We start from the raw sequence: 106,418 nt of genomic DNA on the forward strand, positions 1-106,418 counted from the left end.
GTACCCTAGCAACCATTTTGCAAAATCTATATCTCTGCATCAGAACATCGTACAGACATGGGGGTTGGTTTATATTGTCAAGCAGCCTTTGGAGTATCATCATTGGTAGCTGGCAAGTCAATTCCTAGCAACCAAACAGTACCCTAGTAACCGTTTTGCAAAATCTGTATCTCTGCATCAGAACATCGTCCAGACATGGGGGTTGGTTTATATTGTCAAGCAGCCTTTGGAGTATCATCATTGGTAGCTGGCAAGCCACTCCCTAGCAACCAAACAGAGTACCCTAGCAACCGCATAGCAACACCGTAGTAACCAAACAGAGTACCCTAGCAACCATTTTGCAAAATCTATATCTCTGCATCAGAACATCGTACAGACATGGGGGTTGGTTTATATTGTCAAGCAGCCTTTGGAGTATCATCATTGGTAGCTGGCAAGTCAATTCCTAGCAACCAAACAGTACCCTAGTAACCGTTTTGCAAAATCTGTATCTCTGCATCAGAACATCGTCCAGACATGGGGGTTGGTTTATATTGTCAAGCAGCCTTTGGAGTATCATCATTGGTAGCTGGCAAGTCAATTCCTAGCAACCAAACAGTACCCTAGTAACCGTTTTGCAAAATCTGTATCTCTGCATCAGAACATCGTCCAGACATGGGGGTTGGTTTATATTGTCAAGCAGCCTTTGGAGTATCATCATTGGTAGCTGGCAAGCCACTCCCTAGCAACCAAACAGAGTACCCTAGCAACCGTTTTGCAAAATCTATATCTCTGCATCAGAACATCGTACAGACATGGGGGTTGGTTTATATTGTCAAGCAGCCTTTGGAGTATCATCACTGGTAGCTGCCAAGCCACTCCCTAGCAACCAAACAGAGTACCCTAGCAACCGTTTTGCAAAATCTATATCTCTGCATCAGTACATCGTAGAGACATGGGGGTTGGCTTTTTGACTCATGCTAGCAATCTGGACTTCCAACATGCTAGCAGTGAATGCTAATAGTGATTAGCTAAGTGCTAAAGTGGGCTAAGAACATGCTAATAACTCTATAAAAACTCCATAGTATCCATCTGTGACTATCTATCTATCTAATAAAACTTAAACTTTCAAACTTCAAACTTTTAAAACTTCTCAAACTTTCTGGCTATGCTTTTTCAAGCCAACTTAAAGTTTGTCCTCAAACTTTTTTATCTAGTATTAATATTGAACCACTGTACTCGCATGAACCGATTTAAATATGTTTTTAGTACCTTTATGGATCTTGAGAGAGGAAGTGTCATTGCTGGCTATGCAGGCCTCACTGAGCCAACTTATTTCTACTAAAATATCTTAATTTGTGTTCTGAAGGTGAACGAAGATCTTACGGGTGTGGAACGGCATGAGGGCAAGTAATAAATGACAGAATTTTCATTTTTGGGTGAACTAACCCTTTAATTAAACGCACTAGTGTTAAAGTCTGAAAATCATTTGCATTAAAAAAAAAAAAAAATTCAATATCCTGCATAATGTTGTTCTGCAAACAAGCGCATAAATGTATTCTATATTTTGGTATAAAAAGTTAATATTGGTAAAAGTCACAAAAAAAGCATTATAATCCTATTAGTGTAACTGTTCTTGTTAGAATCACTACTGGAGGTAACAATTTCAGTTAAATTCTAATTAAAGCCAAATATATAACCTCAAAAGAAATTTAATTTTTGTGCTCCCTTTCTCTGTTGCTTTTACTATATGGTAAAAGAAATGCAGCATGCAAATGTTTGCACTTAAAGAAAGCTTTAATGAATCATACAGGTCAAGGTTGAAGGTTACCACTTCCACAAAATGCAAAGAAGTCTAAGCAAATAGTCCAGAAAGATTAATACTGATGGTTTCTCCTTTGAAAGATTAAATGCTACTGAAACTCTAGGTTTAATAAGGAGTGTCTCTACACATGGACCACAGCTAGTAGCAGATGGTGTATTAACTTTAAGAAAATAGGAAAAGGGAAGTATATTATTTCACAACACTTCAAAATTAAAAGCTTTAAAAGATAAGTAGACTTTAAACAAGTTAAGCTAGAAAAATCACACAGGGCTTAAAGTATTTTAAAAGTAAGATTTTCCAGTGAAGTCCGTCCAATGGAGACATATCCTTAGTAAAAAAGAGGGGTGATATATGAATGACAATGTTACCACACACAGCATTAAGAAACAGAGCAACTGCTTGAGTCAGCTAAGAGTGCTGCTGCCATCTACAGGTGAGTTTGGGACTGAACAAAGGAGCAGACATGTTTAAAAACACCAGAGTTGTGTCACAAATGACGCACTATATACTATGCACATACTAACACTATAGGTGTGTCCCAATTTGCGTACTTATGCACCATTCTATGATGTTTTTAAGTATAAATAGTGTGAGTAGTGCGTTCACACAGAAAATTCCAAAAAGAAAAAGTGCACTTTAAATACCCGGATGATGCACTAAATTAATGGAAAAAAAGTGTGGAATGTTGGACACTTCATGCACTCAACTGTCACAGTTTTAATTATGTAGTAGAGGGGAAGGGAGGATTGGACTTATATAGTTACAAAATAACCTTATATAATTCACGCACTACATGGATGAGTACATAGTGCACAAGTGCATAGTGTGTAAGTGTGTAGTGTATAGTGCGTCATTTGGGACGCAACTTATGAGCTCAAGTCATGTGACCTATGGCATCAGTCACGTCACGTCGCCACCATTCATAAATTCTCTCCCATGGCCTAATAGGATAGTAAAGTGTCCAGCAAAAGCACACTTCAGAATCTCACCGGAAGTAGTACGTCATCCAGGGACTTTTCATCTACTGTTTTTCAAATACTGTGCATTCAGACATACTATTCTGTTGCTGTACTTGTTTTTTCTTCCCTCCCCCGCATACTGTATAGTAGGGAAGTACTTACTTTGGATGCAGCATTGATTTTTTTGGTTAAAGGTGCAATATGTAAAAATTTTGCAGTAAAATATCTAAAAACTACTAGGCCAGTGTTATATATTTTGTTCACTTGAGTACTTACAATATCCCAAATGTTTGCAACTAATTGTAAATCGTGAGAAAATTGCATTTTTAACAAAGGCTCCGGGACGTGTGAGGATCGCCTGTCAATTGAGTCATACCCACGTTACCCTCGGTTTCCGGTTTTATTTTGTAGAAACCATGGAAACAACAAAGATGCTTTAACATGTTTTAATAGACAATGGAACAACTGTTTTGAGATATTTATAGACAAAACGAATTATTGTTATATAGCTCAACACGTTTAGTCTTATTGTTTACATCTAATTTTCTTGATTTTTTGCGAGTACCATGTGAAGTAGCTAACATAGCATAATCAGATGCAGCTTTATTTTTAGTAACAGTAAAACAGAATTTTCTCCATCATACAATAAGTTTTAAAATGAACTGCATACCATTTATCAACACAAGCCATCCAGCATTTAATATGATATTCTAAAATCAATCTATCTTACTGCAGTGTGTCTCAAACAAGTGTCTCGCAGCAGCTGCCGAGCGAACACACAGAGTAACGTTATAACATCATTTTCAACACTCTCAAATGATAAACAGAGCTGCATTACCTCATACTCATGACCGGAAAAGCGGAAGCAGCGCTGGCGACTGTGTCATAATAAAAGTTCTGCTGCTCGTGAGGCGTGTGGCGCACAATCGCTCCAGCGGCCTCGTTCAGCTCCCACAACACTCGGTCCTGCTCTGCTTCATACTACAGTAACGTTAATAATCCATGAACATTTCTTCCCAAATCCTATCCCAATTCTTTTCCACCGGCCGGTGAGATGGAGACCACATGTCCCAAGATTCAACTTGGCGTCATTAAGCTATACATTTGTTTTGAATAGGCCTCTAGCGGACAGAAAATCTTACATATTGCACCTTTAAGTACGTACACCATCTGGGTATTTAAAGTGTAGTTTTTCTTTTTGGAAATTTCAGTGTGAACACTACTTTTAATACAAGAATAGTGCATAAGTACGCCAATTGGGATTCACCTCTGGTTAAAATTTAGAGCGTTTGTGTGCTTACAGAGTTTCCATGGCAGAGTCCGTGGTGCCCGTAGTCCATCAGACAAACTGATGGTGGTAGATGGCTCTGGCCTACAAAAACATGAGCATAAATCTACATAAAGCAAAAATTACACATTTTGTCATTAAAAAAACACATCTATACTGGCTTATTGTGTAGAGACAACTGCAAACAAACTATTTCTAAGTTAATTTTCCCAAAAACAATGCTCAGAAATATCGCTTGTTTGGATTAATTGGCTCAGTTTGTCCAGGATGGTCACAAAAACTTTTTGAAACGCATTTTTTGGCAATTCAATTAGTGATGCAAAAAATACATCACTTTAGGGATCAGCATTTAAATATGCATGTACATGTGATTATACCATTGTGATGCTTGTGGTTTAGTGTTAAACTTAAATTCACACCATCCTGAATACAGGGAGTGCAGAATTATTAGGCAAGTTTATTTTCTGATCATATTTTTTTTCCAAGCACATTTTACCAATTCCAATCCACATCAATCTTAATAACTACTATTAATATTGTTTTTAATCATTTATAAGTGATATATAATTGTTCATGAAGGCTGGAAATGAAGAATGCCCTATATTCAGGTGTGCAGAATTATTAGGCAGGTTTTCTTTTACAGATAAAATGAGCCAAAAAAGAGATTTAACTCAGAATGAAAAGTCAAAAATTATTAAATACTCATGAGAAGGACGCAATACTAATGTAATACTAGAAATTGCAAAGTTAAAGCATGAACATTGGACAGTGAAATGCTCATTGGGTCAGCGGGGTCATACAAAAACAGCTGGAGAAGAAAAGACACGTTAACTGCAAAAGAATTAAGAATTAAGGTGAAGAATTAAGTGTGAAACCATCAGGAACCCTTTAGTCTCCAGCGCCATTTCCCAGTACTGAAACCTACCTGGAGTCTTCAGAAGTGTGAGGTGTCAGGATCTCAGAGACTTAGGTTAGGTGAAGAATCCTAAAAAATGACCCGCTCTTAATAAGAATCACAAGCTGAAGTGTTATAAAATACATGAAGACTGGGTTTTTATAGGCCTTATAGACAGACAGCTTGAGAGTGACTCCTGAAGGACCAGCACCACATCCTCTTGTACCACTGTTTGAAGAATTTATCTTCCAGAATCTGGCAGTAAGTTTTGGAAGATCATTTAGTCCATCTCTGCAAGATGGACATTTCAGGATAAGAATTATCCATATTCTGGAAGATAAATTCTTCAAACAGTGGTACAAGAGGATGTGGTGCTGGTCCTTCAGGAGTCACTCTCAAGCTGTCTGTCTATAAGGCCTATAAAAACCCAGTCTTCATGTATTTTATAACACTTCAGCTTGTGATTCTTATTAAGAGCAGGTCATTTTTTAGGATTCTTCACCTAACCTAAGTCTCTGAGATCCTGACACCTCACACTTCTGAAGACTCCAGGTAGGTTTCAGTACTGGGAAATGGCGCTGGAGACTAAAGGGTTCCTGATGGTTTCACACTTAATTCTTCACCTTAATTCTTAATTATTTTGCAGTTAACGTGTCTTTTCTTCTCCAGCTGTTTTTGTATGACCCCGCTGACCCAATGAGCATTTCACTGTCCAATGGTCATGCTTTAACTTTGCAATTTCTAGTATTACATTAGTATTGCGTCCTTCTCGTGAGTATTTAATAATTTTTGACTTTTCAGTCTGAGTTAAATCTCTTTTTTGGCTCATTTTATCTGTAAAAGAAAACCTGCCTAATAATTCTGCACACCTGAATATAGGGCATTCTTCATTTCCAGCCTTCATGAACAATTATATATCACTTATAAATGATTAAAAACAATATTAATAGTAGTAATTAAGATTGATGTGGATTGGAATTGGTAAAATGTGCTTGGAAAAAAAATATGATCAAAAAATCAACTTGCCTAATAATTCTGCACTCCCTGTATATGTGCCACTATTATAAAGATTTATAAAATTCCATATAAATTTACAAAGTGAACTTCTGATGAATTCTAAAAAGTCAAGAGAAAGTGCATGAGGACTCACTTGTTTTGAGCAAGCTGATTGTTGGATTCACCCCAGACAAACATAGCAGCATTATCATCAGTCTCTGCAATCGCGTCCAAAGAGGAGGAATCGCCCAGAAAGTGACGATTTATTCATTTAAACCAAAATGAAAATACAGAAATCAGAAACCATACAAAGTAAATAAGGTAGAGTGGCAATGCCAAAGTAGATATACAGTAAAGACCAAGTATAGGAACACAAATGCATAAAAAAAAAAAAAAAAAATTGTATGGTAACTTTCAACAGGTCACAGACCTGTTTCCCAGTCCTCATTGGGTGAAGGGTTTGTCCAGGTATTAACGGGCACCTGGAACTTCTCCAATACCTCTATATTCCCTGGACAAGAATAATATAAAAAAATATATAGGATTTTAACATATGCATATATATATATATATATATATATATATATATATATATATATATATATATATATATATATATATATATATATATATATATATATATATATATATATATATTTTAAGATCGGTCAGTGCAAGTTGCTTTCAGTTAAAACAGCTCAAACATGCATTTTAGTCTAGGACTAGCTTAAGCCTCATCTGTGAAACCAGGGGTATGATTTTGTGATTCCACAATATTAAAGTTAAAGAGTGAGCGATTCCACTCTAGAGAATGCTAGGTTTATATAGTTCTCTCAAAACTGTAAGATTAAATTTACACGTTTTGACTAAATGCTCAAACACACTGTGAGAACATCATGATCTCATAAGTAAAAATTGCAATAGTGGTTCTCATTGACTGAGAATGTGGGTAATTAAATCAACAGAAAAACAGTGAAGGCTCCATATTTGAGAATGCTATACAACAGTCTGTAATGAAACCAGTAAATAACAGTCTTCATCATAAAACTCAAGATATACTTAAACAGTTTCTCATGAAACAGCAACAGCCCAAAACGAACCATCTTCAGCGTTCAGTGACCTCTTGTCCTCGCAGTTTGTTATGTGATGAGACAACTCATGCTTGGGAATCAAGTGTCTGGCATTGAAGGGGCAGGTCTTCAGTTCCCCAGCCAGTTTGGGGTGGTTCTGAAACAATTTATACAGATGAAGTTCTCAACATCAATACCAAGGCAGCAGTATTCTCACAATTCAAATAAATGCATGAAACAAATGAACGTTTCCCTGGCCATTACCCACCTTCCTGCACTTGAGAACATGAAAAGGGAAGCGAGAGGCTCTGATCTGGTGATTTTTGTCATATGGGCACTGGACAATCCTGTTGGGGTCACTGGCATCATCAGTGTGAGCATCTTCACCATAAGCTGTGGAAACACGAGGAGCCATCAAACAACACAGACCAACTGTGCTTGGTTGTTTCCCAAAGAAGACTTTTATACTAAACTTCTATGAGCTGAACTTTATATTGTGACTTTAACAGTGATATAGCACATCTAAGTATTAAATTACCGCTCTCTTCATTCCAGCTCTGATTTTCAGAGTTTACTCCAGACGGACCGACGCTGCTGCCGAATCTGATAGTGGCCATGCTTCCCTCTTGTGACAGTGGTCTGGGTAGATGAGGCCTTGCGTGTTCCGTTAGCTCTGATTAAAAAGAGTCACCCTGAATCAAACACGCCACGTTTAAAGATGAATAAAAAAAAACACACCGAACAGTAGAAAAGCGGCGCGTGCTGAACAAGACGTCAAACCGCCTGGGAGAAAAAAGCGAGGCAAAAGGTCATGAAATTTCGAACAAAAACATTCACATTTTTTATAAAAATCACAAATGGAAATACTTTTGCGGTGTTTTTTATAGAGCATGATCTTTTCAGAGCACTTACAACTTTGTTGTAGTCTTCAGGTATGGCGCGTGCACGTGTGCTGCCCTCCCCAACTGCTGCCCGCAATCAATGGCTGTGATTGTTGATGTCGCGAGATGCACTACAGCCTTAATATGTTTCGTCATTATTGTATTATTATCATAATTAGGTAGTCTATTCAATACTGTATTTCTAAATTCAGGCAGGGAAAAAACGGCTTTATATCAAATAAAATGTAAATTTTAATACAATTGAATCAATTAAATTAAATTAGACAGCTACAAAATGGGAGAGAAAAAAATAACTAATATTTAATAATAATAATAATAATAATAATGCAAAAACTTGAGAAAATTAGATCCAGGCAGTTGAAGAAAAATTATTATTCATTGCAATTAAATTCAGCCTCACACGAAAACTTCAATCGATAATGAAAATATTTAATAAAACCAAAAGGTAAAATAACAATCAGAAAGAAGTAATTAATTGTTAATAATATAATTTAGAGTATTGTCGAATCCAGAGTATTGTAACTAATAGATGAAGATCAGAATATACAGAAAGAAATAACATTAATAAGACATTTGCAGATAGGAGAGAAGAAGCAGAAGAGCAAAGGAAAGAGCAAAGGAGAAAAAGCCAGGGGGGCTTTTCAACGACTCAGTCCATTTTATACCGTAAGAACAGGGAAATGTACATCCACTCAAACTTGTGTTTTGTTCTAATGAGAAAAGTTCAAATTGATTTACCCATTAAGTCATAGACTGGTCAAGTGTCGAAATAGATGAAACCCCTTAAGGGAATATTGCAGATCTTCCATTATTACATGTCAGCAGACATATGTTGCACAAACGTGTCAACATGACCTGTCACATGGAAACACTTTAAAGAACAATTGAATATAGCAAGCATACTCTTAAAGATAAAATAAGAATGACCATAAGGGTACAATAACAAGTAAATACTTGAAAATATGATGAGAATCAATATATAAAGTATGAGTACATGAATATATGAAATCAAAAATAATATTGATAAATCATAAGCCATAAATGATTAACATAAACTATGAATAAAATGCATGAATAGGAATATTGACCATTTTGGATCCACCAAAAATGTTTTATTTTTTTAGCGCCTTTCAAGAACCCAAGGACGCTTTACATGAAGTTGCTATAACATGAAGTATACAGTCAGTATACAACACGTGATCGACCAGATGGAACAGACAAGGAAAGTTAATCTACATTAAACTTACAAAAACAAGCATAGTGCTGGAAAACTGAGACAAACAATCAATTAACAAAACATAATGTGAATAAGTGAGTTTTGAGAGCAGTTTGAAGAGAAGAGACATCACGAAGGTCTTGTGGTAAACTGTGGTGAATGCTTTCAAAAGCTTTAAAGGGATAGTTCACCCAAAAATTAAAATTCTGTCATCATTTACTCACCCTCAGGTTGTTCCAAATCTGTATAAATGTCTTTGTTCTCTTGAACACAAAGGAAGATATTTTGAAGGAAGTTTGTGACCAGGCTGCTTTGGGGAACCATTGACTTCCATACTTAGTAGGAAAAAAATACTATGGAGGTCAATGGTGCCCCAAAACTGTTTAACTTCAGTTAAACACATTCTTCAGAATATCTACTTTTGTGTTCACCAGAACAAAGAAATATATACAGGTTTGGAACAACCTGAGGGTGAGTAAATGATGACACAATTTTCATTTTTGGGTGAACTATCTCTTTAAGCAAACCATTCTGAAGTTTTTAGCGAAAAGTAAAAGAAAAAGAAAAAAAAACTCAAGAGATCAGCCAAAAAATATTACCTCATTAATCTGTAATAAAGGTATGGATTATCATTGGGCTATGGGTTATAATAAGTGATTAAAATGTATATACACATTTTTCATTAGTGGGCTTGTAATGTTTTGCTAATCAGTTTTGCAAAAGCGTCCCTACACACAAATACTCTGGTATCCAGTGGACGCAAAAAATAAATTAATTAAAAAAATAAAAAGGTGGTGTGCGCGCGCGCATTGTTACTGTCATGCGGTTTTTGCAGTAGCCAATCACAGTGCAGCGCCGCAGCCATTCCCTGGAGACACGCCCACGCAGAACTGTCAGCTGCTCAGTTCAAGATGGCGTTGTCCTGTAGAGGGGTATGCCGCGGTGCTTCAGTGATCTTACTGTATGGAAAACAACCTGTCGGGGTCAAAGCTAGTCTCTTCACACCTAGATTGGCTTCCACAACATCCAGGTACTATTTATAATAAGTTTATATTAATAACTATTTGTAGGCATCGATAATTTGTAGCCATACTCCCATAGTTAGGATCATTTGCACAGATCAGTCGTTATAAAACGAGTCTGAAGATGATGTTTAATCATTAATAATACTAGGCCACATTAAATATGTCTCATTGTCTATTCTCCCTTTAGTTTTTGTAGAAAGAAAAAGAAAAGAAAAAAAATCCATTGAGTTAATCAGGAAATACAACTCATGCTCTGCCCTGTTGTTACCATAGACATTTATTTATTTATTTATTTCTGTCTATCTAGTAGTAGTTTGTGGTTTGTTAGACACTATTCACCTTCACAAGCAAGACATGGGATTGGTCGAAGCATTGTGTCCAGGCTGAAGTGGGCCAATGAAAAGTATGAGAGTTTCTTGCAGCGGCGCTTTCCTCGCTTTTATGGTCTCTATAGCACCTTTATGAGAGGTCAGAGCAAATAATATTTAAAATTACTACTGGATTATTTGATCTCAAACCATCCCTGGAAAATGTTATGATATAGGTTTTATGTTTCTGTATAAAGGGTTCCGGCTCCTGTTTCAAGATGCTCGAGAAGTGAGAAAGATCCTGACTCGCATGCTCACTGACAGCACAGAGAACCAGAATTTGCCTTACCGTGATTTGGAGAAACTCAGGCAGGTGGGTTGAAGAACTGAAGCAGACATTTATGGGATATATTGCTGTCAAAAATATTATTAAATTGTCATTTTTTGTGTGTTGCTTTCAGTTCCGCAGGGACTTAATCAAAGCCATTCCACTGGTCATCATATCAATACCTCCTTTTGCCAACTATTTGGTCTTTATCCTTATGTGAGTATTTAGCATGTCACTCTGCTGATTATTCTGTATGTTTTTGTTTTTATTGCAATTATGAAGTACTTCTGTGTCTTTCAAAAACTGATTGAATATTGGGTTTTGAATGTTGCTTTATAGTTCATCACTGTTCCATTCATTGATCCATTCATCCTCAGGGATGTGAAATCTAAGGAAAATTTAATTTTTTTTAAAATACATTTTATTATTATTATTAAATACTCAACTTTTAATGTTACAATTTTAAAGGGATAGTTCACCCAAAAATGAAAAGTTGATGTTTATCTGCTTACCCCCAGCGCATCCAAGATGTAGGTGACTTTGTTTCATCAGTAGAACACAAATGATGATTTTTAACTTTTAACTAAGTTGCCGTCTGTCAGTCAAATAATGTGTGTCAATAGGAACTCCTTCAATAAGAGTCAAAAAACACGCACAGACAAATCCAAATTAAACCCTGCGGCTCGTGACGACACATTGATGTCCTAAGACACAAAATGATCGGTTTGTGCGAGAAACCGAACAGTATTTATATAATTTAACAACTATAATAAAACACCACTATGTCCAACTGCGTTCAGCACTCGGTTAGTGAGGTCTGATCGCGCTCTGACAATGGCAGCGATGTCTAGCAATTATACTTCACTGAGTGCGAATGAGTTTTCTATCAGACCTCACTAACCGAGTGCTGAACGCAGTTGGACATAGCTGTGTATTAGAGGTAAAAAATGATATACTGTTCGGTTTATCACACAAACCGATCGTTTCGTGTCTTAGGACATCAGTGTGTCGTCACAAGCTGCAGAGTTTAATTTGGATTTGCCCATGCATGTTTTTTTTTTACTCTTATAGATTGTGTTGCCATTGACATGCATTATACAGCTGACAGATGGCAACAGTTGGAGTTAAAAATCATCATTTGTGTTATGCTGAAGAAATAAAGTAACCTACATCTTGGATGCCCTGGGGGTAAGTAGATAAACATCAAATTTTCATTTTTGGGTGAACTATGCCTTTAATGTTGTTGTTGTTGTTGTTGCAGTATAGCCATATTGAATGGAAGGGGATGTTTTCTTTTTGTTTTCCTCCACAATTCTGCCCTCTAGGTACCTCTATCCTCGCCAGGTTCTGATCCGACACTTCTGGACCCCACAGCAGCTGGTGGAGTTTCAGGGGGTGTACCATACCCAGAGAGCACGACACCACTGGGCTATAGTAAAGGGGATGGAAAGCACGTCAAATTCTGTCAAAGACAGCAGACTTAAAAGCCGCCTCATGGAGCTCTGTAGTAAGGTAGCCTGAGCTAATTCATGATATTACTTATGTGTAAAATTATAGCCTTTTTAGTTTTATTCAGTTGTTGACTTTTTAATAATCACAAAGTATATGTCTGCAGGTCCGAAGCGGAGTCCATCCTGTAGTGTCTGATGTCCATGCAGTGAGAACATTGTTCTCTGGACCCCCCTTAGGTATCAAGAGAATGTATGCAGATCAGATGGTGAGCTCCAAATTATCAGCCAGTTGCACAATTAATTGTATTTTAAAAGTTTGATACTTGTTTAAATTTTTCTAAACGCATGTTATAAATCTTATTGTGAACAATTAATCCGTGCATGTTTCATTCATCCAGTCAACTGGACCTTCTGGTGAAAACGACAGACTTCTCTCTGGTGACTTTTGCAGGACCTCCCCAATCCTTTAGGGGGCGTTTACACGTTTTCAACTAAAAACGGAAAACTTATGCTTTTTGGCCGTTCATTTACATGACAATGGCATTTTGGGGGCCCGTAAACTACAAAAAAGAAATTGAATTTGTGAAAATGGTAACGGAATGTGTATGCGTATTACGTGTTTAGTCTATAGTGTTTCTTTACAAAGCAACATCGCCAACTACTGGCCTGGCATGCAAAAATACAGCATTGTTTGTCATTTTAAAGGATTAGATTGCTTTAAAATGAAAATTACCCCAAGCTTTACTCACCCTCAAGCCACCCTAGGTGTGTATGACTACCTTCATTCTGATGAACGCAACTGGAGTTATATTAATAAATATCCTGACGCGTCCAAGCTGTGAACACGACCAATGTGTATGAGCTGAAGAAAGCATCCATCCATCATAAACGTACTCCACACGGCTCCGGGGGGTTGATAAAGTCCTTCTGAAGCGAAGCAATGCACTTGTGTAAGAAAAATATCCATATTTAACAAATTATGAAGTAAAATATCTAGCTTCCACCAGAACGCCTTCCGTATTCAAATTACGAAAAAAGCTTAACTGATGCGACGTCAGTTACCATTTTTCATAAGTTTAATACGGAAGCTAGATATTTTACTTCATAACTTTTTAAATATTGATATTCAGAAGGCATTTATCAACCCCCCGGAGCCGTGTGGAGTACGTTTATGATGGATGGATTCACTTTTCTTGAGCTTCATACTCATTGGTCTCGTTCATTGCCATTATAAAGCTTGGATGCGTCAGGATATTTAATAATATAACTCAGATTGTGTTCATCAGAAAGAAGGAAGTCATATACAGCTAGGATGGCTTGAGGGTGTGTAAAGCTTGGGGTAATTTTCATTTTAATGTGAACTAATCCTTTAATAGGGATCGTTGTACTGTATGCAAAACTTTTCAAAAACACAAAGAAAAATCTTTTCCGTTTTTAGTACATCGTCATGTAAACACCCTTAGTCCACTTAAACCCCACCTCTGTAAGCTTACATTCATCTGCCTTCACTTATGAGTTCAACACCCACATCTCAAAATCCAATCAACAACGATGCATAGAACTTAGTCCCTGCCTTTTTTTTTTTTTGGATAATGTTACACTTGGATATACGCCTCATTATGGAAGAAAAGCTCTGACACTACTTGTTTCATCAACTTTAAAATGTACCAAAAAAAATAAAATAAATAAAAATCTCTAGCTTTCTTCCTAATCTAGTTTTCTAATAAACCTAGCATTAAATATTATTACATTGTTGTCTCTTTGCCAAATTGCTTTTTATTGTTCTTTTTTTGCTAAACATAAATATATTTGCAGAGACACCTCTGTCCATTGCTGTTCCTGACGCCCCGCCTCCCAGCCTTCTGGATTGGTCGACGCTTGAACAGTCATGCCTTAGAACTCATGCAACTCGACCGCAGCATTGTTCAATTAGGCTTGCATCAGTTAAACGACACAGAGCTCAGAGAGGTCAGCGGCTGCTCCTTATTTTGCCCATTACATTCTGTCAGCAGCCTTTATTTTCTGATTTTTGATGGATAATGTGTCATGTTTACATCACGTCTCCTAGGCATGTTACGTTAGAGGGCTGAATCCAGAGCGTCTGAGTCCCGGACAGTGCCGGGAATGGCTCACACAGTGGTTGCAGTTCTCAACACACCTAAATGGTACGTAGGCCATGAGATCAAGGCTATGTTCAGAAGGGAGTGCTAGCATACTATATTTATGGCGCGTTCACACAATTACCAGATGACGGCCTGAACGTTCTACTTGGAGCTGCTCACGTCCTTAGACTTGGAATTATTGATTATATATTAACACCACACAAAATGAATGTGTAATTTGAGTACAGACAAAACCACAATAAAACAAGTCTTTTAATATTACCATGAATGATTCTTTTCCATATTTTTAATGGGTCATTAGGGGTTTGTGTTAAATTGCATGGAAAAATAACACTTCTGCTTTTGAAACTATTGACATGACAGTTGTGTTGCATATTCATTGTGACATTGCATTTCCTTCCTGTTTGATCAGAGTCAGAGACCTCCCTCTATCTGCACTGTATGGTACTGCTCACTGTAAACTACCCTAAACACCCACGTCACTGACCTCGAGAGGAAGCAGATGACTTCTCTTCCCAACACCACCACACCCAAAAGTAATGGGAACAAAAGAAACTTGTATGCAAATTAAAGCAGCACAACACAAGCTTTATCATACCAGTCATTTGGCTTAGTCATTTTACTGCTGTCATTTTTTTTTTTATGTTTCTGAATCATTTTTAAATGGGCTGTTGTGCTTTAAATTTTTGTTTTTTGGAGATTTTGTTTACTTGTGTGAGGAACAGACAGGAGGGACATTGTCAATGAAAGATGCCATTGAGATTCTGGAATATGTGGAATAATGGGATTCAATTTCTTCCATAGAGACAGGGTGTGTAATCAGTGACACAAAACAATAAATTGACACTGTGAGAAGTTATAACCACAGCTGAGACAAAAAGCACACTAAATGTGCCAAAAGCATCCATTTGGTCTTGAGACATTCATTCTAAATATAGTTGTTTAGTGGAGCGCAATCATTTGTGAACATTGTGACATTTTATATATACTTAAAATCAGCACTGACGCTAGGATAAAAATCACCCGTCTTGTTCATTTTTCTGGTGTAGTAGTAAGACAAACAGTCACTCTTGGGATGTTTAATATGTTTTACTAAAGCAAGCTTTAAATCCAGTGGTAAACTGGACAGAGGTTTACAGAGCCTGGATACTGGAGAGAAAGTATTCTTTAATATATTAAGCTCTATAAATGTTTTAATTAAGCTTGTTAATATTTATTCTCAAAATTACACAAAGAATATTGAACGTTGTTATTTGTTCTGTCCAATAAGGAGGAGTTTGCTGTGTGCACTGAGCTGTTTGGTCAAAGCATTGAAGTTATGCTTAATGTGTTTAGTCAGGTTCTTATTCAGCCTTTTAACAGGTGCCTTTTTACTCAAGAACACGGTGCAATACATGCAGTTATCTTTTTATGTTGCCAAATGTGTTTCGTTATTTTCTATTTTATATATAAAGAGAATGCTGTTTGATTCTGTGTTAACATTTCACTGAAAGGTATGAAAGTACATAGTCATCGCAGTGTGAAATTATCAGAACTTCTATTAAAAGACTTCAAACTTAATGGTCTCTGTTTGCATCCCTCATCAAGCTGGCACTGATTCACCAACTACAGTAATACATTTAAGTAGTAACTCAAAATATAATGAAATGAACTTTAAATAGGACAAACTTGTTTAGAACATTCTTTTATTTGACATGAATGTTCTTTAAATGTATAAAATTTGTCATATCTGTAATTCATTGATTGTTGTTCTGTAACCCAAAGAAATGTCAACAAAGCAGAAAAGGACAAATTTAAAACAATGTCTAAAGACAGACTACTTAAGCATAAATCAGACTTAACAGTAGACTAATCTACTGGATTGGTCCTAGAAACATCATAATTATTTCATTCTCAGTGAAAATGAGTATTGCCAACTTACACAGCAAGGGGGAAAATAATTAGCATTTATATAATGGTTTAAAAAAAAAAAAAAAACACCTGAACAGTCTCTAAGAGCTTTAAGTGATGTGCTGTGACTTGATGTGATCACATAACCTCATAGCCGCTGCGGATGGCTCGCGACAGAATGCAGGCCAACACAATGCCCGTGACCTACAAAAGAACAAAACAAAATGTATAAGTGTATGAAGGGGAGTTTGCACTGATGTTCTTGTGTGCATATAACAGGTCTCACCTGCACAAACGCAATGACCAGAGCTCCCACAGCAACCCACAAAATACGGTCTTTTATATATTTCTCCAAAGCGGGTTGACATCCCTGTATTAAACACAAAGACAAAGTCTTAGTCTCTAGTTTCTCACATACTTTGTCCAATAAACAGTTTGAACTTGTGTTATTTATATATAAAAAAAAAAATAAAAAAAATTCAGCTATGACAACAATGTCTAATTTTTAAAGACTTTTTTGTGAAAATGCCACAGCACAGAAGAGTCAGGTAGCCAAAACCCTAGTGCACCATTTCAACAATAAAAAAAACAAAGGTTTCTTACATCTGTGTAGATTATGCTGGCATCTCCCATAGCTCCAGTACCGCAGCCCTTGGAGACATTTTTACAGCAGGAGTCTGGGACGGATTTGTGAGTGGAGCTGAAGTTCTCCCAATCATTAGAGGAGTTTGCTCCACAGCACTTGAGCTATAAGAAAGACAAAATTACAAATTCATATTATTTTATATTATATTATCTGGTGTGCATGTGTACGCGCACGTTTTTGTGATTTATGAGGACACAAATTTGTATAATGACATGGGTATTACACTGGTATTACAACGTAAAGATGAAATGAGGAAATTTCACATTTAAAATAGCTTTAAAAACATACTAAACAATGCTTTATTTAAAATGTAATAATGCAGAATGTTTTCTGTGATGGTAGGTTTAGGAGTAGGGCTAGTGTAGGGGGATAGAATGTACAGTTTGTACAGTATAAAAACTGTTACACCTACTGAATGTCCTCACTTTGATGCAAAACAAACCTGTGTGTGTGTGTGTGTGTGTGTGCGTGCGTGTGTCTCTATAAAAAGGAGCTGAATGCCAATGCCAAAAAGTAATTATTTTAATCTATTTGACAGTCTTAAATTAAATTACTACACAGAAACAAATAAACACACAATATTGCATAGTGTGATTCCATGAATACATTTCCCTTCAAAAGCAGAGATCATCTAAAAAGAGCATATAATCCAGCATAATGGACTCACTAAACTGAAAGCCATTCAAAATTTAGAGAGCAAGTACAGCACAGTGTCTGAAGTGAAGTTTAGCCACATGACGACACAAGAGGAAGCAGGATGTCAGTTTAATGTTAACAGATGGCACTGAGCAAACAAGGCTGGAGATACTCTAGAGACACATCGTGCACATGAAAATGGGAAACAGAGCAGGATCATAGACCTTGTTCAGAAAAGCAGCTCAAAAATCACTCTCTTTGGACTTTCCGAAATGTGAAAGATTTGGGTTTACCAACCTGCTTCTGGAGAGAATCGAGGGCTGTACGGTCTTCTTCTGTTTTGTTGTATCCTGCGATCATGACCTTAAAACGTTCATTCAGCAGATCAGACACCTGCAGGGAAACAGAGATTATTAGGAACCAAATGGTACTGGGAAACAGATTAATAGTAATGAAGTGGCAATTAGAAGAGTACTCACTTTCTCACGGTAGATATATCCAGTGATGGCGGCTCCAATTTCAGTGATGACGATGAGGGAGAGAAGAACAGCAAACTAGAAGAAAACATAGGAGAGGTGAATGATAAAAGTAAGGAATGACAAGCCAAGAAATAACATTTTAAAGAATTGATTGACTTTATTGAGAGTTATTGAGAGTATAGCTGCGCTACTGTGTTTATCTAGCAAATACAATCGCACATTCTGAGGCACCGGTTCATTGCAACGGTTTGTTTTCCATTTCAGTCAAATATGCAGTTACTTCAAATTGAGTGTTGTGTAAGAAGGAATCTGGTTTAACCTGTTGGCCGTGTGTTGACCATGTCAGCAGCATTAACAGAGACATGCAGCAGCTTTACAGTAGTCAGTATATAAACAAAAGCAGATGTAATTTAAATGTGTACCAAAGTCACTTGGGAAATACTTAATATTAGTGTGCTGATATTTAATATTTCAGTCAGTCAACAGTAGTTGACATATACACTCCTATACGTTTACTTGTCATTGGTTCCAGTTCCATGAAAAAATTAATTTTCACTACCTCAGTGCATGCCAGATTTTAAATAAAAAAAAGAAAAAAAAGAAAAATGTATAAATGTCAATTTTTCTAATTTGCACATTACAAGTATCTATTGCATTAGTATTATCTATAATTCATTTTATTTATTGTCCCTGATTATTTTTAAATACACTTCCTGAATCTTTATTATCTTTACATAATTAAATGTATTATTATACAATACAATATTTAAATAATAAGGCCTAAATCAGTAATAAATAATACACAAATTGGAAATACTGAAATTAAAGTTTTTGGTAAAATTTTTTAATCAAATCTAGATAAAATTAGGGGAAATGCATATATAATCTATGCATACAGTTTTTTGCAAACGTTTTGGCACCCCATGTTAATCATCATCATTTCAATTCATAATCCATTGGGCTTTCAAAGCAGCAACTTCATTTGGATAAAATTTATACCTTATGGAAACAGTAACATTTCAGTTCTGAAATAACATTCACTGAATCAACAGAAACAATGCAATGTGAATCATAACAAAAACAGACAGCTGCAAAAATCCGGGCACCCCAGTTGAATGATCACATCAATATTTAGTAGAGCCTCCTTTTGCAGCCTGTAGATGCTTCTTATAACCACAGATAAGTCTGAATTCTGGCTGCAGGTATTTTGATCATTCTTCTTTGCGAAATGTCTCCAGTTGAGACAGGTTTGATGGCTGCTGAGCATGTACAGCCTGCTTCCAATCATTCCATATATTTTCCATGATGTTCAAGTCTGGTGACTGACACAACTAGCAATTAGCTACCTTAAATATCATTTTTCATGATTGGTTGCAACTGTGTTTGCAGTGTAAGTTTAATTATTAAATTTAATTCAAATCAAATCATTTTTGTGCTGTATTAATCAGCATTAAATGCATACAGTTATTCAAATCAACGAAACTGAAAGGGTGCCCAAACTTTTGCATAGCCTGTTTTTCACATCCGATTCTATAGAACAACATACTGTCTTCTACACTAAGAATTTTTGTCTCAAAAACATCACATTATTCAGCATTCTTTGAATGGTGAAATAAATATATATATTTTCCCATTCAAAAGAAATTTATTACAGTTGATAAATTAGATCAAAAACTAAACAAGTTAAAACTAAAGTGCACTGCTTTCAGCACTACCGCCTATTTACATATTCAAAGACTTCTCATTGGATTATTAATAAAAGTAAACGTCATGTCATACTCTGTGACTAAGCGTTTACGAAGAGCTTACACCTTCTAGCTAAGTGTTAAGGATAAATGGTGCAAACAAACCAAGTAGCCCCTAGTGTGAACGTTAAGATCTTACAAATGGTTGAAGCAACCCTACCAAGTCAACCATTTCCATTATCTTAGAGAAATAGTTTGAACAATGATTAGTTCACATCTGCTAGATCACAAATATTTTCGGCACATATCCTTACCATGGTGACCATGCACTGATTCTCCTTCCAGGCGCCACAGCAGCCAAAGAATGCGATGAAGAAGATGATGACTCCCACTATTATCACCACTACAGGAGAGCCAGTGTACGCTTTGATGATGGCCGTGTTGCGAATAGCAGTTTGAACCAATATCCCCAGAACTATTAAGGCCAGGCCACACAGCTGCGGATGAGAGACAGTGAGAGGTATTGGTAAAGTCAGTGTGAAAAACAGACTCTTCAATGCTGTTTTAGTTAATCACTGTTCTGAGGTAAACTGACATTAAAATGCAGACATCTTACGTTTTATTCAAACAGAGTAACTTCATAATCATATACATAAAAAAAGGAGAAGAATGGTTTAAAAGAGGCCCAAAAAGAGGAACTGAAACCTCAAGACAGAAGCCGTATGATGTGTTTGTAATGTCAAATTATTTCAGAGAGCCAAATGAAATAAAAAGTACCCCTTCTGATTGCCTATTTCAGTGGTTCCTTACCCTGGTCTTGGATTACATTTTTAATGTCTCTCTTATCTGAAACACTAAGGTCTTAGAGCAAAGCAACTTTAAGGCAAGCCTCTAAGGTTAGCAAAAAGAAAGAAAAAAAAGGGAATGATACCAGAGGCCATTTATTAAATGGATATCAATGGAGGAGAAGCTTTACTATGCTGAAAACCAAAAAAAAACTGCTGTGCCATTCCATGTCAAATCAACCAAATTTTGGACATACTTTTGGACATACAACTTTTGGACAGTCACATTGGGGTCCCAATATCTATGGTGCTGAACTGTATAGGGCCTTCACAATGAAGATTGCAAAAGAAAAGTTTATTGAAAATGAGAATCTAGAAGGATATTAAAGAAATGTTGAATACTTTGAGTTACAGGCATGAAAACTTTAGAAAAAAATATTTATGGCACTCAGACTGGTTCTTTGCAATTGAGCTGATAGCAAAATTGTTCTTTAGATATTCCTCTTTGAAAGAAAAAAAGTATTAGCTGTATGCAAAGTGACCCACATTTGGTTTTTGACTACTGAAACTGTGTACAATTTATCAATTTACTCATGGAGCCACATTAACATGCCAATATCTCTGGGATTGAACCATCGAGGGCCTTTAAAATGAAGATACCAAAAGGAAAGTTTATTAAGAACCAGAATCTAAAAAGATATTAAGATATCTTTAATACTTCTTGAGTTACAGGCATGCAAACTTGAGCACCTCATGTTTTTTGCCATTTTTGAACTGTCAATGTTGGCATATAATGAAACAAAGATTGCTGAAGACAACAGATTTTACTAATAAACCTATTAATCTCTGTGTAAAAATAAAATAATGATGCTGCCATCTTTCTAAAGTCATTTTTACCCCTCTATAATCTGAAAATTGTATAATCTTAAAAATTGTCATTTTGAACCCTCTCTACAAAATAGTGGATTACTAAGTAGACATTTAATATTTTGGCTTTTATCACTATTATTGTTTGTCAGTGATTGAATGTTGCACAATTCTGAAAGAAATTCAATGATGTCAGGGTTGTAAGGTGATTGTACAAGGCACACGCAATCCAAGTTGGCCGTTACGCTTTCTCCAATAGTACAACCATGGACCCTTCTATCTCCCAATAATAAGACCATCGCTGCATTCGAAGTTGAATACTTCCCTACTATATAGTATGCGAAAAACAGTAGGCAAAGAGTACCCGGATGACCTACTACTTCCCTAGAGGTTCTGAAAAGAAGGGAATTTGATGGACACTTGACCATCCCGTGAGGCCATGTGTAAGGATTTATGAATGGCAGTGAAGCGACGCAACAGACATACTAATAATAGTTTGATCAAGTAGGATTTTTTAAATGTTGAAATATAGTTTTTTTTTCCCCACTAAAGACGTAAAGAAGAAAAATGGTACCTTACGTTAAATTGCATTATTCTGTTCCCTAACCCTAAATTTCACTTCAGGATGTTGGCGTTAGCATAAAAAAAAAGAGAGTTGTAACTAGGTGTGGGAAGGTTATTAGTCCTATAAGAATCTTTGAAACTTTCAGTACACATTTGCCAATGTCGTTGCCTCGCAATATCTATTCATCATGCTATGTAAAGTTTGTCATCAATCAGCAAATTAGTTACGCGCCATCATTATCACAGATAATGTACTGTGTAAATGTTTCAAGTAAATTAGGACTGAACTGCACAGCTGAGCAAAGTGTAAAGGATACTTAGTAATACGTAAATGTCAGCTGTACAAATGTAGAATATGTGGGCGTGTCACAGCTAGTCAACAACCCAGAGCAACGTTTATGTCTACACTGGCCTGGTTAACATACAAAGCAACACCAGTGTAAATATTTGAGGGTAATAAGTGGCAGCAGGTAGGTACCTGTATGAATTAGACAATGAGGAAACAATAGCAAGAAGAATCCGGTTTTATTTCTTAAATTAAATAAAGATGTGCAGTGAAATTGCCAGGAGTTTAATCATCTATTATCAGCCCATATTCCGGCTGGCCTTTGGCATTACTTGACTAAATGTGTCACAGATGAACATTGTTACTCATGTGGTGAAGTCACATGATGCCGTCACAAATCAGGAAGATCAATCACATGACTGATGGCTGAACTTTACAATCACTGAGAAATATGTATGAGAGACATTCGACGACTAAATTCAAAGCACAAACCTGCACAGAGTAGTTTTTTTTTTTTTAGTTCCAAAAAATTATATTGTGGCAAAGCAAACACAACTGCAATTCTATGTAATTCAACTGTAAGTCACTGAAATTGTTAAAGGCTGCATGACTGGTTTGCATCCAATGTGAATCTAGTTCAAATGACGTTTACTTGAATAAATTGTTTAATTGTTAAAAATCAGGAATTGAAACATTTCACATTTGTCTAAATTACAGTTGAGAATCTCCAGGTAGAATATAGTCATATTCAGAGGGAACCAATTTTCCCTGGGAAAGTCAAGTACATTCACGTCACACGTACTTTTTTTTTTTTTTTTTTAACCCACATGAATTGTACACATCTGTGCTCTTCCCACTAAAACCTCTGTAAAACTTGTGGATAAAATGACCTATTGCTTCTTTGTGATTGTGGACAAACATTTCACAACATTATTTTGAGGTTCACTGAATAAATACCATAAATTAAGCACTTTTTGTAGCACACAATTTATTTACATTTTTTAAGTAATTTTCACTTATTCAGAAAGTAAATATTTAATATGTTGCATCTTCATTAAGGATTTTCACCTTTAATAATTTAATCTAAAAATTTAAAGTATTAGTTCACTTCAGAATTAAATTTTCCTGATAATTTACTCACCCCCATGTCATCCAAGATGTTTATGTCTTTCTTCAGTCGAAAAGAAATTTAGGTTTAAGGAAATCATTCAAGTATTTTTTTTCCATATAGTGGACTTCACTGGGGTTCAACGGGTTGAAGGTCCAAATTGCAGTTTCAGTGCAGCTTCAAAGGGCTCCCAGATGAGGAATAAGGGTCTTATCTAGTGAAACCATCAGTCATTTTCAAAAAAATTAAAAATGTATATACTTTTTAACCACAAATGCTCATCTTGCATTGCTCTGCAATCCGCCACACATTACGTAATCACGTTGGAAAGGTCGTAGGCGAAAGTACCGCGGTAGGGTGAAAAATGTCATTTTCTCCTCCAACTTCAAAATCGTCCAACATCGTTGTTTTATCTTTTATCTTTTTTTTTTGTAAAGGGCGTTTGACTTGGTCTTTACACATTCTCTTTGTAAACACCTGCTCAGTACTTCCGCCTACATCACGCGTGACCTTTCCAACGTGATTACGTAATGTGTGGCGCATCGCAGAGCAATGCAAGATGAGCATTTGTGGTTAAAGTATATACATTTTTTCTTTTTTTAGAAAATGACCGATGGTTTTGCTAGATAAGACCCTTATTCCACGTCTGAGATCGTCTGTTGAAGTCCACTATAAGGAGAAAAGTCCTGGAATGTTTTCCTCAAAAACCTTAATTTCTTTTCAAATGAAGAAAGAAAAACAAACATCTTTGATGATATGGGGGTGAGTAAATTATCAGGAAACATTAATTCTGAAGTGAACTAATCCTTTAAATTAAAAAAGGAGAGCCAAATCCCAGAAACTGCTCAGAACGCCCACTGCATTAGCAGCATCAACATCCCTGAATAATTCCCACCTTTACATATTGTTGTAATGTATAATATATAAAATTAATCATATGCATCCCTAACTCCCCTAACATCCACATTCAGATAACAGACACCCTCACCTTAGTCAGAAACTACGTGGATTCTAACAAATGAAAGACAGCCATCTTAAAAAGCTCAAATTAAATAGCGCAACAGAAAGTAATATCATGTGTGGTCACAGGAAGCATAGACGTGTAGGTGCAAAAGTGAGCTTGTGCACATTCTAACCAGAGTATGTGTGTGAGAAACAAGCTGTCAGCTCAAACAAGTAAATGGCCATTACCAACTATGTTGTCAATTTGAAGGACAGAGCGCTGCAAGAATGTTTTCTCTTTTTTTTCAGGAAACATACCACTTGGTGCTCTGGTTACACTTTAAACAGAGTGTGTGGTGTTCACGCAAACACCAGAGAACGCTTAGACACCAAACAATGTCAATGTCGGCAGCACGAGATGAATGCGTGGAGTGAGCAGTGTGATCAAACACACTTGCTTGGATGAAGTGCTATGTTTCCGTGACCTAAAAGGAAGTCTACTTTATCAGCTACAGTAACTGCTGAAAGACAGTCATAAACACTAATTATAAACAATGTTGTGCATATTAGTGCAGTTTATTTTGAGTTCACCACAATATTTTCGCTTCCTTTGAGCACGCAATGTGCCAACAAGAAGGTTTACCCTGTTCCCGAATAAACACAGCCATGTTCATGAGAAACAGGACAACGTTCATATTTGATCAGCATGGCAACACATAATGACTATATTCCAGTCATCTGACATAGCCAGGAAACAAGTATTCTTGAATGTTGTGAAAATTCTGAGTCACCATAAAAAGAAACTATTTGGGCCCCTTGAACTCCTTAACTGGTAAAAGTATGTGTCATAGTTACTAGGAACTTTCAAAAATTTATTTTGAGGTTTCGAGGTGGGAGGAGGAATTTTTGGCATACCACAAGCCTTGAGTAGAGAAAAAAGGTCAATTGTATTTCTCCTTTATTTATGTCAAAGCCGCTTAAAGTAGCTCAACTAAAGTCAACGTGAAGCAGCATGAATTGTAAAAAAGAGCGGTTAGGAAAGCGTCTGGTGTAAATCTTTCACAATAAAACGACAACGACAAAGGGAAATTGGTCAGCAGTTATGGGACATGCGAAATATGACATGAAATATTACTGACATTACTTGTTACTCACCCAGAAGATGAAGTTAAAGAAAAAGAGAAGGTATTTGACACATTTTGCTCCTCCTTCTACAGCCATGGTGCTTTCCGATTAAATCCTAAAAAAAAAAAATTGAAGGACTTTATATCTGCAAGGTTAAAAATGCTTTAACAATATATAGGTCAGCTTTCCGACACAAGCTAAATGAGGCTAATTATTAACTTATATTGTGGAAAGTCAAATATGCTTTTCAAGCAATTGAAACAGCAAAAATAAAAATAAATGGTGTCAGAAGGCAAGAATATGTGTAGAAGAATTGTGAATGTGATTCTTAATGAAATAGAAACAAAATATAAGAGTCACTTCGACAGTTTGTTGTTTTGGCCATTGAAACTTTTGACAAATTTTTTAATGTTTACGTTTTCGTACAAGTTCAAATTCTTTTAATCTTACGTTCTTACCATTTTAACATTCTTATTTGATATTATATTAGTTATAGCCTTTTGAAATATAATTCACATTTTAGTGAATCATTCTTTCCCACCAAGAGTTTCGAGGGTGTTATACTTGACCACATGACTAAAATGCAATGGGTGCGTCTCAATCAGCTCCCGCGCTCATGAATCGGTATATCACCCTGGTTCATCACACTTTGGGACAGGGATTACTCAATTTCCGGCAACATTGTAGAAGGTCACCTCTGGTATTAATCAACAACAGCAGGACCTGTATTTTTTATATATATATATATATTTTTTTTATGTTGTTTAAACACATTGTTCTGTTACATATCCTTTAGCCGAATATTAATTATAAATGTTAACTAGACATGTTCACTACCTGTCTAGCGATGTGTTTATGTTAACATCTAATAAAAAAACGGTTTGTCTTTTCAAAATCTTTTACTAGTGTCATATTTATCAAGTGTTTTATGTTTCACGCTTCAGAAATGTGATGCAATTTCATAGCAAGCACTGATGTTCCCTGTTTTTTGCTGTGCATTGTGGGATTTTTTTAGGGGGTGAACGTTCCAGTGTGCTGTAAGGATTTTGCAATTGAGACAGCCGTTAAAATGGCCTACTTGTTCCTCATGTGTGCTCTGACTACTGAACTAGGGAGCTGATTGAGACGCATCCCTATGTCTCATCCAGAATGTGATGTCAGTTCTTATAAGACAAAGTATTAGACTTAAGAGACAAACAAAAGAATTCAAAATGCAAATTAACCATAAGTGTGTTGGAAAAGAAATTGGAAATTTCAGAGCTTCTTTAAGATACTCAATGTGCACTTTTGAAGACAAAAAAACCCATGGTCTAAATAAATGTAGTTAAATATGAGGTTTGGACGTGTGTAATGTAAAAATAGTCCTTGTTCTCTTTAACCAAGCTAACAGAATATTAATTAGGTAGAATTTGAAATGAGAAATGCTACAATTTACATGTCTTCAATAACAAGGAACAAAACCGTGAGAAAGCGAAACTTGTCTAAACTTCATCTGACTGCGGTCACGAGATTAACAGTTTAGTTTCATGTAACTGTTAGTCTGATTTTTTTGTTGTTGTCAAATTAGCTTTTAACTTCATTTAATTGCGTCAGTAAATGAGTTGTAAATTAATAAAGTTTATGATAATGACGACACACATTTCTTGTTCTGAATAATCCCCCTCCTCGTGCGTTAAACAAACGCCTTATTTTTTAACTCCTACGCCAATTTATCAACTTAAGAAGTTTCACATCATGGTATTTTAAAACTGCTAAAAAAAATACATGTTTAAAAAGAAACCCACCAATATATCTGAAGTTTTGAAGACTTTTAGGGCCTCGCTCTCTCAGAAAAGACAATTGTGTTGAAATTTAGTCTACGACATAAGAAGCTAGCGAAGGACTGGAAACAATGTCCCCATTCACTGGGTTAACTAAATTACACCCCGCGTGTAATTTCGAGGATTTACAGTCAAAACTAATTACGTAAGATAACAAAAACGAGTAGGCTACTCTCAAACGAAAAAAATATGTGGCCTTCGCTTTAATCTCGAGATTACTTGAAAAATGTCCGTTAAATTTTGAATCAGGGTGTCGCGCGCCTGCCGAGAATATATTTGTGCGAAATAAACGCGCTTACCTCGTGTTGAAATGGTCAGTCTAGTGTACAGGAAACCTGTGGAGTGAAAACTGGATGCTGTCTATCCAAACAACAGTACACGGATATGAGAAATAGATGAGTGTACTGTGTAAATGTGATCCCTCCTATAACTGCACCCCACCCCTTTCTGCAAAAGGCTGAGCCTCGTAACAAAAAAATATAAGGCTATATAAATAAATAAAATAGATTCATGTTTACTCTAATAAGCGTTTCGGTCACATGTAAATTGCGAAAAAAAAACACTTAAAATTGTTTATAATGGTTAACTGGTGTTATCAACAACATACAAGCCTCACATTTTAAAGGTGCACTCACTTTTTTTTACGAATTAAAAGGTTTCACAGATAAAGAAGTGAAGTGCACTTATAATAAATGATGTCTAATCAAATACTGTGTTATTCTACATGCAGAGGTCGCCCCAGCTCGTGAGCGCCACCATGAACAGCCATGCCATCAATGGACCAAATTATTAATAAATATAAAAAGTAAAGATAACATACTAGATGTTTACTCTTTATCTAAGAATGTATAGCCTATTATATGGATGCATGTATTATTAGTAAACAAACAAACTTCATATATCCCCACCAACAGTTGGGGACAAAAACAAGCTAAATGAAATAAATTAAAGGTGCCCTAGATTAAAAAATTTAATTTACCTTGGCATAGTTAAATAACAAGAGTTCAGTACATGGAAATGACATACAATGAGTTTCAAACTCCATTGTTTCCTTCTTCTTATATAAATCTCATTTGTTTAAAAGACCTCTGAAGAACAGGCGAATCTCAACATAACACTGACTGTTACGTAACAGTCGGGATCATTAATATGTACGCCCACAATATGCCAGCCCATGTTCCCAACATTATGAAAGGCATTACTGTGTGTTCACACCGCCAGCGGCGAGAGCGTCAAAGTGACGCTAGTCGTTTATTTTCAATGAGAGCCGACGGCGAGCTCTGGCGAGAGTGGCGCGGCATGCCTTGGACGGTGAGAGCGTCGAGGAGAGTTGAAATCAGGTTAACTTTATGGTAATGAGCTATGACGCGGTTCAACGGCAACCAATTGGAATGTAGAGGTCCTCGCTTGAGAGGCTTCCGATTGGTTGACGCGACTTGTCTTTTACTTTGACCCTCCCGTCGGCGGCGGTTTGAACGAACAGTACAACATTGTTGGCAGGCCGGCCAAGGCGACTGTTGACGCTCTCGCCGGCGGCGGTGTGAACGCACAGTTAGACAAGGGCAGCCAGTATTAACGTCTGGATCTGCACAGCTGAATCATCAGACTAGGTAAGCAAGCAATAACAACAGCGAAAAATGGCAGATGGAGCAATAATAACTGACATGATCCATGATAACATGATATTTTTAGTGATATTTGTAAATTGTCTTTCTAAATGTTTCGTTAGCATGTTGCTAATGTACTGTTAAATGTGGTTAAAGTTACCATCGTTTATTACTGTATTCACGGAGACAAGAGCGTCACTATTTTCATTTTTAAACACTTGCAGTCTGTATAATTCATAAACACAACTTCATTCTTTATAAATCTCTCCAACAGTGTGTAATGTTAGCTTTAGCCACGGAGCACTATCAAACTCATTCAGAATCAAATATAAACACCCAAATAAATACTATACTCACATGATCTGACGCATGCATGCAGCATACATGACGAACATCTTGTAAAGATCCATTTGAGGGTTATATTAGCTGTGTGAACTTTGTAAATGCACTGTATTATAGAGTCGCAAGCTCGATGGGCACGGAGTGCGCGATTTAAACGGGCCGCAGCCTGAATCGGTGCATAGTTAATGATGCCCCAAAATAGGCAGTTAAAAAATTAATTTAAAAAAATCTATGGGGTATTTTGAGCTGAAACTTCACAGACACATTCAGGGGGCACTTTAGACTTTTATTAGATCTTGTAAAAAAAACGTTTGATGGCACCTTTAAAGATGTCTAAAATATTTTACTTTTGATTTGACATCATATGATTATTACCCTAACAAGTCCATAACACTAATAAATGTGTTAAGAAAGAGTTGTTATAATAACTACTGTTGATATTATATAATTTTATTACAGTTTTGTAACTATCATTTGACATATTGAATACACCAGCAGAGATTAGAAGGCATTCAGCATCATCTTTCTCATTAAACATTCACACCCAGTGTGACATCAGTTTAATGCAGCATTGTTTTGGCCTGATAAAATCATTTTAATAGACCACTGGAATGGATGAAATGTACCACAATCGTTTGAAGGAATCCAACCTTATCTAGAGGCTTGAGAAGTCATGGAAAGGGAAGTCAGTATTAAATTAAGTTCTCCTCTGGCCAGCGAATGAACACGTGTCATTATGATTTGGGCTGCGTCACGAGTCAGATTGAGTCAGCATAACTTACACTGAATTATGACGTAACAGTCATGTGGATGACATCATCAATGACGCAGATTTTATTTCAGTTTTGCACAGGTTACCTTTAAGTTCCCATTTGTAACTTTCATTTTACTGTTTTAACAGGGTTAGTGTTGTGTGTGTGTGTTTGATGGCAAGGAAAGGAAAAGAGCATTTTATCAGTATCATCAGACAAACATTGACAAGTGTCTTGCCACACTTCAAAAACAGGTTCTTCTGCATTACATTATTGTGGTGGAGGTGACAGCAGCTTAGGTGTGTTTTAAACTTCCTGTTTTCATTTCCTGTTTATGGGCTAACACATCCTCTTAAAGGGTTATTGAAAATGAAAATTCTGTCATTCATTACTCACCCTCATGTCGTTCCACACCTGTAAGACCTTCATTCATCTTCAGAACACAAATTAAGATCGTTTTGATGAAATCTGATGGCCTGCATTGACGGCAAGTTAATTTAGACTATCAAACGTCCAGAAAGCTTCTAAAAACATATTTAAAACAGTTAATATGACTACAGTGGTGCAAACTTAATATTATAAAGCAACAAGAATACTTTTTGTGTGCCAAAAAAACTAAATAACGACTTTATTCAACAATATCTAGTGATGGGCGATTTCAAAACACTGCTTCATGACGCTTTGAAGATTTACGAATCTTTTGTTTCGAATCAGTGGTTCGGAGCGTGTATCAAACTGCCAAAGTCACGTGAACTATTGAAATTTTAAAACATTTATGATGTAACGAAGCCTCGTTTACTGAAATCACGTGACTTTGGCGCTCTGAACCACTGATTCGAAACAAAAGATTCGTAAATCTTCAAAGCTTCATGAAGCAGTGTTTTGAAATTGACCATCACTTGATATTGTTGAATAAAGTCATTATATTTTTTGGTGCACAAAAAGTATTCTCGTCGTTTTGTAACTTTAAGGTTGAACCACTGTAGTCACATGGACTGTTTTAAATATGTCTTTAGTAGTTTTCTGGGTGTTTGAAAGTCTAAATTAACTTGCTCTCAATGGAGGCCTCACTGAGCCATCAGATTTCATCAAAAATATCTTAATTTGTGTTTCGAAGATGAACGAAGGTCTTATGGGTGTGGAACGGCATGAGGGTGAGTAATAAATTACATTATTTTCATTTTTGGGTGAACTAACCCTTTAAAATATGACTAAGGTCACCTGTATTCCTTCCACAAACTAGACAAAACTAGTTTAATGACACTGGTCTTCATCTACTATATATCTTTCAAAATATGAATAAACTGCAAAACTTTACCAGTTTAAGAGTAATTGCTTTTCTTTCTTTCTTTTTATCTCTTCCACTGTGTTCACAAGCTTATTCAATAAGAATGACATTTTGAAGAAGACAAAAGTGATAAATTAATGAACCCTTGATAAACATCAGTGTTAAACAATATGATGCAGAAAGGAAATACAAGAAAAATATGCATTTTGTGTAATGAATTTTATTGCACGTTTGGTATGTTTTACCAATGCAATTAAATGATTATATTGGCAGCCAGTGAGTGTTTTCAGATATGAAAGGTGGGTGGCAATGCAGCAACACAAAGACATGATCTGCGTATTATAAAAGCACCCATAGTGAGCACAGGATGCTCTCAGATTCCAAGCGCTGTCAGGGATCCTGAACTTCCGATCTTCTTAAACCTATTGGCTGCAGCAATGGCTATGTAGTTTTTCTGTACAAAGGAGAGAGGTGGAAAAGGAAGGAGAAAGAAAGTATTTAGTACCTTAAAACAGTGTTAAAGTGGTAAATCATAATGTGTCCTCAGCATTTCACCTTCCACATTCGTCTGGCCATATACTTCTTGAGGAGAACCTGTGACTTGAGCACGATGTTGCTGCTCTTGGCTTTCTCACTGATGTTGTTGAGCCATGGGTGTTTGAGACACTGTGTAGCACTCATACGACCACTGTAAAAAAAAAAAAAAAAAAGAGGAGATGTCTTCAGAAGACTTGGAATATATAACACAAGTTGTATGAAATGTTACTTTTATTGTGTTTTTTATGGTTCTTTTGCAGCTTGACTGCCATTAGTCACTGTACGCTTTCATTGTATGGACATTCTGTAAAGCATTCACACAAAACACAATTTTATGATTTTGGAGTAAGTTGACAATTTCACCTTCTTTCTCTGATAAGCAGGTTGGAGACGAAGTCCCGAGCCTCAGCAGACACATGCTCAAACGCATCCTCATCGAAGTACCTACACACATCCAACAGGGGGCGTTGTTTTACCACAAACTATATTTATTTTCCTTCTTAAAAGGTCTTTAGAGCTGTTTGTTACAGTCGGAGCCTTACGGAGACCTACATATGACACGCGGATAAATATATATCGTGGACATGAATTAAGAAGAATTTGTTCCCTCATATATGTTAAATAAACCCTTTTCACAGACTGTGATGACGCGTTTTTAACGGTCATCAATATCGTATCTTAAATACCGCAAAGTTTTTTATATTTTAATTAAAAAAAAAAAATATGTACATTTATAACACTATACTTAGTATTATATTACCGTTTTCATCAAATCACAGAAAACTAGTTAATGCTGCGGCTATGGAAGTGACGGTAAAAATGACATCTTTCTCTCTTCTGACTGCCGTTATCAATCACTCTCTATTTTTTCCCTCTTTTTGAAAGTTATGAAAACACTATTGTGTAGTTTTTCTTTTGCTATTTGTGCAAATGGAAACATAAAAAAATATATATATTTAACGAAGAAGTCTCTCTTTCACCGCTATAAAGGTTTAACGTTACCCAACTATAACGACTTTCGCTTCTGAGAAACCCGGAAATGTTAAAAGTGTCTATTGTATCCCACTACTTAAAGGGTTAGTTCACCCAAAAATGAAAAGTCTGTCATTAATTACTCATCCTCATGCGTTCCACACCCGTAAAGACCTTCGTTAATCTTCGGAACACAAATTAAGATATTTTTGATGAAATCTGATGGCTCCGTAAGGCCTGCTGCATAGACAGCAATGGTACTTCCTCTCTCAAGATCCATAAATGTACTAAAAACATATTTAAATCGGTTCATGTGAGTACAGTGGTTCAATATTAATATTATAAAGCGACGAGAATATTTTTGGTGCACCAAAAAAAACAAAATAACAACTTATAAAGTGATGGCCGATTTCAAAACACTGCTTCATGAAGCTTCGGAGCTTAAATTAATCAGCGTGTCGAATCATGATTCGGATTGCGTGTCAAACAGCCAACGGCTGAAATCACGTGACTTTGACGCTCCGAACCTCTGATTCGACACAAAAGATTCATAACGCTCCGAAGCTTCATGAAGCAGTGTTTTGAAATCGGCCATCACTAAATAAGTCGTTATTTTGTTTTTTTTGACGCACCAAAAATTTTCTCATCGCTTTATAATATTAATATTGAACCACTGTACTCACATGAATTGATTTAAATATGTTTTTAGTACATTAATGGATCTTGAGAGAGGAAATGTCATAGCTCACTATGAAGGCCTCACGGAGCCATCGGATTTCATCAAAGATATCTTAATTTGTGTTCCGAAGATGAACGAAGGTCTTACGGGTGTGGAACGACATGAGGGTGAGTAATTAATGACAGAATTTTTGGATGAACTAACCCTTGAAGTTGTTCACTCGTTTTAGTAAATCGTGGCCAGTTCTATTAATTATTTTCCTCATTTTGATTTAACGTAAAAGAGAATTAATTACAACTTGGCTATGATTTAGTAAAACGAAGTAACGGATTAGTAAAACGTGCTGACATTTAGTACCACAAGTTCTTAATTTGTGAACACGATATACATATTTTTCCCCGCATATCATGTTTCAGAGCTCCGTAGTACGTAGACTTTATGGTTTCAACATATATTTTTCTGCATTTGTGATTAGCTCATGTTGTGTTTTGTATAGAATTAATTTAATAGTGGCCTACCAGTTGCCCATAAGCACATTGTTGAGGGTCTGGCCGTCATCATCGCCCAGAAAAGGAGAGAGGCCACTTAAGCTACAACAACATAAATTGATTGTGATTGGTATTGTTTCTCCAGTTCAACAGTTCAGCTAACATGAAGCTAACAGGGTTGCACAAGTTTCTTTTTCTGTTTTAGAGACTACCCATTATACACCATATCTCTGGCATTGCTTTAATTAGATTAAGCAGTTGACTGAGTGACCCTGGATGCTATTTTACTGCCGTGTTTCATGTTTTTGGATTCACTCCCAGTCCCTTCACTGGACGTCACCATTGTTAGCCAATCTTTGTAACTAATGTTATTTAATCATTCCTTTTTAATGTGTTTATAATAGCTTAATGTGATTTACAGCATGTATGTGACGACTCCCAATGTCCACATATCTGTGGGGAAGGAGACAAAATCGAAGTTCACCACCTCTGGAGCCAAAAATTCAGGCGTTCCGAATGAAACTTTGAGCTTCTCTCGTGGTTTATATCTGAAGAGGGACAAGGAGAAAAGTCACTTGAACCATAAAAGTAAGCCTTGGCTATAATATTTGAACTCTCAGAGGATCAACACATTCAGAAATACACAGTGGTCATTGGAAAGGTATGTAAGGCAAATGTCATGCCAGCCAAAATGGCTGATGACAACAGTAAAATTGATTTGAACATGGGTAAACAATACAATAGTAGTGTAGAAGTATAAATCCTACCTCCTGGCAAGTCCAAAGTCAATAATTTTCACCTGATGGCTAGAGTGATTAACAAGAAGGATGTTCTCTGGCTGAAAAAAAGTGATCAGCTGTTTTGAAGATGTCAAAGAAAATAAACTATTTATGAAAGCTGGACTGTAAGTATGAGGACAGTTGTCATATGAAATATTGATACATCAGTAAAAAAAAAAAAAAAAGCCATAAATAATTTTAATACATAAAAGCAAAAAGAGGCTGCAGTTTGATAATCTAAATTAAAAAAAATGGTATTACAGAAATGATAAAATTGTTATTTGAAATATGCCTTTTTAAATCAAATTTCACTTTAATTCTAATTTATGTCTGTATTTTAATTGTCATTTTATATTATTTTTAAAAGTATGCATTGCATTTTCAATTTATCTATAGCTTTTTTTCTGTAGTATATTGCTATTTTATCAATTTCCCAATTTAATAACAATTTCCAGGTGAGCCAGGGGGCGGCACTCAATCTGCTGTCAATCAAATGTTACAAAAGTTGCCATTGGTCCTGGCTGTTTGCAGTTTAAGTAACTTTATTGACTGTACCAATTATTAAATTGTTGTTTTACTTTTAATATGTTTATTAATTAATTATTTTTGTAAACTTTTTTGATTACAATTTTATTGCAATAGATTATAATTTCTTCTTTTTATTACATGCCAAAGGGAAATAAAAAGTTTTAATAATATAACAACAAAAAGACCATAAGAGCAACAGTTGCCTTCTCCATGATGCAGAAAAGATGAGTCTCGTCTTAAATTTATCTGTGGTGCAGACAAGCGAAGTCTATTTATGTCTCACATTTCCCTTTGACATTCATCTCTACAATAGCAGTTACCATAAAGGCTTACGTTATAATCCCATCCTTTTTGCTTCATCTGTTACCTTGAGGTCCAGGTGAAGTACATACATCTGGTGCATGTACTGGACTCCCTCACAGATCTGTTTCACAAACACCATGGCATCCACCTCAGTCAGCAGACAGCTCTCATCCACGATTCTCTCGAACAACTCGCCTCCCTCCACACTGAATAAAAAAAGAGAGACGGAACGATCTCATGTCTCACTTTTGCCTCTTGTATTTTATTGCTTAATAAATTGGGATCTGGGTCTACTTACTACTCCAAAACCAGCACAACTTGATTCTTGACCTCAAAGGCTTCATAAAGTTGGAGTATGTTGGGGTGACTGAGCTGGTTCATGACCTGCAACTCATTCAGTGCCATGTCCTGCAAAACAACAGAAACAACCTTTAGATATCAAGTTCTTTTCTAATTCCATGAATAATTGATAATACAGATGCAGAATATGAACATTTCAAGACACAGCAAGACTAGAAAAGATATTTTCAAGCAACAGAATATGTTTGCTCATTCGGAACAGCTGAAAATACATGCTTTTGCTGATCTGAACTCAAAACAAAATCTACCAACCACAAACTTTTGAACATTAGTGTAACTATCTACATACTTAAACTATAATTTTTGAAGGAAAAATGACACAGAGGCAAAGTAAGTGAATAATGATATAAAAGAATTTTCCACATCTTTATAAAACGGTTAGTTCCTGTCCTTAATTCTGATTGGTCAATAGCTGTGTTTTATTCACGATTAAACACAGCTATGACCGCTTCACCCAACGGTTCTGTGTATCACTACACAACACCCTTAGCAACCACTCTTAGCACCGTAAACCCTATGTTCTCGATTGATATTGTTCATTGAAGCTTATTTTATTATGTAGAAGAATATCGTGAGAAAGAGATCGAGTGAGCGAGTTTATTACCTGCATTCAGATTAAGCATTTTCCTTCAGGTCAGTCCTATGTTCATGATAAAAATCTGTTTTAATGTCCGATGTATTATCTTGTCCTTTTTACAGTTAAGGGGGTTTTCCATGACTGACCGTCGCTAGTCAAAGCATTTGTCAGTTGCGTCTTGTTCCGTGTTCACAACAATTCAGTCTTTTCAATGTAAAAGTCTTCGCCACTGACTGACACACTCATAAAGACAGTATTTGCCGCCATCTAATAGCGTAATAAAGTAACTTTTGTTGCTGTTCACGGTCAGGGACTATTTTTTCCTGCGGAAGGAAGGCTTTAGTGAAAGTTTACTACATGAAAGTTGGATTGATACATATTTTTGGTTTTAATATTTGTATTGTGTGGTAACCGTTCTATAAAAGCAATAAGGTACTCGAGGCTAGTGCTGTATCGTGAATATGTCACGGCTTCGTGCCTAACAACGCCCTTCACCCGTGACTTATTCGTGATACAGCAACCTCTCATACCTTATTAAGTTACTTGCATAAAGTTCTGTCACAGTTGTAAATCTCTAAGTCATTTAGTTTGTTTCTCAAATAACCTCTAATTTATTATAGTACTGTTATGTTGGTAAAAGTTTATATTTTGGTAGTGACTGACAAAATACTAGTTTTAAAAAAATATATATATTTTAATGCACTAATTAATATGCAAATGCTGTCATTTATATTTGTGAAGCATTAAAAACATACACACAGATCTGGTCTACTTACCCTTTCTCTGGCATTTCTTGTGTTGATGATTTTAGCGGCAAGCCTCATCCCTGTCTTCGTCTCAGTACATTTGTGCACCTTGCCAAAACGACCACTGATGATTTGATATGATGGTTAATACATTTCAAAGATAATGTTGACTGATTACTGCGACATTTTGCTAACAAAATAAATGTAGAATAACCCAGAAGCAGTTACTGTAGCAGAAATGCTAGCTTTCAGCTCACCCTCCCAGCACTTCTCTGGTGTGGATACTAAAGGTATCACAGGGTGGAGGGTTAGACTTCAGCGACACAACCCGGTGAGCGAAAGGGGCAGGCTGAGGTGAAACATCATCTGAAAAGAGCCAAAAGGACACTATTTTAAGTGTTTATTCAGACAACAATCTTTCAGTCTGTCTACTTCATTGGGAATCTTGGGTCAGAGATCACTATGAGATGTTAATGGTGTTGATATCTGATCTATAATGCTCTTCATGTTGGGTTGGAGTAGGAACAGCTGCAGGAGAGTAGATGACACATTAATGTGCCAGGGACAAAGGATTATCATATTCTAGATGCTTCAGATTTCTAAGGTCAGGCTATACTAGAGGACTTGCTGTCACCTCTTTAACCTTTGAAAACAAATTTACACAACTGTCATTTTGTGGTTGTTATTCTGTCCTCTTCTGATAACCGTTTACCGACATTGTCAATTACAAATATCCTTTAACTTCAATTTCTCACAGAACAAATGTTAAAAACAAATATATAAACAAATGTTACCTACCTATAACTTTAAAACACGTTTTATAAGGAATATTGCTCTTCGTCTGTACTGGATTCTTGTCTGTAGCTGGACTTATTTTAATCTGGATTCCACCTGATACGGCGTTTGCTGCTCCGACTGCTTCAGTCGCTTTCTTAGCCAGTGGTGCCGTTACCACATGGACCAATTCTGCCTTTCCTCCAGTGTCCTGTAATCTGTATAAGAACAACTTTTAAAATTAATGGTTTTATCATTTGGTTTTATGTCACTTTAATCAGCTCAACAACTGCTGAAAAAGTGATAAATTGCACTTTAAATTGTTGGACAAGCAATGCATCCACTGCTTGTTTTACCTCTGTAGAGAGTTAGGGCAGCTGTGCACTTGTCTAAGGGAGGAAGCCTCTTTGGTTGCTGTGGTAACATTCAAACCCACTGGTTTTGGTGGTTTGTGGCTTGGCGGAAACAATGTTGCATCTTGTGACGTTGTCGTTTTTGTTGTAGGTGTATTTACTGATGATTTTCCAGAACTCTGCGCAGTTGCTGCAGGAAGAACCAGACTTGTTTTGGGAAATTTTTGGGTTTGTGTTGAATCTCTAGGGGCTTCTGTTAAAGTCAGCTTGGGAGGATTGTTGGGTACCAGTGAAGGAGGCTTTGCTGGAGCAACCACTCCAGTTGTTTTTGGTATGGTATGATTTGGTAGGGTTACATTCACTGTTTCATTATGCTTTGGTCCGATTGTGTTGGGCAAAACAGCTGTCGTCACAGAAACAGATGCTGATGTCATCTTGGGTGCTTTAGTTTTTGTCAGTGTCACTTTCCTGTCATCTTGGGCTTCTGCTTTTGGTGGAGCAACACCAGAAATCCTCTGGGTCACCGTTGAAGCAGCAATGACTGGTATCAGGATATCACTCTGGTTCTTATTTTCAGGCTTATTCATTTTCTGTGTTTGCTCATGATGTTGAGATAGGTCACAATGTAAGGTTACACTTGCGGTAGATTCTCTTGTTCTTTTGATTTGCAATTTAGGTTCAAGCTGAACTTTGACCTCTGTTGAATCTTTTTTAGCTTGATTATCCTCTTTTCTCATCCCATTGTTTTCATTGACTTCTAGCAAAGTACCTGCACAAACACACAGAATAAACAATTTAAAGACACATTCACACCAAGGACGATAACGATATATTATATAGTATAAAAGATAGAAGAACTATAACAGAATACTATTACAGTAACGATTTAAAGGAACGATATCATTGGAATCACTTTCAGAAAAAAAAAAAGGGAAAAAAAATCACGTGATGAATGATAAAAACATTTACAGCCAATCAGAATCCATCCTGCTTTAAAGAGAAAAACAAAACTACAGCTTGCACAGATAACAAACAAAGTTATTGACCGCTGGTGTGGATGCTAATATAGTTATAGTTTAAAGTTATCATTCTTGGTGTGAAAAGTAAGGTCTAAAGTCTTACAAACTCACTTTTTTTGGTACAAAATATCCCAAATAAATATATAAACAAAACGTAATCCATAGAATATTCTTTAAAACATTCAAAGCAAATATCTCACAATATTTTTACCTTATAACCCCCACTTTTATTTTTTGTATAGCTTTTTAATGGGGATCATGCGCAACAAACTTCCACATCGCTTCCGGTTCAGGACTTTTGTATGTGTCTCATTAAATATAAAGCAATTTTACTCAAGTTACTCGCTAGATACTGTCAAAGAAGCGAGCAAAGGTGAACATAACCGATGTCTATCGCATATGAAGATTGATATCTAAAAGTTTTTTTTGCGTTTTTTTTCTCACTAACATTTAGATATAATAAAATGCCAACAATACCGTTCATACCGCTGTTAACGCCTTCTCTGACCGGTTTTCCTGTTTGTTTATGTGCCGTTCGGCATTAATCCCATTACTGTTTGTTCTTTGGTCAAGTGATTTATGGGTCTCCTTGTCATTCTGTAGTTCATAAATAGTTAATATGCTAATAAGCCCATCATTTCCAAACAACTGCTGCCCAGCATAATAACGTAGTTTATTGTAGTACCTTTCTCTGATGGTATATTAAAGGCATGGGGCACCATTTTGTTGTTTCTGTCTAAGCAAACATAGACTTCCTCCTGTCAAAAGAGAAAAAAAGGTTTACAAACAGATATAAAGTACATGGTAAATGTCATGTTGATTAATGCAGTAAGAGTTAATGGAACAGTTTATATAAGCAGTTCTGGCTCTTGTCCTTCTTTCCACTGACCGCAGAGGTTCGAACAGGCAGGGATTTCCGTCTCTGTAGAGCCACTAAAGGCACAGACACTCTCTCACACTGTCTGTCCTCCAGACCTTTCATATTTAAGGAACATAACAGAAAACCTTTTTTTAACAAAAGTGTTTAAACACCCATGCACTTATAAATCTGAATGTCATTGCATTCTGGTTCCCATACCATGTGCCAGGTCCTCCAGGGCTGTTCTCATCTCCAAGACTTTCCTTTCAAGAGAATCCAGGAGTCTGGTCTGAGCTGACAGCTGGCTGGTCACAGCCTCCTGCAGATTGTTGTGCTGGATGCAAGTCGCACACATTGGGCAACTTCTCCCTGAGCTCAGGAGGAGCTGCTCCACTTTAAACCGCAGGTCATCAACCTTGGCCTCCAGGGCTGTGGGATTGGACGGAGGCACAGGGCATTTCATAGAGCCCTTGACAGACATGGAATGAAGGATGTGCTAGAGGGAGAGAAAAATATACAGGTATTAAAAGACAAAAAGTACTTTTGAGGTCAAAGTTGCAATTAGGCCTACATATTTTACTCCAAGCTTTTAATAGAAACCCTGCTGAAATAGGTCCTCTTAAACCAGACTAATTTGGTTTACTGGTCCTAGCTGGTCTCCCAGCTAAAGAGAGCATAAAACCCCTTTAAAAACAGCCAAATGACCAGACTGAGGCAAAGAGACCAAGGCCCGGTTTCACAGACAGGGCTTAGCCTAAACCAGGATTAGGCCTTAGTTCAATGAGGATATTTAAAGGGTTAGTTCACCCAAAAATGAAAATTCAGTCGTCAATTACTCACCCTCATGCCGTTCCACACCAGTAAGACCTTCGTTAATCTTCGGAACACAAATTAAGATATTTTTGTTGAAATCCGATGGCTCCGTGAGGCCTCCATAGGGAGCAATGACATTTCCTCTCTCCAGATCCATAAATGTACTAAAAACATATTTAAATTGGTTCATGTGAGTACAGTGGTTCAATATTAATATTATAAAGCGATGAGAATATTTTTGGTGCGCCAAAAAAAAAAAACCAACATAACGACTTTTAAAGTGATGGCTGATTTCAAAACACTGCTTCAGGAAGCATCGGAGCACAAATGAATCAGTGTATCAAATCAGCGGTTCGGAGCGCTAAAGTCACGTGATTTCAGCCGTTGGCAGTTTGACACACGATCTGAATCATGATTCGATACACCGATTCATTTGTGCTCCGAAGCTTCATGAAGCAGTGTTTTGAAATCGGCCATCACTTTATAAGTCGTTATTTTGTTTTTTTGGCGCACCAAAAATATTCTCGTCGCTTTATTATATTAATATTGAACCACTGTACTCACATGAACCAATTTAAATATTTTTTAGTACCTTTATGGATCTTGAGAGAGGAAATGTCAATGCTCCCTATGGAGGCCTCACGGAGCCATCGGATTTCAACTAAAATATGTTAATTTGTGTTCCGAAGATGAACGAAGGTCTTACGGGTGAGGAACGGCATGAGGGTGAGTAATAAATGACATTATTTTCATTTTTGGGTGAACTAACCCTTTAAGTAACTTTTATAAACTTACGCTAGAAAAAAAAGTGAATCTTGAGACAAAACAATGACACTGACATTTTGAGATATGTCAGTACAAGTTGTTTTCAGTTAAAACACCTCAAACATGCATTTTAGTCAAGGACTAGCTTTAGCCTCGTCTGTGAAACCGGGGGTAGAAATATTCCATGTAGTTACAAAAGTGATACAATAATAAAAAAAAAAAAAAAAAAAACTGCATAAAAAGTATAGCTTTTCAAGCTCAGAGTAACTGACTGAATTTACAATCATAACATCTTCACAATAATATCTCTTACACCCACCTGCTAAGATGTTTGTCCAGAATGAGAAGCCCAGCATAAAGTACATATGCTTTCCACCAAAGGTTTGGACAGATTGATCTCTGGTGTGTACCAGCCTGTCAAGATTCCTCTTTTATCTCCGCTCCATGGCCACCTCACCAGAAATAGGCAGACCAGAGAAGGGGGGGCTCACAAACAGTAAACTGATAATAGAGGCACGCAGAGCTGGCCCAGGGGACGGGGGCACAAAGTCTTTCCAAGACAAAGGGTACAGACAGCAATGCATGAGTTGAACTAATGCGAGACACGTACCTCTAACATTCAACCATGCAATGCTGGCAGTCATGTAACTTTAATGCAATAAAAAGCTGTGCCCTTTATAAAATTAACATTTAAATTATATATCACAAGAAAATTAAAACTTTGTATGAGAAGTAATTAGTAATGTGACAACTAGAAAGTGGAAGAATTAAGAACATGACTCAACTATTCATGAATTAAAGGGTTTATTCACCCAAAAATGAAAATGTCATTACTTACCCTCATGTCATTCTACACCCGTAAGACCTTCGTTCATCTTCAGAACACAAATTAAAGGTATTTTTGATGAAATCCGATGCCTCAGTGGACCGCTCTAGATCCATAAAGGTACTAAAACATTTTTAAATCAGTTCATGTGAGATCAGTGGTTCTACCTTAATATTATAAAGCTACGAGATTACTTTTTGTGTGCCAAAAAAACCTAAAATACAACTTTTTAACCATCTCGTGATGGTCGATTTCAAAATACTGCTTCGGAATGTTATGAATCTTGTTTCGAATTAGTGATTCGGATCTCCTATCAAACAGTTTTGATTCGTAAAGCTCTGAAGCAGTGTTTTGAAATCAGCCATCACAAGATATTGAAGAGTAATTATTTTATTTTTTTTGGCACACAGAAAGTATTCTCGTCACTTTATAATATTAAGGTAAAACCACTGAACTGTTTTAAATATGTTTTTAGTACCTTTAGGGACCTTGAGAGATTCAGTGGCTTTCCTCTCAATAGAGGCCTAATTGAGCCTTCAGATTTCATCAAAAATATCTTGTGTTCCGAAGATGAACAAAGGTCTTAGGGGTGTAGTATGAGGGTGAGTAATTAATGAGTTGTCATTTTTGGGTAATCTAACCCCTTTGATAAAATAAAAATTTCATACATAAGAAATTGATCTAGAAGAATCGCATGTTCATTTACCTTCAGTTAGTTAGGACCAATAACAGATTTATGATTGACTATTGATATTCTGCTATTGAGCAGGTGACTTGAATTGAGCAAAGACTGCTTCTGTAGAAATGTCCCATCTGTGGTAATTGTGATCAAATGTCTACCATTTCATTGAATTCAGCCACTGCAGTCATTAACGACACACATTTGTACACTAAAGTCTCTTTATTGCAAGATAAAGAAAGCAGCTAAACAGGACAGGGAAAAAAAACAAAAAAACAATCTGCATATACAGGAAAGGTTAAGAAGTTTAGCTGGGGCAGGCATCAAACCCAACTGTAAAATTGTTTTAATTGACCACAAAAGGCTTAATGCATCAGCCACACAGATAAAAACTACTCTAAATATTCATAAAGACATCAAAGAGTGATATAAAACAAGAAATATCAAAATATATCAAGAGAAATATGTACAATTAAGTCAAATGTAACTGTGTTACGCATTTACATGCGGAAACGATCTGAAAAGTTTGGAGACTGGGGCACCGTGAGGGACACATCACTCTTTTTCAGCTCTATCGGCTTGTAGCGTCTGATTGGCTGAGCCTTTCGCACCTTTTGAGAAAAAAAAAATATATATATATTTGCAATGTCAAACAATAGGAACTGACCTACTCATTGTACATAAAGAAAACTTAGAACAAATAATTTGTATGACTTAAAGGGATAGTTCACTCAAAAATTAAAAATGTCATTTTTTTTTGCCCTCATGGTGTCCCACACATGTATGAATTTTTTTTTTGGAACACAAAAGAGTCTACAGAATGTAACCAGGTAACCAGAGAGTTGATGTAGCCATCGACTTTCACAGTATTTTTTCCCCTACTATACAAGCCAATGGCTACCATCAAATGTCTGGTTATCAACTTAATTAAAATCTTGTGTGTTCATCAGAAGAAAGAAATTCATACAGGTTTGGAACAACTTGAGGGTGAGTAAATGACAATTAAAATTTTTCGGTGAACTATCCCTTTAAGATTTGAATTTCCAGCTTCTGTTTTAAGACCATTCATTCTAAAATCTTACCTGTTCCTGCCGTAGCCTTGCAATCTCCTCCTTTTCCTGCTCCTCTCGTACTCTAGCCTGCTCCTCCTCCATGCGAGCCCTCAGCGCCTCCTTCTCGCTCATCTCCTTTTCGAACTCTAGCCGTTCCTTGGCTCTCCTCTCCGTCGCCAACTGGAAGCCCTCCGGAACTGCAGAATTAGTAGTATTGGCTTGAGAAAGTGCCAAAGATGAACAAAGACCAGGTGAAGTGGTCAGGTAGAGGTGAGAGCAGTGATGGCAGCGGTGAAATTTGGAAGGAAGCGAGAGTTGTTTTTGGAGTTAACTGTGCATTTCAACATCAAAAATCACACAGAGCCAACAAGCCCAAGGGAAATTCAGACTGGAGACAGTACAACAGGGTGGAAAGATCACAAAAACCATCCACCACATAAAACACAGCATACCCAAGATGGAACGATTCTCTTTCTTCGGGACAAATGGCTCTTTGTGCACTACACTGTTTGGCCGTGCCTTAAAACATGCTGCTTCAGCCTGACGTTTCAACTCTTCTTTCATCTGGGAAAAGATTTTAAATGAAATTAACCAGTTAAAATACTTTCTTCCACTGGCAAATATGCAAACAAATGCCAAGCCAACACATTGGATGCGAGTGGTCCAGTAGAACGTAACATTCAACCATGGAAGATGAAGAGAAATGGTTCAAAAGAAGATCTAACCATCTGTTCCCAGCGTTCTCCCTTTGCCGCTCCTCGTTCATCAACCATCAGCTTGAAAGGAGCAGGTTTGGTGGGCTCTGCTACCTTTTTCTCAGGGAGGTGCACTTCATCGAATTTAGGAAGGGGTTGGGCCTTGAAATGTGGCACCTGAAAGATTTGGCGAGGCAGTGCATTTAGGCACGATTCAAATTATGAAAGTCTTTGTCGTCAATAAGACACTTAGCTTCAGAAAGAAAATACCTCTTCATTTCTCAGTTCTTCCATTTTCTTCTCCTTCATGACCCTTCGTTCACGCTCACGTTCCTCAAATGAGAAAGGGCACATTTCTACCTGGCTCTTGACTGGTGGTTTGGGCTGGAAGGGCAGGAAGTGGGGCACTGCAAGTGCCTTAATAGGAGCAGGAGGCTTTTCCTGGAGGTGCAAAGAAATTAGTTGATGAGACTTAAATATCAATTTCATCATTAAAAAAAAAGATTAAAAGTTACCTCTTCTTTTTTCTTTTCAATTCTCACACGGTTTTTAAGAGCAAACGCAGGTGATTCTGGAACGGTTGGATTTAGAACTTTCTTTTCTGGAACACCCTTTAAGAATTAAAACAGGAACAATGGAATTAAAAAAAAAAAATTTGGCAAATCATGCTCAAGAGTTACAGGGATTGTTACCAACCACAACTTCCTCCAGAATTCGGGTTGGTAATGGTCTGGGATGGAATGTGTGATCCTCTTTTTCCTCAGGCTTCTTACAGGCCTGCCTCTCCTGAAGTCGCTTCTCAATCTCCAGCTGGAAGCCTTCAGGCTTGGTAACTTCTTTAGTAGCAGGCTTTTTTGGAACCAGAGCTCCCTCTAAAATCTTTCTGTTAAGTTCTAGAGCTTTGAACTTAAACCTAAAGTGACAGAAGGAAAGTTTGAAAACGTTTACTTTTGCAACTTAAAAATGAAGCATTATTGAACAAAAGTTTGTGCAAAATATGAGCAAAGCCTACTGCTGCAGTTTTTCTGCTTCCTCAGCCTCAATCTCTGCAGTGCTTTTCACCATCGTGGGACGATGTCTCTGGCGAGTCAATAGCTGTGGCGTTTTGGGGTGTGTGATTTTTGGCTTGTCTGTCTTCACTGGTGATGGTCCTGCAAATTAAACAGGCAAAATTAGTCAAAAAAAAAAGCGAATGAATGATTTAGTAAACAAAATATAACAGTATAATAAAATGATAATTATGTATCCATTTCATGGCGGAAAGTCATATGGGTTTGGAACTACACGAGGACAAACAATGGTTTAGCATCAAATCAGAATGCAATACTAAAAATATTCAAAGCCACCAGAAATGAAAGCAGACACCTCTCTCCTGGCTCTGCCGACTGCGCAGGTGATAGCGGGTGGGTGTGCGTTTCTGGAACTGCTCAATCTGTTGGGCCATCGGTACGTAGGCTCCTGCCTCGTCATGCTTCCTCTTGCCTCTGGAGAGGTTGAAGGGTTTGGGAATGGTTGTTCCCTTAGGAGCCTTCAACTACAGAGTGACGACAGCATTCATCAAGCAACTTAAAAAAAAAAACAAACAACAACATCCAACATATCATTCAGACCCATCCTAGTGATGGAACTCACAGGGGAAGATGGGTGCTTGCGGAGCTGAGAGGTGAAGTTAATCTCCTTGTACGAGTGATCGTCTGCAGAGCCTACATCCGTGTGGCTCTTGATCCTGCTATCAGAGCGGAAGTTGAACTCTTTGGGAATGGTCGTGGACAGCACTTGCTTCTTAGGAGGATGACCTTTGAAAAGATACAAAAGATGCAAAATTATAAAGGCAGTATTTCAATACATTTAGTAGATCTATTAAGTTTTGCCAGTAACTCACTTCCTGCCAGTGCAGCCCTATAGCTGGCCTCATTCTTACGGCGCTGTTCTGCCACCTCTTTCTGCAGAGCCTCGATGCGCTCCAGCTCTTGCTGCTCTGTGCTTTTGTGTCTGAAGTTCAAAGATAACATACACAGTTTAAGTATAAAAAAAAAAAAAAAAAAAAAAAGGTAAATTACTTTGAAAATTTTAAAATCATCCGACATGACAACTAAGGCGAGCTCCAGTTCCTTACCAATACAAAAATCTAAGGTACAATACTGTAGAACGGATTTTTTTTCCTGTGATGGCAAAGCTAAATGTTCAGCAGCCATTAGTCCAGTGTCACATGATCCTTCAGAAATCCTCAAGAAACATTATAAAATGTTGAAAACAGTTGTGCTGCTTAATTTAAATTGTGGAAACCTCAATACTCTTTCAGGATTTTTGATTAATAGAAAATTGAAAAGAACAGCATTATTTTGAAAAGGAATCTTTTGTAATAATTTTTAAATGTCTTTCACTTTCGAACAATTTAATGAATCTAAAAAGCATTCACTTCTTAAAAAAAACAAAACAAAAAAAAAAACAATGTAGTTTGACTTTGCTAGCTGTACACTAATAAGATTCCCACTCACTGTGTAGTGTTGGAGGCAGAAGCAGTATCTGAGGTCTTTGAGGTCATGGCTGGTTTGCTCCTCAGTCGGACACTGCTCCTTGCACCACTGCGTCGCACAGTTCTGGATGTTGAGCTTCTATAATAGAGAGGAAACAAAACAACTGTAAAACGACAATCATCACTTTCGAGTAACACCCCACATTCCCCGGTGATTCACCAGTGACGTCTACTAAATCCCCACATGGTGCCTTCCACATCTTTAACAAACATTTCTCAGTTTAGTTTTACCTTCGCCGCTGATCAAAAAATCTCCTTGCAGTGGCAGTTGGTACAACTCTATACAGCGAGACAAAGCGACTAATTGAGCACTCTGTAATATATTAAAACAGGATCCAAATATTAGGAAAACGTACCTTCTTTTCTTCACAACAGGGGGTGTTGTAATAGCTGTAGGCTTTTCATTTCTTGGCACGGGCCGTTTGGACACTCTGCAGGAAGAAGAAAAGTCAACCAATAGTGTTAGAATAAAAATTATTGCAGTGCAGTTTCTGCACAAGGCTGGAAGGTATAAAACGAAAAACTGGCGTTTGGAGCAAAAAAATATCCGGTTCCGATTTATGGCTGGTCAAATGATGCATCTCTTTACCTGCGTGGCTGAGCAGGGACAGACTTCTGGGCCTGGCCAGGAGCTGCTGTAGTTTTGCCGTTCCCCCATGATGTAACTATGTTAGATGGGACCTCTGTAGGGGTGTTTTCTGTGACATCTGAAGCAGAGCGGATGTTAAGAATAGACATGCAAAATGAACATCTTTTTTCAAATGGTTTCTAAAGGCCTGTTCACACCAAGGACAATAACTAAATTAATAATCATTCTAATTCTATGAGAGTAGGGAAGTGCACACCACAAATACAACGACAGATGAAATCACTTTCAGAATTATTTTCCCCAGCTGATAAACATGGACAGCCAATCAGAATCCACCTAATTGTAAAGCGCTTGAGCATTTAGGACAGGCAACAAAACTTAAGTTCACACTTATAATAAACAGAACACCATCATGTATTGGTGTGGATGATAATTTAATCATTATAGTTATTCTTGGAGTAAACAGGCCTCAAGTATGTAAACTTGATTCTGCCATGGAATAAAATAAATAAATAAATGGGGGAATTGCTACTCATAATTCCACAAATACAAAGTTTTTTGAATTTCTTTCTTCATTTGAACACAAAAAGATGATGTTTTGAAGAATATGGGTAACCAAACAGTTGACGGACCCCAATTGACTTCCATAGTATTTCCCCCCATTATATGGAAGTCAATGACCGACATTGTTCAAAATATCTTCTTTTGTGTTCAGCTGAAGAAAGAAATTCATACAGATTTGGAACAACAAGAGAGTGAGTAAATGACAGATTTTTCTTTTTTGGGTGAACTATCCCTTTGAGATTTCTAAGTGAACAAAGCATTTTTTCCCCAACCTGAGCTTGTCGTCTCTACTTGTTTGACCATGGGTGATACCAAAGCTCTGGGCCGGTCAGTATTACGGGCTTCATCAAAAGGATTTGCAGTCCGTAAAGGGGTGGTGAGCTGTTCCATAGTGCCGCTTGTAGGAGCCGCCTTCAATTCTAAAATTAAAACAAAGACAGTTTTACTAGTTTACTCAGCTTTTGATTTCATGAGGTCCTTTCAGTGGACATGTGGTATACAAATATTTCATATAAAAAGTCCTAATATTTCTAATATACCAAACCGGTATTCACAACATGGAAAAATATTGCTGAATATGTTCAGCAGGTCAAGGTTTTTTGACAAATTTCTAAAATTTAAACAATATATCACGAAGGGAACAAGTATTTAAAGAAAAATATACATATTATATACATATAAAGAATGAAAAGCCTTACCAAACCACTGGTCAGCATTATCCTGAGGGTCCAGAGCAAAATCATCTATAGACTCTATAACATGAGAAGGGGCATCCCATGTGTATGCATCAGCAGAGCCCCCTTCCATATTCACACTGGGAATCTCCTGCAAAATCGTATATTTACACAGTTAAACTGCATCTATAATAATATTGTGCTTAAAAAGGGCATGAAGAAGAAGAAGAACAGCACTTCCTGCAGAGTGGCGCAAAATGGCAGTTAATGGCTAATCTCAGACCCAAGGCCCAGCCCGTAATAACAGCACTCACTGTATCGAGCAGTTTTGAATATAATATGTACATTATATGAATATTATAAGTCATCTTAAAATGACAGACTGGCACTTCACACTATAATCTGAGAACCCGTTCTGACGAAAGATAAGTAATGAGAGATACAAACGTATAAGCACGAACAAAGGGTAAATTAAAACAAATGCAGTCTAAATAATACTCACATAAGTTAAGATCACAATAATCAACTGAATAGATCATATTTGGATTAATTCGTTCAATTACATCAAACAGAAGCTTCGTTTTCTACGATTACGGCCCAAAACGACCGCGTCAACTTAATCTTCACAAACGCAGCAGTCGTGTCAAAGAAAACACCACACTGTATAAAAATCTCTAAACACTTACAGTTCAAATTAGTGCCTCCTGTCGCAACCTGAACGGCTGAAAAATATACAATAAAAAGTTTAAACAACAGACGACTCGTATCCTCCAGCCACAAACAACCCGACGCGAATGCTAGTTTGAATGTTGGTGCCGTTAGAACTGAGTTTACGAATCAGCCAATCAGAGTGCTTAACGCGGCGCGTCTCATTTCCTATTAGCTCCCCGTTTGTGACGTTTTAGAGTGTAATAACCACGTGACTAGCTGAGGCGCACTCTCTCGCTAGACAGAGAACAGCATAAAGGGACATTTAAAAACAGATTGAAGTGTTTTTACATCTGTAATTGTTTTCATATAGAGATTATTACTTATACACCAGCAGTTTTCTAGTGGTAAAGTCTTTTACTATTCTACAAAGCGGTGTTTTTGTGATGACTTGCTATTAAACAACATCGGTAACACTTTACAATAACAGTAGTTAATGCATTAACTAGCACAAACTAACACTATTTATTAACTTTTGTTAATGTTAGTTAATAAAATGTTCATGTTAGTTCACATTGCATTATTAATTAATGTTAACACATTTAACCTTTCAATTTTTTTAATTATGTTGAGATTAACATTAAAAGCTGTGATTGTTCATTGTTAGTTCATATTAACTAAAGTTATGTTACCAAATTAAACCTTAATTTAAAGTGTAACCCCAAAAAACATCAAACCAAAAAAGATTTTTCCCCTACATTTAATCTTAATTCCCAATATTCATTCATTTCCAAAAACAAAGCACAAACTCGTATCAGGATTCCAGCTTTAATGCTATCAGTGCAAATTAATCTTCAAAACAAAGTGAATGTGTACAGAGAATAATGCATGTCAAAAATACTAACAAAATACAGTACAATAAGGCTTGACGGTACATGCCAAAACACTTTTAATGCCAGTAGTTGTCAAGTTACTGCAAATAAAAAATAATCATAGTGACATTAGCAATAAAATGGACAAGGCAATAAAAAAAATGACGAGGCAATAAAACAGATGCACATGTTATGAGCAATACACTCCTTTGTAGTGAATCAGATCTTCTGGATCATCACCTGGAATTTACCTAAGAACAAACAAGGTGCAGAGGATGGATGGATAGAGGGAGACAAGTAAGAAACAATTAGTTGATGTTACAATTAATTAGAACTTATAATATGATAAGCATGGAAGCCCGTTTCCACCACTAAATATTATAAAAACAATAATTGTGACTTTTTATCTCAGAATTCTGACTTTTTTTCTCACAATTGTGTTATAAATTCAGAATTGCAAGATATAAACTCACAATTACGTGATATAAAGTCACAATTCTGACTTTTTTCCCCGCAATTCTGACTTTATAACTCGCAATTGTGAGAAAGTCACAATTCTGAGATATGAACTCACAATTGCGAGAAAAAAAGACTCAATTGTGAGTTTTTCCATCTCAGAATTCTGACTTTTTTTTTCTCGCAATTAACTGACGGATGGTTTTTCTGTCTGTAACAATTCCGGACATCCAGCATTTCTGGTGCATCCAACGATAGCTGTGCTGCCGTCCTGATATCTGAAGCTGTTGGTGTATAAAATGTGCCACTTCAGCTTCTTCGTTTGTTTTATTGCGCCTCCACCACAACTGATTCTTATTATTATTACTATTATATTGTTATTATTGTGTAATCGCAACACATTTGCTCAAAACTTGTCAAATTAATTAGTGTATCCATTCTGTTAAAAAACAACTTTTATTCACCAAATACTTCCACTGTAATTTGCAGAATTGCATGATTCTACCCTTGAATGCCCCCTATTATGGAGCCACCAGACTTGGGTTACAAAGTTCATACAAAGTGGCGTTGATGAAACATGATAGGTATTGGTGTTTTAGTATTAAGCCCACTAGATGGCAGTAAAAGCATTTTTTTTTCCTTCTTAAAATGCTGAACTCATGTACAAGGTTAGTCTGTGAAAACATTCATATTCAATCAGAAGGCTCTGGCTTATGAATTCTGCATAATGTTCTCTCTAATGTCCAGAGACTAATCTTTATGTTATGTGTGTCCTCCAGTACAAATCAAAATTTCTTTATTGGTAAATCCACGCTGAAAATAATTCCATTTTATGTAGAATAAAAACGAAGTGGCAATCCTGATGGCCATTTGCAATGAAAGGAAATGCAAACAAAATAAGAACTGCGAGAAATAAAGTTTCACACAATTGTGAGTTCATATCTCCCAATTCTGACTTAATATCACGCAATTGCGAGTTTATGTCTCAGAATTGTGACTTTATAATTTGCAATTGTGAGAAAAAAAGTCAGAATTCTGAGATAAAAAGTCACAATTACTGTTTTTATTTTTTATTTAGTGGCAAAAATGACTTTATAATATATAATTTGTTCCTTACAGGCAGGCATGACCGACACTTCCGCTGTGACTATACTTTTCACACCAAGGTTTGAAAGTGCTCCTCGGACCAATCCACAGGTGAAAGCTAAAAACTGCAGACATAAAAAAAATGAGAATCACAGAGAAACACAGATTATCTTATATACACACACTACCGTTCAAAAGTTTGGGGTCAGTAAGATTTTTTTAATGTTTTAAAAGAAGTATCTTCTGCTCACCAAGACTGCATTTATTTGATTAAAAATACAAACAAAAACAGTTATATTGTGAAATATTATTCCAGTTTAAAACAGCTGTTTTCTATGTCATTATACAGTAAAGTGTCATTTATTCCTGTGATGGTAAAACTGAATTTTCAGCATCATTACTCCAGTCTTCAGTGTCACATGATCCTTCAGAAATCATTCTAATATGATGATTTGTTCCTCAAGAAACATTTATGATTATTATCAATGTTGAAAACAGTTGTGTACATTTTTTTTTTCAAAATTCTTCGATGAATAGAAAGTTCAAAAGAACAGCATTTATTTAAAATAGAATATTTTCTAACATTATAATTGTCTTTACTGTAACTTTTGATCAGTTTAACTCCTCCTTGATGAATAAAAGTATTGATTAATTTTATTTCTATCCCCCAAAAATAAAATTAAAATTCTTACTGACCCCAAACTTTTGAACGGTACTGTATAATGCTACAAAAATGCTGTTCTTTTGAACTCTCTATTTATCATAACATCATGAAATAAAAATGTAAATAACTGTTTTCAACATTGATAATAATCATAAATGTTTCTTGACCATCAAATCATCATATTAGAATGATTTCTGAAGGATCATGTGACACTGAAGACTAGAGTAATGATGCTGAATATTCAGCTTTGATCACAGGAATAAATTACACTTTACTGTATATTGACATAGAAAACAGCTGTTTTAAACTGGAATAATATTTCACAATATTACTGTTTTTGTTTGTATTTTTAATCAAATAAATGCAGGCTTGGTTATTGCGTTTATTGAGGTTGTTTGTGTTTATACCTTCGGCGCATGTTCCAGATACTGTTTGCCAGCAGACAGTTGGGTCAGCAGACGGAACTTGTTATCTTGTAGCACATAAATACCCTACAAACAATTTTTCATGTCATGTTATTCAATAAATATACTCATTGAGCTTTATGAATTGACATAACAATGGTGTTTTGGTTACAAAAAAACGGCTGGACTTCCATTATATTGTGCACACCTGGTGGTTCGTTCTCAGGTTGTCAATCTGCTTCTTAAAAACACTGGTCCAAAAATCTTTGCAGATGAACTTCATGACATCAAGCTCATCTTTGAAACGCGGTGTGTCTTTGGTAAACCTGCAAACAGAAATGATGTCTGTTTAGACAGTTTTCAAGAAAAAATGGCTATTTTATTCTAATACTAACTAAACAATCTATTACATTTCCAAGAACTGATTGAAAACAACACATTTACTTGTTCAGAGTTAAATTCTGGATATTCCAGTGACAATCTGCACTAGATCAAATCAAACAAAACAACAGATAGGATGTCAACAGATGATCTGCTTGACTTATGAATAGGATTTATGGATGTAAACATCTGTTATGATACCTCTCAATAAGTCCTTGTCCCACACGAAAACCCATGTTCTCAAGTTTAGAAACACACCGTCCATTCTCCTGTGCACAGAAGTGTATTGTACATTAATTCAACATGCAACATTCCCTCAATATTTGCTTTATTGTTGTTCTTGTTCTATTATGTTATTCTACTTTTCAGTGACAGTGTTTTCAGTATATCTCCAACTCTTACCGATTCTCCAGTTTCTGCACAGTTGACATACTGAATAATTTCACTGTGAAGGAACTGAAAGAGAGCCTCGTCTGCCATCTCAAGCCAGTTCAGCCAAAGCCGGACTGAAACTGACAGGCGACAAACAACAGCCGTCCGACCCAAACTGACTACAGGTATAAATCAGCTGCTACTTCAGGAAACAGACGCCATTCATTGTGCGAATATATCAATTAAATTAAAATATTTCGCCAGTGTATTCGACTGCTTATGGCTGCTTATTAGTAATAAGGTCCTTCTTCACGTCTGTTCCACTTCCTGTTTGGCTGAGAATTAGCTGCCCTTGTATGTGCCTGAAAGTGAAAATGTTTTTCTCTCGTTTTTTTTTTAAATAAAAGCAGAAATGAAGTGTGAAAAAGTGGTGCAGTGACAAACAACCGATAGAATTTATGTAATCAACGCCTTGCTTGTTATTGCTAAACTGAGGGTTCTGAACACAATGTAGTACCCGCGTTTTTTCAGTATAAATGTTAACGCTGTATATATATATAATGTATAAAACTGTAAACGAATAACGTCTTTATTTACAATTATTGTCATCTAAGTTTCGGTATTTTTTATGAAATCATTAAAAATGTTTAATTAGCCTATCGTATTTTGCCCAATGTAAAGCAAACATGATAGTATTGCTTACAAATATAAACTGATGCAAAAACTTGAGAAAATGAGATCTAGGCAGTCCAGCAATGAGATTAAATTTGAATCAGGAATAACAAATTTATTAATTAAAAATTATAGACAAACAAATTCATTAAGTAATTAATAGTTAATAATAAAATGTAGAGTATTGTAAAATCCAGAGTATTGTATCTAATAGATGAAGATCAGAATATACAGAAAGAAGGAACAAAATTAAGACATTTGCAGAATGGAATGAGAGATAGAAGAGAAGCAGAAGAGCAAAGGAAAAAGCTAAACTATCAAAGACCCAGTCCATTTTATACCATAAGCATATGGAAATTTACATCCCACTCAAACTTATGTTTTGTTCTAATGAGAAAAGGTCAAATTATTTATCCATTATGTCAGACTAGTCAAGTGTCAAATTAGATATAGGGGTTGTTTTGACCCCCTTAAGGGAATTTTGCAAATCTTACATTGTCATATGTAAGCAGAAATAATAACAGACATATTTTGATTTAAAAAGTACAAGATCAAATGAGCAACTAATTCTGAAAACACCATCGCTTCTGCAGTACTTGGCAGGCATCCAGTATCTAACCACAAACGTGTCAACATGACCCGTCACATTGGAACACTTTAAGGAACTGAATATAGCAAGCATACATACTCTTAAATATAAAATAAGAATAGACATAAGGGTACAATAGAAAGTAAATACTTGAAAATATGATGAGGATTAATATGGAGTAGGGAATATATGAAATCATAAGCCATAAATGATTAACATAAACTATGAATAAAATGCATGAATATGAATATCGACCATTTTGGATCCACCAAACCTAAATACAAATGAAGTTGTCACACACACTGAAAGTTCAGTGGCCTTGTTAAAAATTAGTATTATTGTTTTACCAACAGTCAATAATGAGTGAAACACACCAGAAACTCAAGTTCTACAAGATGCTTTATTTCTTAATTCATCCTTAACATTGTTTCACGCACCGTCATCTCTCACTCATTCACTTTTGCTTTCAGAATGTTTATGAAAACAGTCCTTGAAACACAAAAATGCCAATGCTTGGAATTTTAAAGATGTAAAACACCTGTTTACTCCAGCTAAACAGCCATTGAAACTTTACATTTCTCACTAAAGGTACAGTACAGCTGTGCACAGTGTGCATCTCACTGAGGTAGATCAGTCTGAGTCTAAACATCACAGTTGAGTTGAGGTCAATTCCATTTCAGTTCAGCCAAAGGAAAAGAAAATGCCATGGGCATGATTTGTGATGAAGAAAATGGGAGGAACAGACGGATCTCATAAAATTAGGTGGCATAAACAAAATGGAGTTGACAACAACATATACCAACACAGTTACCTTACAGGTCACTGGTGCATGTAACACTGAGCCTAAAAAATAGACAGTGAAGCAGTGCTAAAATGTCATTCAAATTGACACATTTTTCTGACAATGCTCCTGGTTTTGCATGGAGAGATACATGAAGTGCTTCAGCAATAACAGGGTAGATCTTCTTATTCTGTCTGAAACTCCAGAATCCAGGCAAAACATTTGGGAAAACTTGTGAGAATCATGTGTAAAACAAGTACAACCAATTATTTGCCCTTTTTACAGTGATATGCAGGGCATATATGATCACTTCCTGTTTATTACTAAACAAACAAAAAAAAGTTTATATTTTAGTTTTATATTTTACTTAGTTCCCATATTGGGAATTTGTCAGGATAATTTTAAACAAATGTTCACTTATTATGATTTTCAATTCCAGAATAAACAATACTTTTTTTTTTTTTTTGCATTTTGCATACAAAATACTCTGGAATGAACAGAGAGAGATGGGGATTTACAGGAGATGTGTCTCCACTCTTAAGTGTGATTCCTTTCATAAGCATTAAGGATGTGAACACAACAGCACCTAAAAACTTTCACCTAAAGTCTAAATTCAACACAAGCTAATTAATTAAATGCTAATTAATCACCTGACTAAAATTTTCATAACTAAAACCATTGAGCATTCTATAAAAAAAAAAAAAAAAAAAAAAATCAATGAGATAACGTTCTTCACGCAACTGCCGCAAGGTTTTGCTTCATTTCTTGTCAAATGGTCGAATCCTTTTCATGACAAGAGTTCAGCTTAGAGAGGTAGGTTTTTTGTGACCGTGAGCTGAGAGGTTCATCTAAGACCACAGTTCAACTTGACACTCGTGGTGCGGTCACATTAGTGAATTTTCTGCAAACTTTCACAGGCGAAGAATTTAATTTGTCAATAGTGAAGATGCATGAAGCGGCGATTACGGCAAATATGCATGGAAAAAATCTTTCGCCCTCATGAGAAATCTCCACATGGATTCCAGTTGAAATGACAGTATTTCGTCAGCGAAAATTCAGAGCAACGAAAAATGTGACCGCACCTTTAATCATAGAAGTGCCGTTGAAAAAAAAAAAAAAAAAGTGCTTCATTTTACAACGGAGAACACTGTAATAGCATTATTTTCCTTCTTGACAAAAATATTGAGGTATTTATTTTGCTAACTTTTCAGTTTTTTTTTTTTTAATTTCATGAATTTTATGAGTTCATTTAACACTACAAAACAGTTACTCAGAAGATCCTCTAGGAAAAACCACAAAGTTAAAACTATTCTAAAAGCAAAACTCCATCTATCCTAGTGATCATCACATCTATTTCTACAGGATCCATTTGAAGACCTCGCACCCACGTAACATCTCCAGTTCATTACCTTTAAAGTGATAGTTCACCCAAAAATTTAATTTATCCCATGATTTATTCACCCTCAAGCCATCCCAGATGTATATGACTTTCTTCTTTCTGATGAACACAATCAAAGATATATTTAAAAATAATGGATGTAAATGGGGAAACACATTTTGAACCCAAAACAAGAATCCATCCATAATAAAAATAATCCATATGGCTCCAGAGGGATAATAAAGGCATTCTGAAGAGAAGCGATTGGTTTTTGTAAGAAAAACATCCATATTTAAAACTTAATTAACTATAATAACTAGCTTCTGATAGATGGCCGTATGCATCGATTTGCAGCGGAAGAGTAACCTCTGACCCGATGCATGACGCAACAACGAACCGGAAAGCTCAGAGGAGAGAGCAAAACAAAACACCGGTCACGAATTAGAAGTCTAATGAGAAATTTTAAAGAGAAATGTCTGAGAATTTTGATATAAGAGGAGCTTGAGATTGTTGCACAGACCTATTTGTTTGAACCGTGAGAGGCGTCTAAGCTTACGATTACACCTACATCCTGCGTCATACATCGCGTCACTTGTTACTCATTTGGTGCAAGTCGACTTGCGCAGTATGCGTACGGTCGTCCACCGGAAGCTACTTATTTGAATTTATGAAGTTTTAAATATGGATATACATCCCTTCGCTTCAAAAGGCCCTCTGGAGAAGAATGGATTACTTTTATTATGGATGGATGTTTTTTTTTTTTTGCTTCAAAATGCGTTCCCCCTTTCACAACCATTATAAAGCTTGGAAGAGCCAGGATATCTCCGATTGTGTTTGTCTGAAAGAGGACAGTCATATACACCTAGGATGGCTTGAAGGCAAGTAAATCATGGGATAATTTTCACTTTTGGGTGAACTATCCCTTTAAGCTACTTGGCAATGATGCAACAGAATTGTTGCATTTGACTGGCAAGTCATAGTGGACACGGGCAACGTCATTGCTGGAAGGCCTGATGGAATCGAGGTAGAGTTGGCGAGAAACCAGAGAGCTGGTTTAAGTGCCCTGAAGCCTGAGGCTCATGCAGTGACTGTGGCTGAAATGAGGTAAGCGGCCCAGAGAGCTGAGAGGTAGGGCTTGGGGACACGGCGGTTGTGGTGGTGGAGTATCCCAGGGGAGTGCTGTAGGGAGGCAGGCCGAATGGCAGGAAGCCCAGCAGGTGCGAAAGGTCCATGTTGGCGGAGGTGGTAGGTGGCTCGGCAGAGGTGAATGCCGAGTTCCTGAGGGTGAAATGGGCACTCTGAGCTCCCAGACCGTCAGGAAGGAGGTCGCCCGGCCGGGAGACAGCAGTGGCCACAGCAGCCTGTGGCGGCATAGGCCCGCACTGGAGTTCGGTCAGGAAATTCTCCATCTCTGCTTTCAGATACGAGGTAGTGGAGCTCGGCTGATATCTGGGAGCCTGCTGGTACTGCTGTGGCGGAGGCTTGTTTGGCTCGAGGTAGCAGCCCACACCCATGGGGCTGGACATGGGGCCAGACACCATCGTGTGATGATGATGATGATTGACCCCTGAGGTAGATGCACTCGGAAGGCCTTGTGGGTTGAACAAGGCCATGGAAAACGCCTCTGTGGCATCTTTCGGAGATCCGACGGAGCACATGGTGGGACTAGGCTCCTCCTTAATGGGCATTGGCGGGAGGGTCTCCAACTCTTGCGCGTGACTTTTCTTCAGGTGTCGGGTGAGGTGATCGCGACGGCCGAATCGCTGGGCGCAACGAGGGCACAGGAAGTCTCGCCGGCCGGTGTGCACCACTGCGTGGCGCCTCACATCTTTGCGAGTGAAGAAGCGTCGGCCGCACCGCTCGCACTGATGCTTCCTTTCCCGCACCACAGTCCCCGGGGGCGGGCGGCCGGTGTGCGTACTCAGGTGCTCGAGTAACGCAGGCATGCTCTCGAACACCTGACGACAGACCTTACAGGAGAGGTCACTGCCGGCAGAGGTGGCATGTGTGGCCACGTGGCGTCTTAGACCGAGGCGAGTGTTGTAACACTTTCCGCATTCCTCACACTGCAGTTCCTGCTTGTTGGGGTCGTGGTTTTGCAGGTGGCCGTTTAGCTGGTCTTTGCCATGGAACATTTTCTCATTTATATGTGTAGTTTTCAGGGCATATGTCACTCTGGGAAAAGTCAAAGATGATCAGTGACCACAATAATTGAAGGTTAAAGAAATAAGTGTACAGTCGTAGTCAGTCATACATACAAGTACCTGAGAAAAAGCTCCAACAGGTGATTTTTCTTGGGAGTGAAGGTTGTTTTTTTGCATGTTCAAAATTCTGCACACAAACAAAGATGCAGCAGTTACCATAAATTTCTATAATGCATATGTGCATCTAAAAAATAAAGCCAAGATGGATTTATGTACTTTATTAAAGGGATAGTTCATCAAAAAAAAGAAAAAAAAAAAAAAGAAAAAAAAAGAAAATGAAAATTCCGTCATCATTTACTCACCTTTATGTCATTCCAAACCTTTATGAATTTCTTCTGTGGAACATAAAATAAGACATTTTGAAAACTATAAGATAACAGTAACCAAAAAGGTTTGATCACCAACATTCTTTAAATTAACTTGTGTTCCACAGAAGAACAAATGACAGAATTTTCATTTTAACTTGCTTATAAATAAATAAATAAATATAAAATATATATATATATATATATATATATATATATATATATATATATATATATATAATGTGTGTGTATTATATATATATACATACATACATAATATAGCCATAATGTTGTTAGATAATAAAAACAAAATTATTTTAAGACATATACAGGAAAAAAACTTTTATGCAATATGATTGTAACATTATATATGCTTCTATACCTTCCTGAAGCACATATATCAATTTCCTTTGTCTCCTTTCGACACAGATTATTTTAATAACACACATAATACTTCAGAAAAGTAAAATGATCAACTTGAGAATTTTTGATTTGGAATTTTTTAATTTGGTAAAAAAAAAAAAAAAAAAATACGTAGGATATAAAATTAATCAAAACGAAGATTTAAAAAAAAAAAAAAAAACAAGACTGCAATAAGCTGATTTTCTTAAAGGATTTGTAATTGATTAACTCAGTCCCTTTTATGTAAATTTAAAAAAAATATATGAAAAATAAAATAAAATATATATATATATATATATATATATATATATATTTTTTTTTTTTTTTTTTTAACTTCATATTACAAAATAAACAAAATTTTAAAGTGCTTGAAGGCAATGCAGTGCAGGCTTTGAACCAACCTGCTTCTGAATGGTAACAGATTTCAACACAAGAAACTTAAAAACACCCTGAAGGGATGTCAATGATGATTGGTTAGTGACATTTATAAAGGGTTTGTTTACCTGTTTCAAGTCTCACAAAAGCACATTCATTATCTTGACAGACCTCCGGAAAATGCATGTCCACTATTACTCCCTCCCTTTTAGAGAATGGATGGACATCATTCAAGCAATCATTTCAAGTATTTTTAATGTCCACTTAAATTCTCACTTCTGTTCCAACATCAAAATTTTGTTTTAATGTTATAAATTGTGCTTAAGAATTCAGTTGAGGCAAAATGTGACTTTAAAACAAAAAGTATGTTCAAGTATAATTACCATATAACAATTATTAATAAAACAAATACAATTTTTGCTTATTATCAGCTTTGATATGTACACTTTACAATTTTTGTACAAGGTTTGTTACAAGGTTTGTTAACATTAGTTAAAAACACTACAGCATTTATCAATCTTTTTGTTAATCTCAACATTTACTACTACATTTTTAAGATCAAAAATTGTATCTGTTAACCATGAACTAACATGAACATTCAAAAAATATTGCTCATTTGTTAGTTCATAATTATTAAAGTATTAGCTAACTAATGTTAACAAATGACACCTTATTGTAAAGTGTTACCAAAATCACAAATGGCTTACAATCAATTAGTTATGTTAATTATATAGTAACAAAATGTTCATGCAAATATGACATTTTTAAATGAAATGATTGTGGTAAATCTGATTAAATTAAAATAACACACCACAAACTGCACTATAACTTGATATGGTTATATATAAAGTTGTGTATTGTATTATAATAACTTTTTCTGCCTTAAAAAACCTTTTTGATTTAACTAACGTTAGCATCTTTTAGTATATTTAAGTTACTCCTGGCACGTTTCGGGGTCAGAAACCCGTGGCACGTTTCTCTCAGCAAAATCTGAACATTGAACCGCTGAACATTGAAATTAAATGGTAAAATCGAAAAAAATCCTTAATAAAGAGTAACACAAATTAGACTATCCCTTCACGCTTTCCTTCAAGTTAAACACATTTTTAAAATAAATGCATTAAATGCTCCAACAGTGTCGCGTAGCTAATGTGTTTGCTCATGCACGCAGCATTTAAACCTCTTATGTGGGTAAATGGCACGCATTTATCTTTTCAAAAGTCTAAAAATACTAGCAACGAAACTCAATGAGGGTTTCAGACATTTGAACATCAATTAAAACAGTCCACGCGGTCCTAAATTCACACTATAACATTTGCATAAAAACATCTTGTGCTCACCAGAAACTTTTGATCCCCGCAAAAGTTGCATTTCACATGCATTCCTCCATTCTACACCTCACATCGATACAAACAGAAAATTCGTTTCTCAGCCATATCTCGATGAATTCTCAAGAACTGTTCGCAGTGGATAATTTGTTTTTTGTTCAATAATGTGTGTATTTTTCGGGCCTGCTGTTTCTTTCCCTCTAAACACAGCAGCGCTCGAGCTGATGGGCGCGTGCATTGTGGGAACGTGACGTCAGACCACTTTGGCCAACTTTCAGGGTTGGATTTCACTCTTATTTTTCACCTTTTAAAATATCCCAAACACTCACATGGCATCACATTAGGTTCTATAAATAAACTAAAAAACAAATATAAATATCGTCGATTAGCATTTTTCAAAAACAATTAGCTCAACTTATAAAACACAGAGTTTTTTTTTTTTTGAAAGTTAACTTAAATATGTACGTTACGAATTTTATCATTAATAATACTGTATTTGACGAGATACAATTAATATATCATCATTGGACTGGTTTACAACGTCCGGTTTGTTGTGCGAGTCGCCAGCGCAACCATTACATGCGGGAATATGACAAAGTACCACAACATTTTCCTCCGTTTTGAGTCCATTATGCGTTGTTTTGAGGTAAAGTTTAGCACAATTTCGTTTTATTTTGAATATATGTAATGAGAAATGCTTTTCTAACATTGTTTACATTTCAGCGTTTTAGTTTCCAGCATGTATTAATTGCACGTGTAACAACTGCATCCGGGAAAGTCTCATAAGAAACTGAATGTAACATAAGGAAGAGCAGTCAGAACAAGTGACATTATTGTCTATGAAAGTGCTTCAAATTGTTATATTATTATCGTCGGTAATTGCTCAGTGAGAAGTGTAATCAATTTATTTAGCTATGAGAATTATGACAAGAGTCTAAAATAATATAGCCTATATAATATATATCCAAGTACTACATTTTACAAAATTAGTTTACTATATATTCATATTCTGAATGTGGATAATGAAAATGAACACATTTAAAATAGATAAAATCACATTTAGAATATTTGTAAAAACACACTTATAGGCTAACATTATATTTGCATTTATTTTAAATGAACAAAATAAAACATAACAAAAGACTGCTATTAAAAACAATATATTTCTTAACATTTTCAATTATTACTTGAATTAATGCAAGAGAATGTTAAAGCAAGGTTACAATTGCATAATGTTGTCTTATAAAATCAAATATATATCTCACATCTAGTTTTTGCATTGTTATAAAATTACTAACAACCATCTCAATATTGTGAGCAGAACCCCTTTAAAAGAACAATATTAAAACAGAGATTTGTAAACTTTGTTGGTTTGTTAATCTTTTTTTTTCTTCTTCAGCAAATAGTACTCTTGATTTTAGAAACACACAGACAAGAGTCAATAATCAAACAAATAATGTATAATAAAGCATGCATCATTCTAAATATTGTGCAGTAATATGTATTGTTTGTGAACATTATATGGATAGACTAAGAAAATAAATGTTGCTAGCATAATAGACTATACTGCGTAGTCCGTACAGTTTTAGGCTACTTTCCGGTAAGGATTAGATTATGCATGCTTTTTCCAGTCAGTAATAAAGAAATAATATATCATTGTTGCCAGGTTACATACTTAAGAGCAAGAGTGCAGAACATGCTGTCTCAAGGGCTAAAAATATTTGCATCCCTTGCACCTCCACACCAGCAAAGCAAATTGCAGTTAAATTCTGGTTAACAACAGTGAACAATGTGCTAAACTTTGAATTGTACTTAAAAATCAGTAAGCAGGTTTCAAAAATAAGAGAACCTGACCAGAAACATGTACATCCCAATGACAAAGTATTCCTAAAACAAAGATGGTTCTTTATTTGAACAGAGAGAGTCGTCCATGCCCCTCTTCAGTAAGTGTTTCTCTACATGAGCAACAGCTTTAGAGTTACAAAGATCGCAGAATTGTAATGTCCTATGAGAACAACAGCTGCTGATTTTTAAAAATCATTCAAATTCAGATCATTTTGTTTTTAAAAATTCTCAGATTTCATTGGAGAAGAGCCACATCAAGAGAATGATTCACTCCTAAATCATTTCTTGTCAGCAAATACACACACAACACAAGAATGATATCCAGCTAAATAAGTATTTTTGTGAGCCGAGCATAATCAGAAAATGTATTTGAATTAGATTGCCATGAGTTTATTATTCATTTTTGTGAATTTACCAAACCTGGAAAACAATTTTAACCTGACTGTTGCACTCTATTGCAGTTCTGTGTTATCATAGAATAGCATTTTAAGAGATTTTTCGTTTTTACTTTGAGAATTATGTTTTTTTTTTCTAAATAATATTTTAAATGCAATGAAGTTGCTGAAATAATCCACCCAGACTAAGATTTATCCAAAAGTCTTTATTCAGCTGCCACTTCATGGAAATAAACATCATAGATACAAAATAGAAAATAACACAGTAAATCCATTGAGTGCTTAATTCATATTCTGCAGTTTCTGACACGATATAAATACCTTGGTGCAAAAAGCCACCGTGAAGTCAAAAGAGCAAAAAACACTTGGTTCATACATACCCACCAACCCACCCCCCCATCCTTATTCATATTCTTCCTGACAGACATACAGGATACACCATTCTGTGGAGAAAACCCTGACATGATAAATTCCTTTGATTCCCCCAATTTTTAAAGGGCAAAACAGACTTTTTCTAACACAGAATAACATGCCTTATTTCAGATTTGCTACCTAATGACATGAAATATTCATTAAGTGGCAATTTTGGCTCAAGACATGTTGAAAAAAGAACACTGAAAGGCTGTACAAGAAATGACTTGAGCTGGCGTCTGTTTGGCAGGAATATAACCAACACGAGAATCGAATCATAAACCCATCACAGAGGGAAACACGGCTGTACCTGCAGAGGGAAAAGAGCATCAGAAGTCCATCTAACAACATTTGTTAAACTTGTGCACACATAAAAATGACAAAAGAAAGATTTTTTTAATGATAGGCACATGATTTGTTATGTGGCTAAATGGAAACATTTCGTTTTTTGCAGCGATAGCCAAAAATATTGGCCAGGCTGATTAACTGGCCAATATTTGGTCAATATTCAGTCATCTTGGTCAGTTTACAGAAGGGTTAGCTCCTCATTTTGTCAGTTATAAATATTACTAACAGTCTTGCTTATGGATAATACACAAATTCTCCAATCAAGATTTAAAGGAGACCTATTATGCCCTTTTTTAAAAGTCTTGATTTTGTTTTTGGGGTCTACTAGAATAGGTTTTCATGATCGATTTTTCAAAAATCACATTATTTTTCACATATTTGCACAGCACATCTCGTCCCAGTCGTTCAGAAACACTGTTTTGTTCTGGTCTCTGTGAAGCCCCTCCTTCCGAGAAGAGCAATGTGCTCTGATTGGTCAGCTGGGTCAGTGTGTTTTGATTGGTCAACCTCTTTGAGTGTGTTTCAGAAATGTTACGCCCCTTACATAACCACTTCAGAAACCGTGCTTACTGATATAGAGAAAAACTCCCTATGGAGTGACTTCATGCTCAAAAAGCATATATATTAAATTACATTGAATTATGTATACAGTATATTAGCAAAATAGCTTACAAGATATCAGTATCAGCATTTGATAAACCCATACTAGTCAACTGTGAATGCATTGCAAAATATTTACTTCTAAACAGTTTACCACCCTCTCAAAATATTATACTATTATGTATATAATAATTATTGGATATAGACATCAGCAACAATATATATTATGTGAAATAATCTCACTGCCATGTCAGTGATTCGTACTTTTTGGGCTACCTTGACCATCTGCAGAGTCAACGTCTGGAACTTTCCAGTCTAGTTTTCGTCCTTTCTCATAGAGAGCCTTGAGAACCTTCCGGAACTCTTCTTGTCGTCCGTTATGACTCAGCTCCAGGTACTTCCTGTACAACTGTAGGGCAGTCCGTGCATCTTCGATACTATCATGAGTTTCACTCTGAATGTTCAGATCTAAATAAACATTCAAAAAGCTATTAAGCACTGATACACAGATAAGAGGTCAGGAGATAAGGAAAGTTCATGCGAGAAACCTACCGAGGAAGTACCATGCCAGGAAACGCAGAGATATCATACGTTTTCTAGGCATGTGGAAGAGGTAGACGGTGTCAATCACCTGGTCTTTTGGAACCTAAAAGATGTGAGGGGTTTAAAACGTGTGTCCGTTTTAAACTTTTCCCACATACTTAATGACAACTGAATTTACAAAGATTTAACTCACCATTAAGTTAATAACCCGAAAATCTTTCTGCAACCCATGGCCGACGAAGCGAACACCAGTGTCGATAAGAAATCGCAATTTAAGATACGTAGATTTCAGAGTAGTCAAGTGTTTCGATGAAATCTTTGCATCCAGGTCTCCAGGTTTGATACCAGAGTACTGGGTCAGGTAGTCCACCACCTGTACATGCAAAGAGGTTAAACTAGTAAAAAGCAGAAAGTGTTTCCCCAAAATTTTGAACATGATTTCATGATTTTGATAAAAATACCGAAAGCAAACTTACAGTAATATGGAAATCACTAGTACAGTAATAGTTCTTTCCTTAGTGATTCACCTTACAATTTAATGATTCAAAAATAATCACTGTTACGATGAAGTAATAGATCTCTCCTGATAAGGCCCAAAACTGAGGTTCCACTTTATGAGATCATTAAAAAGCCCTTATCATTTTCAAAAGGTAATTTCCCTAATATGTGACCTCAAATTCACCTTTTAGTGCTTAAAGCTGTTCTGTACACACAGTTAATTAATTTACAGGAATGACAACCGCATTTTACAACCAAATTAAGTCCCAAAAAATGCAGGTAGTGACAACTGCATTAACAAAAATTCTTTGCACTGTGTATAGAACTGAACTAAACAACTAGTTGTTGTTAATGCCATATTTAAATGCGCACGTCACTCTTCTGTATGTGTGCGGTGCAAGAAAGTCACAGGGAAAGAGATACAAGCCTAGACTTACTTGTGTTGCCAGATCTTGCTAGAAAAAAAAATACATGTTCATAATAAACCGAAATCAATCCAAAAGCTTTATATTGAAAATAAGACCAAAATATCCACAATTTCCCACTTTAATAACTCCATAAACTTGATCTGTTTATGATCCAAGCTTAAACAACAAGCTTTAAAATGATTATATTAAGTGGACATGGCAACGCATGAGAGCGCTCTGCGAAGCAGCCTTAAACAAAACATGACACTTCCGTCGGCTGCAGTTTAGGGAACGTTTACACAATAAAAATGTAAAAAAAAAAATGAAAAAGTTTTTCTTTGTATAGATGACAATGCTGTCAAAATGATCCACATTCACAAGGATCCATGAAAGCGACTAGAAACGCTGTATTATGCATGCCAGCTCAGTAGTTGGCGATGTCAAAGACTACGCGCCTGCGCACATACGCATTCTTTTACAGAGCACTCTGCCTATAGACTAAACATGTAATACGCATATGCATGCTGTCACTGTTTTCACAGATCCGCCTTTCTGTTGTTTACACAGAGACGATAACGGTATCATTTTCAAAAACTTGCACTTTCAAACCCGTTTTCCAAAGTTTGTGTTTTCAGGCCCTCAAAATGCACGGCCAAAATGCATAAAAGTTTTTCAGTTTTTAGTTTTTAACCTTTGTGGTGTAAACCGCCCCTTAATGGCAATCGCGAAACACAACGGCTGCATCTGAAATCGCATACTACTCTACTATATGGTAGGGGATGTGACAAAAGAAGTATGTCCAAATTCTCAGTGCTCACAAAAGAGTAGGCAAAAAAAGTCCAATGGAAGACCAACTACATCCGCCGAGATTATGAAGTGTATATACGATGGGCACTTTACTGTCCCATGAGGCCACAGGAGAGGATTTGTGAATGGCTGTGATGCGAGTAGGTCACGTGATAAGGGCAACATTGCAGAAGTAGTACGTCGTCTAGATTACATTCATACTACCCATATTCATACTGTACAGAACACACTTTTAGTGGTTGTGAAGTGATTATACAAAATAATTACCTACTCAAGAAAGCATGCGATTTCAGACGCAGACATAATTTAGGGGATTGAAATACTGCATTAAAATGCGGAAGTCACTCCTGAAACTTTACAGTGTGTAAATGTCCTTAGAATGTTTTGACAGAGTCTTGACCTGTTCCTGTGTAGATATGTAGTCATCAATGAACGGCACTCCCTCATTAGGACCCTGGCCTCTCACGCATGTGATACGAGCGACAGACATCTGGCTGGGCTTAATGGTGGACTTGGTTCCGTCACTGCGCAGTTCTGCCTCTTCCTGTTCAAGCACACAAAAGCATTAAATATGTCAAAACAGTGTCAGTAATTACAGAATATTAAAGCCAAAAACATCAAGCGGAGTGTTTCCTACTGACCTGGTTGAGCGTGACAAACTCTGCATCTAATCCAACAAGATCTCCAGCCTGCGGCATCTCGCTCACCATGAGGGGTATGAAGGTGGCGTGACTCTTCCTCTGTTTCCGTGCCAACGAAGCCTCCGTCAGCAGAACGCTGGCCTCAATAGGGTTCTTAACTGTGGGGAAATGGAGAAAATACAGGAATAATTAAAACCGCACAAAAACAAAACAGCTGCAAAACGACTGTCACAAAAGACAATTATATACATGTGTACTATAAAAGACGGTTAGATCCTGTCCTTGATTCTGATTGGTCAATAGCTGTGTAGAAGAGTGAAAAAGAGATCAAGTAAGCGATCTGCATTCAGATTTAGCATTTTCCTATGTTCATAATAAAAATCTGTTTAAATGTCGGATGTATTATCTTGTCCTTTTAATAGTTAAGGGGTTTTCCGTGACTGACAGTCGCTAGTCGAAGCATTTGTCAGTTGCGTCTTGTTCCGTGTTCACAACAATTCAGTCTTTTCAATGTAAAAGTCTTCGCCACTGACTGACACACTCATAAAGACAGTCTTTGCCGCCATCTAATGGCGTAATAATGTAACTTCTGTTGCTGTTCACAGACAGGGACTATTTTTTCCGGTGGAAGGAAGGCTTTTTGTTAAAGTTTACTTAATGAAAGTTGCATTAATTCATATTTTTGGCTTTAATATTCGTATTGTGTGGTAACCGTTTTATAAAAGCAATAAGGTACGAGAGGCTGTGCTGTATTGTGAATAAGTCACGGCTGAACTTATTCACAATACAGCACAGCCTCTCGTACCTTATTGCTTACATATTCATAATAAAATGCAAGCAAACTTTATAACCTTTTTGTACTAATATTAAAACATTTTTTTTTGTGAGAAGATTACACTACAGTACAGTTCAAAAGTTTGGGGTGAGAAAGATTTTGTAATGTTTTTGAAAGTGTCTTACACTCACCAAGGCTGCACATTTGGTAAAAAATACAGTTGAGTAATATTGTGTAATATTGTAAAACATTATAACAAATCAAAATGACTGTTTTTAAAATATTTTAAAATGACATTATTTTCTTTGTTGGCAAAGCTGAATTTTCAGCATCATACAGCATCAGCATCATCATACTCTAGTCTTCAGTGTCACATGATCCTTCAGAAATCATTCTAACAGGCTGATTTGGTGCTCAAGAACATTTCCTATTATTATCAATATTGAAAACAGTTGTGCTGCTTAATATTTTTGCGTTTCGTGGAAACCGTGATGCATTTTTAAGGATTCTTTTATGAATAGAAAGTTTAAAAGAACAGCATTTTATTTAAAACAGAAGTCTTAACTGTCACTTTTGATTGATTTAATGCATCTTTGCTATGTATATTATACTATGTATATTGCTATGTATGTAATAAATGTTCATCTTCATAATAAAATGCAAGCACATTTTTAATGAAAGGATATATTTAAAGTGAGATATAGTATCACATACTTCGCAAATCATACTTGGCGTGGTAGTTCCTCTTGATGTAGTAAAGTACAGCAGGAACCTTCCAGTTTGCATCAAACTGTGCTGATTCAGCCTAATGGAGATATATTTTGTGACACAATTCAGTGTAATATTTGAAGCAATTGCTGTGAGGAAAAAAAGATAATTTACTGAGCTAAAACATTACAGTGTATATAGGGTGTGTACAGTGAAAATTTGTATTTTTACCTTGTCAATCGGCTCAATCAGAAAATCATTGAACAGATACCACTGCTGGTGTGTTACTCCCTAAAAGCAAGACAATAAACTCCTGTTCATTTTCAACATATTATGTCAAATATCTAGCAAGTGCTTAAAAGACTTTGCTCACTTCTTTCCTCTGATGGTAGGTCTCGCCCACTTTGATATGTGCCACCAGGTTTCCTCCGGTCCGAGCATCTTGGATATGAGACACAGTGACGACCAGGTCATAGATAGAAGCCCCTTCTGCCTCTTCACTTTCAGTCAGCTATGAGAAGAAACAGTTCACAATTTGGTTGAGCAGAGTTTTCTTTTATTGACCTCCAGTGTCATCTGTCTGAGGTTTGGCCATTCTTAATGTGGTTAATGAAGTTCATCTGTTGGTAAGAGTGAAAAGGTGTTCCTCACCTCCTCTCCCTCAGACAGGCTGCTGACCTCCAGGCCCTGAGACTTACTAATGCACATCTTCAGACTAAGAGGGATCCACACGTGCCTCATGTCCTCCGCGTGAGAGTCAAATGTCAAGCCCTCCACACTGCACAGCTCTTCCCTGTACAAAACACACACGCACACACAAACAAACATATTTATAATTTAATTATGCTATAATTTAATTATGCTATAATATATTATATATATATTTATATATATATATATATATATATATATATATATATATATATATATATATATATATATATATAAAATAGGGTACAAAAGGCTGTGCTGTATCGTGAATAAGTCACAGCTGAAGGTTGTTGTTAGCCCTGTAACCCCTTCAGCCGTGCCTTATTCCTGATACAGCACTAGCCTCGAGTACCTTATTGCTTTTATACAACGGTTACCACACAATACAAATATTAAAGCCAAAAATATGCATCAATGCAACTTTCATGAAGTAAAATCACTAAAGCCTTCCTTCAGCCGGAAAAAACAGTCCCTGACCTTTAGCATCAACAGAAGTTACATTATTACGCCATTAGATGGCGGCAAAGACTGTCTTTATGAGTGTGTCAGTCAGTAGTGAAGAATTTTACATTGAAAAGACTGAATTGTTGTGAACACGGAACAAGATGCAACTGACAAATGCTTTGACTAGCGACTGTCAGTCACGGAAAACCCCTTAACTGTTAAAAGGACAAGAGAATACATCGGACATTTAAACAGATTTTTTTATTACGAATATAGGACTGACCTGAAGGAAAATGCTAAATCTGAATGCAGATATATTTATATATATATATATATATCGGGTTATTTGAAATAAAGGGTCAATTGAAATAAAGCTGGAAAAAAAAAATAGAAAAACAATCTTAAATGAAAATTGGAAATGTTGCATTGGCAATAAACAGAAAAGTTTAAGATGAAGCACTAAAATTATTAACTGGAAATAAATAAAAGCTGAAATTAACTAAAACAAATAAAAATAAATAAACTAAATAATATTGTTTATTAAAAAAACTAATAAAATAACATGCACAATGAAATTATATTAAAAATGAAAAATTAAATACTAAAAATAAAACAAATTAAAAAATGAATAAAACTATAATAAACTAAAATACACAAACACACACACACACACACACACACACACACACACACACACACGTGTGTTTCTCCAATCAGTGCACTTACTCTAAACACCATTCTGTCGGTAGAGGCTCTTTGGGTTTTTGAGGTTCAGCTGCCTCTTTCTTCAGAGCTTTGTTGAATGTATACTGTGAACAAAAACAGTTTTCATGGCTGAATGAATGGAAAATCGAGATCAATCAATGTGTCTAGAGTTATTTTTACACCAATTATACACTGACCAGCTGAATGAACAGGCTATTGCATTGCTGATGCACCACAAACATATCACATAGTCATATTATGAGAGAAAAACATCATGAGACAAAGGATTTTTCACTCATGAATGTGTAAAGAATTAGAGAACATTTAAGGGCAGATTTATGGCTGCGTTCTGTAAATAAATGACTATATATTCTGGCAACAGAAAGTGATACGGGTCTGACCTCAGTCTGTGCCTTCCAGAACTCTGCCTCTTTAGTGCTGTTCACCTCACAGTTGATCACCAGAACATCAGGCAGACAGCGAATGTTCCTGGTCTGCACCTAAAAACAGATATTTAGTATTGTAACTTTGCTCCATATACTGTATGAACTACCGTTCAAAAATTTGGGGTCGGAAATATTATCTAATGTTTTTGAAAGAAGTCTCTTATGCTCACACAAGGCTGCAATTATTTGATCAATAATAGAGTAAAACAGTAATATTGTGAAATTTTATTATGTTGGCTTGACATTTAAACTGATTATTCTTCTTCTGAGACAAAATTTAGACAGTATCTCCTCCTAAAGGTTTCAAGCTACATCCACCAAAATCACGTCAGACCTTCAAACTGTCCGGACTCGGGTTGCTCTATCTTTTCAAACTGATGTACGATTTTCATTAAACAGAAAATCAATAGTACGAAAAGTTCCACAGACTTTCATTGAGGGGGTCAAGACTTTTGTACTATAAGACTTAAAGATTACTTACGTTATCACTAGCAAAGCATAATGACTATCCTAGGACAACATTCTAAAACATGCCATTAACATGATAAAACAGGCTAACAACATGCTAATTCATGCCAACAATGTGCTAGCAACATGCCAATTCATGCTAAAAAGTATAAACATGCTAATTCATGCTACCAATGTATTAAACATTTTAATTCATGCTAGCAATGTGGTAAAACATGCTAATTATTGTTAACAATGTGCTAAAACATGTTAAATATTACTAGAAGTGTTAAAACATGCTAGCAAACTGCTAATTCATGTTAGCAATGTGTTAATTCATGCTAGCAAAGTGATAAATCATAATGCTAACAATGTGGAAAAACATGCTAATTATTGTTAACAATGTGCTAAAACATGTTAAATATTGCTAGAAGTGTTAAAACATGCTAGCAAACTGCTAATTCATGTTAACAATGTGTTAATTCATGCTAGCAAAGTGATAAATCATAATGCTAACAATGTGGTAAAACATGCTAATTATTGTTAACAACGTGCTAAAACATGTTAAATATTGCTAGAAGTGTTAAAACATGCTAGCAAACTGCTAATTCATGTTAACGATGTGTTAATTCATGCTAGCAATGTGATAATTCATGCTAACAATGTGGTAAAACATGCTAGCAACATACTAATTCATGTTAGCAATGTGCTAAAACATGTTAACAACATGTTAATTCATGCTAGCAATGTGCTAAATTGTTAAAAACATGCTAATTCATGCTACCAATGTGTTAAATCATGCCAGCAACATGTTAATGCATATTAACATCATGCTAATTCATGGTAATAGCATGTTAATAATTTAACGACCTTCTAATTCATGCTAGTAACATGTTAACAACTTGTTAAATCTTGTTAGTAACATTTTTTTTTACTTTCCCTGAGTAAAACCTTCAAACTTCAAGCTGTTCAAAATTATTTTAAACTTTCAGACCTGGCTTTGTCAAGCCAACATCAAAGTTTGTCATCAAACTTTACCCATCCAGGTACAATTGAAAATAAATGTTTTATATTTTAATGTACTTTAAAATGTAATTTATTCCTGTTATTCCTGTTCCTGAATTTTATGTAGCCATTACTCCAGTCTTCAATGTCACATGATCCTTCAGAAAGCATTTAGTCAATTATATTACATATAAAAGAGAAGAAAGAGACAGAATGACTTACTGTTGGCTGGTATTTCTCACAGTTGTCGCACCAGGCCTGTGTGCTCTGTTCCAGACAGATACTCTTCTTCAGGATGTCTGCAAAGTCATATTCCTCTATCTTCTTATCTGTCCGCATCCAATTAAAAAGGAATGCAACTAATTAGTTAATTATTTCAGTTTCTACAATGAGAAAAACCTAAATCAAACCAATCTCCACAAAAACGTTAAAAACTCTAGCAAACATCTGTGGTTCATGCCCATGTTGGTCTATATTGATGTGTGAATAATGTGTGGTCTGGTGGTTCTGACCCAGAGAGCTCTGCTCAGGGTAGTGCATGGTAAACAGCAGGGTCAAAGAAGAGCGAACCGTCTCCTTTCCACAGCGACACGAACTGCTGTTCTCCACTTCACAGCCAAACAACCGGCCAATCACAGACTCCCCCGAGGAACCCAGCGCACTGCCATGGACACAAAACACAAATTGTTCATAACTCATTTCTTGTGTAATCTATTGCACTGGGCTTGTGTTTCATGAATGATGCAGCTCAACTGTGGAGTCCACACCTGCTGCTGGCTCCTCTGTATGCTTGAGGTCCTTCCTGCTCCAGTGTTTCCTGATGCAGCTGTGCGAGAATGAAGCGGTTCCAGCTCTGGATGAGACGCCCCAGACGGGCTTTCCCTGTCTGTTCATCAGAGTCAGCCAGGATCAAACCCAACGCAGAGGCCTCTGGGATTGTCCGGAAAGCCCGGAGAAAATTACTGGCCTGTGAAGGAAACAAAAAATGTTCTGTGCAGGTGCATATGCTATGCATCACTGACAGCTCTGATGGCAAAGATCTGCAACTACAGCTGGTGATAACTGTGACTGGATGAAAAGCTCTAGTGTACCTGGCAGGGGTCTCCTCTGCTCAAGTCTAGCATGTGAAAAAGGAAGCCTAGCTCACAGGCCAGACAGAACTCCTTCTGACACAAGTGATTCTGTACCAGGCACCTGATTGGCTCCAGGAAGTACAGCACCTGTCACAGCAAACACAGGGTTAACTATTCATAAAATTCCAGAAGGCTAATACATCCAAAGTGAAAGTTGTGCATTCACAAAATTCCTTGGAGCTCAAAAATTCCCAAGGTCTTTTTAGAGTAACCGGCACGTGATGTATTGGAATTTTTTCCCCCAGATTCATCTGACAAACTTCAAATGGCATTTCAATGAAAATATATAACTTATAGAATAAGTGTGTATTTACTTACTTTACTTAAAATAAGTATGTACTTGTTAGTGCTGTCAAATGATTAATCACAATTAATTGCATCCAAAACAAAAGTTTACATAATATATGGGTGTACGGTGTATAATTATTTTGCATATATAAAGACACAAAATATATACATGTGTGTGTATTTATATATACACTTGTAAATTGACTATTGGTTATATTTAGTAATAATTAAATACATTAAATATATTACATATAATAATAATAATAACAACATATTGCAGTAAAAGAGAGAGTGAGTGAGTGTGAGTGTGAGTGTGAGTGTGAGTGTGTGTGTGTGTGTGTGTGTGTGTGTGTGTGTGTGTGTGTGTGTGTGTGTGTATTTTCACCTGGATCATGCAGTTACAGTAAGCATTGGGTATGTGAGGCTCCAAACCAGCAAACAGAGTCCGGTTATAGTGCTTAAAATCAAAGTCTTCCAGTCCCAGTTTGGAATATTTAATGGTCACCTGACATAAACATATGTCACATAATCAGAACAGTCTAATCCCAGTGTTTCAGGTATATTTAATAAACATGACAATCACCAGGGATCCCACAATAGGACGTTGATTAATTATTAATATTTTATCATTCAACTGCAGCAAACCTTTCTATGACTTCAGTTCAGTTTTTGTTCTAAAAACAGTATATACACAACATCATCTCTTCTAAAAAGAATTTGCATGCAAACATGTGTAATGGACAAAATAGCTCAAGTATGTAATTATTTGAACAAAACATCACCAAGATCAATGGATTATGCACAATGGATGGCTCATCACTACCTTCCTGTATTTCTTTGGAATCATGTAAAGATGCGGCTCCTCATCTCGACCAATAGGAGACTCCGGGACCTGATTATAGCTGTCATACTCAAGTTCTACTTCTTTAATCTTATAAGGAACCTGGCAAAAACAGAGATGAAGTAATGGTAAAGAAATTACCGGTTAGACAGCATTACTGCACTGACGCATTGTCAAATAACATACCAAGGACACTGGATCAGCTACATTACTGTAAGATATGACTTCACTCTTATAACATAAGGGAAATTACGCAGTGATTGTTTAGAAACCATGTATACACATTTAATTATGCTGAAACCATTGAAATTTCAGATCTGTTGTTGCTTTTTAGCATTTAGATCATTCAAACATAAACTAGAATCAAGTTCAAAAAGAGCGCATGCTTACCTGGTTTCTGGGACGGGTTCTAGGATTGGGGGCATATCCAATAAAGCCCACTGTTTTCATAGTCCTAAGAATCTCTGGATCGACTGCAGGGGCTCGTCTGAAACAGTCGAATAACACATCAACATCAACAAACCACCACATAACATCTCATTTGTTGAGGTAATTGATATTTATAAACTGCATAAATAAAACTGGTGACAACTAAAAAAAAAAAAGTGTTAGATACAAGATGTATATTTTTGCTAAAATTCAACAACACAATGAATTTAGGTTTAGTAGGGTCATGACCTAGAATGAGACATACTGCAGGGGGCAGTATTACTCAATAACACTGGGATACAGGGGAAATGTACAAAATACCACACTACTGCAAAATATAGTATTCATATTGTGGACAGTATGCAAACTGTATTTTGAACTAGATGAACTGCTACATTTGCCAAAATATGCAGTATACAGAAGAACACAATGTTTGAATACCGTATCACACAATGAAATATGTTCAACCTTCAATTTTCAATGAAATACCATCAGCAATTTTTATCTTAAACTTATAACTTGATTGAACTGGCAATGTTTCCACAAAATTGGATTAAAAATGTGACATAACAGTTTATATTTGATATAAACTAATATAAAAATATATAATAATAAAAATATATAAAAATAAAAATAAATACATGTATAATGAAATAGTAAACATATGAACAATACATATAAATTTGATATAAACAAAATAGCACCTTATTCTAATTTATCTTCAAGCACCACATCCTTTACGAAATATTTCACAAATATTTATACATGCACTACCATTCAAAAGTTTGTGGTCAAAAAGAAATAAATACTTTTAATCGATAAGGATGCATTAAATTGATCAAAAGTGACAGTAAGTGTTTCATGAGCATCAAATCATCATATTAGGATGATTTCTGAAGGATCATGTGACACTGAAGACTGGAGTAATGATGCTGAAAATTCCGATTTACAATTACAATTTTAAAATGTATTAAAATAGAAAACCAATATTTTAAATTGAAATATTGAAATGACTGTTTTTAAGTGTATTTTGAGATTTGTATATATATATATATATATATATATATATATATATATATATATATATATATATATATATATATATATATATATATATATATATATATATATATATATATATATATATATATATATAAAAAATCTCAAAATACACACACACATACATATATTATATATATATATATATATATATATATATATATATATATATATATATAAAAACACACACACACTGAGAATGAGGCTCAGTCATACCTGGGGCTGGGTGTGATAAGGGAGGTGGGCCAATCAGAGAGCAGGGGCTCTGTACTGGTAAGGGGCATGGGCAGAAGGGACAGAGGCATCAGCTCATGGTTCCAATCCAGCTGGGGCAAGGAGTCCACCAGGCAGGGCAGGGCTAACTCCGTCTCCCTGGAGTAACTGTTAAAGGAAACCTCTGGGGCGCTGGACCACAGGTGCACACAGCCACCAGAGTCCCCAAAAGAGAGCGCCTGTTTGCTGGAGGACACATCAAAGCTCATCAGCAGCTGCCCCACAGTGTTGACATGGAAGATATCAGCCAGATTGGCCAGGCCAGTGGGCTCACAGAACTGACATTGACCTACAGCGAGACACACCAGGATCTCCGTGACAAATAATAACCAATAACATTTTTGTATCATATTTGAATGTATGTATCATATATGTATATAATATATATCTCATTATAATTCACCAAAACTCTGTTGTAAACTGGTATCTGTAATCATACATTGTCATATGAACAATTATTAAGTAATTAGACTAATAAATCACAGTAAAGGTTCCTGGTTCATGGTTCACAAATTGGATATAATGGGAAAATGGCTCACAGTTTAGTGAGGGAGTCAACTGTAAATTCAGAAATGACTCTAAATGATTCATTGATCAATCAGTGAATCTCACAAATCAGTGAGTCTGATTGGAACCTGATTCAAAACAAAAAACAAGAGGGTATATTTTTGAATAAGATTAAAAAGAACTGATTTGTAAGAATCATTTTGCTACTGGTTAAGATCCATCCCTATACAGCATAGAATAAACCACTTCTAAGTCACCAAAAAAGTCACATGCAAATAAGTCACAAAAACACACACACAAAAAAAAATTACACCATGAGGGGTGGGGGAACAGTTTTCGACAGCTGAATCACTTGCCATCAGATTCTATTCCTCCCATGTTTCTTATACAAAGAGGTTCTATTTATTAAACTGATGCTGGTTAAGATTCATTACATGATCTAAGTGTGTGAGAGAGTAAAAGAGTTATCAATTACTTTATTTTTGTACTTAAAAAGTACTTTGTCTTAAGAAGACATTTTATTTTTATACAATCTTTTAGTCTTTATCACAACACATAAGTTTGCTCTCAAGTACAGTATGTTTGATTGAATAAAAATATCTCCATATAGTTCATGTAGCAAACTCTAGCGAGATATTATCTAACAAAACCAAAAAGTTTTCCAAACTTCTCCCAAATACATTTTAAATTATCCTTTTTTTTTGTGCACACCATTTTAGTTGCAGCCTGAAGCCCTGTAAAGGCAAGTAAGGTGTGATATATTGTCATGTTTTTAACCTGCAATCGTCAAAAACTATTCAATAACTAGGCTTCTCTAACAACTTTTCGTTCCTTTTTGTTCCTTTTTTCTGATTTCAAACAAATCCCAAAGCATAAAATCAAACCTCAGCCAACACTTTTTTCTACTTGAAAATACAACACATCATGCTGTGTAAGAATGTCTTCAAGCCAGGGATATTGCAATGCATGTCTGGAACACTGATTAGTTCCTTCAGCAGGATTAGTTCATGTGACCCACAGACTGAAAATCTATATGGACAACATGACAACCACCAAAGGGGAAATGAAAGCAAGGTGGGACTTTTGAATTCTGAAAAACGCCACCCAATGGAGACATAACATTAGTAAGCTTCAGAAAAAAAGAACTAGATTTAACATGAAGCCGGGAACAACAACGATAGCCCAAAGAAGACCACTACAGGTAGATTAAATTCATTTGAAAGTAGCAAATAAAAATCCCCGAGCATTTCTTCAACAGATCAGGGACAGTTAGCAGTTGACTGGGGTGTGGCAACCACACCAACAGCATTACCATAATATTAATATTCACTTTTTTAGTGGTAATAGTTAGGTAAATACCAGTACTACCACTTCTGAGACATACACGCACATGCATCATACCTGTTTGTGAAATGATAGCCAGACGAGAGGTGTATGTGGGGATGAAGCGGAGAAAAAGGGGGTCCACGTGGACCTGCAGTGGGGTGATGGCCCTCATCATGCGTAGGTCGTACACCATGAGGAACCGGTCACATGACAGTCCATTCAGGCCACGGCTCGAGAAGCCACACGCCGCTAACAGGTTACCATGTACGTCAAAATCTGATAGGCTTCCAGAGAACGCGTCAAACTCGTGCTCCATTTTAAATGTACGTAGATCACGCAGAGACACCTGTGACAAATAATTCAATAATGACATTATTGAATTGATTACTATATATTTTTACTATAAACTTTAGAGATTAATTCAGGTTATGCATACTGATGAATACATTCAACAATAATGGCTCATTCATTATCTATAAATCTACTCCAAAAACAAATGAAATTTATGCAAATAAATTTTAGTTAGTAACCTTTTAGGGAATTTTTTTTTTTGCTGTTGACTTAAACATGAATTTAAGTCATACAAATGCATGAATTAAAAAAATATATAAACAAGAAAAAGAAAAATATGTAGAAAAACGTTGTTTAAAATACTTTATTTAAAAAAAATGTTGGCAAATGACATTAGCTGCAGTTACTAACGAAATAAATATGCAATGTGATCTCTTGTGGTGAGAAAGATCGATCCATGCACTTAAAGCTCTTCCACTTAATTTTGTGGACAAGCTGAAAATTCCAACTACCAAATAGTCTGTGCTGATCTGCATGTGAGAAAAGTGGGAATGCGTGAATGAACAAAAAGAAAAAAGCCCTATGAATTCTACCTGTGTTTACAGCTAAAATGTAGGCAGCACGTTCCCACATGAGCTAAGAGCAAAACTTTTCACACACCACATCCCTCTATTTCTGTGGGAAAAGCGAAAGGAGGAAACTATGGGTTCCACATCCATTTTCGTTTTACTCCTTCACTAACCTTGCCAGAGGTGTGACCGCAAAAAAAGAAGCGATTGGACTGTCTCATGATGGCGACTCCAGGCACTTCGACAGTAAACTACAATGACAGTGGAAGTAAAATAAGCACATTAGGAAAAAATCCCATCATAAAGATTGTAAAATGAGTCTTGAAAACATCCATAGATTTATAAATCTAAATTTTTAAAAAGTGACATACAAAATAATTTAAATTAAAAAGAACTGCCATGAATGCCATTAAAAAGAAATTGATGCAAATAAATATATATACAGTCAAACCAAAATTTATTCAGACACTGTGAACATTTCATTCATTAATACAGTTTATTCACAAAAGTTTAAAAAGAAATGGTCATAAAATATGACAAGATCTCAGATAATATTCATCTTAATTATGTCAGATAACACTTAAGCAAAACATGGTCAGATCAAAGTGTCTGAATAATTTTTGGTTCCAAATTTTTATCAATTTTACTAGTAGTCCACTGTATGAAGAATTTTTGGGTATAATATGTCACAGTTTGCTTTATTTTGCTATCCTCACTTACATAAATGAACTATAGTGCCCTGAACCCACTAGTAGAAATATATAAAAAATGTCTGAATCATTTTTTGTTTGACTGTAAATATACAATATAAAAGATGAACTATAAATGTATTTTTTTTTTTGTAAATATAATTTTAAAAGTTATAGGTTATAAACAAAGCTATAAATGTTATTAAATTAATTAGCATTTATCTTTTTTATCTCTATTTTTTAAAAGAAATAAAGAAAAAGTGCTATCTAGAATTTTTATTTCTTTATCTTTAAAAAAATTTATTATAAAAAATAAAATAATTCTAAATATACATTTTAAAAAGTTAAAAAAAGTTTATTTTTTTCTGTATTCTGTATTTTAAAAAAAAATATGAATAAATGCTATATAAAAATAATTCTAATTCTAAATCTAGGTATTACCGAAGTGGTATTGTATCGCCTTACTTTTTGTGTTTCCTGTACTGTGGTGAGGTCCAGTTCTGCCACATAGTTCTGCAGACCCCCCATTAACAATGTGTTATTATCGTTCAGAATCAAACTGTGCATGTCTGCACCCTCCTCCATTCTGAAAACAAAATGAACGAATGAAAACCCACACATTATTCCCAGTATACGCCTCTGTATGACATTAGGCTTTTGAGGGCTTACACCAGTGCTTGTCTGAACATGGTACCTGCATCTTCACACGGTAAATGTAATATATGCGGGTGTGCAACTCACGGATAATCAAACATAATGAAACCTCCTCGCGTGAGGCATTTAAGGTTGTTTTTGGTTAGAAACAGCACCCCCGTGTCCATACTCTGGATGTGGCGGATGTCATCAGTCATGTGCACCTGGAAAGAGGAGTAGCGGCCCATTGTGGGACCAAAGAAGGAACTTGCATGTCCCTGTTATGAAAGAGAGACAAAAGAAGAAACACACACACACACAGGTCAGCAATGCGGCTCAGGCTTGTGAATAAAGTGACATCATCTCAACGTGGAAGTACATCAGAGATAATGCATCTGATCACTATCAAAACCACAGCTGAATTTTTAGAGTGAGATTAAACTTTAACCTTAAATCTTCCAACTTCTACAGAAACATTCATCCATTCATGCAAAAAGTTTGTTGAAAACACTTTCTATGAATATAGTTTCATTTATAGCTTGGTGTGTTATTTCAGTAAATTATATAAATTATGTAATGATGCGTCACTTCACCCGATGGTTCCCCATCCAAAGCAGCTCCTCCTGCAAGTCGAAATGTGTGGCTGTCACAGGAATCCCGACTTCAGCAGCCACACTGTGCAGCTCTGAGTACATCCCCTCCACTATGTGCACCGAGTCGGACACTGGCACGGCCAGCGCATCGGGGTCGAGCTCCACGCCCTGCATCAGCGCCGGGTCGAGCCGCGGGTCCATGGAAGAGTCCAGACCGGGCTCTAGGCTGCCATGCAGGCCGGGCGCGTATTCGCCCAAGCCCGGGTCCAGACCCTCGAAGTTCATCATGAGGATGGTGGTGCTGGGTTAGAGGGACAGCAAAATGGAGTCAAGGGTGCCTTTGTGACCCTTATGAATATATATGACTCTTTTTTTTCTATGTTATTAAAGATCTTAATACATCAACAAAAATTTTTATTTTACTTTCATCCTTAATGAAATGGCTTTAAAGGTATAGTATTTTACCACAAAATGAAAAGTTTGTCATCATTTACTCACCCTAAAGTTGTATGATTTTCTTTCTTTCATTGAACACAAAAGAAGATATTTTGAAGAATGTAGGTAACCAGACAGTTGACAGTAGGCAGTATTTTTGTTTTCCTAATATGGAAGTCTATGGGTACTATGGGTAAAGAAAGTCATACCGGTTTGGAACAGCTTGAGGGTGAGTAAATGATGACAAACTTTTCATTTTTGGGTGAACTAACTCTTTCAGGCCTGTTTCCCAGCTCTGTGTTTCCAATTTCTCCTTAAAATCCAGAATATGGACATAAAAGCTAGTAGTTTGTATTTATTCTCTCCCTCCATGTTTTCAGATGAAGACTTAAATATGCGTCATGTAAAATGTTATCCTGTTCAAATCTTAACTCCCCCCTTTTTTAATGATTTTATATTTTATATTTATAGACCATCCAGATTACAACGAAGGCAACTTAGATATGTTGGTCATTGTCTGCGTAAACCAGAGTTCGAGCTGATCAACAAGTACATTTTCTATCAACCAATCAAAAGACACGGGCGAAGAAAGCATGGTAAACCAAAACTTCTCTACCCGCAGTACATAGGCAAATTGATCAACAGTGAGATACCACCATCAGTTGACGAAATGAGAAGAGCAGCAAGAAACAGAACGGAATGGAAAAAGATTGTTGACGCCTACAAACCATAAATATTTGCAGCCGACTGATGACGATGATATATATATATTATTGCCAAAAGTATTGGGACACCCCTCCAAATCACAGAATTCAGGTGTTCCAGTCACTTCCATGGCCACAGGTGTATAAAATGAAGCACCTAGGCATGCAGATGCTTCTACAAACATTTGTGAAAGAATGGGTCGCTCTCAGGAGCTCAGTGAATTCAAGCATGGTACCATGATAAGTTGCCACCTGTGCAATTCGTGAAATTTCCTCACTACTAAATATTCCACGGTCAACTGTTAGTGGTATCGTAACAAAGTAGAAGCAATTGGGAACAACAACAACTCAGTGGTAGGCCACGTAAAATCACAGAGTGGGGTCAGCGCATGCTGAGGCGCACAGTGTGCAGATGTCACCAACTTTCTGCAGAGTCAATAGCTACAGACCTCCAAACTTTGTGTGGCCTTCAGATTAGCTCAAGAACAGTGTGTAGAGAGCTTCATGGAATGGGTTTCCATGGCCGAGCAGCTGCATCCAAGCCTTACTTCACCAAGTGCAACACAAAGCGTCGGATGCAGTGGTGTAAAGCATGCCGCCACTGGACTCTAGAGCAGTGGAGACGTGTTCTCAGGAGTAATGAATCACGCTTCTCTGTCTGGCAATCCGATGGACAAGTCTGGGTTTGGAGGTTGCCAGGAGAAAAGTACTTTCCTGACTGCATTGTGCCGAGTGTAAAGTTTGGTGGAGGGGGGATTATTGTGTGGGGTTGTTTTTCAGGGGTTGGGCTTGGCCCCTTAGTTCCAGTGAAAGGAACTAAAACATTTTGGACAATTTCATGCTCCCAACTTTGTGGGAACAGTTTTGGGATGGCCCCTTCCTGTTCCAATGTGACTGCGCACCAGTGCACAAATCAAGGTCCGTAAAGACATGGATGAGCGAGTTTGGTGTGGAGGAACTTGACTGGCCTGCACAGAGTCCTGACATCAACCCGATAGAACACCTTTGGGATGAATTAGATTGGAGACTGTGAGCCAGGCCTTCTCGCCAACATCACTGCATGACCTCACAAAGGCACTTCTAGAAGAATGGTCAAAAATTCTCATAAACACACTCCTAAACCTTGTGGAAAGCCTTCCAGAAGAGTTGAGGCTGTTATAGCTGCAAAGGGTGGGCCAACTCCCAAAACTTTTGGCAATATAGTGTATACACACACACACACTACAACACAATCTGATAAGAGGATTACTTTTTTTTTAAACGACCTTTTCAAAATGGAAATGCGGACTTTTAGATAACGGACCCAGTTGTGGAGACTTGTGTGCCGCTTTATAAAACCTAGTGAGCTTCCTAGCTAGCATGAATTCAATATTTCGACTGAAACGCCTATGACAGCTCAGTAGCTTCTGAGACACAACAATACTGCTGGATTCTTCGTAAATAAACGGGATGTTATTTTAACGTGTGCGACAGTTTTCAGGTGTCCTACCGCACTATAAACAAGAATTATATTGCATGGAAATATTTTTAAATTGCGCGTGAATAAATCCTTTTGAATAAAAGAGCAAAGTTAGTTATTTTCTCTGCGTGGAACGTCTGACATTTACACTCACGATTTCAAACCGCTTCTAAAGTCATTTTACAAGCGTAACAGGAAGGGCCTTAAAATGTGTATTCCTTAAACACATAACAGGATAAATCATACCTTCAGACTACAGTTATCCTCGGATCCATATGCACATACTACTCCCTTCATTCAAAACAAAAACAAGCACGCACTTCCGGGTAAGATCGAACTGCATCCGGGATAATCGTAGGCGCTTTAACGGTGTATGACATGAAGCTTCACTTGTGTGTATGTGTACTTGTACTTATTTTGACTATACTTGTAAGGACCAAATGTCCTCACTTATTCTGTGAAATACTTTCACAACTAGTTTTATTTCAGCCAAAAGAGGTTTTTATTTAAATCTAATGATGTGCACATGTTTCTGTGATGGTTAGGTTTAGGAGTAGTGTTGGGTTAGGTGATAGAAAATATCATTGACCTGATATAGAATCAATGGAAGTCTATGCAATGTCCTCACTGAGATAGCAAAACAAACCTGTGTGTGTATGTGTGTGTGTGTGTGTGTTGAACCCAAGATTATTTCAGTAGATTGTGTAGATATATTTCAAGGCTTTTGTTAATACAGTTTAATATCAATTAGTCAAATAATAAACAGCATATACATACACAGGACATCTCTTTTGTATGTATTTTTTTAATTACATGACATATGTAATAAGAATAAAATGAAATAAGATGCTTGTAGAGAAGTGAGGTAAGTGGTGAGCCGAGGTCGGACTGTTTCAGAACAGACATTACTAGAAAAGCTATAAAATGACACCACAAGCAGACTGCCATCTTCAGGACAGAAGGATTTGTGTGCACGCGATAGGCTTGGTTTGCGCACACTGACTTACTTCCTCCAATCATGAAAAAACTTTCAAATGAGGAAACTATCTCATTCAGGATTCTAAGAACAGTGTGTGGTTATAGATTTACAGCTTTGGAAGTTCTATCATTTCATTTGTCTTAATGGGATAATTGTTTTGCTCCATCATAATGTCAATGAAATGGCGAAACATTTGTGAATGGGAAGATCTACAGAGGAGATTTACAACCTCAAATTCTCACGAATGTCTTATGTGTTTAGCTGAGGTGGAAGAAAATTCCTGTATGTAATACTGACTTCTAAGTTAATGGCAATGTAATTGTGACTTTTATCAGCAATATGGAGGTGCACTCCAAAAATACCTTGGAGAAAATTCTTGGTGAAAATATTCATGTGAAATTCAGGAGCTACTGCCAAGTATATGTAAGTTACATGAGTATGCAATGGTTCAGCACTGGGTGCATTTACAAATTATTACATCACACTTCCCGTATCGCTTTTGTTATTGCCCTCTTTTTAGTATATCGCAAGTGTGCTTATGTACTGATAGTGGACATTCTATTTCATTTCACATTAAAAGGAAGCTGTAGAGTAACAATATTTGTCACAATATCAATCAGAGGACAAGTTTTGAAGAAAATTCCACACATAACACGAATACCATGGGGAAAAGATTCTGTTAGAAATATAAAAAAACATAAAATAAAAAGAGATACAAAAAAAAAAAAACACAATATATAGGGTTTTTACATTTCTTACAGTTTTTAATGTATTTCCATATGGCTGGCTAATTTAATTTAATCGTAAGGCTTAAATTGCTTTCAGGTAGGAAGGCATCAAGGCACGTCCGAATCAGTGTTGGCTTCCTGTCTACCTTCATCTGTGCTGTATCTGAAATGGAATACTTAGGCTACTATACAGTATGCGAAAAAAGTACTCCAAAACAATCTGAATACATAGTATTCAAAGTATAGCCGAAAAGAACCTGGATGACCTACTACTTCCGGTGAGATTCTGAAGTGCACATATGGACACTTTACTGTCCCATGAGGCCACGGGAGAGGACTTATGATTGGCAGTGAAGCGACACAACTGACGCTGGTAGGTCACGTGACAGTAACAACATGGCGGATTCATTCCTACTTCAAGTGAATTCAAATGTAGTACCTACTCAGACAGTAGGCTACATGATTTTGAATGCAGCACATATATGTAACCTTCACTAGTTTGATATCTAACAATCCTGTGCTTTCCATTTTAAGCTATAAAATAAAGATGGCAGCTGAAAGTTGCGGTTTGTGGTCAGTTTGTGTGTAAATGTAGCTACACTTTTACCAACTCTTTCCACTTTTGATGTCATTTCTAGTGAGAAATTAGCATCATAGTAATTAAATATTCACTTAGTTATCCCCAAAGCTTTCTCTTTTTTGTTGTAGATGATTAATGCTGCCTCAGAAGCCTGTCTGAAATCAGTTTGGTGAGGTGGGCAAATGTTGCCTGCGAAGTCATTGCCTGATAGGGCAGCGAGGCAACAAGTCAGCTGCCTAAGCTTTCAGATGCAGGATATGTTACCTCCGCAGGCATGACTTCTGTTTGTAAGCATCTATTTACCACACTCTGATTAACTTGTAATGTTACGCAGCCCCTAAAGGGACATAGCCATGGTGATGGGAGGAAAAATTATATTGTAATGCTTTCATTACCTCACACACGTTTTGTGTTCTCAGAGAAACTTTGCCTTTGCTCGCAAAATGTCTGCATTTCCCTGAGAAACTTTGTATTTGCTAGCAAAAAAAAAAAAAGTTCTTTGCACACAAAGTTTCTTGAGGGAATGCAAAGGTTTTTCTACACTCTAAAAAATGCTGGGTTAAAAACAACCCAAGTTGGGTTAAATATGGACAAACCCAGTGATTGGGTTGTTTTGACCCAGTGGTTGGGTTAAATGTTTGCCCAATGTGCTGGGTAGTTTTATTTAACTCAACTATTGTTTAAAAATGACTATATGGCTGGCTTAAAATGAGCGCAAAATCAGACACATAATTACTAGAGGCAACAATAATAATCAAAAGATGAACATTTATTAATAAGCAATTTAATACATGTTTATTATTTAATTATTATTAATTAAACATATTAATAAATGTTATTTTCCAACCTATTTTGGGTTCATTTTAAGTGATCAATAAAGTGATTTTTAAACATCAGTTGAGTTAAATAAAACTACCCAGCAGGTTGGGTTAAAGATTCAACACAACAGCTGGGTCAAAACAACCCAATTGCTGGGTTTGTCCATTTTTAACCCAACATTTTTTAGAGAGGGCAAAAAAATTCGGGGGAACCGATTTTTCGAGAGGATACAAAAGCATTGAAATAAATTTTTCTCTCCCATTTCATGTTTTTTTCCATCACAATCAGGCTTTGGTAAATCGTAATTATGAAATGAAAAGTATAAATTAAAACAAGTAATAATTATGACATGCAATCTAAAAATGCTGGGTTAAAAACAACCCAAGTTGGGTTGAAAATGGACAAACCCAATAATTGGGTTGTTTTGACCCAGCGGTTGGGTTAAACTTTTGCCCAACCTGCTGTGTAGTTTTATTTAACTCAACTATTTATTATTATTTTTTTTTTTAAATAGTGTATTGCTTTGCTTAAAATGAATCCAAAGTATATTGGAAATGAACATGTATTAATATGTTTAATAAATAAACATGTATTAATAAGTTTAATGAATAATAATTAATTTATTAAATAACGTATCAATAAATGTTCACCTTTTGATTATTATTGTTGCCTCTAGTAGCTAATTAGTGTCTGATTTTTAATTTCCAACTTATTTTAGGTTCATGTTAATCCAGCCATATAGTCATTTTTAAACAATAGTTGAGTTAAATAAAAGTAGCATGCTGGGCAAACATTTAACCCAACTTCTGGGTTGTTTTTAACCCAAGCATTTTTCAGAGTGCATGTAGTTGAAATTATGACAGTCATAATTAAGACACATAAAGTCATAATTTATAGTATGTCATAATTTAATTTGGACTTTTTATCTGACAATTTAACATTTTATGTCATAAGCTAATTATTAAATGATTTTTTCATGATTTATACTTTTTAATCTCATAATTATGTCTAAGTATGAAACAATTATGACTCGATATGTCATCATTTAGACCTTTTTAATCTCATAATTATGACCTGTCGATTTACCAAATCATGATTTGTTTTTTTTTCTCATGTGGCGGAAATGGCCTTCTATAAGAAACCAGGCTATTAAATAATTATTTAAGCTCATCGAGTTTTCTCGAGTATTATATTGAGCATCTTGGAGACTGGTGTTTGAGGAACAATATTTTTAATGAAAGCGAAACTTGAAAAGGCACTTAATTGGTCCCTACCTGTCAGATCGCGGGGAAAATCCTGGTGACTCATCACCCTCACAAAACCTATTAGGGTATATAAAACTGCGTCTGTTTAGGCTGCCACTACAAAAGGTTTGCCTTCCAACCACTCCAGAAGAGAGGATAACCTGAAGTTGGACTGCATTAGACATGTGTTCTTCATTTTTATTGGCACTTTGCGTTTGGTTTTTGGCGCTGTTTGGTGCTTTTGGAGCTCCGGCGAGGGCGGCGGGTGATGTGAATTACACGCTGTGTAAATCGTTGTCTGTCAAACTAAATGAGTTGGCCAGAGATTTATACAATAAGGTAGGCTACGTACTTTAAGAACAATTGTATTATTAATTTATCTTATTATATTTTCATTTTCCATTGTTTCAGACACTTTCTCAGGTTGTAGATTAAAATAAATCCATTGTATGCTCTTTGCAGGTTGAGTCTAAAAAAATGGCAGTTATCATTGATGAGCCTCCAGTGTCTATAAGACCAATTGACACATGTGACCCGTGGAGCCTTCAAAGCAACAAAGAGGTATTTAAGATGCATTCTTATATTAATGAATCCACAGTTGATGATCATACATACTAAGTGTTGTCAAGTGCTGACGTCTGTCTTTTGGCATTTCAGACTTGCCAATCAAGAATTATTCTGGCTCTGAAAAACTACACCAGAATTTTCCACAAGGACGGTGTGTTTATCAGTGACGCTTGCAGTAACTGGAGAGAGCAGGCCAACACGATCGCCAATGTTACTGGAGAACTCCTGCAGGAGCTTAAGGTATATGTGTGTTTTATTCAAAATCTTTGCTATTGTTTCAATACTTCCTTTTGATAGAATGCACACAGTGCCACTTTTCAAGAGGCAAAACGTTATTCCCACATCCTCATTTGTTATCCTCCTGGAAAGTTTCATATGGAAATGTGTTACTGTATCAACTGCTCTAGTAAATTTTAATTTCATTACTGTCTTGTTTGATGATCAGCAACAGGTGGAGGAAGCTCCTTTAGACTCGGTAAACTGGCACGACAGCGCCCTGTGCCGGGACAGTGTGGAAAGGCTCTACTCCTTCTCTATCATATCTGCACGCGTCTTCTCTTTCCTGGCATCCCGAGTGGCTCCTACGGCTGAGATGAAACAGTGTTAGATTGAGAGGAACATGTTAGTCATGATCATGTTGGTCAAAATGTTAAAACAGCTTTTGCTGCTTCCATAAAGGTTCTCCTGTGTTATAATAACATGGATTAAATAAATTTTGCTCAGAGTTGAATTAACATTAAGAATTCATATGTGACATGAGGTGATATATTTATATAACTATTTATTGTGTTCTTATTTATTTCCGTATTTATCGTACACTAATTTTATGTAACTTCCAAGAAGGTGTGTAATGTATAACTAATAAATATGAACAAGTATTTCAGAAATTGTATTCATAAGTTGTCTTCATTCTTGCGTATTGTTCTTATACAAAACAAAGAAATTAATTGACAAATTAAAAAGAAATTAATTGAAGAACTAAAAGCACATTACTTTTACTAGTACTAGTACTCTATTCAACAAGGAAATGACAGAGTTCATGTGGTCAAATTTCCCAGTCTGAAGTCAACAGCTCTCTGTTAAAGGAGAGGGAAGATGTGATTTCCATAAACATTTATGCGACTCTTTACGGCGGCATGAAGCTTCCTGCAAAATATGTCCCAAACTCAGATGCTGCTCTGTTCTCTCAGGAACGTGTGTATTACCTCAAACAGGATGATGTCATAACTGAAAGGGAACTTGGTTTACCAACAAACACACAAGACAAGCAAAGACAGAGGTCACATTATTGACTTCTTCCAGCTAATGCTGTTTTTTTTTTTTTTGTTATTGTGACAAGAAAGACACAAGAGGCAAGAACAATAAATAAATTGTAACCTGCACTCAAATAATAATACTTAAAAAATAGAATGCAAGGATCATCATCAGACATTTTCTGATATTATACTTTTAAATTATTTAACTATACTGTCATTTTTACTATTATGACAAACGTGTGAAGTTTTTCCTGTGGTCACGGTATATGCAAAGAGGAAGTAGGACTATTGCCAATACCAGAGAACATAAAACTCTAGATATCTCTGATATCTTCTCTTACTCATCAAAATTTTTAATACAGCCTATTTATATGTTAAAAGTTGAATTTGTTGAATGTATGCAACAATATCAGTACTTGTTGAAATTAAATAAAATGTACAAGCTTTATAATAAGCTATGCTTTATGAAGATAAATATGTGATATAATACAAATAAAGCAATATAAACACAGTAAGTTTCTAATCAGATTATCAAAATGTATATTTAAGGCAAGGCAAGGCAATTTTATTTGTATAGCACATTTCATACACAATGGTAATTCAAAGAGCTTTACATAAAAAAGAATAATAAAAATAGAACATAAGGAATATAAATAACAGTAAAAACAGAGAATTTTGCTATCTGGATGGAAGAGCTAGGAAGTCTCAGGGAGTTTGTTGTTGTTGTCGTCCATCAGAGTTGGATCTAAACGGATCTATTCATCAGAGTGGATCAGAATGGATCTTCCTCACACGACAGGACTGCTACCTGTTAAGGCACTTCAAACTGATAAACACTGCTTAAATAGATTATTAAAAATGTAATTCAATTCATAGAATAATAAACTAAAATAGTTGAAAATAAATTAATTAATTGCACATTCCCAACAAGCTGCCATGAGACAAATCCATTAAAACTTAATAAAACATAAAATAAAAGTTTAAAAATAATAAAATAAAGACAGTAAGTTTCTAATCAGATTATCAAAATGTATATTTAATTAGATTATTAAAAATGTAATTACATTTATAGAATAATAAACTAAAATACTTGAAAATACAATAATAAATCGCACATTCCCAACAAGCTGGCTGAGACTAATCCAATAAAACTTAATAAAACATAAAATAAAAAAATAAAATTAAATAAAATTAATGACACAGTAGGTCAGAGGGCGGAGAGAGGCTGTGTTTCAAAACCTACTGCGCTGCTTACCTAGACATCGTCATAAACACGTGCCGCACACTCGCGCTCTTTGGATGCTGTCTAAGTAGGCGGCTCGCTGTGTTTTGAAACCTAGCCGCAGACGCTCTATTTCCTGGTTACTTCGCAAGGTGGGTGGCTGTCATATGACAACATTAGCTCTTTATTTACACCACTTTAATGTACTTAAACATATAATTTGTTCTGTGTTCATTGCTTGCTTAATTTTTACTTCAAACGTGACTATTTTTCATGGCGCGCGCGTTTTCTTCAGCTTCTATCAGCAGCGATTGTACTAGTATTGAATCCATTAGCTGGATAGCTAACAGTGTCCAGATGTTAAATCAGTACGGATACGCATTAAGACCCCGCAAAGTACACACTAGTCTCGGTCTGTGGTATAAACACCTAAATAAACCACAAACAGGTTATCGTGGGGGAAGTTAATGTTATGTAATCGTGATAACGTATGTAACTCATTGTAAAGAGTGTAACGTTAGTCCCTATGAAAGGGCATCCTTATTTGTTTTTTTGGCGGCATTGGGTGTTTGCACGAAGCATATCACGGCTGTTGTTTTTGTGCAGGATGAATGTGGGCGTTGCTCACAGCGAGGTGAACCCAAACACGCGGGTGATGAACAGCCGGGGGATCTGGCTGGCCTACCTGCTGCTCACCACTGCCCTTCATGTAGTCTTACTCAGCATCCCTTTCCTCAGTGTGCCTGTGGTGTGGACGCTCACCAATGTCATACACAACCTGGTCTGTCTGGAAAAACTAAGATTACATAAATGTTTTTGAAAGAAGACTCTTGTGCTCACCAAGGCTGCATTTACTTGATAAAGTTAAAATAAAGTAAAATCAGTAATATTGTGAAATATTATTACTATTTAAAGTAACTTTTCTATTTTATTATATTTTAATATGTGAAATATCCTGTGCTGGCAAAGCTGAATGTTCGACAGCAGCCGTTACTCCAGTCTTCAGTGTCACATGATCCTTCAGAATTTCACAATATTACAGTTTTTACTGTATTTTTGATCAAATAAATGCAGCCCTAGTGAGCATAAGAGACTTTTTTTCAAAAATCAGTTAATTAGTAGAATTAATAAAGCCACACCATAGGAAAAATGTAGAAGTTGGTTAGGTTAGTGGTCCATTGTTAACTAATTTCTCTCCTGTTTAGGTGATGTATCTGTTTTTGCACACCGTCAAAGGCACACCGTTTGAGACGCCAGACCAAGGCAAAGCACGTTTGCTTACTCACTGGGAACAGATGGACTACGGCATCCAGTTCACAGCATCAAGGAAGTTCCTCACCATCTCACCCATTGTACTGTGAGTGATATTCATAATTCTCTTAAAACTGACAGAAACAAAAATGGGTCTACATGCACTGGTAATCTTATTATTTTTTGTCACTTTTTCTTATTATATATTGAAATAAAAGTATATATTAACATTTTATTTATTATTGTGTGTCTATATATATATATATATATATGACACACACACACACACACACACATATGCATACACTGCCTGGCCAAAAAAAAGTCACAAGGTGCGTCCCAAATCACGCACTATATTCTGTGACGTTTCTAAGTATAAATAGTGTGAGTAGTGCGTTCACACTGAAAATTCCAAAAAGAAAAAGTACACTTTAAATACCTGGATGATGCACTAAATTAAGAGAAAAACGAAGTGTGGAATGTTGGACACTTCATGCACTCAACTGTAGCAGCTTTAATTACGTAGCGGAGGGGAAGGGGCTGTCAGACTCCGATGTTAATTGACAAAATAACCGTATACAATTCACGCACTACATGGATGAGTACATAGTTTATAAGTGCATAGTGTATAGTGCATCATTTGGGACGCAACTACAGACTCTAATATTTGATTGGACCACCTTTTGCTTTGATTAAGGCATCATTTTGATAAGCTTATGCAATATCACAACATTTATTTCTGGCCATAGTTGCATTAATTTCTCGCCAATATCTTTTATTGATGATGGGAGAGTTGGATCGCTGTGTAAGTCTTTTGCAGCACATCTCAAAGATCCTCAGTGGGCTTAAGGTCTGGACACTGTGGTGGCCAGTCCATGTGTGAAAATTATATCTCATACTCCCTTAACCACTTTTTCACAATTTGAGTCCGATGAATCCTGGCATTGTCATTTTGGAATATGCCAGTTCCGTCAGGGAAGAAAAAATCCATTGACCTGGTCAGCTGACCTCATTTTTTGGGCACATGATGTTGCTGAACCTACACCAACCTTAGCAGATTGAAGCCTCCCCTTCCCCCCAATTAGCCTCACTGATAAGTGTTTTTCTTAAGTATATAAAGCTGTTTAGTCCCATTCCCTTGAGTTCTCCTTGCATTGTGCATGTGGAAATGCTCATACTTTTACTATTAAACATAGCTGTGAGTTCTACTGATTTTTTTTTGTGTGATTTGATCTCTGATCATGATCATTCAGGATAGTTAGTTTTTCTTTTGCTATTTGAGCAAATGGAAACATAAAAAATATATTTAATGTATTTTCTCATTCACCGCTATAGAATTTTACCCAACTATGACGACTTCTGAAAAGGGTCTATTTGACCCTTCTGAAATGTATAGATATGTCTTCCAATATGGTTGTTTAAAGCCCTATTCGGGCAATAATTGTCGTGATATTTATTGCCACCCAAATCCAGAATGCCAGTGTTTTTCACCCTCCCCCCATGTAAAACTCCTGAATTACCAAACATCAAGGTCTTGTGGTAATTTAATTGACCTCTGAATCCACATTTCTGAGTTTACAAGAAGAGATCAATTAAAAATTCACTGTTTAAATCACAAAACATATGAGGCCAAGGCACTTGAGAATTTAGAAAAAATATAAAAAGCCTTTATTTATTTATGGCTATAATATTTTAAAAACGTCATGTCACGTCAGAGTCACGTCACTGTTTAAATCCCCTTTTGACCACTGTATGATAACTGTTGTACTTTACTGAAATGCTGCAAAGCATTTACAAGAACATTATTTTATCACCTCTTCACCAACAAAAAGGAGAAAGTGAAGAAAAGCACAAACATTTAAAATTTCTGTTTGTATGTACAGTATGTACCCGGAGCTCCTGAAAAAAACACAACAAATCCCTTGTGTGTTTGCGCACACTTGGCAAATAAAGCTCATTCTGATTCTGAAATGGGTGGTAATTTTTTTTTTTTGGCTAGGCAGTGAATATACAGGTGTTGGACAATGAAACTGAAACACTGGCCAATATAATGTTTTCATAGTCATGAGTTTTAATGACTGTATGCATGGCCTGGTGACCAATCTTCACTGATTGCACATTCCATCAGTATAAGCAGAGTCAATATTCATGGTCGGGCTGCTATAGCCAAACCTTTGGTCACTCGTGCCAGTACCAAATGTCAGTTACATTAGTGCCAACACAGTGCAAATCTTGGGCTGTGGACAATATGAAACATGCATTGTTCTCTGATGAGTTCACTTTCACTGTCTTTTCCACATCCATGGGATTAATGGTGTGGAGAAGCCAAAAGAGGCTTAACTCCCAGACTGTTGCTGCCCAGAATGAAGCACGAGAGTGGATCATTGATGGTTTAGGCTGGAATATCATGGCATTCCTTACTGTGCTTGATATTTGCCTCACTGCCAAGGACTACTGAACCATTCTGGAGGAACATGTGCTCTTGATGGTTCATATATTGTACCCGTGTCGTGTATCAGCATGATAATGCACCAATACACACAGCAAGACTTGTGACAGAATGGTTTGATGAACATGAAAGTGAAAGTGAATTTGAACATCTCCCATGGTCTGCAAAGTCAACAGTCATCATCTAAATATTTTTGAGCCACTTTGGGGTATTTTGGAGGAGCGAGTCAGGAAAGTTTTTCTCCACCAGCATCACATAGTGACCTGGCCACTGTTCTGGAAGAGGAATGCCTCAAAATCCCTCTGGCTACTGTGCAGGACTTGTATCTGTCATTCCCAAGACGAATTGATTCAGTTTCATTGTCCAAGCCCTGTACACACGTCCACAAACACACACACACACACATTATACCCCAAAAAATGTATATATAATATATATAAAATATACAGTCAAACAAATAAAAAGTTATTCAGTAAATAACAATACACACACACAGTGGTGTGAAGTGCTTGCCCCCTTCCTGAATTTTTTTTTTTTTCATGTTTGTCACACATTAATGTTTCAGATAATCAAACAAATTTAAAAATGAATCAAAGATAACACAAGTAAACACAAAAAGCGGTTTTCAAATAAAGGTTTTTATTTAGGAAGGGAAAACAAAATCCAAACCCACAATCTCTAGCCACACTTGCCTCAGTTAAGGTCAGTGTTCATGACTCCACTATAAGAAAGATAATGGGCAAAAATGGCCTCCATGGCAGAGTTCCAAGACTAAAACCACTGCTGAGTAAAAAGAACATAAAGGCTCGTCTCAGTTTTGCCAGAAAACATCTTGATGATCTCCAAGACTTTTGGAAAAAATACTCTGTGGACTGACGAGACAAAAGTTGAACTTTTTGGAAGGTGTGTGTCCCATTACGTCTGGCGTAAAAGTAGCACAGCATTTCAGAAAAAGAACATCATACCAAAAGTAAAATATAGTGGTGGTAGTGTGATGGTCTGGGGCTGTTTTGCTGCTTCAGGACCTGGAAGACTTGCTGTGATAAATGGAACCATGAATTCTGCTGTCTACCAAAAAGTCCTGAAAGACAATGTCCGGCCATCTGTTCGTGACCTCAAGCTGAAGCGAACTTGGGTCCTGCAGCAGGACAATGATCCAAAACACACCAGCAAGTTCACCTCTGAATTACCGAAGAGGTAGCACCTTATTTTACAATATGTGCACTTGCCTGGTACATATATAGCAATTAGGCTGTACGTACAGGTAAAAGATTGGGAACATAAGGTACTTACCTGACATGTATGTACATAAAAAAATAAGAAACACTGCTGTACTTTCCAATGGTACATACATGGTAATTACTTTGTACTTATAGACAAGTGTTGGGTAATAACAGGCACTTACTTATAATGTCCGTATATGGTAACTAACAGACGCATTACTGTACTTACTAATGGTATTTAAATGGTAACTATGTTGTACTTATATGAACAAGTGTGGGTAATAACAGGCACTTATGTGTGGCAACTAGTAAGACATATTAATGTACTTACTAGTGGTATATACATGGTAACTATGTTGTACTCACGGACAAGTGTGGACACAAATAACGAACACATACTTACAGTGTCTGCATGTTAAGTGTCTGCAGTACAAAACAGAGGCTTACCAAATAGTGTTTTCTCACTGATGCCATTTAAAAAAGAAAATTCTCAAGAAATAAATTAATTGTTTTGCTGCACTATGTATATACTTTATGTAGTGTTTTATGAACTGTTAATGCTAAATTGCTCTCCACGACAGTGCATTTATTTTACCATCCTTGCTAGTTAATATGCTTAAGCTTATTATTACAAAGGTTAAAGAGCTGGTAATTCCTATGTAATGTTTATGTACAAGGGTGCACTTTATTTTACAGTCCTATTTCCATGTATTTACTATGTGTGACGTACTAGTGAATATACCAGTTAGTTAATGCGTAAGTTACTGTACACCTGTGGCCGGTTGCATGAACTTAGCCTCTAAGTTAAGACTGTGACTTAAGATCTAGTTTGACCATCTAGCACTTAGTTAGGGCTAACCAGTCTTACTTTTCAAATTAGACTGATCTACCTTTTTATGTAACTGACTTTACAAAGTTAGTACCAGTCTTGTAGAAAAAAATAGATGACTTTAGTTTTAAGACTAGTCTAAGCAGTTTATGCAACTGGCCATTGGTAAGAGCTGGTAATTCATATGTAATGATTATGTACAAGGATGCACTTTATTTTACAGTCCTTTTCTCATGTACTTACTATGAACATACTAGTGAATATACTAGTTAATGCGTAAGTTATACATTACTTAGGTTGGGGGGGGGGGTTCCTGTTATTACCAACAATTCTCTGTAAGTACTACATAGTTACCATGTACATACCATTAGTAAGTACAGTAATGCATCTGCTAGTTACCATATACGGACACTATAAGTAAGTGCCTGTTATTAACCAACACTTGTCTATAGGTACAAAGTAATTACCATGTATGTACCATTGGAAAGTACAGCAATGTTTCATATTAGTTTCCATGTACATACATGTCAGGTAAGTACCTTGTGTTACCACTCTTTTACCTGTATGTACAACATAATTACTATATATGTACCAGGAAAGTACACGTACTGTAAAATAAAGTGCTACCGAAGAGGAAAAACAAAATGAAGACTTTGGAGTGGCCTAGTCAAAGTCCTGACCTTGATCCTATTAAGATGCTGTGGCATGACCTTAAAAAGCCGGTTCATGGTCGAAAACCCTCCAATGTGGCTGAATTACAACAATTCTGCAAAGATGAGGGGGCAAAAATTCATCCACAGCGCTGTAACAGACTCGTTGCAAGTTATCGCAAACGTTTGATTACAGTTGTTGCTGCTAAGGGTGGCCCAACCAGTTATTAGGTATAGGGGGCAAGCACTTTTTCACACAGGGCCATGTGGGTTTGGATTTTGTTTTCCCTTCATAATAAAAACCTTCATTTAAAAACTGCATGTTGTTTACTTGTGTTATCTTTGATTCATATTTAAATTTGTTTGATGATCTGAAACATTAAAATGTGACAAACATGCAAAAAAACAAAAAACAAAAGATTCACACCACTGTGTGTGTGTGATATATATATATATATATTATGGTCGGGCTGCTATAGCCAAACCTTTGGTCACTCGTGCCAGTACCAAATGTCAGTTACATTAGTGCCAACACTGCAAATCTTGGGCTGTGGACAATATGAAACATGCATTGTTCTCTGATGATATATATATATATATATATATCACACACACACAGTGGTGTGAATCCTGTTTTTTTTTTTTGCATGTGTATATATACAAACAGTTTTCATGATGTTATATTATCAATTATATATAGTATTTAACAGTAAAATCATTACATTTAATTATAATATTTACATAATTGTTGTTTATGTTTTCATAGGTACATCTTGGCCAGCTTCTACACTAAATATGATACCACCCATTTCCTACTCAACACAGGCTCGCTACTAAGTGTCCTCCTTCCGAAGTTGCCTCAGTTTCATGGAGTTCGTCTATTTGGTATAAATAAATACTGATATGACACTTCAGCCCACTCATGGAGGGGTCATAGCATCATGGAGATAAGATGACTGAAGTTCCTTCATTCTCCATATGATGCTTCCTTGATCCAAAGCCGTAGGGCCGTAAGGAACCAAAACTGCACTGGACTCAAGTACATTATTTAAAAAAGGCCTTCCATGCTCAGGTTTACTCAATCTATGGTGTTTCTTTTTTAAATCCGGACTTATGTCTGTACGTTTTGTCATCATAATTTCCAGATTCATCAAGTTTAAGGATGTTTTGACTACATTGCAACAGACAATGTGCCAATTATTATCCACTAATATTAATTTTAATAAGGCTCACTTTGCATAATCCCATTTTCCACAACAAGCTGTTACTGTGGAGTCAAAACATGATAGTGCTGAATTATAAAATTCAGATTGTTTTTTTTTTGGTCAGTGTTCTAGTATATAACATGGGCAACTGCAGTAAATAAGATACGTTAGAAATAGAATCATTAGAAAAAAACATCTGTTTTAAGTTTAATCTGAACTGTGTTGCTACATTTTTCATTTCATTTTCTCCAAAAATACAAAACAATGATCTGTGATAACGTGTGAATGTGATGTGGCATACAATCTGGTTTCTCTTGAAGTGTTTCACTTAAAGTTCATTGCTTAAGTTTCCTGCAGAGCGCTGGTTATATTGGATTTCCTTGAATTCATGTATTTATTTATTTTATCATATCATGAAACATTCCAATTTGAAGTAAATGCCATGGTAAACATACATTATTGTTATAATATTTAACATGTACATGCCTGCATTGATCATGTTTGTTCACAATACAAAAGTGAGAGTACTGAGGGACAAAAGTCTAAAAATATAGGATTCAAATTTTAATTTGAAGCTGGAAATATTTTTTTTTGTTTTTTTGTTTTTTTACAATTTACAGCAAAAAAATTAGAATGTAAAACAAATAATAAATATTATATTCTACACTTTTTACATTTTTTCCATGTCACAAATAGCGTCAAATTTGTAAAACCGATGGTCAGATGCTGACAATATGCTTTTTGAGGTCATGCTGGAGAACATGATCATTGGCTTTCACACAAGCTTATGGAGTTCATGTAGCTTGAGTACTGCTGTCCATTGTGTTGCACTGGTATAATTAAAATGACTCTTGCACAAGATAACTTATCAGCCATAAAGTCATTTGGACTAATATTCAAAGTGTCAGGGGACTGCTGTGATAGTATGTTATGCAAGTCACTACATACATCAATCTATACTCAAGGAAATGACATTTACAGTTGCATTTGTGGCAATATATGGCCCTCACCTCTTGGCCACCTTTGTTTATTCTAAATATGATAAGCATCTAATGAGCACAACATTAAAGGATTAGTTCACTTTCAAATGAAAATTTCCTGATAATTTACTCTGGAATGTTTTCATCAAAAACCTTAATTTCTTTTAAACTAAAGAAAGAAGGACGTGGACATCTTGTTTGACACAAGGGTGAGTAAATTATCAGGAAATTTTAATTTAAAAGTGAACTAATCCTTTAAAGTCTGTTGAAAATGGCGTGAATTTGCATCATATTGCGAGGAAGCCTGTAAATCTTTTGAAGCAATCATACTACAGGATCAATCTAACCACATGCAGATTAATGTGGGAATCCTCTGTTGGATAACAACAAACCACACAGGTGAACAGGGAAGAGGCGTGCGCCTCAGCCACGAGGAAGCTTCTGTGTAGGTCCAAGGAATATGAACGTGCATTTGGTTGTGAAGGTGTACCGGGGGAAATTCGTGAGTTTTACATGTCATACACCTACACGCGCACGGGGCAAGCCCAGCGACTGCGATGAGCCGATAGTAGTACGGGAATTCCCTCCTACAAGCTCAGGTGTCTCCCAACTGCTACCAAGCTGCATTTCAGGGAAGAGGTAGTAGGAGGGGAATAGTGTCCTCGGCCCACCTGTGCCACCGATTTGCCTAGCGCATGTAACGCATTCTGTCTGTTTACCACGAAAGCACATGCAAATAGGCTTCTGACTCAGTGCGCTCGAATACTAAGGAATCCTGAATCAGGTGACACAAGGACCACCTCTGATGTCACCGCAGGAATGCAAACAGCATTTGCATGAGCTGCAGAGGAAGAACAAGGAAAGGTGTAATATCTCTTGCCCGCAGCTCTAGATTCAGCCCGTTCAAAGTCTCTCGGATCAAAACCAAAAGCTGAGGCGGGATTCCTGGGAGGCGCTGCATGTTACAGAGGAGACAATGCTTCTGCTGTTTTCGGCTTTCTTCGTGTTCCTGTTCTGAAGCCTGTTTTAACCTCTTCCACTCTGCCGGCCCGTGGGCGGGCCGAAACGACGTCATAGTATTTTCACTTATTTTGTTTTAAGATTTCTGCAGATACTACCAACCCATATATGGTACCATTTGAAAGTTTAGAATCTAATCTTTACAAAGAATATGACTTCTGTGTTTATGTTACACAAATTAGTAAGATAAATCTTAAATATACAATCATGCCAAAAACGCCCCTCCCCTTGACTACGATGAGGAAATATAAATATGAATATGAATTTTTCGCATATTTCATAAAACAGACATGTCATATATCAGAAGAAAGCTCTCATTCTCAGGAATTCGGCTATATAGTTTATTTTATTGTTTTCACAACATCATTTGAACGATATTCAAAAGAATTGCGCAATAAATTTGATAAATGTGGAAAAAACAAACACAAACGTCACATTTCTACCCCTTTCAATGCTTCTCTAAGATAAAATCAGCCACAAACTCTATATCATCTTTTACCTTATGAAGTTTTCTTTCAAATGAGCCTACTTTCACTCTTCTGTGAGCTTATATTGGTAAATAATCCACTGTTATGTCGCGGTTGTCCGAAACACAAAATGGAGACGAATGAAGAAACACGCGATCTTCACACCATCATCCAAACGGTCTGGCTTCCTTCAGTGATGACGATGATATACATATCAGGCATGTGTATAAAGCTGAGGATCCTATTTGTCCAGGGACATGTCAATCAAGCTTCTAGTCCAATCAGATGGCGAGATATTCAACAAATCATTGAGGCAGACAGGCGGGATCACACCACAGCTTTACACACACACGCGCGCTTCAGTTCCACGTGGTGGGCGTGTGATCGCGTTGCGAGTGATAAGAGGAGCTGTTTGATGGAAGATTTGCATGTGTTTTCATAGTTTGTGTATTGTTTTGACTTCTAAAATGGCATATGGAGAGGGAAAAGCACCAATGGCACCGATATAAACGTTTATTGAAAGTGATGAGGCATGGACCAGTGACGCCGTGTTATGATTCGGCGAAAATGACAGCTCGCTTTTCTCGAGGGAGACGACAGAACCCTGCGCTTGACTGGTAAGCTCATATATTCCTGCATTTACAATGCTAATGCTTATTTAATGATAAAATTATTATTTTGAAATGGGAAAGCACAGCAACTAAGCCAATAAACTGTTACATTTGACAAAACATTTGACGAAACTGCGTATAAGTATGCATACTCATACATATTAGTATACAAGCATGCAGACTTCAATAAAATCGTCATTTGAGTAAATCTACATTTTGAAATCGTAAAATACATATTATTATATTGTAAACAACTAACTAACAACTTTTATTTTTTGTTTCAGATGCTGCATGAGATCCTGGATCCTAAAAAGTGTAAAACGCTAAACAAAATCTCATTCTTTTATGCTTTTTAGCATAGTACTTGTTTTGCATCTCGGAGACAAAGATGAAAATGAAGAAAATCAATAAATAATAAAATAAAGTGCTATACCATATAATAAAAATAGGATTTTTGGGGTAATGCAGTCTGTAAAACCTGTTTTTGCAAAGGACAATCCAAAGAACACTTGCATACGCTAAAATATCATTTTGCCTCCCTTCAGTTACATTTCAATAACTTCTGTTTAGAAGATGATAGATTAAAAATATTTTTTTCTAGTACAAGCTGTCACCTAGTGGAATCAAAGAAAACAATCAGCAGGTCCCTAGAGCAATCAGAACCTGATTTACAGATTTTCAAAAACAGGATTTTAAACAAAAAAAACAAAAATCGCCTATTTTTTAAGTGCTTATTACAGTATTTTAAATGCATAGAATGTTATTTCTGAAGTATTACAGTCTGATTTTGTTATTTTGAGGGGTTTTCTTTACAATGACACCAATATTTTACATTTCTCTCACTGTATGTGTGAAGAGTGAACATTTAAACTTTGGTATGTCAAATTCAGGCGGAAATCTAAAAAATGCCTCAGAGTGGAAGAGGTTAAGAAAGGCCTGCACTGATCGATGAAGGTCAGCCAAACCACAGCATTTGTATAAAGAAGACCAAGAGGCGATCAGCCGTAAAACAGCCGTCTGCTGGAATGACTCTGTGTTACTATCAGTTTGTTTACTGGAGGAGTGAGTAGGGAAGTGAGTCAGCAATAATACAAACAAGACAGAAGAAAAGTAAAAATGATTTCGCTGAAAGGAAAGGGGAAATTATTTTAAAGAGGTTTCTTATTGCAGAGAAAACTGTTGAAAACACGAATGTTTACGAAGCACTTAAAGTGACATGGTGATGTAAACAATATTACAAGTTTTGCAAAAGCATTAAAACATTCGGTCCGTTTTTAATAAAATACCAACATTTAAATTAAACAGTGCACTTATTGTGTACATATGTGTTTTTACATTGTACTTATATATATATATATATATATATATAATGTGTTAATTACACTGGACTTTTCCCCTCACCCGTTAACTCAAGGGTTTTCAATCTAAAAGTCCCCAAATAGGATCATCCTCGTGTGAGGGACCCCCATCCTAAAATCTTTTATAAACACCCAATTTACACACTGAAAAATAAGTTTTTATAAGTTAATTTATTATATATTTTCTTCTACTCACTATACGGTTAAATAGGTAGCACTTCATTTTACAGTCCTGTTCCCCATGTACATACTATGTACTTATTATAGTAATTACTGAGTAATAACTAGGTACTAACCCTGAACCTAACATTAACTCATGTAGTTACCTATTACCAGTACTTTCTTAGGTAAGTACATGTAAATGCATGTACTGTAAAATACATTACAACAGTTAAAAGTATTGTTTATTTGGTTATTTATTTGTTATCTGTTTGATAGATACATTTTAAAATTTTGTTAATATATAATATTTTAATCTTTATTATTAAATGTATTATTAATATTATTTTTATAGTTTTTTCTCTAGATTTTTCCACAGACCCCTTGTCTCTCCCTTGTGGCCCCATTACCCTGTTTGAAAACCCAAACTATATCACAAAACCATCCCACCTCAATAGCATATTTTGCGATGCAACATGAACAAAAGAAGAAGTGCGCTCTCCCAAACATTTTTTTTAAATGCAAGTACTAGTTAAAGACACCCAATATCAAGGGTGACCAAATATTTTCCTGCCATCTCACCATGTCTCTTTAGGTGCTCCACAGTACAGTAATGTTCAAGCGATTGAACATAAAAAAGCACCTGCTGATGATTGTAATGGTATGTGGGTGTTTTGCTTTAGTTTTTTTTTTCTTGGTTGCCTTTATGCTGTTGTCTTGTATGAGGCAGGAGAGATGGGGAACACCTGGTCCAAATTGATATAATTGTTCCTATTATATGCTTACGGGGGTGTGGTGGGGGGGCCACGGAGAAGTGACATTATCTCCGGGTGGCCTCTTTGTTACCTCGCTGAAATGGGATCTGTCGTCCTATTGGATTTTTTTTTAAATGGCCTCTTTCTGTTTAGTATATATCCTGTGAAACCCCTAGAATTCTGTAATAAACTCCATTCGTTATAACAAATTTCATTTTGGATTTCCCTTTTTTTGTTGCAGCCATAAGCTAGCTGTAAAATGATATATACATATTTTCCAAAACAGATTAGGTTCTTTGGTTTAAAAAGTACAAAATAATTCCATGGTGCTGAATTTTAGCAATGTCAAATTATTGTAGAAAAAAAAAAAGGATGACAATAACTGATAAGCAGTGTTGGGTAACTAGTTACAGTAATATTACTACTTTTTCAGTAACTAGTAGTATAACTAATTACTAATAAGATTTCAGTTAGGGTAACGCATTACAAGTAACTTGATGTATGTAATCAGATTACTTTTCCAAGTAACTAGTAAAGTAACGCATTACTTTTGCAATTTACAACAAAATACCCAAGTTACTTTTTCACATTTATTGACCGACAGCTCTCCTGTCCCCATGTTGAGAGAAATCTGTTAAGTGTAGAGTTATTGTGTGCGCTGTGATGATGGTTATTGTAGTTCTAGACTAAATGTGAACATGCATTTACTCTCTCACTTGCACGAAAACATTCAGTATTCCTCAAAATGAATAAAAACATTGAAATGCAATCTCAGAATTTTATGCAAATCTGTAATAATTAACTATATTAAATTACATAAATATACTTTA

The 106,418-nt window shown here is 36.2% G+C and overlaps 9 protein-coding genes across 19 annotated transcripts; 2 read left to right on the forward strand and 7 right to left on the reverse strand.

Annotated features, from left to right (window-relative positions):
- Window positions 1-1,772: 1,772 nt before the first annotated feature.
- zgc:56699 (uncharacterized protein LOC405758 homolog) lies at window positions 1,773-8,714 on the reverse strand. 4 transcript variants are annotated; one of them, XM_067371686.1, is made up of 8 exons: window positions 8,653-8,714; window positions 7,551-7,685; window positions 7,281-7,405; window positions 7,043-7,169; window positions 6,373-6,453; window positions 6,097-6,160; window positions 4,065-4,135; window positions 1,773-2,131 (listed from the first exon to the last, which is right to left on the reverse strand). In XM_067371686.1, coding segments are annotated over exons 1-8 (609 nt in total). In that variant the 5' UTR covers window positions 8,657-8,714; the 3' UTR covers window positions 1,773-2,129. The 4 variants fall into 4 exon arrangements, with proteins under 4 accessions (XP_067227787.1, XP_067227786.1, XP_067227789.1 ...); XM_067371685.1 differs by having other exon boundaries at window positions 1,773-4,135; XM_067371688.1 differs by lacking the exon at window positions 8,653-8,714 and adding an exon at window positions 8,580-8,643 and having other exon boundaries at window positions 1,773-4,135.
- A 1,107-nt stretch (window positions 8,715-9,821) lies between these two features.
- Window positions 9,822-15,295, forward strand: letmd1 (LETM1 domain containing 1). Of its 2 annotated transcripts, none has more exons than XM_067370577.1 (9): window positions 9,822-10,160; window positions 10,463-10,623; window positions 10,721-10,836; window positions 10,925-11,007; window positions 12,117-12,303; window positions 12,407-12,508; window positions 14,058-14,210; window positions 14,311-14,407; window positions 14,778-15,295. In XM_067370577.1, exons 1-9 carry the CDS (start codon window positions 10,042-10,044, stop codon window positions 14,849-14,851), a joined length of 1,092 nt encoding a protein of 363 aa, XP_067226678.1. In that variant the 5' UTR covers window positions 9,822-10,041; the 3' UTR covers window positions 14,852-15,295. The 2 variants fall into 2 exon arrangements, with proteins under 2 accessions (XP_067226678.1, XP_067226679.1); XM_067370578.1 differs by having other exon boundaries at window positions 10,466-10,623.
- Window positions 15,296-16,033: 738 nt separating this feature from the next.
- cd63 (CD63 molecule) lies at window positions 16,034-27,633 on the reverse strand. The gene is made up of 8 exons (XM_067370579.1): window positions 27,498-27,633; window positions 25,409-25,493; window positions 20,016-20,198; window positions 18,017-18,091; window positions 17,835-17,930; window positions 16,859-17,002; window positions 16,542-16,625; window positions 16,034-16,459 (listed from the first exon to the last, which is right to left on the reverse strand). The coding sequence occupies exons 2-8, from the start codon at window positions 25,472-25,474 to the stop codon at window positions 16,394-16,396; spliced, it is 714 nt and encodes a 237-aa protein (XP_067226680.1). The 5' UTR covers window positions 25,475-25,493; window positions 27,498-27,633; the 3' UTR covers window positions 16,034-16,393.
- Window positions 27,634-31,393: 3,760 nt separating this feature from the next.
- Window positions 31,394-42,182, reverse strand: mylk2 (myosin light chain kinase 2). The gene is made up of 16 exons (XM_067372222.1): window positions 42,059-42,182; window positions 40,381-40,657; window positions 40,192-40,277; window positions 39,988-40,060; window positions 38,287-39,052; window positions 37,955-38,148; window positions 37,414-37,522; window positions 37,187-37,280; window positions 35,772-35,881; window positions 35,538-35,679; window positions 34,631-34,701; window positions 34,283-34,411; window positions 33,894-33,965; window positions 32,088-32,168; window positions 31,743-31,875; window positions 31,394-31,641 (listed from the first exon to the last, which is right to left on the reverse strand). Exons 2-16 carry the CDS (start codon window positions 40,640-40,642, stop codon window positions 31,561-31,563), a joined length of 2,403 nt encoding a protein of 800 aa, XP_067228323.1. The 5' UTR covers window positions 40,643-40,657; window positions 42,059-42,182; the 3' UTR covers window positions 31,394-31,560.
- Window positions 42,183-43,467: 1,285 nt separating this feature from the next.
- Window positions 43,468-50,166, reverse strand: tpx2 (TPX2 microtubule nucleation factor). 3 transcript variants are annotated; one of them, XM_067371464.1, is made up of 18 exons: window positions 50,041-50,166; window positions 49,379-49,505; window positions 48,953-49,099; window positions 48,117-48,234; window positions 47,884-47,958; window positions 47,759-47,806; window positions 47,490-47,606; window positions 46,874-46,983; window positions 46,624-46,787; window positions 46,357-46,525; window positions 46,004-46,142; window positions 45,688-45,904; window positions 45,507-45,602; window positions 45,262-45,432; window positions 45,022-45,168; window positions 44,749-44,860; window positions 44,327-44,514; window positions 43,468-43,855 (listed from the first exon to the last, which is right to left on the reverse strand). In XM_067371464.1, exons 2-18 carry the CDS (start codon window positions 49,485-49,487, stop codon window positions 43,745-43,747), a joined length of 2,238 nt encoding a protein of 745 aa, XP_067227565.1. In that variant the 5' UTR covers window positions 49,488-49,505; window positions 50,041-50,166; the 3' UTR covers window positions 43,468-43,744. The 3 variants fall into 3 exon arrangements, with proteins under 3 accessions (XP_067227565.1, XP_067227566.1, XP_067227567.1); XM_067371465.1 differs by lacking the exon at window positions 50,041-50,166 and adding an exon at window positions 49,857-49,967; XM_067371466.1 differs by lacking the exon at window positions 47,759-47,806.
- Window positions 50,167-50,822: 656 nt separating this feature from the next.
- On the reverse strand, window positions 50,823-54,559 carry trappc6b (trafficking protein particle complex subunit 6B). Of its 2 annotated transcripts, XM_067371504.1 has the most exons (7): window positions 54,268-54,559; window positions 54,067-54,134; window positions 53,929-53,970; window positions 53,693-53,810; window positions 53,488-53,571; window positions 52,448-52,541; window positions 50,823-51,125 (listed from the first exon to the last, which is right to left on the reverse strand). In XM_067371504.1, the coding sequence occupies exons 1-7, from the start codon at window positions 54,343-54,345 to the stop codon at window positions 51,094-51,096; spliced, it is 516 nt and encodes a 171-aa protein (XP_067227605.1). In that variant the 5' UTR covers window positions 54,346-54,559; the 3' UTR covers window positions 50,823-51,093. The 2 variants fall into 2 exon arrangements, with proteins under 2 accessions (XP_067227605.1, XP_067227606.1); XM_067371505.1 differs by lacking the exon at window positions 53,929-53,970.
- Window positions 54,560-57,797: 3,238 nt separating this feature from the next.
- On the reverse strand, window positions 57,798-62,486 carry plagx (pleiomorphic adenoma gene X). Of its 3 annotated transcripts, XM_067371749.1 has the most exons (5): window positions 62,284-62,486; window positions 61,072-61,148; window positions 60,164-60,196; window positions 59,922-59,988; window positions 57,798-59,832 (listed from the first exon to the last, which is right to left on the reverse strand). In XM_067371749.1, the coding sequence occupies exon 5, from the start codon at window positions 59,790-59,792 to the stop codon at window positions 58,653-58,655; it is 1,140 nt and encodes a 379-aa protein (XP_067227850.1). In that variant the 5' UTR covers window positions 59,793-59,832; window positions 59,922-59,988; window positions 60,164-60,196; window positions 61,072-61,148; window positions 62,284-62,486; the 3' UTR covers window positions 57,798-58,652. The 3 variants fall into 3 exon arrangements, with proteins under 3 accessions (XP_067227850.1, XP_067227852.1, XP_067227851.1); XM_067371751.1 differs by lacking the exon at window positions 61,072-61,148; XM_067371750.1 differs by lacking the exons at window positions 60,164-60,196; window positions 61,072-61,148.
- Window positions 62,487-64,717: 2,231 nt separating this feature from the next.
- pan2 (poly(A) specific ribonuclease subunit PAN2) lies at window positions 64,718-85,601 on the reverse strand. 2 transcript variants are annotated; one of them, XM_067371208.1, is made up of 26 exons: window positions 85,483-85,601; window positions 82,639-82,939; window positions 82,154-82,323; window positions 81,878-81,998; window positions 80,897-80,974; window positions 79,939-80,209; window positions 77,974-78,319; window positions 76,660-76,756; window positions 76,252-76,371; window positions 75,814-75,933; window positions 75,099-75,227; window positions 74,775-74,974; window positions 74,520-74,668; window positions 74,230-74,336; window positions 72,511-72,609; window positions 72,131-72,213; window positions 70,901-71,042; window positions 70,623-70,760; window positions 70,481-70,540; window positions 70,256-70,346; window positions 68,767-68,924; window positions 68,526-68,669; window positions 66,607-66,786; window positions 66,423-66,516; window positions 66,147-66,338; window positions 64,718-65,232 (listed from the first exon to the last, which is right to left on the reverse strand). In XM_067371208.1, the coding sequence occupies exons 2-26, from the start codon at window positions 82,924-82,926 to the stop codon at window positions 65,198-65,200; spliced, it is 3,612 nt and encodes a 1,203-aa protein (XP_067227309.1). In that variant the 5' UTR covers window positions 82,927-82,939; window positions 85,483-85,601; the 3' UTR covers window positions 64,718-65,197. The 2 variants fall into 2 exon arrangements, with proteins under 2 accessions (XP_067227309.1, XP_067227308.1); XM_067371207.1 differs by having other exon boundaries at window positions 66,135-66,338.
- Window positions 85,602-92,692: 7,091 nt separating this feature from the next.
- ormdl2 (ORMDL sphingolipid biosynthesis regulator 2) lies at window positions 92,693-101,290 on the forward strand. Its single transcript, XM_067371140.1, has 4 exons — window positions 92,693-92,783; window positions 93,238-93,412; window positions 93,837-93,988; window positions 99,800-101,290. Exons 2-4 carry the CDS (start codon window positions 93,239-93,241, stop codon window positions 99,933-99,935), a joined length of 462 nt encoding a protein of 153 aa, XP_067227241.1. The 5' UTR covers window positions 92,693-92,783; window position 93,238; the 3' UTR covers window positions 99,936-101,290.
- Window positions 101,291-106,418: the final 5,128 nt, after the last annotated feature.

Source organism: Chanodichthys erythropterus, chromosome 20, assembly GCF_024489055.1.
Source record: "Chanodichthys erythropterus isolate Z2021 chromosome 20, ASM2448905v1, whole genome shotgun sequence".
NCBI classification, from domain to species: domain Eukaryota; kingdom Metazoa; phylum Chordata; class Actinopteri; order Cypriniformes; family Xenocyprididae; genus Chanodichthys; species Chanodichthys erythropterus.

Excerpts from the sequence above, each read along its gene's own strand:
- zgc:56699 (XM_067371685.1), bottom strand. Across the intron at positions 7,406-7,550 it reads GAGCTGGAATGAAGAGAGCG|CTTATGGTGAAGATGCTCAC; the intron begins GTAATTTAATAC and ends GTGTTTCCACAG. Across the intron at positions 6,161-6,372 it reads CAATGAGGACTGGGAAACAG|AGACTGATGATAATGCTGCT; the intron begins GTCTGTGACCTG and ends ACGCGATTGCAG.
- letmd1 (XM_067370577.1), top strand. The coding sequence starts at position 10,042 with ATGGCGTTGTCCTGTAGAGGGGTATGCCGCGGTGCTTCAGTGATCTTA. Across the intron at positions 12,304-12,406 it reads TCATGGAGCTCTGTAGTAAG|GTCCGAAGCGGAGTCCATCC; the intron begins GTAGCCTGAGCT and ends ATATGTCTGCAG. Across the intron at positions 12,509-14,057 it reads GAATGTATGCAGATCAGATG|AGACACCTCTGTCCATTGCT; the intron begins GTGAGCTCCAAA and ends ATATATTTGCAG.
- cd63 (XM_067370579.1), bottom strand. The coding sequence starts at position 25,474 with ATGGCTGTAGAAGGAGGAGCAAAATGTGTCAAATACCTTCTCTTTTTC. Across the intron at positions 20,199-25,408 it reads TCTTTAACTTCATCTTCTGG|CTGTGTGGCCTGGCCTTAAT; the intron begins GTGAGTAACAAG and ends TCTCATCCGCAG. Across the intron at positions 16,460-16,541 it reads TGGTCATTGCGTTTGTGCAG|GTCACGGGCATTGTGTTGGC; the intron begins GTGAGACCTGTT and ends GTTCTTTTGTAG.
- mylk2 (XM_067372222.1), bottom strand. The coding sequence starts at position 40,642 with ATGTCTGTCAAGGGCTCTATGAAATGCCCTGTGCCTCCGTCCAATCCC. Across the intron at positions 39,053-39,987 it reads TAATATACCATCAGAGAAAG|GTACTTTGCTAGAAGTCAAT; the intron begins GTACTACAATAA and ends GTGTTTGTGCAG. Across the intron at positions 37,281-37,413 it reads ACCAGAGAAGTGCTGGGAGG|TGGTCGTTTTGGCAAGGTGC; the intron begins GTGAGCTGAAAG and ends TCAAATCATCAG.
- tpx2 (XM_067371464.1), bottom strand. The coding sequence starts at position 49,487 with ATGGAAGGGGGCTCTGCTGATGCATACACATGGGATGCCCCTTCTCAT. Across the intron at positions 47,959-48,116 it reads GTCCCTGCTCAGCCACGCAG|AGTGTCCAAACGGCCCGTGC; the intron begins GTAAAGAGATGC and ends TTCTTCCTGCAG. Across the intron at positions 44,861-45,021 it reads GAGAACGCTGGGAACAGATG|ATGAAAGAAGAGTTGAAACG; the intron begins GTTAGATCTTCT and ends ATCTTTTCCCAG.
- trappc6b (XM_067371504.1), bottom strand. The coding sequence starts at position 54,345 with ATGGCAGACGAGGCTCTCTTTCAGTTCCTTCACAGTGAAATTATTCAG. Across the intron at positions 53,971-54,066 it reads GGACAAGGACTTATTGAGAG|TGCAGATTGTCACTGGAATA; the intron begins GTATCATAACAG and ends GATTTGATCTAG. Across the intron at positions 52,542-53,487 it reads ATCTGGAACATGCGCCGAAG|TTTTTAGCTTTCACCTGTGG; the intron begins GTATAAACACAA and ends TTATGTCTGCAG.
- plagx (XM_067371750.1), bottom strand. The coding sequence starts at position 59,792 with ATGTTCCATGGCAAAGACCAGCTAAACGGCCACCTGCAAAACCACGAC.
- pan2 (XM_067371207.1), bottom strand. The coding sequence starts at position 82,926 with ATGATGAACTTCGAGGGTCTGGACCCGGGCTTGGGCGAATACGCGCCC. Across the intron at positions 81,999-82,153 it reads TTCATTATGTTTGATTATCC|AATGGAGGAGGGTGCAGACA; the intron begins GTGAGTTGCACA and ends TTTTGTTTTCAG. Across the intron at positions 80,210-80,896 it reads GCGGTCACACCTCTGGCAAG|GTGTCTCTGCGTGATCTACG; the intron begins GTTAGTGAAGGA and ends TATTTGTCACAG.
- ormdl2 (XM_067371140.1), top strand. The coding sequence starts at position 93,239 with ATGAATGTGGGCGTTGCTCACAGCGAGGTGAACCCAAACACGCGGGTG. Across the intron at positions 93,413-93,836 it reads CCAATGTCATACACAACCTG|GTGATGTATCTGTTTTTGCA; the intron begins GTCTGTCTGGAA and ends TCTCCTGTTTAG. Across the intron at positions 93,989-99,799 it reads ACCATCTCACCCATTGTACT|GTACATCTTGGCCAGCTTCT; the intron begins GTGAGTGATATT and ends ATGTTTTCATAG.